Source organism: Dreissena polymorpha, chromosome 1, assembly GCF_020536995.1.
Source record: "Dreissena polymorpha isolate Duluth1 chromosome 1, UMN_Dpol_1.0, whole genome shotgun sequence".
Taxonomy (NCBI): domain Eukaryota; kingdom Metazoa; phylum Mollusca; class Bivalvia; order Myida; family Dreissenidae; genus Dreissena; species Dreissena polymorpha.
Genome location: NC_068355.1, coordinates 141,337,184 through 141,481,362, shown reverse-complemented (window position 1 = coordinate 141,481,362; position 144,179 = coordinate 141,337,184). Strand labels below are relative to the sequence as shown.

The 144,179-nt window shown below is 35.2% G+C and overlaps 4 protein-coding genes and 1 long non-coding RNA gene across 6 annotated transcripts; 4 read left to right on the top strand and 1 right to left on the bottom strand.

The window, feature by feature from the left end:
* Nucleotides 1-5,603: 5,603 nt before the first annotated feature.
* Nucleotides 5,604-11,103, top strand: LOC127853005 (uncharacterized). The gene is made up of 2 exons (XM_052387130.1): nucleotides 5,604-9,192; nucleotides 9,432-11,103. The coding sequence occupies exon 1, from the start codon at nucleotides 5,933-5,935 to the stop codon at nucleotides 8,231-8,233; it is 2,301 nt and encodes a 766-aa protein (XP_052243090.1). The 5' UTR covers nucleotides 5,604-5,932; the 3' UTR covers nucleotides 8,234-9,192; nucleotides 9,432-11,103.
* Nucleotides 11,104-29,116: 18,013 nt separating this feature from the next.
* Nucleotides 29,117-34,010, top strand: LOC127853019 (uncharacterized). 2 transcript variants are annotated; one of them, XM_052387149.1, is made up of 5 exons: nucleotides 29,117-29,186; nucleotides 31,014-31,367; nucleotides 31,561-31,754; nucleotides 32,036-32,240; nucleotides 33,832-34,010. In XM_052387149.1, the coding sequence occupies exons 1-5, from the start codon at nucleotides 29,173-29,175 to the stop codon at nucleotides 33,890-33,892; spliced, it is 828 nt and encodes a 275-aa protein (XP_052243109.1). In that variant the 5' UTR covers nucleotides 29,117-29,172; the 3' UTR covers nucleotides 33,893-34,010. The 2 variants fall into 2 exon arrangements, with proteins under 2 accessions (XP_052243109.1, XP_052243098.1); XM_052387138.1 differs by lacking the exon at nucleotides 29,117-29,186 and having other exon boundaries at nucleotides 30,808-31,367.
* A 7,354-nt stretch (nucleotides 34,011-41,364) lies between these two features.
* LOC127853059 (uncharacterized) lies at nucleotides 41,365-44,140 on the bottom strand. Its single transcript, XR_008036421.1, has 3 exons — nucleotides 43,450-44,140; nucleotides 42,016-42,200; nucleotides 41,365-41,601 (listed from the first exon to the last, which is right to left on the bottom strand). It is a non-coding gene; the product is annotated as an uncharacterized LOC127853059 (long non-coding RNA).
* A 13,314-nt stretch (nucleotides 44,141-57,454) lies between these two features.
* LOC127853047 (uncharacterized) lies at nucleotides 57,455-115,138 on the top strand. Its single transcript, XM_052387178.1, has 4 exons — nucleotides 57,455-57,468; nucleotides 62,562-62,915; nucleotides 114,285-114,478; nucleotides 114,761-115,138. The coding sequence occupies exons 2-4, from the start codon at nucleotides 62,845-62,847 to the stop codon at nucleotides 115,024-115,026; spliced, it is 531 nt and encodes a 176-aa protein (XP_052243138.1). The 5' UTR covers nucleotides 57,455-57,468; nucleotides 62,562-62,844; the 3' UTR covers nucleotides 115,027-115,138.
* Nucleotides 86,934-88,653, top strand: LOC127853037 (uncharacterized). The gene is made up of 3 exons (XM_052387173.1): nucleotides 86,934-87,529; nucleotides 87,733-87,927; nucleotides 88,217-88,653. The coding sequence occupies exons 1-3, from the start codon at nucleotides 87,015-87,017 to the stop codon at nucleotides 88,290-88,292; spliced, it is 786 nt and encodes a 261-aa protein (XP_052243133.1). The 5' UTR covers nucleotides 86,934-87,014; the 3' UTR covers nucleotides 88,293-88,653.
* Nucleotides 115,139-144,179: the final 29,041 nt, after the last annotated feature.

Below are 144,179 nucleotides of genomic sequence, written 5' to 3'. Positions count from 1 at the left end.
TGACGATGGTGTTGTGGAGATGGTGGTGGTGGTGGTGATGGTTTTGGAGGTGATGGTGGTGGTGGTGCTGGTATTGGTGATGTTTGTGGCGATATTGGTGATGTTGGTTGTGGTATTGTTGGTGATGGTCCTTGTGATGGTGGTGCTGATGGTGGTGATGCTGATGGTGGTGGAAATGGTGGTGGGGATGGTAGTGGTGATGATGGGGGTGTTTGTTGTGGTGATCGTGGTGATGGTTGTTTGGTGACGGCTGTGATGATTGTGGTGCTGATGTCGGTGGTGTAAGTTGTAGTGATGTTCTCAGGTTACTTTCTGGTCGCCAAACTGTAATTTTCGCCCTCCAATCGGTTCCGAGAATGCTTATGAGGGCGGGGTTATCTGGCGACTATTATTTTTGATTGACGGTCATTAAAGTCAGCGTTTACAGCAGATTGTTTAACAAATAATTACAGTTTAACCATTTACCAGGGGTGTGATTTTTCCACTTTTCAACTTATATCCTCCCTTTCAACGATGAACTAATTTAACAAATAGTTGTAAACTTTGCTTGATCTATATAGAAACGAAGAGTTAAATTGTACTTGTAAGGGGGGGGGTAGGGCATTTTCCCATGATACTTATGGTGATGATGATGATTGCTGACGGCAACAAGTGAGCCTCGTTCTGGGAAAACAGGCCTTATTGCATGCGCGTAGTGTCGTTGCAGACTAGCACTTTCCGCCTACACTTGGATTTTCGTTTTTAAGAGACCTCATTTAAATAAAAAATTCAATAAAAGTGGAAAATGTCGTCCGTGATAAGCCTGTACGGACAACACATGCTAATTCGGAATATAACATTACGCACATGCAGTAAGCCCTGTTTTCCCAGAGCTAGGCTCATATCTTAAGGCATCGATAAAATTCACACGTTTTGTCTTTGCTTCGTGTTAACAATAATAATTAAACATACAAATAATAGTAAAAGAAATACTGTATTAAATCCTAATACAGAAAAGAGCTTACATACGATGCCACTCGTAAATTGTACTATACAACTGCTAATTTAGATAAACATTTGTGCCAATTTATTTCTGATAACTGCTCTGTCTGGGAAAGTTGGGGGATCCTTTATTGAAAACCCAAACATACTCCAACTGGGGTATACTGATTTGAATACGAAATTTGGTAAACTGCTAGGAGGGAAATCGCTCATGATTCTCCAAATTGATAGTGTTGGAATGTTGAGAGGATGAAAATATAATCGCGAACCACCAGCGTCTCGGTACGTCATTGAAACTCCGCGTACTTTGCCTGGCACAACCGGATGTTCTGCAGACATTCCTTGGTGGTTCCGTCGTGCAGGAGCTTTCGATTCCGAATAGCTTGCGTCACATAGGAGATCATGTTGTCCGTGAAGTCCTTGCAGAGACGCGTCAGGTACTCCCGGTGTTCTTCGCTGGTGTCTGGCTCTATACCTGCGGCGAAGACCGGATGTGCGTAATACCTAACACGTAATACGTTTATTCAATTACACCTGAACATGAATATAAAAATCAAGCAATCTTAGCATTTTAATTGGTAACAAAGCAATTGTCTTGACATTAATTTCATTGCATTAAAGCTGTACATGTTTATAAACAATATTTTTTTACACTTCCGCATATACAATCCCCATTGTAGAAACACTATAACTGTTAATGTTATTAAGTGTGTGCGCGTAATGCGTTTGATTGTCTGCAAGTGGAAGAGTGCGTCCGTAGCTGCTCCCGTGCGGTTGTGTGAGTCAACGAAGGGCTATTGACGTCTGAAATCGCGCTTCACTGTCGTTGAGTTTGAACCCTTTCCCGCTCAGAAGCAGAGTGAAAATGGCTTTATGCAACCAGCATACAATCAGAACAGAATACGAGTAACTCAGGTTTTATGCTGTTTGCTACTCATCAGTATGTTAGGGTCGGAAATGAGTCCTTATATATAGAGAAAGTTCTTACATTTAATTTTATTTTTTAAGGTACTACAAATGGGTCAAAATGCGTATCAGAGCGGTAAAGGGTTTAGTGAATGTATACACGACCAGCCTTTGTGCTCCCGACATACCGTCCAGGCCGACCCAGTGCAGGTTGTAGTGGAAGATACGGTCGGGATTCAGGCGCCGCTCCATCCGGTTCTCCTTGAGTTCTCGCAACATCCGGTGAGCCTTCTGAACCTTCTCATGCGCACCCAGGCACTCTGCAATACATCTGAACATATAATCACGTGACAACACACACTGTACGTGAGCAAATGACTATATGTAACAGAATGAACCATGTTAAAACACACACACTACGTGAGAATGTGACTGTTTGTGACAGAATGAACCACGTGCCTGCATGAACCACGTGACAACACTACGTAAGCACGTTACTATACGCGACAGAATTAACCATATGACAGAACGAACCACGTGACAACACACACTACGTGAGCAAGTGACTATACGGACAGAACGAACCACGCGACAACACACACTACGTGACCACGTGACTGCATGTGCCAGAATAAACTACCTGACAGAACGAACCACGTCATAACACACACTGCACTAATGTGACAGAAAAAAACACGTGACAACACACACTACGTGAGCACGTGACTGTATGTGACGGAATGAACGACATGACAGACAAAACCACGTCAGAACAGTGGAACACACACTGCACATGAGCACATGACTAAACGTGACAGAACGAACCACGTGAAAACACACACTACGTGAGCACGTGACTATATGTGACAGAACAAACCACTTGACAACACACACTACGTGAGAACGTGACAATATGCGACAGATTGAACTACGTGACAAAAATAACCATGTGACAACACATACCACGTGATCACGTGACTATATGTGATAGAATGAGCCCCCATGTGACAGATCGAAAAACGCTACAACACACATTACGTGAGCACGTGACTTCAGGTGACAGAATGAACGACATGAAAGAACGAACAAGACAGCACACACTACAGAAGCACGTGACAATATGTGACAAAATGAACCACTTGACAATACACACTTAGTGTGCACGTGACTAAACGAGACAAAATAAACAACGTTACAGAAAGAACCACGTGATAATACACACTGTACGTGAACACGTGACTATACATGACAGAAAGTACCACGTGACAGAACGAACAACGTGAACACACACACTATGTGAGCACGTTACTATAGGTGACAAAATTAACCAGCTGACAACACACACTACGTAAGCATGTGACTGTATGTGACAGAATAAACGACGTGACAGAATGAACCACGTCAGAACACAAACTGTACGTGAGCACATGACTAAACGTGATAGAACGAACTAGGTGACAACACACACACTACATGAGCACGTGACTGTATGTGACAGAATGAACGACGTACAGAAAGAACCATTTCAGAGCACACACTGTTCGTGAGCACATGACTAACCGCGAGAGAACGAACAACGTTACTACACACACTACGTGAGCACGTGACGAAACGTGACAAAATGAACCACGTGACATAACAAATCCTTGACAACACACACTACGTGAGAACGTGACTATACGCGACAGAATGAACTACGTGACGGAAAGAACCTTGTGACAACACACACCACGTGATCACGTGACTATATGTGACAGAATGAACCCCCATGTGACAGAATTAACCACCTAACAACACACACTACGTGAGCACGTGACTATACCTGGCAAAATGAACCACATGACAGAACGAACCACCTGACAACTAACACTATGTGAGCACGTGACTATATATGACAAAAAGAACCACTGGACAGAAAGAAACACTTGACAACACACACTTCGTGTGCACGTGACTATAAGCGATGGAATAAACAACGTTACAGAACAAACCACGTGATAACACACACGGCACTTGACTTTACGTGACAGAAAGAACCACGTGACAGAACGAAGCACGTAAAAACACACACTATGTGATCACGTGACTATACGTGACAGAATGAACCACCTGACAACAGACACTACATGAACACGTGGCTATATGTGACAGAATTAACCACGTGGCAGAATGGACCCCGGGACAACACACAATACGTGAGCATGTGACTATATGAGACAGAATGAATCAAGTGACAACACACACTACGTGATCACGTTGCTATACGTGCCAGAACGAACCACGTTACAACATACACTGCGTGAGCACGTGACAATACGCGAAATAATGAATCACGTGACAGACGGAACAACGTGAAAACACACACTTCGTAAGCATTAGACAATACGTGGCAGAATGAATCACCTTACAGAATTAACTACTTGACAACAAACACTACGTGAGCACGTGACTATACGTGACAGAATGGACCCCGTGACAACACACACTAAGTGAGCACTTGACTATATGTGACAGCATGAATCACGTGACCGTGTGAACAAGGTGGCGACAACAATGACTGCGTCTCAGCACGATCTACGTGATAAGGAGAACTCACATGATTCACTTGAGTCACAGCATTAACATTTATCAATCACACTTTGCTCATCAATCATTCGATATATAACAAATATTATCCAAATAGCTGTTATGTACAATATTCCCTATAGAAGAGGCACGATCTTAATATACGAGAACGTAAATGTACACATTGTACGTGTTTACATATGAGTCTCGCCCTTGGAAAACTTGGCATAATGCACGTTCGGAAAGTATCGTCCCACATTAGCCTGTGAAGGCCGCACAAGCTAATCGGTGATGACACTTTTCACCTACACTAGATATTTTTTTGAAAAGAATTCCTTTACATTAAAAAAATCCATTAAAGCGGAAAGTGGTGTCCTTGATTGGCCTGTGCGGACTTCATAGCCTAATCTGGGACAACACTTAACGCGCGTGCATTAATCCCAGTTTTCCCAGAGCGAGGCTCATTTAGTTGATTATACATGTTCGCGCGCATGCGCTCACCGATGTATCTGGAGAATGCGTACATGCTCTCTGCTCTCCTGGCGATCGATGTCCTCGATGTTCCGGCGCAGCCAGATGGCCTGCCTGACGATGGAGTCCTCCGCCTTGAGCAGACCTTCCTCCACTTCCGTCTCCGTCACTACAGCAACGAACAACACCGGTAATCACCATATTGAATTTAAAGCTTGAATACACGCTCACTCCTCCTTAAAATGTTATGTATAATATTTATATTACTTTCTGATATTTTTTATTTGTTTGTAAAACAAAAACAATTTTATAAATATCGCAAAGTTTTTCACGTTTATATTGTAAACAAACTGTATGAAAATGCGTTACTTTAACTACCGAACCAATTATCTGTAGCCAGTAAGATTAATATACCGCATTTGAATGCCTTTATATACCTACGAATAATCTATATAATGTGTATGTATTTACACCGATATTAACCATTCCCTGGTCTTTATTCAGACTCTGAATACAAATAGTAAAACGTATGCTGGTAATCAAATGATATTTTGTCAGTACATGAGACGGCCTACCGGAGATGATGTACTTCCGGGCCGTTTCCTGGTCGAACACCCTAGTGGCGGCTGACTCCAGAGCGTCCTGCATCAGCTCGCTCTCCGCCCACCACTGATGATCTAATGATTGCAAGACTGTATGACCCGTGTCATGCGAAAATGGGTCTTATGCTATATGCGGAAAGCGTAGCTCCAGAAGAGCCTGCACATTCGCAAGCCACGCTGTCCGCTTTTAATACCACGAAACATTGCGTGACATTAAATCGAACAGCCTAGGCCATATATAACTATGGACGAAGTTTTGCATGACGCGAGTCGTATAACTGTTTATAAATCATGTAAGGACTAATATAATTTTCGATGTTTGAAATTTATTGAATGAGTCGAAAATTACTTTCCCTTCAGTATGAATTTGCCGCTAGAGGCGCTCTAGAAGCACGAGGTTTTCGTGCATGGTTAAAACGTGGTCAGTTTTCGTCATTCAGCTTTGGGAACTCGCACGGTATACATGTTATTTTTCGGCTGGGGTTTACACAATGGACGACATGGAGCGAGCCACGTGTTCGGACGACATAAATAACAATTTAAAGGAAATTCTGTTTGAATTAAAGAAACAGCAAGTTGATATAACTTCTTTGAAACAGCAAGTTAGTTTACCAGTGTCGTCTAAACAAGACCATAATGACATTAAATGGAAATATGAAGGAAACAAACAGCAATATGATTTCAATTGTGATGTCCACGAAGGAATCAAGCAATGCATGTGGGCAATTGAAAACCAGAAAAGCGACTACGCAAAGGAAGTTTTATCGGAGGTTGCCAAGAAAATTCACACGAGAAATAAACACATAAGGATAGCGGAAACGTCAGGAGGCGGGTGGGAAACTGTCAAACAGTATGAACAGAAGCCCCTCGCGAGTGACTCTGATGACGAGTCGAGAATCAATAGGGCGGATTCTAAAGCTCTAAAGAAAAAGAAGGTTAAGCAGGCGAAGTTAAAGAAAAGCCAGCCGTCCTGTATGGACACTCGGACGCACTCCGTCAATTGCTTGAGGGACAGGCAGGAACACGTCCGGCGCCGTACCCGTTACCACAGAGGCCCACACCACCGTCGATTGGTTCTTTTCGTGGCTACTCTGGATGGGGTCCCCAGCTCGGGCCATGCTTCGCGTGTGGACAGGTCGGTCACATCCGGCGGACGTGCCCCACCACCAGAGGGCAGCAAGCGAGCGCTCAGGCCAGGAAGTACTGATGCCACTGAGGCGAGCCCACCCGTGACCGAAAGTGCTGTATTTAAAGATGAGTATTACATTCATGAACAAAATGACAGATTTACTAATGATTATTTTATTTACGAGCAAGGTCAGAAAGACATTATTGTTAAAAATAGATTGAAAGAACATATCCAATTTTGGAAAAACATTGGCGCCAATCAATTTATTATTGATTCTATAGAACACGGTTATAAGATTCCATTTTATTCTTTACCCGAAAGCGTATTGCTTAAAAACAATAAATCAGCACGTGATAATAGGGAGTTTGTAAGGAAAGCAATTACAGATTTGTTAGATCGGGATTTGGTAGAAAAAACAGATGCCCCTCCTCGTGTTGTTAATCCACTTTCTGTATCCATTCAAAGTAATGGTAAAAAGCGTCTCATTTTGAATCTGAGATGGGTAAATAAACACGTATGGAAACAATCGGTTAAATATGAGGATTTGAGATTAGGTTTGATGTTTGTTAAAGAAGGGGGATTTATGATAAAGTTTGATATACATTCTGCTTACCATTTTGTGGATATATATCCTGAACATACAACTTACCTTGGGTTTTCGTTTGAAGATGATCATGGTGTAGTTAGTTACTTTAGGTTCAAGGTTCTTGCATTCGGGTTGGGTGTAGCACCTTATTGTTTCACTAAGCTTACAAGGCCTCTTATAGCAAAGTGGAGGGGCGAAGGTAAACGAGTTATTATGTTCTTGGATGATGGTTTTGGTACACATGATAATTATGAGGAGACGAAAAAGCTTGCGTCTGATATAAAGCAAGATTTGCTTCTCTCTGGGTTTATCCCTAATGTAGATAAATGTATCTGGGAACCAGTACAGGAAATGGAGTGGCTGGGTGTTAATATTAATATGAGAGAGTTTTCAATAAGAATTCCTGAAAGAAGAATTAGCAAGGCTATGAATACCATCAAGAGTTTATTGGGCTCTGTATATTTGCCAGTAAGAAAGGTAGCTAGTTTTATTGGTCAAATTATTTCTATGAGTATTGTAATTGGCCCTGTAGCTCAAATAATGACTAGATATTTGAGTATCGATGTTGCGAAAGAGTGCACGTGGAATGCGTACGTTAAGTTGTCAATCGATAGTGTAGAGCAATTGGCATTTTGGAGAGAAACGCTCGATTTGCTTAACAAAAGATTGCTTGTTGCTACTGGCGCGTGCTCAAAAGTAGTATACAGTGATGCATCTGCTGTGTCTTATGCCGGATATGAGGTAGGGACGGTGAATGGTGTGGCGCATGGGTCATGGTCGTCAGAGGAGACTAAAATGTATTCTACTTGGCGGGAACTTTGTGGAGTTTATAGAGTTTTAAAGTCATTAATTGATGTGCTTGCAAGTCACCGCGTTAAATGGTTTACAGACAATCAGGGAGTTTGTAGTGTTATTAAAAAAGGTTCTATGAAAAAGGATCTACAAGATTTAGCTATCAAAATATTCCAATTAACAGCGAAAAATTTTCATTAAGAAGTTGAATGGATTCCGAGAGAAGAAAGCGGTTTGGCAGATTATTTATCTAAGATTGTAGAGACGGATGACTGGGGAATTGGTTTAAATGTATTTGAAATGTTGCAAAGTAAATGGGGCCATTTAGATGTAGATGTTTTTGCGTCAGAACATAATGCTAAAGTTTTAACATTCTTTAGTAGATTTCGGTGCCCTAAATCTGCAGGTATCGATGCATTTACATTTGACTGGAGTATGTTTTTTGGGCTGTACGTTCCTCCTGTTACTCTAATTCCCAGAGTTTTGAGTAAAATGGCGTATTGTAAAGCGAAAGGCGTTTTGGTTGCGCCAGAATGGAAATCGGCTAGTTTTTGGCCACTTATATGTGATAATTCTGGCGACTTTAGTGCATTTGTTAAAGATTTTATCTTTTAGCCTACAAATAAAGATTCATATACACCATGCAGAAATGGTGTTGGAATATTTGGTACAGAAAACCTGCGGTTCAGAATGATTGCTTTTTTCGTTGAGTTTTAAAGGCTCTACTCGTCATGTGTAATTTACCATATCATGAATAAGGTGTTTCCCTATATAACTAATTCTGTTTTTGCCCTAAATTCAAAAGAGGGAGCACGAGGTTTTCGGGAGCACGAGGTTTTCGTGCATGGTTAATGAGTATGCGCTGAGGTGTTCAGCGGTTATGGCGCTTGCCATTTTACAGTGACCTGTAACACACAAGGTGTGGGAACGTGCGTGTAAGCACGATACGAGGTGTCGGTATCGGCTGTAGTGGTTGTAATAGAAATTGGAATGTATTTGTCTGTTTTTTAAATGTGTGTGTTTATGTTGAATTTTTTATTAACACGAAGTTGTCGGTTTACATATGTTGTTAATTTTACTCGTGAATGAGTATGCGCTGATGTGTTCAGCGGTTAAGGCGCTTGTCTTAATTGAAGCCACAGTGGCTTGTTACACACCAGGTGTGGGAACGTGCGTTTAAGCACGGTGCGACGTGCCGGTATCGGTTGTCGTGGTTGTATTATAAATTAATGAATTTGTCTGTTGTTTTTGTTTTAATGAGTGTGTTAAACGTTTTTATAAACACGAATTTGTGTGTTTAAATATGTTGTTAATTTTACTCGTGAATGAGTATGCGCCGATGGTTCAGCGGTTAAGGCGCTTGTCTTAATAGAAGCCACAGTGGCTTGTTACACACCAGGTGTGGGAATGTGCGTTTAAGCCGGTATCGGCTGTCGGGTTATTAATATACATTGGGATGTATTAGTTTGTTTTGAACTTTTTATTAACATACATTTGTGTGTTTACATCTGTTTTTTCAGAGACATGCAGATGACATAAATGCGCTGCCTGACGTCTTGGTGGGGGGAGTGTCCTTGCTGCCGGAGTTACTCAAAGAATCAAGAGCTATGAACACATCAGAGGAATACAGAAGGGGGTTTAAAAGGTGGTGTGATTGGGCTTTGAGTAATAACTTAACAAGTGAGGATACTTTTCCCGCCAAGGCGTTTCATGTGGCTTTATATATGACATCTTTAATTCAAACTGCTCAGTCACCAAGTCCTATTGTGAATGCTTTTTATAGTAAAAAGTGGTATCATGACTTGTTGGACTTACAATCACCAACCGATTCTAATTTAGTTAAAAATGTGTTAGAGGCTGCTAACATTCGAATAGAAAAGAACCAATTTCTGTATCTGTACTTGAACAAGTTTTTCACTGTTTGTATAAAGAAAATAATGTGTTTAATCAAAGGACAATTTGTGCACTGTTACTTTCCTATGCTGCATTTTTAAGAAGTAGTGAGTTGTTGAATTTAAAGAGATGTGATATTATTATTTACCCAATGTATATGAATATTTTTATTCAGTCATCCAAGACCGACAAGTATCGGGATGGAGCATGCGTGCCTTTAGCTAGAACTGGTACTGTTTTATGCCCAGTAGTTAATCTTGAAAGATATTTTGTGTGGGCTAAGATACCAAGTGATTCAGAATGTTTTGTCTTCTCTCAACGGTCAAAAACAAAAGAAGGTTTTAAACTAAGGCAATGTGATAAACATTTATCATACAGCAATTTAAGAAAACTTTTAATTGATGCTATCAAACCTTTTGTAAGTGATATAAAATGTTATGGTTTACATTCATTGAGATCGGGTGGAGCCACAGCGGCAGCTAACATGGGTATTACTGACCGTTTGTTTAAGCGTCACGGACGATGGTCCAATGAGTCCGCGAAGGATGGTTATGTTAAGGATTCGATAGATGACAGGCTAAGGGTGTCTAAGTGTTTAGGTTTGTAATTGTTATAATTATGTAAATATTAAGAACAATTGTTATAATATTTATTTGTAGATAATTATGTTACGTTTAGTAGCCCGTTCTTTTAATTCAGCCGGTATGCGAGTCCCTGCGGCTAGTACCAAAAAAACAGAGTTTTTGTTTGTTTGCTATATAGGCAAAGGAGGGATGTAAGGGAAATATAATTTTTGATGTTTGAAATTTATTGAATGAGTCGAAAATTACTTTCCCTTCAGTATGAATTTGCCGCTAGAGGCGCTCTAGAAGCACGAGGTTTTCGTGCATGGTTAAAACGTGGTCAGTTTTCGTCATTCAGCTTTGGGAACTCGCACGGTATACGTGTTATTTTTTAAAATAATGTGTTAATATTTCATATTATGGAAATTATATATGAAATTGAATAATTGATATATGTATTGAACTAAATTTACATAGAATGTCACTGTATGATGACTGTTAGAAAGATTGTATTATGTGATGTATGTTTGACGTTTTGATGATGGTTATTATGTTAAGTATAATAATAAATGGACTGCCGGTATGCGAGTCCCTGCGGCTAGTACCAAAAAAAAACAGAGTTTTTGTTTGTTTGCTATATAGGCAAAGGAGGGATGTAAGGGAACATGAGTTCTCGCTAGTTATATAACAAAATAGTGAATGAGTTTATAAAACAGTATTATATAAACTGTATTTTTCAAAGAAAGGTTGTGTAAAGATAGTACACATTTAAATTTCGGTTAACGCTTAACGAAAAACGATTTGCAGTTTAAAACCAATAATGTAATATTTCTTTCTCAGTGCTCTGTTCCAAATGGAAATGAGATAATTATGAAGTGATTTGTGTGTTAATGCTTTATCGAGGTTTGCATAGTTTCAGTCTTTAGACAAATCCATTACGAAAAGATAACAAGAATAAGAAATCACTTACAATATCGGCCTATTAAAGTCCTAAACGAACCTGCTCTTTGGCAACACTCTGCCTGTCTCAGTCCTTGCCTATGAAATTCGGCAGGTGCGTGCTGATGGATGCGAGAATGTAAGCGGGAGGAACCGTGTTGTCGTCACGGGAATACCACCTACAAGGTAAGGCATTTCGCACCTGATGCTGCATAATGTGAGGGCCCGGAGTGTGTCCTAGCACTCCTACATGATTAACTTACTAGATTGACAAAAGTTGAGAAGAATTTTAAATAAAAGCTGCATTTTCAAGCTATTTAGTTCTTATTGAAACATTGTTAATTTTGGTGTGGTCTAGTATTGTGGGTGGGATGGGGGGGGGGGGGGGGGGGGACCGGAGTACCCCGAGGAAATCCCACCTGTCTGGTATGTTGAACACAACACAAACTAACGTTCTTCTTCCGAGTCGCCGAGTTGAGAAGTGGTGATACGCGACGCGTATGTATCAACACTGCGCTAACAGCCTGATTTTTATATTCTGGATTGAACTCAACTAATCATAGATTGCCTTAAATTATGTACCCGATGCTGAGAAATTTTTTTTTCCTAACGCCAATATACATTTAGCCGGACCGGTAATTGTTCTTACTTGTGGAAGAGCCGGGCGGTCTCTGGGTCCTTGACTTGCGTCATGAGAGGCTCGAACTCATCTGCCGCGATCACCCGAGCGAACGCGATGTAGCCGTACTTGTGGGACAGAAACGACTGCGATAGGAAACTGATCATTATAACAGCCTCGTCTGGGAAAACTGGGCTTACTGCAGTCGACACAGGCTAATCAGGGACGACACTTTCCTTTTTTATGATAATTTTCGTTGACAGGAAGTCTATTCTTAGAGAAAATCCAGTTTAGGCGGAAAGTGTAGACCAAGATTAGCCTGTGTGGACTGCACAGGCTAATATGGGACGTCACTTTTCGCACATGCATTAAGCCCAGTTTTCCTAGAACGCTGGTCTTAAGTTGTGCGTTATGTGTATTTATTTGTATGGGCGTCACGGATTCATTATGGTTGACGGCGAACCACTGAACAGGCCCTTTAACATTTTGCTTACTTATTTGTTTAAAATAGTGACGCGTTGAAATTGCTCTAAGACGATTGTTGTCTTATCCGTTTGTTTGTTTTATATACGTATATCAATGTTTAGTCTAACAAAAAACAACAACAGCAAACAAACAGAGTCAACTAAGGAAATCATACGCAACAAATTATTTGTACAGCCGCAGATACTTTAAGTAAGGAGAATTCATTGTTTATAGTCACTATGAAATATTGCATCCAATAAAATCGCAGCACAATTAGACAATCAAACATTAGAGCCTCGATTTGGGAAACTGAGATGAATGCATGTGCGTAAAGCGTCGTCCCAGATTGGCCTGTGCAGTATGCACAGGCTATTAAGGGACGACACTTTACGCATACAATTCTATAAAAGCGGAAAGTGTCATCCCTAATTAGCTTGTGCGGATTGCATATGCAAATCTGGGACGGCACTTTACTCACATGAATTAAGTTCAGTTTTCCAATAACGAGGCATATAAGAAGCAAACAGGATGGCGCAATGCGATGACCAAGGACCGGAAGTTCGTACCACGAAGCTGGGCCCAGTGGAGAGCTGCTGACACAGCCTGAGTTCCTTGAGACAGAGTTCAGTCCCCATGTGGTCGTCAGTGGCCTCGTCTCGCAATCCCCAACGCATGTCCACTACCTGCAACGTGGCGAGCAGACGCTTGGTAACTACATTTAGTGTTGACATGTATTTTGTATTGTAGTTTTTTCCGCGCGTCAGGCAGCATTATGTGAGGACCTGGAGTGTGCCCTAGCAATCCTACATAATGTGCTTACTACAATCATGAAATATAGCTTCACTTTCCAGACATTTAGTTTTAACTTACAGATTTTCCATTCTGGTGGGGTCTTGTATTCTGTGGGGGTGGAATACCCGGAGGAAACCTCACCTGTCCGGTATGGTGACCACCAGAAAAACATACATGAATCCAAAACCGGGTATTTAACCATTGTCGCTTATGTACGAAGCGCGTGTACTAACCACTGCGCTAAACGGACATGCACCACAGCATTTAAAAACACGAGCTAGTTTTTAGTTGTTCGCTTGCGGACAACTTAGGTTAGTGGCATACGTTGCAAGTAAGTCTGCTCTTAACTACGCTAAGAACAATAACCACCGCATCTGCCTGTTTATACTTCACCACTGGTACACTGCAGACAGTGAGTGTGTGCATGTAATCAGTAGTGTTTAAAAGCTTTTGTGACGACATTGGTCAGTTTGTCATTGAAATCTGTACATATTGGCTGTTTTCAGAAAAAAACGGGGCTTAATGCATGTCAAATAAGTTGTGTCCCGGATAAGCCTGCGCATACTGATTAGACTGTACAATGCGCTTAAGCTAATCAAGGACGACACTTTCTGATTTTATGAAGTTTTTAGTTTAAAGAGAGTCCATGGTACTGGGATCATGGTCAAATTTTTTCATTGTTAAGCAGTTATAAATATGACAAGAGATTTCAATAGCCGTAGATTATTGCATTTTGACGCATTTAAATTTAAATTGCTGTGTTTTGACAGATTTTTTTTTTCTTAAGTACCAACCCATCAAAATTGTGACTAGTGATTCAACATCAATCATACACATTACATGTGCCATTGTAATGACCCAGCTATGTAACTAATTGACATCAACCCTGTGTATTGAAAACATCCTCTAGTGACCCCATGGGACGTCACTTATCATACACTACGTCTAGCGCGATTTCTGCCATCCACATCGCATCACCGTGATTTAGTCCAGAGTGGACAATTATTATCTCACCACGATACACCGCTGAACACGGTGATTTCGCAGTGGCGAATTGCGGTGTCAGTGTTTGCGTTATCGGGAAATTGATCTCTCGGTTGACCACCATGATCGCTGTGGACCACTGCGGCCTGGATGGTTCGCTGTGAAATACAGGTAAATGTGAATTAATATGTATATTTCGATATTGCAGACCGTATAATATTTGCAAAGTTCTATAATGTCTTGTTACATTGGTATGTACATTTATATACATTGTAACTTGATTGTTCACAATCGTCATTATTTTCTATTGTTTACCCTCGTTCCAGAATCATTTGACATGTCGTACATCGAGCGTGATGTACTTTATATTTTGTTTCTACAGTTTGTGCGTGAAGATTTATTTGTTGTTTATATAAATAATTGTTTGTTTTTGTTAAAATTTCGGAAATGCTTTCTCGTTTGTGCACGTATAGCTTGCGGTATCCAGACAAACGGCACCCGGACAATCGGCAGACAGACAGACAAGACAGACAGACAGACAGACAGACAGACAGACAGACAGACAGACAGACAGACAGACAGACAGACAGACAGGACAGACAGACAGACAGACAGACAGACAGACAGACAGACAGACAGACAGACAGACAGACAGACAGACAGACAGGACAGACAGACAGACAGACAGACAGACAGACAGACAGACAGACAGACAGACAGACAGACAGACAGACAGACAGACAGACAGACAGACAGACAGACAGACAGACAGACAGACAGACAGACAGACAGACAGACAGACAGACAGACAGACAGACAGACAGACAGACAGACAGACAGACAGACAGACAGACGACAGACAGACAGACAGACAGACAGACAGACAGACAGACAGACAGACAGACAGACAGACAGACAGACAGACAGACAGACAGACAGACAGACAGACAGACAGACAGACAGACAGACAGACAGACAGACAGACAGACAGACAGACAGACAGACAGACAGACAGACAGACAGACAGACAGGACAGACAGACAGACAGACAGACCAGACAGACAGACAGACAGACAGACAGACAGACAGACAGACAGACAGACAGACAGACAGACAGACAGACAGACAGACAGACAGACAGACAGACAGACAGACAGACAGTTTATTTTGACTTGTACAATGTACATCGTCAACAGCACATTATGAAAACAGTACAATGTCAATTGTGATAGGTACAAAGTTTTACACATATTTACAAATAATTTACTAAGCTAACAAAGTAAATTAAATATAAAAACAACAAAGACAGAACAAAAAGAAAAAATGAAAAGAGGATGAACATTTAAAGCATTATTGCGTTAATAATAGATGTTAGAACTTTAAGTGATTCTTTTACAAAAAGACATATTTTATGAGTTCTTTTTTATTATTCGATTGCAGTAAACTTAAATATTTATACATAGATGGCCTTTTGTAATAACATGTTTTTATGTATTTTTTTCTAATGTTTCTAAACGCCGGGCAAATGCAAATAAAATGAAATTCATCTTCAATATCAGTCGAATTGCAACACAAGCAGTAACGCTGATTTCTAGCAACGTCTCTCAAACTTCTTGGTAAAATGTCTAAGTAGGACTCATATTCAAAATTGATTTTAAAATTTCGATAAACATCTAACATCGAACTGTTATTTAAGGTTCTATACCAGTCCTGTGTAAAGTTTTCATAAACTCTGCCTTAATATTCCTTTACAAATCAGTTAATCTCAATATTAATAGTATTTATATCACCAAATGCATAACTAAAACCATAGTCATCAAACATTTTTTTAACATTAAATATCCAATTATGACAGCCTTTATGATAATCTGAGACGGCCAAGTTATATATGGTTTCAATAATGATATTTTCAGATCTGCATATCTTAAACCAATATTTAATGACACGGACATATCTATGTATATACATGGGATATCTACCCAGCTCACCATAAACACATGCAACACATGTGTTAAGTTTTACCTTTAATAATCGTTTGCAAAACTTCAAATGGATTCTTTCAAGTTCCTTAGATTTAGTATAGCCCCAGACTTCCGAAGCATAATTTATAATGGAACCAACAAATGCGTCAAATAATTGACAAAGTATCTTCGGCTTTAAATCGCAGTCATTACATTTAGACAATAAAATATTCATTGCCTTTAATGCTTTACCCGTCAGGTGTTCCTGATTCAATGTGAAACTCCCAGTATACTGTGAAACCATTTATTTTCGTCGGCACAAAATTTCGCCCTTTTAAAAAAATGACTATTTCGTCCGCTCTTAAATTCGTCCATTTCTGGTTTTGAAAAACAACAACAAAAAGTCCGATTTGTTTGTAATACATGTAATACGCGGTTGCGAATAAATCGTGCTGGGGAAAGAGAGGTGACACTTGGTAGTCACTTGCAGGAGGTGGGCCTTGTTTGGCATATGCCAATTAACAAGTCTGTTATTTTAGGTGAAAGTAACTGTCCCTTATTATTTTATGTCATTGACACGTTCTTTGTTACGATAAGCGGATAAGTGGGACTGAATAATCGTTAACGAGTGTCTTAAACAACGAAGCCAATTGCCAATTAGTCTTTTTGTTTGTTGACTGGTATACTTATAATACAGATACACAGATGGTATTGATACAAAGAACATGAAACAGTCGACTTTTCACACTCAAGTTAAATCCGGTTTTGACACAAAGGGGTGTTCATTATATAGTGTACTGACAACTGACATTTCCTGTAAAACGCGAATGCAATAAGGCTTTATCGAATGCGTCGACTTCGTTTAGGTATAATAGTGTTGATTAGCGCTAATTGTTAACAACTTTATTACCCATTGTGTCTATTGTGATTTTATGGGTGTTGCAGATTATACAGCCAACACGCGGCGAATCCGGATTAAAGACAATACTATTAAACGCAATTAAAATATGACGATGAGTGGTCACACCTGACTGAAATATAGTCTGCGCTTTTATTACAAATTAATAAAGAACATATTGATTTGTGTTTGGTTGTCCTTGATTGTAATAGAAAAAGACTAATTGGCAATTGGCTTCGTTGTTTAAAACACTCGTTAACGATAATTCAGTCCCACTTATCCGCTAATCGTAACAAAGAACGTGTCAATGACATAAAATAATAAGGGACAGTTACTTTCACCTAAAATAACAGACTTGTTAATTGGCATATGCCAAACAAGGCCCACCTCCTGCAAGTGACTACCAAGTGTCACCTCTCTTTCCCCAGCACGATTTTTTCGCAACCGCGTATAACATGTATTACAAACAAATCGGACTTTTTGTTGTTGTTTTTCAAAACCAGAAATGGACGAATTTAAGAGCGGACGAAATAGTCATTTTTTTTTAAAGGGCGAAATTTTGTGCCGACGAAAATAAATGGTTTCACAGTAGTTAAAATCATTCACAACTTGAATGTCATGACCATTGTAGGTCCACTTTTCATTTGGCAATAATCCGCCTCTTTTACGAAATACTGTAATTTTTATTTTCTCTGTATTTACTTTCAATCCCCATAAATTACAATAATAATATAGATTATCTAAATGGTTTTGAATTTCATCGGGCGATTTACCTACAATAGCCATATCATCAGCAAATAACAGTAAAATCAATACAATGTCGTCAATATTCAATCAGCACCTAGTGTTGTTTTGCATACGAGGACAGTCGGCATCTTGTAAATTTGTCGACCCGGACAATCGGCACCCGATTTAATTGTATACCCGGACAAACGGCACCCGATTTAATTGTATACCCGTACAAACGGCACCCGATTAAATGCGATCGATAAAGCCCGTCAGCACCTTGTTGAACTAATTTGTCTAATCCGCTAATTGCTTTGGTGAAAGAGATGATTAATAAATGTTACTGTGTTATCATACCAAGTCGAAGTCCAAAATTTCATTGCATAAGCATAATACAATGTTATAGCACAATAAATAATAGTGACATAATATAAGTGTGGATTGATTAACGTTATCTGCTAATTGGTTTAATAACACCTCTAAACGATTCACAAATATCAAAGACAATTGAGCTGAACAGAATTAACAGGTCATCTTGTTACCAGTAATTTATAAAAAAAAATATACACGATATTTTACCGAGCGGATAAGTCTTTTTTATTAAGATAGGATTTAGTGTTCGTGTGTCGTATGAATAGATATCGTTGAAAGAAATGAAAATGATTCGTTGTTAAACAAAGAACGGTTGACATTAAATGCATTATTTTTATCTTTACGCGATATTGTGTTAGTATGTTGATGCTGCATTAAAATTTCTTAAAATTGACAAGAGAAAATGGCGATTATTTTATCCGACGACATAAACAAAATTTGCCTCTACAAGTTTTCCGGAGAGTGCAAAACGCGTGCAAATCGGGCCATCAAGCAGGAAAAATCTGTATCGAGATTACTGTGTACACACTCGACCCTATGTATTGTCAAACACGCGTCAATTAACTTGTGTGACATCATGGCCTAGAGCGTTTTTCTCAATCAGTGTCCGACAGAAGTGATACAGTAAAAAAATATTTTATCTCCTCGTGCTTTACCAATTATCGGTAACTGTTAGATCTTTAATATTTTTCGCAAATTATTATTTAATCGTCATTATTGAAAATCGCCGCGAATATTGTCGGCTGGTTTTGTTTTTCACGCTGTTTGTTTTCTGCAGTTAGATTACGTTGAACATTGCTTGATGAAATAATTATGTAATCGCTATCAACTAATTATCCCCGTAATTACCGCTATGTGTCGTCACAACTTACAAATACGTTTCGTTTCACCGATTTTTAAATGATCCGAATTTGCAAATTTTGTTAACGAGACGTTTAACCGTCGTCGCTTGTTTTTAATCAATTACAAGCGTGAATCGATTTAAAATTAAAACTGGTGCATCCGATGTATTACTTTAAGCGCGGCCGATCAACCTCACCATTACCCAAACAAAATATATGTACATGTATACAATATATAATTTGAAAACACCACAATACACGGAGATGGTACTTTTTATCGCAACGATTCTGTCCATATATATAGCTATGACCGGGTACTTTAAATAGGGTGCCGATTGTCCGGGTGCCGTTTGTCCCGACACTGCAAGATATACGTGTATAAACGAGAAAGCATTTCCGAAATTTTAACAAAAACAAACAATTCTTTAAATAAACAACAAATAAATCTTCACGCAGGAACTGTAGAAACAAAACAAAAAGCACATCACGCTCGATGTACGACATGTCAAATGATTCTGGAACTAGGGTAAACAATAGAAAATAATGACGATTGTAAACAGTCAAGTTACAATGTATACAAATAAACATACAAATGTAACAAACTAGAACTTTTCAAAAATTATACGGTCTGCAATATCGAAATACATGTTCATTCACATTTACCTGTATTTTACAGCGAACCACCGAGGCCGCGGTGGTCCACCGCGATCATGGTGGTCCACCGTGAGATCGATTTCCCGATAACGCCCGCGGTGTTCAGCCACTGTCGACGCGATCTATCATGATGGAAACACCTTCCGATCGCGGTGATTTTCCACGCTCACGAATAATTGCCCACGGTGGGAGTGAGGTGGATGGCAGAAATCGCGCTAGACGTAGTGTACATCAATTTCATTTATGTCACTTAAATAAATGTGTATGTACAGAACAATAGGAGCTGTATTTATATATTTCTCTTAAGTATGCGATTTGCAAAACATTCGATCCTTTGTGTTGAATAAATTTTTTGGCAATATTGAGTGCAATAACAAATTTCAAATTATTTTATGGTCCCATTATATTTAAAATCTGTAAAAAAAACGTTCAATAGCTAAAAAGTAAAAACTGAATTTACCCCCCCCCCCCCCAAAGTGAATATATTTATGGTAAATGATGGTCTCATCAAATAACCAAATGCTTCGTAACTAGAAATGGCGCGGCAGAGGCCGACGCGTATCCCCACGCCGCATGTTTGTCCCACGGGCGCCCCAGGATTGGTAATGGGGCCATGCATAGTTGAGATTGACCGTTTTGTCATAAGAGATGTTCAGTATCAATTTGAAGAAATGTAGAAGTTAATGTAAAATAACCAAAACAAGAGCTGTCACCATAAGATGACTTATGCACCCTATAAACGCTTGATAGAAGTTATGAGCTTTTTTCGAAATCTAAACGCAGATTTCGAAACCTAAACGCGGACGCTAAGTTCAAGGTCAAGGTCACAGGGGTCAAATGTTGTGTGCCTATGGAGAAGCCTTGTTTATATACGCATGCATGCCAAATATGAAATTGCTATCTGAAGCGACATAGAAGTTACGAGCATTTTTCGAAACCTAAACGCAAAGTGTGACGGACATACGGGCGGACAGACGGACGGACAGTGCAATCACTATATGCCCTCCTTCGTGTGCATAAAAATGAGTGAAAATCTCTGACCTGGCCCGAACCCCAACCCCCATAACTTTTGACCCAAGGGTCAGATCAAAATTCCAAATAGTGCACTGTGGCACATACAATATGCTCATACCTACCATGTGTGTTATTTCAAGGTTCTAGTGCAAAAAGTGTAGGAGGAGATAGTGTCCAGGACGGACACACAGACGGCGGAGATAACCACATAATAGATTTCAAAATCTAAACGCGGACCCTAAGTTCAAGTTCAAGGTCACAGGGGTAAATTTGTTTATGTGCATGGACAGGTGTTGTCCAGATACACATGCATACCAAATATAAAAGCAATATCTGAAGGGACACAGTAGTTATGAGCCTATTTCGAATCGCGGTCGCAGATTTCGAAACCTGAAAACTGGCCCCAAGTTCAAGGTCAAGGTCACAGGGGTAATAAATTGTATGCGCATGGAAAGGTGTTGTCCAGATACACATGCATTCCAAATATGAAAGCAATATCTGAAGGGACACAGTAGTTATGTGCCTTTTTCGAATCGCCGTCGCAGGAAAATCTCTGACCCGCCCACACCCCAACCCCCATAACTTTTGACCCAGGGGTCAGATCAAAATTCAAAATAGTGCAGGGTCGCACATATGGTCATAGCTACCGTGTGTGTAAGTTTCAAGGTTCTAGTGCGTATAGTGTAAGAGGAGATAGTGGCCAGAATGGACGGACACACAGACGGACAGGCGCCGGAGATAATCACAATATATCCACGCTTTTCAAAAAGCGTGGGGATAATAATCACACAATATTGATTACCTACACTTAAGTTGTCAATACTATCAATGGGATATTTCATAATGGCTGAATACGGTTATATCCATGCAAACGTATTCATCTGTGTCAAATATTTTCTTAACAACTGCCTTGTATAAATCTTTGCGAAATTGTCATGTCAGGCAGTTTCAATTGAAACCCGTTAAATGCTTTCATTACAAATGTACAAGTTTTACACTCATAACATCCATGCAAATAGCCCCATGCGTGGAATGGAATCAAATTACAAGTACAGTAATCCTATTCAGTTATCAATTTTGAAATGTCTTGTACTTCTAATTAAATAATCTTCAAGTAGTTGCCCATAATACTTAATTTTAAAATTTATTTCTGTACTAGTAAATTTTGCTAATAACTGTTTCTGCCCCCGAGAAAGATTTAATGACTGTTAATGAACTATTCAATAACATCATAGTTAGCTCATGTTCAATTCATGAACTCAACCTTTGGATGTCATGATCAAGATTCAACAAAATCATAAACATTAAGTTAATGACCTGTAAAGAACTTTAAAAATAAAAATTCACATCCATAAGAGTTAAATAAATATGTTGACTAAGGCCATTAACTGAGAAGATAATGCACTGAATATGACTTTAAATTATAAGATTCTATTTATCACCATAGTTAAACTGTTTGTTATTTAATAAAAATTGACAATATTGCGAAAAGAGATTAATTATTGTTTATTATGAGTCATTTTTTTCTTTGGTAACAATTTGTAAATAGGCAACAAAAAATTGGACCCTACATGGTACACTGTTACAAGTTTGTTTAATTGAAATTATTTTATGCCAAATATTTCACAAGATTAACAGAAAATTTCTAAAAAAAACCCTGAACTGTACTCAAGTAATTACAAAGTTTATTTACTGTGTATTTTATGACCAGTATCGTTCATGAAATTATCAAAATGTTAATGAACATTTGGGTCATGAACTATCAGTTTATAAAATTGTTTTGACTTTATGAATAGCCATTTGTCATTTATAATCGTTTTTGAGCAAATAAATTGAGCACGAATCTTACTTGAACGTGTTTATGCACAGTTCTTGAATGCGATTATGAACAGTTTTTTAACATATTTATGAACCGTTATTGAACACGTTGTTCATGAATAGTCATTGGATTTTTGTGCATGTGTTTGCATTTCAAAAATTAAAGAGCTAAATAGTTTATGTGAAATATGCCTTCAAAAAAGGCAATTCAGGGTAATACATTTTCAGATATTCTTACATTACAAGTGTGCTAAGATAATCAGCTAAGGGGCTCCTCAGACTCCATACAATTTATATACTCCATACAATTTATTTTAAAAATTGTGTGTGTGTGTCATAAGAAGTATTCGTGGTATGCCCGTGAATATAATTAACATAGGATCCCATGTGTGTCACACAAACGATGGATGCATTTAGAGCTGGTGTCAAGATGAAGGTGGTCTTCTACCACCTTGGGTTTGTTCAAATCAAGCACCACATGATTTATAGTAAATAACATTTAAAACTCTTCTTTGAAACCGCTGGTGTCAGTTGTTCAACATTTAGTTTTTAATCTCAATTATAACACTTAAGATTAAATGAAACATGTACTTATTGTCAGAAAATCTAGGGAAAGTGAAAGTTAACAATTCAGCTTCATATTTATGTATCTATATCATCTGATGTCTTAGATAATTTATCTTTGCCTTTTTCATTTAAAGGTTTTTCGCTGGTAACGTTGCTTTAAACGGTGTCGTGTTGGCGTGTTTGCACTTTGTAAATGACAGCTTTCATTTAAATAAACCCTTATTATACCCTTACAACATTTATGTATTTATGTTTTGCAAAATTCTGACACAAAAGATGACACGAAATGTTTTGCAACTTAATGTCTTAATTTTAGAAGCTTGATTCAGATATTTATATTTGTATCAAATGCTACTGACATTTAATGTAAGCATTAATTATGATTTATCCGTGTTAAGCTAATTTAACTTATATAGTGTACGATGTAAAATAGATATATTGTGGCCGCTAAAAAATGGACACCATTTAAACACAAAAATAATGAATGAGTAATTACTGGAAAGTAGCTGAATTGTGTTTCAGTATAGATTCAATCACCTATTTAGGTTGTTAGAAAGTGCACAGGTCAAAATAAGCGAAAATCCAAGTTTGAAGAACAGCAGCTTAGACGAGTATATTGTATTGTGAAAATCAGAATATAAACACAACAAAACAGAAAAACATTTCTCAAAAGTACCGGCAATCAACTAAACAAAATAGTCATTTACCGTAAAATAACTGGACACTTAGTTTTGATGCAAACTGATGCAAAATGTTTTTTATACGTTGTATTAAATTATGGTACCTAGGACCGTGAACTTTGCTGGGAAAATGCCTTTTACTCCGTGAAGATTTTAGTCTTCGATCGGGTCTGATCGATGACTAGTAAATCACGCGAGATGTGTATCGTGTTATTTCTTAAAATTTGGCAGAGCATTTGTACAAAACATTGCAAGATATGTACAGTGCCCAAATGGCAATTCATTTCTGCGTCGAATAAGACAATTTGCATGGAAATCGCTGCACAATTGATGAAGAAATTGCTGTTCAAAATGATGCAACCAGTTTTCGGTTGATTTGGAGTTCAATACCTTGTATATATATATATATATATATATTTGATAGGGAATTTTTTTCAATAGAAATTTATTTTTCGTTACATTTCGATTATTTTTCATTCAAAATGATGTTTTACTAATTAATACCATGGTCACACGCTAACCACTTGTGGGCTGAAATGGTACAGGGAGGGCTGGTTAATGTGATTTCATGCTACAAATTCGTTTAGAAAGTTTGTTGGATCATTTCAGTTCATTAATATTCATGTTACAAATGTGTTTCTTTATGAAGGGTATGCAAAACCTGGGCTTTATTTCCGCATGCTTTTTCTTAATAGAACTATTAATGTTGGCGATTTTTACTTTTAACACATCGTTATAACGGACAGTAAATTGATGTTTCATTCTATAATAATCAAATCAGTACAATAATATAATGTAAAACATGTAAGTGTAATTTTATCAATCAGATTATACAAATTCAGCCTGCAAGATCCAGGATATGTTCAGGTATATGTAAGTCCACAGCTTGTCACAGTTATGACAAAGTCCCTTAAGGTCGCGGTCCAACTCTGAAGGTCGTCCAACTCTGAAGGTCGTCTTACTCTGAAGGTCGTCCAACTCTTAAGGTGGTCTAACTCTAAAGGTGGTCCAACTCTGTAGGTCGTCCAACTCTAAAGGTTGTCCAACTCTGGAGGTCGTCCAACTCTGAAGGTCGTCCAATACTGAAGGTGGTCAAACTCTGAAGGTCCTCCAACTCTGAAGGTGGTCCAACTCTGAAGGTCCTCCAAGTCTGAAGGTCGACTAACTCTGAAGGTTGCCAAACTCTGAAAGTGGTCCAACTCTGAAGGTGGTCCAACTCTGAATGTCGTAGAAACTCTGAAGGTCGTCCAACTCTGAAGGTCGTTCAACTCTGAAAGTGGTCAAACTCTGAAAGTCATCCAACTCTGAAGGTCGTTCAACTCTAAAGGTGGTCCAACTTTGAAGGTCGTCCAACTCTGAAGGTCGTCCAACTCTGAAGGTGGTCAAACTCTAAATGTCGTCCAACTCTAAAGGTGGTCCAACTTTGAAGGTCGTCCAACTCTGAAAGTGGTCCAACTCTGAAGGTCGTCTAGCTCTTAAGGTGGTTCAACTTTGAAGGTCGTCCATTTCTGAAGGTCGTCCAACTCTAAAGGTGGTCCAACTTTGAAGGTCGTCCAACTTTGAAGGTCGTCCAACTCTGAAGGTCGTCCAACTCTGAAGGTGGTCCAACTCTGAATGTCGTCCAACTCTGAAGGTCGTCCAACTCTGAGGGTCGTCCAACTCTGAAAGTGGTCAAACTCTGAAGGTCGTCCAACTCTGAAGGTCGTCCAACTCTAAAGGTGGTCCAACTTTGAAGGTCGTTTAACTCTGAAGGTCGTCCAACTCTGAAGGTGGTCCAACTCTGAAGGTCGTCCAACTCTAAAGGTAGTCCAACTGTGAAGGTCGTCCAACTCTGAAGGTCGTCCAAGTCTGAAGGTCATCCAACTCTGAAGGTCGTTCAAGTCTGAAGGTCGTCCTACTCTGAAGGTGGTTCTCACTCCGAAGGTGGTCAAACTCTGAAGATCGTCCAACTCTGAAGGTGGACAAACTCTGAAGGTCGTCCAACTCTGAAGGTCGTCTAACTCTGAAGGTCGTCCAATTCTCAAGGTCGTCCAACTCTGAAGGTCGTCCAACTTTGACGGTGGTGGAGGTCTGAAGGTGGTCCAACTCTGAAGTTGGTTCTCACTCTGAAGGTCGTCCAAGTCTGAAGGTGGTCCAACTCTGAAGGTCGTCCAAGTCTGAAGGTCGTCAAAGTCTGAAGGTGGTCCAACTCTGAAGGTCGTAATTCGGGGATTTCATTGAACATAAACAACCAGGAGTCAAATAACCCATAGTAAGAACTTTTGACGAGACAACCTTTATAGTACAGGGGACATTAGTAGCACAGCTTAAATTATATTTAAGTTAAAAGTAATTCCAAACACCATATAAAAAAGTTGTATTGCATTATTTAATTATACTGTAGTTTTCCGTGTATGGCGCGCAACATTGCATAACGGGCAACAGATTTTATATTGCAAAAAATGAAAAAAAATATTTCAAGATACAAAATCTAGCAAATTAGACCGAAAACGGGCGCAAATTTTAATTGCGCAATCAATTAATTCGTGTCATTTGAAAGCGTTCTTTTCTCTAGAAAGAAGGAAGTGTTTAAAGATCAGAAGTATGGGTTGCTTAGAGGTATACGTTTGACAATTTCCCTTGAGAATATGGTGCAAATGAATAGGTTGCAATTACATATTTTAAAGTTCTCAAGTGTCAATATCTGTCTCCAATGTAAAAAATGACCTTTAATTAGTCAACCAAGCATGGCATAAATTTATATATATATTTATTTAACTGAGTTTTGTTGGAATGTGAAAGCTACGTTTGAAAGCTAAAAAGCATTTTTCTCTTTGGTACACTAATGGCACAGCCATTGTATTGCTGAGTTGATCTTTTCAGTTGAAACACGTCTGAATAATTATAGTGGATATTATGTACCTCCAAATGTTCTGTGGTCATATTATGACGGTTGAACATTATTCAGTTCTCAAGCGTTTCAAAAGCTCCACAAATGAAATTACCCGCCCCAGTGTATGCCTTGAGGTAATAATATATTGATTACGGTACATGACTGCTCTGTCAAACTCTTTGCGTGACTGTAGTGTCTGGCAATTTTAAATACATTGACACTCAATTAAATTGCGTTCTAATCTTATCATTATTGCCAAATCACTTGAAGCCTTGGACTTAATGTAATTGTTGAAATATGAGATCCATCTTTAAATTCTATAATGAGCAATTGTTAAGTGTCTGCAAATAAAGTTATTCTGGGGGAAATATTAAATCCACTGGTAATCAGCAATTTAAGGGATTGTTCACATAATTTTTCATGTTTATGCTACTGTAGGAGGCCACACGGTAGTCACGCTGTCTGTCCTTTAGTCAGAGTGGGTGTCTGGTGGACTTCTGTCCGAAATTGGTGTAGGCTCTGTATCTTTTACATTATTATGGGGATTTTAATATAACTTTGTATTATATTCCGCATGACCAGGTAATGAGTTGCAAAAGCCTCGCATGCTCCTAGGTTAAATGTTAAGGTTATAGATCAAGTTCAAAGGTCAAACATGTCTTGAAGGATTCAGAAAAATTACTCTTACATTCTTTGACCAGACAATGTGTCACTAATAAATCCCATTCTAAAAAGGTGAAAGGTCACAATTCAAGGTCATAGGTCGTGAAATTTCAGTTCTTCTTTTGTATTGAATTAATGACAATAAATACATATGCATTAAACCCTGTTTTCCCAAAATGAAGCTTAAATTATCTTTTTTTATATATGATTTGAAAAAAAAGATAAAAGAAATTATAAATTCAAAGTAACCTCGAAGACAAGGCAAAAAATCACTTAGATCAAATAAACAACCAATAGGTTCTTATTTTTACCGAGGTCCTTTTTTAGTAAACATCTTAAAGGGACTTTTTCACAGTTTGTCATTAAATGCTTTATATTGATAAATGTTAACTTTTGATCCTAAAAGTTCCATTAAAAAAACAAGAATAAAATTGAAGACACATAAAAAAACATAAACAAAATTACCCTCAACTGGGCTCGAACCACTGACCCCTGGAATAAAAGTCTATCGTTTAGACCACACGGTCATTCAATGAGAGATGTATTTTATACTTTATATAAGAAATCCTCGTAGTATGAAAAAATATAACGACAACAACAGAATTTTCCAAATTATTAAATCGTTTAATTTTGTCAATTTACCAAAACGTGAAAAGGTCCCTTATCAGACTTGCAAATTGAATGAGTTCAATACACTGTCAGATCTTAAATCATGAATAACTTACAGGTTTAGTGGTTGTCTGTTAGCCTGGGGCCAGTAGATTGACATATTGTTGTTCTTTTGTCTAAGTTATCTCTTAAACATAAATATGCAGATAAACAGTGCACACACATCTCGACCTGTGCTTTAAGACACATTTTTTTATTAATTTGAATGGGTTGTGTTCATTTCAAACTTGCGATATAAAAAGCTATAACATAATTTTGAAAACTGAGTTGCGTCTTAGATTATGCAATAGCGAACAGCGTCAGTACCTTCAGCGCTTTGATCATAGCGATGTGGTAAAACTTGGAACCGAGAGATCCAGGACACGATCCCCATTGAAGCCGAGGATTGTTTTAGCTGGGTTACATTTGGGTCAAGTGATATATCGGAATTAAAAAATAATCTTGAATGTTATATTCATTATAAAATTTTGCAATTTTCTTCCAAACAATATATACACAATCACTTTATACACTTTAAAAAAAGGAAAACAGTAGTTGAAGGGGACTAAGACCCACGCAATGGCTCATTTCAAGCAGGTCAACAACTTGGTTATTAGTTTGTTGTCTTGGGAATATTTGAAAGGCAGATACGATATTAATTATGTTGGCTTTCTTGATTGGAATTTGAGGGAAAATGGCGGAATTGTAGGGGTAACAATAAGTTTATGGTATATTTTGGACGAAGCATCAAATGTATTTAAACATCTTCAAAATATAAATGGAAGCTGCATATTTACTAAACTGATGTTACTAAATGGTTTGCAAAAAAAAATGTGCGTTTCTAACCAGTAATTTTAATGCTATTTAAGTTGGAATGAGGGACAAAAATCCAAATGCATATTTTACAATTTAAAAAAAATGTTTACATCTATAAAAAATCCGTTTCATGATTTACTACAAGTTTATTCTTTTCAAGTTTCATTTATGGATATTTTGTGAACCTTTTCACAAGATAGAAGATGATTATGTTACCTTACATTTCAGGTTGATGTTCACTTAACCATGAAGTGTTGAATTTACTAGAAGAATATTCAAAATGCTTTGTGCGAAGAGGACCACGCATACAAGAAATTGAAGCATAAGACCTGTCACATTCATCACCTTGATACGATGTCTTCTTACATGTATGTGTCTTTGTATCATTTATCTCTGTATTCCTACTAGACTTGATAGATTAAGATTTGGGTTCCTGTTCTACTTCAAAGTCACTATCACTAAAACAGTAATTTTCACGCCTCGGGCATCTTGAGAATTTGGACCGTCCGGTTTACTCAATGTATTTTACGTTGAAAATGACCAAATTCAAGGAGATATCCGTTCGGTTTCCGGTTTTGAGAGAGTTCGGTTTATTCAACATTTTTAAACAAAGAAATAGAAGGAGAAAATACGGGACTGGCCCGACCGTTCGGAATCGGGAGAGTTCCGGTATTCGGAGAGTCCGGTATTGGCAGAGTCTACTGTATTCACTTTCTGTAAAATCACCTAATACGTTTTCAAGCTTCTCAATATCTGAGAAATTAACTAAATCATCTTTACTTTATGCCATACTGAACAACACTGAGATTGTACATAAAAACTAATGAACATTATAATTAAGGTTACATTAACAAGATAATTGTTATTGTTTGAATTTTGAGTGCAATACCGAAAAATGAAAACGGCGTGAAAGCAGTCAATGTCGGAACAATTTAAAGGACGCATGCTAATTATCATGATTAAAGCAAGTTCTAAATTTGTTGCAAAGATCTATTGTGATTGTACTTGTTTGTCAAATAAAGCGGCCTATCAAAGGTAAATATGTGAGAAGTTGTTCATGTGTGTTGGATGTGTGACAAATTTATTTTGCGAATATTTCTGTACTGATTGTATAATGTAGGCTAAAGACTTGTTATTACAGTAAACGCACGTGTATTTTTTCTACACTTTAATATAATTAAACTTTTAAACAATTTAATTGATGTTTGTATTACATAATTCATTTATATAAATAAACGTCTCTTTGTGAATAGTTTTTAGCAACTGATGGGAAATCACAGATGCAATATCTGACGCGATTCAGAACACAACAAATCGGTATCGAAATTTCCGTATTATTTTTCATCTGTTTTCTAATTAAATTTCTTAATGTAAGCTTTCGAACGATGGTTACTTCTTAAATATTTAAATAAAAATGGTAAATATTTGATGATCTTAAATTGAAGATCGAGTCTCGCAGCCGCTTAAATCGACCTCGGCTGCTAGTACTGTTGGTTTTAACTCGGCGCAATAAATTGAATAGTTCAAATAAACAATTGAAAATAACAGAAAAAACGCCAATGTATAAGCTTTCTAATGAATGTTATTTGTTAAATTTCTGACTAAAAATGACAGAGGCTGAGCAATAATATATATTTACAGTGAAGGTGACGATATTTTTTACCCGAAACTCAGACGCAGTTGGAAGACAAACCGTAATTACGTTGTGTTTAACTCGTCATATAATTTTTAATATGTTTTGCATTGACATATAAATTAGATATATAGAAAGAGCAACATTTCAACTTTCTAAAATGGGTATCATTTTAAATAATGAATAACAAATGACGTGACCATCGGGATTTATATTACCAAGGTAAACTATAATCTCGGTTAGCAACGTGAAGCTATTACGCGTTATCGATAAAATCAATAATTATCGGCTTATCTGACTGGATATAAGCCGGGACAGCATATTTTCGCCGTTATTGGATTTTTGCATGGATACCCTTAATAGACTTACCTGGTTGAAACAGTACGAAAGCTATTGAAATAATGCGACATTTAGGAAATGTATATTTGTTCTATGTTGAGAAATGGAAGAAATTAAATGCGTGCGCTTGTTTGAAGCTTATCTTTGCATTTTTTGTTATTATTTTTGTGACTTACTTATTGTCAATATTTAGCTACTTGCTTAACGAGTTTGTATTACAAAGCAATATATACAACACGGAATGTGACCGCTGTCGTGGCGCAGCTACGGAGTCATCTCAGATCGCCAGCTTTCCTCGCCATATTCACCAGGTGTACTACCCTCAAGATGGCAGCAGTGAACTTCCGGTGCGATTGCAGAAGACGCAGCGATCATGTCGAGTGCAGAACCCGGATTATGCGTACACGTTATGGGATGAACAGCGTGTATTAAAACTGATCAACGAAGACTACCCGGAGCTATTGAACCTCTATCTTAGCTATGAGAAATGGATATGGAGGGTGGACATGGCACGGTATCTCTTCATATATCACTATGGAGGCTTCTACTTAGACATGGACATGGAATGCATACAAGGGTAAATATTATTATTTTATTACCATATAGTTAACTTATATTTTATTGAATTTTGGTTAATTATATGTATGACTACAAAGTACAAATGGTAATGACAGTAAATGATAGTCGTAATATCAAGAACAAGAACTTCGCAGTAAGATCCGTGACATTATCTTTCTTTTTACTCAGCGATAAATTTAATTTTAATTAAGACTGGAAGCAATCAGGGAGGGAGCCGAGCAGAATCGAAGTAGCGTCGTCGTTCGGATGACCGACCCCGTTGGCTTCTCCAACGATTTCTTCGCCGCCACGCCGCGTCACCCATTTATGTGGAGTGTCGTGACGGCACTTCCGCATGCCAAGCGGTGGTTCGTCTTCCCTTACGCCACCAACATGTTCTCCATAGGTACTGACTATCCTGCATACCGATCATGTATATCTTAAAATAAGCAATTGAAGCTAGCATTTATTATTAAAGAAACACTAACGAATGACAAAATGTTGATAAAATACTTTCACATTCAGCTGCAATTCACAATCATAATCCTTGAGTTTCGTAGCTAAATTTGCAGAATAAGAGACCTTCGAAGTAGTTGATCGTCACCTCCTTGTGTAACAATTGTAAATTTAGTTACCAATTGTTACTGATTAAAATATTTACCTTTGACAACTGTACATCGTTTTCAGGAACGATGTTTTTCTGGGGCCGGTATTTGAACTACCCTCGAAAGTCCGAGTTCTACATTCTGCCTCACTACCGTGACTATATTGTGCACTACCACGACAGCTCCTGGCACCACTGGGACGGGAAGGTGGTCTGGTACTTCTTCAATCACGCGTTTCTGTTCTGGACACTTCTAGCCATAATATTTATATGTATCGTTGTTATTTAGGCCACGACTTTTATATTTCTTGGTTTACAAAACCGCCGACCCTTATTTTTGGAAAATGGGAAAAAAAATAAAATCGGAAAATCGTCTTTTTTTTATATATTTTATTCCCGACCGCACTGAAAAACGAGCGAAACGAGAAAAAAAAAACGATCCGGTTTGAGTACGGTTGCGAATAAAATCAAGTAAGTACAATCAACGATTGGTTCACATATATTACAGAGATCGGGATATTTTTCAATGTGACACAGTATGTACCAGTCCTTTTATGGGCACTTCTCAAAATTTATTTAATTACAGACAATAGGAAAATCAGCGTCAGTAAAATGTCGACCGCATCAAAATTTATTTCCGAGTCTGTGACGCAACTATATTGTTTAACATGTTTATTATATTAAACATACCCGATATTATAGTAGATAAAAAAGTATTACCTTGCAATTTGATAATTAGTATAAATAATCCAATAAAACACTGCCATTATTTACGATATATGTGTTTAGGAATTTTGTAAACACGTCCGCCATAGTTTATAGGAACTGTACAGAAAGTTTGGAAATCGGAACAAATCGGTATATCTCGGAAAATCATTGATAAATGTATTTGTCGTTTTAATGCTTAGGGCCGAGTAATTTCGGCAAATCGGAACTCAACTTGCGTATTCAAAATACTAGCTCAATTAACCGTTAAACTCCGCCTCCGTTCTCTGCAAAAGATTCGAAGGCGGAGCTATGCACGTGCTATTATTAAATTGGAGGATTGCAATTGAGAAACAAACGCACGATTGGTTCGTCATGTTGATTGCTAGACAAAGGAAGCCAATTTTGTCGGCGCGAAATTTGTCGCTTTATTGCTTCAGACAGCAAGCGGCTTTCCTTTGATGACGTCAAACTGTCAATTCACACAGACTGCACATTTTCAGAAGACTTTAACTGGCTCCTTGTTTACAATTCCAGTAAAAACACTTGCTAACATTAAACTTTGGATTAAATTATCAAAATAAAGCAAAAGCCAAGTTGACAAATATGATTGTATTAATTCGCGTCAGTTTAAAAAAGACGTGTTGCGTTGTAAATCAACGAGTTTTCACGACAACAACAACTTTAACAAACATTACCGCGACGACGCGGGGATCGATCTACCTCGATTTTTTTCATGGACGATGTCATAAGTCCAATAAGAGCAAACACAAACTTTGTGTATGAGTAGTTTATCTTATATAAGATTTATGCAACGGGCATCGCATTGCGTAATGGTGCGCATCGAATTACGGAAATGAAGCGCAGTTTTTCGTTTTAATGGGAGAAGAACGCATGTCATTTAATGGAGTGTTTAAAATTGCCTGATGTTACAAAAGGTGCTTTTAGGTGACTCATTTCATTTGAAGATATAGATGTGTTTCATTGCATAATTAGATTTTTCGTCTCTGTGTTAAGGTTATAAAAGATATGATGTCTTTGTTCTGATGTTATTAGTATTAACTTATTTTTCCAATGATGTTTTTTTTTTTTTTTTTTTTTTTTTTTCGACCGCCCGATGGACCATTTTCAAAATAATTTTTGTAAACCAATAAAAAAAAAAGTCGTGGCCTTACAGATATTTTCTTAAAGTAGAGTCTACTATAAACGTGGTGAAGAGTTTAAGTCATGTGTGATCCAATGCTTGTACTTGTGCTGAATGATTGGCATCGGTGTTGTATATACACGCGATTGAGTGTTATAATGCATGTATGTGTCTCAGTCTATTACACAAATCATTATTATAACTGTCAAATAAAAGAAAGTTTATAAACTTCCTTTTGATTTTTGAAAATTATGATATGATTTACAAGAAATATCTTTAAAAAAGATATACGGCGTAAATAGTTTAATGAATGAGATCAAGTATAGCGAATGTCTTTTTCTGTGCAGTTCTTAGCTGCATCACACGCAGTACGGGATGTTACGGGGAGTTTTCGCGGCTTATTTTACATTATAACATATTGCTGGTCATAAACCTATAGATACAAAACAGAAAACCAAAAGAAGAATGGAAGTGAAATTTAAACATATGAGTCAACCGGCCACACGAGAAGTATCCGTATTTATAGGCGCGTTCTTCGAACAAACCTGTTTTAGTGGTTTGTCGGGCATTGCTATTTGATTCGATTATTAACAGTATCAATTATCATCGTGCTAATGCTTAAAGTGATATTATGGGTATTTTGCACTGTTGAATTGAGCTGAAAAGAATTAACAGGTCAAAATAGTTAGTTAAAATGTGGTTACTGATTAATTATCTGCAACTCACCTTGCTACCAGTTGTTTATAAAAATATATTTTATATTCGATATTCTTACGTGACCCACCCAGTCCTGTAAGCTGAAATGATCCGTAAAACAATTTCGTGACTTTGTGTCGTATGAACAAATCTGCACTAAAACTAAATTTAGGTTCAACTCGTAAACGCATGATCAGTTGTCAAACGAAAGTACGGTTGATATTCAAATGCATTATTTTTCTCTTTCTGGTATATTGTTTTAGTATGATGATGCTGCATTAATTAATATAAGTGTATATGAAGTAGAAACATCAAAAATAATCAACGGTTGCGATAGACACCTATAAACTGTTACATGCTCATAATATCACTTTAGTACATTAGGCAATATGGACGAATAATTATTGTTAAATTTATCAACAATAATATTTATCATTGTATTGTTGAAAACACATTAAGAATCTATTATTTACATACCATAATTATATTGCTGAATATCTTCATTTAACATATTTCTGGTCTAAAGAAAATTCCAGGTCACCTAGTTCACGGATAGCGTCTTTATTATATAACGATTATTTTACTGGCCGCCAACTCCGGTGATGACCTGTATATAAACTCTGAATGTCCGCGAATTGACCCGATATACCTCGCGGGTTGAAATGCAATGCTTTAAAGTGAGGCCTCACTTCCATTGCTCTTTATACTTTTACATGTTAACATGTTGACAGGAATATGGAAGTAAGTACTAAATATGAGAACATAGCCTTTTAAGTATAAACGCTCTTGCGCTGGTAATACTCTGAAAATAAAAGGTGTACGCACAAACTGTATTGATGTCGAGAATTGAGTGTAAAACTGTTCTATCTATTAAGCCTTTTCATTCGAGATAAAATTGTTTCATACAGTAAAACAGTGTTACAAAGACGCGGATATGTTTCCAATGTTCTGGTGGTATACTCAAATCAGCCAATGGAATAAATGAAGTGTATTCATTCGTACCTAGCCGCGGGAAATTTTATTGGAATTTTATTGGACACTTACAAAGGTCAGGCTAAGGTGAAAAGCTGGCTTATGCAGCTTACGCCGAAAAACACGATACAAGAATACAATCTACAAAACTCACAATACTTAATGGCAACTGTTGAGCTAAACAAGTATTTGACCATAGTCATCGATTTCCCCCCCCCCCCTTCCCTTCACATCATTTAAATATACGAACATACGAACAACATGTGAAAACGTAAGATTGGATGGACACTAACTAAACTAAAGAAAAAGTGAAAAAGTTAATCGATCAAACGGAAGCATTAACTGGCCATACTAAATATTGTATTTACCGGTCTATATTACGTGCGTGCGCGGTAGTTAATAAGTGCGCACTTGAAAGCTATGACGTGCCCATGTGGTACATGTAGTTATGACTGCTTACGCAAACGTTGTTACGTGCGAACTCGATAGTCATGACGCGAGCACGCGATACATATCATGTGGGCATGCATAAATTAGCCAGTGAAACTTGCGAAATGCCCTTCATTTTGTTACTAGAGCAAATTGGTTATTTTTTATAATTGCTGATCTGAAAAGCTTTCTTTTTGGTCAGTTATCATTTTCAGTAAGTTATAGTATATTTTACCCATCTGAAAACTTCAATCTTGAGTCGATCAAACTGCACTACAGCACATCAATATTTTGTTCCAGTTTGGCAATTAAACATAATTTATTTGCTATTCCTGGCGATGAGTATTTGGAGTTGGTATGCGCAATTCATAATACTTCAAATTGATAGGCTTGGTTGATTGCTTTTTAATAGAGCTAAGAGCAAACCAAAGTTCAAAGTAAATAGATGATATTTGTTAAACAGGTTGATTATCGATTTGAATTCACGAGTCATCTGAAAAATTACTATTTTCACTAGTGACGCACGTATTAAAGACGCAAATAACTGTTTTAAGGTTTCTAATATGGTATGTACACATTATTCAGTTGACTGCCAAACGGTTTCATGTTTGCTATCATAGTTACCATGATGATGTGTATAAGGACGCAATTTACTATAAACTTGAGGTTAACCATAATAATATGTAGAAAGTACGTAAATAACTTGTCTGTACAACGACAATATGTACAGATGGCGCAATAGACTGTCTTGTGGTTGACAACGATATCTTTAGGTTTGGAGTTTTATATGAAGCTCGATGTAAACAAATTCCATCGCATCACAGGCGTGCAGTCGATAACTACGAAATGACCCTGCTCACTGCTGTAAAACACTCTTGCTAGCAATAGCAAATAATTTTACATATCGTAGCACATATATGAGAAAATCACACATAACACTTGTGTTTCCGTCAAAAAACAATTGAAAGGAATTACTTTGTGATGACATTTTTACCATCGTGTCCATGATAATATGTATATAGGGCGCAATATTTTGTCTTGAGGTTTGCGTGTTGATATTAACCCATTTATGCCTAGCGTCTGGAAAAAAGGCCTTGGCAAACAGCGTAGACCCAGATGAGACACCGCATGATGCGGATAAATTGAATAAATGTCTCGCCTTTCAAACATTTCTGCTTTGGACGTGTGGTGTGATTTCAAAACTGATTTATACAGATTTCATTCACCCATTGGATCAAGTCCTACTTAAAGCTTAATTATCTTAAAACATTCCATTGATCCGTCAATGAGCAATTGACCACATTTGAACCATTAAATATTAATTTTACAGTACCAACTCATCGTCGCTACTGAAAGCAGTCTAAGTGTATAATATTCTTTTCATAAGACATTTATAAGATCAATGCGACAGGTTATACTAACTCAGGTACGTTCTTATAACTCAAGTTTTGATTAGTTTTCATATCTTTCTCCCTATAGATGGCATAGCGCACGAAAGGCTGGGATCCAATTTATTTATTTATGATACACAAAACAATTTTGCACAAGTTGTTTTTATTTACATGAAGAGAATGTAGTAACAACATTCTGACAAACACGCAAACACGTATTTGTATTTATTCAGTCAAGTTTTTATTATGTGATATAATTCCAAAGATGATAGGGTGGCATTGTGATTTGTTTTAACTATAAATAAGTTAGATTTAAAATTGTCCCTGTATCGAGAACAAAGAGCGGGTTTGATTTTAACTAGAGATAGGAACGGATAATCGAAAATCGGCAAAATATTCTTATGCAGAATTTATATTCGAATTTTTAATATTATGCCAAGAAACTTCGAAAAAATGTGTAACGGACATGTGGAATTTTTGTTCGGTGCAGACGACCTACTAATATTCTACACTATTCATTGTTTTGACATTTATGTACATTGTAGTTATAGTGATATTATGGGCATTACAGTATATAGGTGTCTATCGCAACCGTTGTTTATTTTTGGTGTTTTCACTTCATATACACTTATATTTGTTAATGTAGCATCAACATACTAAAACAATATCCCGGAAAGAGAAAAAAAATCCATTTGAATATCAACCGTACTTTCGTTTTGACAACTGGCGACAGAAATAATTCGATGTACGATGTGAGTCGAAATGTAGTTTTCATGCTGCTTCGTTCATACGACACAAAGACACATTTTTGTTTTGCGGATCATTTCGGCTTAGAGAACTGGGTGAGTCATGTAAAATATCTAAAATAATATATATATATTTTATAAACAATTGGTAGCAAGATGAGTTGTATATAATTGGTCAGTTACCACATTTTAACTAATTATTTTGACCTGTTAATTCTTTCTTGCTCAATTCAACAGTGAAAAATGCCCATAATATCACTTTAAATGCCTTTTTTGTTTACACCTTATAAGCAGCACTTCCAACTGACAGAAGAGAGACATAGCATAAGCCTCGAGCTGTATTCGCAATTCTGTAAAATTATACTTTGCGAGCTTTATGCCAAGCATAGGTTGTCCCAAAGTAGCATATATGTTGATATTTGTATACGAATAGTTAAATAAATATTGTTTACACTAAGAGTAATGAGAGATTTATTCATAATACACATATTTTATGCGTTTTTTTCTACTCGAGTAAACGTGTCGGTATCAAATTAAACTTGGTCATTTGGAATTTCACTGAAGTAAACAAGACTTTATGTTTGGTACTGCTATTTGATTGTTAATATATTTATTTTACCATTTCTCGCTTATACTCGTGAATTGGATTCATATTGAGAACACTCAATTTTCACATTTAAATCGTCCATACTAGCTTTAAGTTACAACAAAGAAAATACGCGCAATTTGTGTGAACGAGAAAATCGGAATTGGAACGTGATAAGGATAATTAGTTTTGAAATACCGTACAGACATTACACTACAAATAGTTAAAGATATACTGAATCACACACTCAACCCTCGTCAATCAAAATATACATTATGATTTGCAGATAAGCATTAACCTCGTATTTTTGACATAGGACTAGCATATGAATATTTGTAAAAAAACACATAAACCTTTCAAAACACTTTCGTCTTCTTCTTTCAATTAAACTAAATAACTTTTACCGAGGCGTATTTGATGTTCACCACTAAAAATCAATAATGTCGTGTTGAAGAAAATAGATTTTGATTTAAAAAGTTGCTGTTTATACCTAACGTTTATCATTCGTTTATGTCAATCACAACGGCAACCTACACGCAGAGATTTGACTGGAACAAGCATTGTATCAACCTCCGCGCAGAGATTTGACTCGAACCAGCGTAGCTGGATCAAATGTCGTAACAGTAACAGTACATGTAGCAGTAGCACTATTACAATGGAGAGCGCTAACAGTAGTAGTAGTAGAAGTAGTAGTAGAAGTAGTTGTTGTTGTGAAAAGTTTAGAAAAACAACTAACTAGTGTTATTCCCCTGTATTTCTGTGCATTTTTTGTATCGCCTTTCTTATGTACAGGAACGATAACTCCTTCTATCAATTTGTCGGGAAAGAAACCAGACTCTAATATGGCATTAAATAAATCACACAGGTGAGTACACAAGATGTCTATACTTTCAGTAAAATACTTATTTAAAAGGAAGGCTGGCCATAAAGCTTTGCTTTTTTTAGAGATTTATAGGGATCTTTTCACGTTTTGGTAAATTGACAACATTGAAAAAAGTTGTTTCAGATTCGCAAATTTTCGTTTTAGTTGTGATATTTGTGAGGAAACAGTATTACTGAACATTTATTATGCCACGACAGCGCATTTACGTTGGAGACGCTGACATGATATTTTAAAGTGTTATCGGATACCCATCCGATAACATTTTTAAGCTCCGCCCATCAATATCCGTTTTAAAACTCCGCCCATATTTGGTTAACTCAATGATTTTTTTTTAGCGTTCCATGTTTTAGCCCCGCCCATTCTGAGAACTACTTTTTTGTAGGCGTGGTATGTCGCTCATTTGATTTAAATGGAAACAAACAGCGATTCATATATTATTCAGAAGTTATAACATTAATAAACAATAAGTTGTTGTTTTTTTTAAACAAAACTAACACTTTATTAAGTATATATCTATAGGGAAATATAAATTAAATGAGCATTAATCAATCGAAAAAAAATAAACAAATACAAATGTGCACCGCTAGCCTACGATTCATTGGCTGCAGATGAACACAATTTAAAACAGTTATGATAAACATTTAAAACGTAACACAAATATACTTAACACGTTTTAAATAAAATATGACAGATTTGATCAAGTTAAAGAAGAATTTATGACAAATATTCACTAAACATCTCGTCTAAGATTATATAAAACAAGAAATATCTTTAAAAAAGATATACGGCGTTGATTGTGGTCGATGTTTATGAACGATCAAAAGTTATCCCTATGAGATAAAAAGTAGCGGATGCCTTTTTTCTGCGCAGTTCTTAGCTACATCATAAGCAAATCAATTACGGGGTGTTGCGCCAGATTTCGTGGCTTATTTTGCTTTATGTGATATTATTACTCAGATATCTATATTTACAGAATAGAAAAACACAAGAAACAAGAAAATAAACGAGTGCATATAGGTCAGCCGGCAATACTCGAATCTTATTTAATTGCATAATTATAGTATAGTGAATTATTGTGCTCAAGCTTAATAAACTGGTCTAAATGGATAAATATTTCTAATTAATTTGATCAAAATTGGTCCTTATCATGCAAATGTTGAAACCATATTAAAAATCGATGATTGACATACCACAAAAATATCGCCGAATATCTTTATTTAGTATCTTTCTGATCAAAACAGACTTCAAGTGCACAAAGTTTACGAGACGGCGTTTATATAAAGATTTCTGCAACTGACCGCAAACTGACCTTGATACCTTGCGGATTGGAATGCAATGCATTACAGTCACTACGTTATTGTCAGTAAGACCGGTGTAACACAATGATCGCAACCCCTTCTGCGAACTCCGGTGATGAACTGTATATAAACTCTGACTTTCACAAATGGCCGCGAATTGACCCGAAACCTCGCGAGTTGAAATGCAGTGCAAGTAAGTACTAAATATGACAACATAGCCTTTAGTATAAACGCTTTTGTGATGGTAATTCTCTGAAAATAAAAGGTGAACGCACAAACTGTATTTATGTCGAAAGTTGATTGTAAAACTGTTCTATATATTGAGCCTTTTCATTAGAGATAAAATTGTTTCATGCAGTAAAACAGTGTTACAAAGACGCGGATATGTTTCCAATGTTCTGGTGTTATACTCAAATCAGCCAATGGAATAAATGAAGTGTATTCATTCGTACCTAGCCGCGGGAAATTTTATTTGAGTATAATTGGACACTTACAAAGGTCAAGTCAAGGTGAAAAGCTGGCGTAATACAGCTTACGCCGAAAAAATTAACTAATACTTTACAAATGCTTTCCTTTTTTGTGTCATTCTTATAAAAAGCAAGGCAAACAGGTGAATAGCATACACAAAGAATTAACATTGACAAAGTAAAATAATTAATACTTGATTGAGATGCTTTGCTAATGCCTGCCATGCCTAATAATACATGACAATTTCATTATTTTTAAGTGTCTGAAATCAAACTTTCACACAAAAAATGATTCTATCTCCACAACCAAACAGGAAATTTGTGTGGTCAACCTGAAAATAAAATAAAGATTCCTTTAGAAGAAAAAACATCATCAAACATTCATTGCATAACTGCTTTAACCCTTTCAGTGCTTGAACCGAATTTTGAAGGCCTTTGCAAACAGTTTGGATCCAGATGAGACGCCACAAAACGTGGCGTCTCATCTGGATCCAAACTGTTTGCTATTCTGATAGTAATCTTTGAAAAAAATGAAGAAAATGCTTATTTTACAAATTCAGCAGACGACATTTTAGCAGACGACAAATTTCCCAGCATGCAAAGGGTTAAAAATAAAAATCCAGATATATAATTTGCATTAAAATTGAAACTTTATAAATATAGTGACATATAGATTTATGACATGTTCAGATAAAACAATTACATAAATACTCTCAAAAATAAATTTGTCGACAAAAAAGTATTACCTTTCCGACAAATTAATTAGATGGGTTGATGTGAAGCTGTGCCGGGATGCAGTTGGGGGGGGGGATATCTCGAGTTGGTTGAGAGGCAGAGAAAAACTCGGACAAGTGCAACTGACAAGGGTAGAACTGTGCCGCCAAGAATTTTGGTAGATATCATCACCCATGGAATGTGTGGTCGCAACTTTCTGCCATTAAAAGAAAAACATTTCATATTATAATAAAATAAAACAAATCCAACAGGAGATAACATTTCAAAATAGAGTGTTTTAATAACATTTTATGGCACAACTTGAACAAATTGCAACTTTAATAGACACAATATTATTAATACAAAATGAAAATGTATAAACTCCACTTTATATAAAAATAATTAAGAATTTCTTTTAACTTAAAATATTTTTATTATGGACTCGGGGCTTTTTTTGCTTATTAAGGGAATATGTGTTTGTTTTCCTAATTTGAGAAATTTGCGACTCAAATTTTCACAATTTAAAAAAGTTCGGGACTCAAATTTTCACAATTTAAAAAAAGTTTGCAACTCATTTTTCACAATGTTGATCTGTGGGCGACACAATTTTGAACAGTTTTCGACACATGTTTTCAAAAAAGTTGCACAGCGCGCAACTCATTTGTTCACAGTTTTCAACAGTGAATTTTTTATGAACAGTGCGTGACTCAATTTGTTCACAATTTTGAACAGTGTGCAACTCATTTTTAAAATTGTGAACAGTGCGCGACTCATTTTTCCACCATGTTGAATAAACAGTGCGCGACTTCCTTTTTTTTTCCAAATTTTGAACAGTGCGCGACTCATTTTTACAAATTTTGAACAATGCGCAACTCATGTGTTTTCACAATTTAAGAGTTTGTGACTTATTGTTTTGTAATTTTGAATGAACAGTGCCCCACAAAATTGTCCCCCATTTTTGAACAGTGCGCAAATGATTATTCCAAATTTTGTACAGCACGTGACATGATTTTTTCACAATTTTGAACAGTGCGCAACTCATTTTTCCACAATTTTGAATGAACAGTGCATGACTTATTTTTTTGCAAAAATTTGAACAGTGAGCAACTCATTTTACAAATTTTGTACAGCGTGTGACTCATTTTTTCAAAATTTAATTTATGAAAAGTGTGCGACTCATTTTTCCACAATTTTGAAATCATAATGAACAGTGGGCAACTAATGTTTCCCACAATTTTGAACAGTGCGCGACTCATTTTTTCAAATTTTGGTACAGTGCGTGTCTCATTTTTTCACAATTTCGAACAGTGCGCAACTCATTTTTCCACAATTTTGAATAAACAGTTCGCGACAGTAGAACAACTGGCACTGATCATTGGTTCATCAGCATGAGAATGGGTGTAAAAAAATGGCACAAATAATGAAACATGTGTGTTTAAGCATGCATACATAACAATGAAACTTACCAACCACTCGGCCAGGAAACATATGGTGCAGAAGCTGCGGGATTCAGCATGCTCTCCCACTGATATTATGCAGATCAGTGGTCAAACTGGCAGTCAACTTATGTTGTGATTTCCCAATTGTGAAGATATTAACCTCAGCAATCTCCAAACACAAACATGTTCATGTATTGTCAGTCAAACAGCAATTAATCCATCATGTCACCCTGACAGTCTCAAAACACGATGCAAAACCAAAGCATTTTCGTTTCGTCTAACACACAGCTGGTAACGTCGCTGAATATTGCACAAAAGCAGCTTCATTATGAAGTTCCAGCGACTCGAAATACACGTTCCCCACCCACTTTGATTTCGCACGTGAAGGCCTGCCTGTTTTTTGGGGAAAACTGTGAACATCTCACAACTAAACGTATATTACGGAGATGGACAAGTTGAAAAATAAATCACTCTTATCACTTCCAAATTGCACACTACGTTTAAATCCCGTTCCATTTGATTATTGTATTTATTGTTTGAAATTTTCACTCTACACATTCGCTTTGAAAATAGCGGTTGGTGTGTACTCTTGGAAGTACATGTCGAATGTGTTATTGTAAAATATATATGGTATTGTGTTTTTAGTGCAGAAATTGTTCTTTTAAGTTTCGATTTCTCGCTTTAGTTTTTGTATTATGTGCGTTTAAATTTGATTGATTGTTGCTTACTTTCGAACTATTTTTTTATGTGTAAATATATATGCATAGACGCAAGCGGATGTAATCAGGTTGCTACTAATTTGCATATTTATCAATGAATTTAGCGGTTGTTTGTTTTTTTTGTTTTGTGAATATTTTCTTATCTACTTTAAAATGTGGCATAATAAATAGAATATATGGTTGGTGACTTTTGATATCATGTGATATAAGACTCGTCCGATATGGCGTGTGAAAAGGCTCGGCAAGCCTCGCCTTTTCCTACGCCATATCAGACTCGTCTTATATCACATGATATCAAAAGTCACCAACCATATATTCTCTATATTTACCATGGTCTAAAATAGCCATTATATGCATCTTTTGACGATTTTAAAACCTTAAAATTATAAAGCGTTGTAACGCGAAACGATTGAATAATTTGGAAACGGCATTTTCTCGTACTATTTTCATGATCAATATATTGTGTACTTTCCGATAAATTGCGTTTATTAAAAAATATTATTATTAAAAAATACATGGAACAACATGTAAACAATATCAAAGTTGTAGTTTGTGTCTTGCTCCTTAATCATGAACACAACCAGTTTCCTAACATTCTCGCGAGAGGTGTTACTTCTTCTAGTCTTGTATTTCTGAAAATATACCAATTTCATTTACAATACAGACAAATACAAAAACTATAACCCTACACACACATATTATTGATTGAATCATCAAATGCGCATCAGACTCCGTTAAATGTAGTCTGGACTACCTGCCCGTGACAACGCATGAACGGATCAAGACAAAAAAGAAACTTCGGCGATTACATGTAGCAACAACCAGTAATGGAGATTTTAGCAACTGTAAATAAACGAGTGTAGGGGAAGTTTCCTATGTCACTTTTCGGAAATATACCAGTCATTAAAATGATCTATTAATTCGTATGGTGAATAAATTGACTGTTAACAATAATGTGACGATGAATCAAGTGTAAAGAATTTAACTGCAAATTGGCAGACCACGTTGCGATGTGTCTCCAGCATCAAGGTTTACTCAGCTGGTATGCATCGTGTTCATAGTAAGAGGATGTGAAAAAATAAAGATATTAAGAAATTCAGATAAGTTTTTGTTTTGTATTTGTTTTTCTATGACCCTGCTCACCGCTGTAAAATACTCTTGCTAGCAATAGCAAATCATTTTACATATCGTAGCACATATATGAGAAAATCACACATAAAACTTGTGTTACCGTCAAAAAACAATTGAAAGGAATTACTTTGTATTGACATTTTTACCATCGTGTCCATGATAATATGTATATAGGGCGCATTATTTTGTCTTGAGGTTTGCGTGTTGATATTAACCCATTTATGCCTAGCGTCTGGAAAAAAAGGCCTTGGCAAACAGCGAAGACCCAGATGAGACGCCGCATCATGCGGCGTCTCATCTGGGTCTACGCTGTTTTAAAGGAATTTCTTTAAGAAATATTCTAAATATAGAAATAGATATACTAGACATCCGGCAAACAGCGTAGACCCAGATGAGACGCCGCATGATGCGGCGTCTCATCTGGGTCTACGCTGTTTTAAAGGAATTTCTTTAAGAACTATTCTGATCCATTTTAGCAGGATGGGAGAGTCCACTAGGCATAAATGGGTTAAGGTCGATTTATAAATACCCATGGCATTTAAAGGGGCCTTTTCACAGATTTTGGCATGTTCTGAAGTTATTCATTAAATGCTTTCTATTGATAAATGTAAACATTTGTTCGTAAAACCTGCAGTAAAAAATAAAGAATATAGTTAAAATAAGGAAAAACGTTTGCCTGGAGCAGGTTTCGAACAAGTGACCCCTGGAGTCCTGCCGAGGTCCTGAAGTAAAAACGCTTATACCCTCTCGGCTATTCTGTCGAATATACATAAGTGACGTATTTTATACCTTATAAAAGCAATCTTCGTAGTGTCACAAAATTTAACGACAACAACAGAACTCTCCAAATTATTCAATTGTTCCGCGTTGCAACGCTTTATAATTTTTAGGTTTTAAAATCGTCAAAAGATGCATATAATAGCTATATTAGACCATGGTAAATGTTCAGTAATACTGTTTCCTCACAAATATCATAACTAAAACGAAAATTTGCGAATCTGAAACAACTTTTTCCAATTATGTAAATTTACCAAAACGTGAAAAGATCCCTTTAAAGCCTGCAGTCGATTGTACAAAAAGGCACAATCACTGCAGCAACATATATTTTCAGTAACAGTAAATCAATAAACATATCGTTGTAAAATCAGAAAATAGTATACAAACAACTGTTGGGTTGGTCAAAACTTGTGAAATGCGTGTTAAGTTAACGGTATATTGTTACTCATTTTGTTATTACTAAGTGTTGAATATTAATGCTTTGAACTTGTAAACTTCTGCAAGATCCTGTTTTCGTTCGAAACTTGAACATAATCATTATTAATGTCATTGCTATGCTATTAATAACCTGCTATCATCTACTGAACCGAATAATTATATAAAAAATTTAAAATTGTATCTAATTTAATAGTGATCATTATACAAACGTTCTTTTGTTGATGTCATGTTTTTTAAACGTAAACGCAAGATATATACTTAAACGAAAATGAAGGATAAACCCATGTATGCCTAGTGGACTATCCCATCCTTTTAAACTGGATCTATTTATTTCCAAAATTAGAGATGTCAAGTATATATATTCATATATTTAGAATATTTCTTAAACATCATGCGGCGTCTCATCTGGGTCTTCGCTGTTTGCCAATGCCTTTTTTTCTAGACGCAAGGCATAAATGGGTTAAGATTCACATGAGTTATTTGTGCCTTAGCTTGTTCACCTCTGTCATTGAGCGAATATCAATGAACATTTGATGGTGGATAGTTTGTATTGAATGATCACTTATTAATTCCAACATTCGCGCCACACTGTATATTTTATTCTGCTATTTATTGTACCAGAGTTTGAGACATGTGGGGGAGACCGGGGTTAATCGGAACATGCGTTACAACTACACAACAAATATATCACTGACGACTTTACAGAGATGAATAATACGCATTTTAATATTGAAGTGTTCGCATTATTAGAAAGTCGAAATAAAAATTAATTGAAGTAGGGTTTTTACGAGAGCAGTTATCAGCGAACAGTTGCTAACGAAAACAATTGGAAAATATTTACACTATAAAGTAGTTGACAAGCCTCGGGCATGGCTTTTTTGGTCTAAACCTTTCTTTAAATATTTGTATTTCACACTTAAAAGGTTTGACGTTTTGAAATCAATGTTACAAGTTGTTAGTACGTGCTGGGGCTTGTTTGATGGCTGTTAGATGGGCGATTGTCATGCGTATTTATAAAAAAAAGAACATTAAATTAAAGCAAGGACATGGACATGCGATCTTTTATTAGTGAAAAACAGATAAAACGTTTATGAATAAAAAACACGAAAATACACGTTAAAAATAAATAATATCAAAACAGCAATGATTTTTATATCATCGTAAATAACTTCTTCTGTACAGTGGACTATTCGTTAAATATTGTAAGAAATACGTGTAGACTGTTTTGTAATTCCAATTAATCGGTTCAACTTTTATGACACAAAAACACAATTGTTATTTTGGTAACAAATGCGAATTGATATGCCGGTATTTTATTTATTTCACCAATAAAACTGGTATATTGCGTTTATTTAACAATTCTAGTTGGTTTGCATTATTGTTTTGTTTAATATTGCGAAAGCCAAAGTGTTAATACAAATATCGTTTATAGCCTCTTCAAAATAAGAATATTGACGTGTATATGCGTTGCATTGAAAAAGTTTTAAATGATTAAAACGAGTATTTAACGCATAGTGGGTAGTACAGCCTTGCTGACTCTACGTTTGAAGTATTTATTACATATATGAAATGTTAATTTGTAAATAAAGCGAAAATATTTCCAAACATCTTTATCGATTTCCATTTGTCATAACATATCTTGAACTCTGTGATTACTTCGCATAACTAATAATAATGTTTTAAACGTCATGTTCTAATACGTGAAATTAAATTTGTTCACACGTTTTAGGTGTCTATGAAATTATTAGATTGATGTGTTCATAATCGATATATTTTATTGTTTAGTAATTACTGATGCTTTTATAGAGACTCGGTTTTGTATAAGTATTGAAAAAGATAATTGAAAATATTATTATATTGAATTATTATTATTGTATATACGTTTGTGAAGAAAATGGGTCATTTACACCCCATTGCTTGCCATTACGTAATTTTGTGTAGTCGCATGCCCAAATAAGTAAATAAGTAAGTAGGTAAGTAAGTAAGTAAGTAAGTAAGTAAGTAAGTAAGTAAGTAAGTAAGTAAGTAAGTAAGTAAGTAAGTAAGTAAGTAAGTAAGTAAGTAAGTAAGTAAGTAAGCAAGTAAGTAAGTAAATTAGTAAGCACATGTATGTCACAGCCTGTAATATAAAGTTCAAATCTCAAAGTAAATTCATATGTTATTAATATGATTCGGAAAATGTATTGCATACAAAGTCACAAACTATCGTAAAACAATTACAATTAGTTTTCGCCGATGTGTAATCTTTCCTTTTTGGCCATCGCGCAATAATATGACTCCTTCGATTTTGTTGAAGCATTCACCAATTTGCTATCAGACTATACTCGGTCGTCACGGTCGCTCATATAATATAATATACACGTTTTACTATGTTAACTGCTTCGTTTCAGGACCGTATGTTGCTGACCAACATGATGCGCTTTATCGCCCTTCGAGGAGAACAAGTACCGCAAGATCATGGAGTCCCGAGTGCCGCGCTCCTTCATCAAGCTCATCCAGAGGAAAGTCATTCGCTTCTTCAATCCGTGATTGGGGAGACTGAACGCGATAGACGATGCATACCGCCTTCTAAAAAAGAGCACCGCTGGATCATTTGCCCACCAATCTATATTGTCTGACTATACGATCTTAGGACTCCTTTCTAAACCGTTGTGAAAAGTTAGATCTAATTTTTCACAAATGGTTCTTTTGTAATCCTTAATATTGTGACATGAAGCTATTCTTAATTAAACATAATTTCAAATGCTATTTTTTGCCAGTCGTGTCCTGGACAAATGATCATCCGCTATTTGACATACGAGACTCGTTCTGGGAAAACTGGGCTTAATACATCTGCAAAAAAATGTCGCCTCAGTAATCTGGGACGACATTTTCCGCCTTCACATGATTTTCAATAAGAAGAGACTTCCCTTCAACGAAAAGTTTCATAAAACCGGAAAGTGTCGTCTCTGATAAGCCTGTGCTAAAAGGCCACGCTATCCTGGGACGCCACTTTACAAACATGTACGAAGTACGTTTTCCCAGAACGAGCCTCGTTACTGAAAACTACTAGAGACGCGTTCTTAGAAAACGGAGCTTAATGTATGTTCGGAAAGTGTCATCCCAGATTAGCCTGTGCACTCCGCACAAGCTAATCAGAGATGACATATTCCGCTTTTATGGTATTTTTTGTTTAAATGAAATCTCTTCTTAGCAAAAATCCAATTTAGGCGGAAAGTATCGTCCCTGATTAGCCAATGCGGACTGCACAGGCTAATCTGGGACGACACTTTACGCACATCCATTATGCCCAGTTTTCTCAGAAAACGACTCATTATTTGCGAATTATATGATAATTTGAAGAAAGTCTTTGAAATGACCGTTCTGTTTGTGATAGAGGACGCCTCTGGATATTAGCCGTTATTATCGATCTGATACAACTCGACTAAAATGAGTTAAGATTGGGATAGTGTTTGTCCTTAAAAAGGGTAATTTTTAGGCGTTGTGACGCTTATATTATGAGAATAAAAGGGTTCTTACCATGAAATCACTAGTTCGCCTTTGCACATTCTTAAGTATTTATTTACTGCAATTGAGTATTAACTTTTTTGACCTGGTAAATAAATTTCACACTAGGCAACGTAATGAATGAAAGTGCAATTTTTGTACATGTTTTAACCGCCGTTAATTCTGTTAAATACTAGTAAAATAAACTTTTTTATCAGTTGACGTTTCCAATATTTGATCAAACTGCTATACAATTTTCGTAGGATTTCGCATTGAAACATAAATAAGTTTTGGATGTCACTCGTATTGTTCCAAGATTGTTCTTGTCATATATTTATATCAAGTACAACTAAATAAAGTTCAACGGAATGTCACCGCGACTTGTGTAATCTTGTACAATTTGAAAATGAAACAAAATAGGTTACTTCTAATAGCTGGCATGTATTCGCCTGAAAACTTTCAGCGGGTTTATCTAACAATGGATACCAACGCTTGGATGAAACACTAATTTGTATGGGTCAACGTTTTAGACTGATAGCCAAATTGAAGCTTTGGATTGTGGATGTACGCTTAGTGTAAATTTTAATGTTACTTTAACATTCTCCATGTTCTCTGCCGTCAAAGATTACCATACTTGTATAAGCTTACGTATGTATACAGGCACTGTTTTGTACGACTCAAATATCCCCATGTGTTCGTGACCGTTCGATTAATAATAACGGAGATAACGCTTGTTTAACCCATTTATGCCTAGTGGACTCTCCCATCCTTCTAAATTGGATCAATTTAGTTCCAAAATTAGGGATGTCTAGTATATTTATTTCTATATTTTGAATATTTCTTTCAGAAATTCCTTTAAGCAAACAGCGCAGACCCATCTGGGTCCACGCTGTTTGCCAAGGCCTTTTTTTCTAGATGCTAGGCATAAATAGATTAACACAGAGCAGTTCTTGTATGAAAGGACTCTTTTACATGCATTGTAATAATCAACTATAAAATATTACATTATTTAACAAGTTGATAAACATGGCTTCGTTCAGAATTCCTATTGTTTGCTATTTTGTTATTTTGTTTTAAGATGCTTTTAATGTGTACCTGACCGTCCAATTAAATGGGAACAATTTAACAAATCTAACCTATATCTCATACTTCCAATACCAGAACTGTTTAATCCGTACAGAAACGTTTACTAATTGTTTCACTCGCATGCATGCTTGTATACGAATCGCATTTCGTGATTGTTGCGTAATATTGTAAATTTGATTAAACATATTATAACATTATATATTTATGTTTAAATTTAAATATGCTTGTCGCTGGATGGTTCATTGTGTGCGGTTCGAAAAAAGGCCCGGTCGCACATGCACAAATGATAACTCCCTCGTTGGTTTTGCACCGAGAAATGACAAATCGATGTTCGTTTTCCATTTCGAGCCCCAGTGGAGATTGGAGCGGCTTAAATTTTACTACAACAAACCCACATACAGTCTTAATGGAGACTTTGCTTTTATCAAGGTTCAGCGCTGGGCGCCATTAATCGCAGGTGGTAACAGAATTCTTGTTCATACCATTTTATGATGTTATTTTCTTTAAAGGGATCTTTTCACGGTTTGGTAATTTGACAAAATTGAAAAAAAGTTATTTAAGATTCGCAAATTTTCGTTTTAGTTAAGATATTTGTGAGGAAATAGTATTATTGGACATTTACCATGGTCTAATATAGCCATTATATGCATCTTATGACGATTTAAAAACCTAAAAATTATAAAGCGTTGCAACGCGAAACGATTTAATAATTTTGAGTTTTGTTGTTGTCGTTTAAATTTACGAAACTACGAAGATTGCTTATATAAGGTATAAAATACGTCATACATTAACACTCGGCAGAATAGCCGAGAGGGCTAATGCATGTTGACTCCAGGACTCCGGGGGTCACTGGTTCGAGCCCCGGTGCGAGCTACATTTGTTTCCCTTTTTAAATTTTATTCTTGATTTTTCACTGAAGCTTTTAAGATCCAAAGTTTACATTTATCAAAATAAAGCATTTAATGACTAACATCAAAATATGCAAAAATCTGTGAAAAGGCCCCTGTAAGTCCCCCCTGGAATGGGATATTAGCTTTGTAGCTTAAACTTAATATAATTTAACCCAGGGACCTTTACGTTTGTTTAGGTCCCTGCTTTACCTTAATATCACAGTTATAATTACAGTAAATCTGGTTAATTCAAAACAATGTTTTAAAATAGTTATTAAAGTGATATCATAGGCATCTAACAGTATATAGGTGTCTATCGCAACCGTTGTTTATTTTTGGTGTTTTCACCTCATATACACTTATATTTGTTAATGCAGCATCAACATACTAAAACAATATCCCGCAAAGAGAAAAATAATCCATTTGAATATCAACCGTACTTTCGTTTGACTACTGACGATTGAAATTATTAGATGTACGATTGGAGTCTAAATGTAGTTTTCATGCAGATTCGTTCATACGACACAAAGACACAATTTTGTTTTACAGATCATTTCGGCTTAGAGGACTGGGTGAGTCATGTAAAATATCGAAAATAATATATATTTTTTTTATAAACAACTGGCAGCAAGATGCGTTGTAGATTATTGGTCAGTTACCACATTTTAACTAATTATTTTGACCTGTTGATTCTTTTGAGCTCAATTCTACAGTGAAAATGCCAATAATATCACTTTAACAAACAATAGTTGACAGTGCCCCAGATAAGCTGCGTATCTGCGTCTTTCACCCTATTAAAATGTTTTAAAACGCAAAGAAATACAATAACATGCGTATTGAAAACGCAACCAATTTGACTTTTACGCAAATTCGTCAAATTTGATGCGTACGATGCAATAGCTTCGATCGAAAATGCTTTGCTCGTTTTCGGAATTTTCTCTTAACTTTGAAATTATTATCATAACACGGCGACGCTTTCATTCAGCATGCGCATGGATAACGGAGCGGTCAAAAAGTTAAATAAAGCGTCAGACCAAATAATTGACGAAGACATGCGTTTTCAATCTGACATAATGCGTCGCTAATTGTGCATGTATTTGTAAAGCCACAGGCAGCAGTATCATAAATTTGCCCCCCCCCCACAGGACCCTTACCCTCCCCCCCCCCGAGCTTATCCCAGGGGTTCCAGATCGTTAAATGTACACCTATTGTGTATGGTTTGACTTTTCAACAACGAATATTAACAAAATCACACATTTTGAAAAAATAACCCTCGTATAGGTATTATATATACACAAGGTATGAAACGCACTATATGCCTATCGCTGAAAGATTGTGGAACACTGGACGTGCCCTTTTTCACCGAAAACACACATGTTCCCATGCAGTTGCCGACAAAATGCAACTGGATTCGTTAAAAGACAGTAAAAGCAACGTGATTACACAACTAACCGATTTCCTGCTCGGCTAATAACTTTAATATTCAATTAAATTTGACTAAATTAAAACCCTATTTCCCTAATATTTATCTGGGGCCTTGTAACAGTTTGAAAATTTCGTTGTTAAGTGGTATTTTATTTGCCTGTGCGTGTTAATGACACAATTATGTTGGAAAAAGTATATTATATATGGTGTCCAAAAGCCGAGTTCAAAAAAGTCACATTGTTAGAAAAGAAAATCATATTTATATTTGCGCCCATTTGCTTACGAAGTTCATTCATGTCACATTACAAAATACACAACACATTAAGTGGTTGATACTGTCTGGCAACAAACCCGTGCCAGACGTTTTATTAGTTAAGATAAAAAAACCAAGATATACAGAGTTATACTGTATTAAACATGTGATATGAAATATTCTTGAAACTCTTGGAGATATGAAACGCTGTTGCTGGCTTCTTTGTTTGTCCGAAAGAGGCCGTGTTGAAGCAATCGATACCGAATAATCGAACGGTTTTGCGCTATAGGTTACACACGGACAATTTTCAACTATAGCTATCTTTAAGTGCTTCGCTCAGCCTTTACACATTGGGCATTTTTATTGCATCCAATTATTATAACAATGTGCTTTATAAAATGTACCTATAAAGTATTAGCCACTTTCCTTTCACCTAATTGTTCCTTTATATATTTAAGCGCCAGCATTGACATTTCGATAAGAATATCAAACTTTAAAAATCTTTTTATTGCGGTTGTACATTTTGAGTGTTGATTTGTTTTGTTAACAAATACACATATGGCTTGGTTGTCATATACTCGCTTTGAATTATGAAAAAATGCCACAAAGGCAATTTATGAAAAGCTTAAAGAACAATGAACGCCGTTTAGCCTTGTATGATGTTTACACTTGCGAGCGTGGTGACGGCTTCTTTAACTTACTTTCTGTTTAATTAAAATACTAGTAATCTATAACATTTGGGTTTCTATGTATATACACAGTTTCCATTAACAAAAATGCTGAGCAAATATTTATCTTTTTAAATAACTATGTAATTAAATACACATAGCAAGAAGCATCGGAAGGTCATGCTTGTAGCGGTCAGTCATCCCTCATAGGCCGTATCTTGCACTGTAATTGCTATGTCGGGTCGATCTGATCTCGCAGTCAAGCTTAACCTGTTTTAAATATCTACGTTTATACAACTACACTGCAGGCAAAACAGTCTTTTTAAAAAATATGTGAAATAACTATTTGTATTGTGTTAAGAAATTATCTCGTGCCCTTCATATCCCAATATTTTCACAAAGTGATGCGTATGAAGGTATAAAATAAAAAAAGTTTATGCAAATAAACAAAATGGCGTCGTGGTTTTGAAAGCTTTAACAGAGTAAAAATGCTGCAATACAAAACAATTATTCAATTTATTGTATTTTGAAAGAATACGCCTGATAATAAGAGTAAATGCAGATTTATACGATCCGACGGACGTCTCCTATAAGTCACGTGGTGTTAAGCATATCGTTTTGTTAATGAAAATTAACAGCTGACATTTTGTTCTAGTGCAATTAAAATACAAAGATTTTTTTAAACATGCAACGTGCGCATTTTGCTTCTTATATTTAAAATCTGCAAATTGACATTGAATTCCTCCGGAATTAGAGTCGAATGTTATTCTGCGTCTACACTATGTTCTCGGCGACCACGGCAATCACGTTTCGGGCCGCCGTGGGGGAAACGGGATGAACGTGAGGCAACGTAGGGGAACGGGATAGCTAAACGTGACACAACGTGGTTGCCGTGGTTGCCGTGCCAAATTTTTAAACTGTATGTTTGCCGTGGTCGCCGGGCATAATTACAGAACCAAAAAAGGGTCCGTACTCTGACGGAATCCTATTCATTCCCCGACATGTTAAGTTTCTATCACGTTTTGTTATGTTCTGTTACGTATTGTCAAGATTACCACGACAAGCTAGGATAATTGACAGCCGTTTTGCTACGTGTTTATAACGACCCGTTACGGTGTGTTGCATTTTGCAGGCAGATGCGTTACGGCCCGACGAGTTGTTGTACGGTCTGACACGATTCGCGCGGTATGCAGATAAGTAAATAAAAGCCGTGCTTTTCAGGAAACTTTCCTCATCGGGTGTTATAGTTATGGTGAACACTTCGTCTTTGTAGGGCTGGGCAATAGCGCTGCATACTTCAGGAACCATATGACAAATTGCTGCCTTACTGCAACGACACGCATAGGTGGGTGACGAGTAATTGTCCCTTGTAGCAAAATGCCTCAGAGTCAGTGCCAGTTTCAATCCAGTTGTAAGGGCAGAGCGAAACTTCGTATCTTGTCTTGAGATGACTAGAAATATCATTTTAAGGATCTCGTCGAATAGTTCTGGGGGCACCCTCAGGTGTTAATATCTTGTTGCGGAGTTCCCTAGTAAGAAATGCACCAATGTGACCTTGCTGCTGCCTTCTAACTTTCGATAGCCATGTACGAACGCACAGAGAACTTGGCCTTCTTCTTCGTCTTTTCCCGGACTTGTGTGTTTCTGTAAGCTCTTTAAAACGCAAAGATTTTATTAATGCTGCAAATAAGCTGGCAAACCCAAAATCATCCCCGTCGTTCACATCCATGTCACTGGAATTATGTTGTTATAATAAATGCTGATGCTTGAGAGTTTTCTTTTAAACCGGGAGCACAATCGTGCCCGAAACCTCTCGGATGTCCACGTTTGATCCGCACGGTACATTGACAGAACGTGACAAATGAATGACAAACGTGTATAACGTTTCAGACCTGCATGACAAACGCAAACAACGTGCGGGAACTTAACAGAACGCATCGTACCTTGAAGCAGCATTTATACATCCGTGGCAGACCGTGGATGAAAACTTAGCGTACCGTCGAAGGGCCGCGTTTTCGCTTCGACGGCACGCCCAGGATACCTTGATAAACCGTGAGGAAACTTAGCACAACTTAGACAACCTTGAATTCAAGGTCAAAAATTGCAACAGTCACACGGCGCGATACGTTTTGGAAAAAAAAGTCAACGCAGCATTAACAAGGCTGAACAATAAACTTTGTGTTACAGTATCATGTGACGTATTTAACATTTAACAGTATTTCAATTCATTATAGATGCGGCTGTTTCGGTATGGTAGTGGGTGATGGTAGTGGTTTATGGTAGATGCTGATGGTAGTGGTTGATGGTAGTGGTTGATGGTAGTGGTTGATGGTAGTGGTTGATGGTAGTGGTTGATGGTAGTGGTTGATGGTAGCGGTAGATGGTAGTGGTTGATGGTAGTGGTTGATGGTAGTGGTTGATGGTAGTGGTGGATGGTATTGGTTGATGGTAGTGGTTGATGGTAGTGGTTGATGGTAGTGGTTGATGGTAGTGGTTGATGGTAGTGGTGGATGCCAGTGGTTGATGGTAGTAGTTGACAGACACACATCTGTTAAATCATGAAGCAGTTTGCCGATCCGGGTTAAATAATTACTCGAGAGTGTTTTCTTTGGAATTGAGGTTAACATACTTGACAAGTGGATTTTCTTCACAATGCGATAACGCATTAGAAGTAGAAATGTATTTCAGTAAAACAAGTTGGATATCAAAGCATTGATTTCGAGACATTTCCTTGTTGTTGTTTTTTTTTTATATCAAACGTGAATCTGAAAATGAAATAAACATGCTTTATACATGAGTAAAGCTTAAAACAGTAACAGATCTATTAATGTCTTGTATTGAATCTTTTCCTTCTTAAAATGGCTTTAAAGAACCTGACTTCTGATTGTATAATTAGTTTGAATCAAATTCGGCGTAAAGTGTATGTTTTAAAAAAGATTTCAATAATTGAGTTTATAATGAGTTAAAACATCTAACCAATTTTAAAATACAAGGAGCAACAATATCCTTGTCGTCATGCAACATCTACAAATAGTCTTGACATTAACGACACCGGCAACCACATACTCAGCTTGTCTCTTTTTAACATCAACATTGATATCATAATTTCCTGCCGAAATTATAATGAGGTCGTGGTTAGTATTTGTGAAGGCACTTGTACAGCGGCGAAATTGGTAAGTTGTTCTTTATGATGTAAAATTTTACGGAATAGTACGGAATACCGTTAGGCCATCGTGGTTGCACATTAAAATCCAGAGGGCGACAATGCGATAGTACGATGGCGACAATGCGATAGTACGATGGCGACAATGCGATAGTACGATGGCGACAATGCGATAGTACGATGGCGACAATGCGATAGCACGACGGCGACAATGCGACAACGCGATCACCATTCTTGTTAAACATATTTGAACTGGAATTACAACAAACTTGCATAATATTAATAAAGAAATGCTCATTTACATTTCTGGTAATGCAACTCCAGGATCACAACCAGTCGGCCGTTTTAAATTTTATGAGAAACACAATAAGAAACAAAATATTCCTATTCATTCAAATTTATTCATTCATTGTATTGATGATCTATTTAATGACTATAAGGCTGTTTTGTTAAATAATATAAACAGAGAACAAGCTGCTCATGGCAGAGGAGGAAACAAACTTAGAACATATAAGTTGTTTAAGCAAACATATAACACTGAGTCTTATGTTAAAAATAATATTATACCTAGGTCCCATAGAAGTGCATTTGCTAAATTCCGTTGTGGTGTAGCACCACTTAAAATAGAAACTGGTGGATATCAAGTAATTGTACCAAATGAACGTTTTTGTTTTAACTGTCTAAACCAAGTGTAAGACGAATATCATGTACTTATGGCATGTAATCTCTACGAAGATATTAGAGACAAGTTGTTCATAGAGATATTTGAAATAAATTTCGGATTTCACTGAGTATAGTGATGATAACAAAATCTGTTACATATTATCTAATGATGAAATCGTTAAATACAGTGCCAAAGCGTGTCATAATATACTAGTCACCAGACAAAATACCTTGTATAGATAGGGAATATTTTGTAAATATGTGATGCTTATTGTACTACACTGTGAATGAACAAAAACTGTCACATTAACACAAAAGTCAACGTCAGTAGTCATTTTATGACAACAAACAGCCGCGCAAGGTATTTTTTTCCAATATCTGAAGTGTTCTCGAAAACCAGAGCAACACACAAAACGCGTGATATACCGATCGAAAGCTATATGCATGCCATATTGCCTGCACTGGGTCGTATGAAAGTCAGAGGATGATCAGCAAAGATATTGGACACAAACGTACCTTGCGCGGCTGTTTGTTGTCATAAAATGACTACTGACGTTGACCAGGGACCTATACAAACGTTTGTATAGGTCCCTGCGTTGACTTTTGTGGTCACGTGACAGTTTTTGTTCATTCACAGTGTACTAGCGTGTTTTGTTTTATGTCACATTTTAAACAAACGATTTTTATATCATGTTTTACAGCCTTTTTTATGATCATAATTATATGTCATAACAGTTGGCCAGTTACGGGGTCTCTGATTTGGAAATAGGTCATGGGGTTCCCAGTAAAACACATGTATCTCCATACCCTTTTTATCCGATATAAACACGAAATAAGGTATATAGGGGTACCTAATATATTATTATTTATAAATACGTCATTTATTTAACGTCTTATACGATGAAATATATAGCGAAATTAATTGCGAGGTATATAACATTTCAATTTCAGACGTGATTGTGGTTTTCGATTTATAACCTTATTGTGACATTTGATTGCATTACCTCCCCTGCATCCCACTCATAGTAAAAATTAAAGGTGCCTAGAACACGGGCTTGTATACAGACCCCGTTTTTATATTGACCTCGTTAGTATAGTCTGAAAACTACCGAGACCGCGTGACTGGCACTATGTATTAGTATATATATATCGGAATGAGACCGATATAGCTGCCAGTTAACCACATTAAATATTATGAAAGAAAAATAATGTCAAACACTATTATGCGATATCTTCATAAAGTCTTTGGAGTTTCATAGAAATCCGTCCCTCACCATAACTTAACACATCTAAGGCGACATCCTGACTATAATCAGTTTAAATGTTCCTTTTCAACATAACATTATATCGCAATACTTTTTTAACCAATGCTACCGTAGAGGATTTGTTTGATGCCAGTAATAACTAATGTATGATTAAGTACATATCAAGTACCAAAGTAAGTACAAGGCTAACAGACGAAATATATTCTTGTCCACTTTTCTAAACTCAATTAATAAAATAACGTGCTAATCGTTGATACGCGCCTTTAAGCAACCAAATGTTGATCGAGTACCGGTATTGTGGAAGCATTGTCGTAATAGACTGTGTTAATCGGCTGCAAGCGTATCCACATAAAATGCAAAGGTCTGCGGTAAACAATCAAGAGAAAGACATTTCAAAATGTCACCGTATTTTGTTTTCGCAGTGGCTATGGTTGCTATTGTAATAGCGACACTATGTGATGTTTGTCTGTATATAGAGAACATTCAATGAAGCGAGACAGAGCCGTAGTGTTGCTATTTATGTAGAACTATACTAAGGCCACGACTTTTTTTTTATTGGTTTACAAAAAATATTTTGAAAATGGTCCATCGGGCGGTCGAGAAAATAACAGAAAAAACCGCCAATGTATAAACTTTCTAATGAATGTTATTTGTTAAATTTCTGACTAAAAATTACAGAGCAATAATATATATTTACAGTGAAGGTGACGATATTTTTTACCCGAAACTCAGCCGCAGTTGGAAGACAATCCGTAATTGACATGACGCCGCCTGTCAATGAAATCCTTATCTAAGAATTGATCTACCAATCAGCGATCGATTAATCGGACGCGCGAGTTAGCAACGAACTGTCCGCCATTTTCTAGACAAGCCATGTCTAGGTTGACATTTATTTCAACGAGTTTCTTTTGTTTTCCTCTTTCAAAAACGTAGATTAAAAACGGTTAATCGGTGTCAATGGGGATTATGTAACTCGGACAATCGATATCCTAAAAGATTAGTTGGTGGCATTGAATTTATATCGTTTCCAAACCCGAAAAGAGATCTTGAGAAGTGTAAAAGATGGATAAAGGCATGCGGTCGTCCCCACGAACAACTGAACGTCAACACTGTCAAAGACAATTAAAATATCTTATTATCGAATATACTAGCAGATTTAAATAGTTTATGTTATCGATCTGATCATCACATAATAGTTTATGTTTTTTAATAGTTTTATTAGTTACTATGTGATTAATAGAAGCAAGGTGTATCTGCAATTCTTTAAGAGAAATAAAACCCAGTACGAAGCCTTATTCTAGCTGTGTTTTATTACTCTGACACTAATGCCATTATACATGTTATTAGAAGGTGACACGTTATATCTGATCTTAATAACGGTATATACACATATGCAGACATGTGGTGTCACCACACTTTTAATCCACACTTGGAGATCGAATGCCTAGTTCCTTTTTCAACGAGTTTCGTTTATTTGGTTCGAAAAAACGGAAATTAAATATGGCAAAACGGTGTATGGGTTTATGTAACTCTGACATTCGGTATCCAGAAAGTTAAGTTAGATTAATTAAATGTATACCATTTCCAACGCGCAAATGCGGTCTTGATAAGAGCGAGTGGAAGCTTCACTGTGTAAAATTACCGAGATCCCCCTTATAGAACATTAATTTATTTCAAAAACTGGAAATGTCAGTCATATAGGAAATAACTAAGCATTATTAAGTATGAACTAAATCACGTGTGCATGTAAAATAATAGAGAATATTGGTACCCACTTTGCGTAACTTAACGAAATTCTCGTTATAAATCGAGTTTGTTAGTGTGTCAGAAACAAGTGAAAACCATTTTATGATACTATTTTATAAAAACGTATCGATAAATGCCATTGTACATGTATACGAGTTATTATTACTGATATAACCAATAAATGCGGTAATTTTAGGTAAGTCGGTACCTGCGCGAGCGTCTGATACTGGTAGCTTTACCGAATTCCCCTTCATACAACGCTACTTTATATCAGACAATGACCAAACTGATTGTTTTGTCTTGCACTTTTAATTATAGTGATTGATAAATGTCCCATAAGCAATGTTTAAATTTATTAATATCACTTTTATACGTAATAACGTGGGGGATTTTGGTACCCACTCGGTGTCAGAAAGCGCGTAAAACTTCACAGAAATCCCAGTTTTAAAGCGCTATTTCGTACCAAATACACGGGGGGCGGGTAGTTTCGTTAATATTTTTGTAAATAACATGGGTAAATGCCGGTGAATAAGTGTTAATTTATTGCTAATACCACCATTATAGGTAGTAACAGGTTCGATTTCGGTAAGAGCGTATTGCTAATACCACCATTATAGGTAGTAACAGGTTCGATTTCGGTAAGCGCGCAAGCGTATGAGAGCGTGTTTCATGTACCGAAAACCCCGTTATAAATAGCTGATGTTCTCTAAAAACGTATATTTTTGCATTTGCAGAATAACTACATGACACAAATCCCTTTTACAAGTGTCATATGATGTCAAAAAGTCCATAAAAATCATCCGGAATATCGCGTAAATCTATATGCAGTATATAGGCAAAGAAGCAATTTTGGTATTAGCTTGTCTAGGTTTGGTACCCGCTGAGCCACGTGATTTAGTGGGCGGAGCGATCATCGTCCAGGCGTCATGTCATTTACGTTGTGTTCAACTCGTCATATCTTTTTTAATATGTTATGCATTGACATAAAATTAGATATTTAGAAAGAGCAGCATTTCAGCTTTCTAAAATGGGTAACATTTTAAATATTGAATAACAAATGACGTGACCATCGGGATTTAAATTACCAAGGTAAACTATCATCTCGGTTAACAACGAGAAGCTATTACGCGTTATCGATAAAATCAATAATTATCGGCTTATCTGACTGGATATAAGCCGGGACAGCATATTTTCGCCGTTATTGGATGTATGCATGGATACCATTAATACCCATACCTGGTTGGAACAGTACGAAAGCTATTAAAAAAATGCGACATTTAGGAAATGTATATTCGTTCTATGTTGAAAAATGGAAAAAATTAAATGCGTGCGCTTGTTTGAAGCTTATCTTTGCATTTTTTGTTATTATTTTTGTGACTTACTTATTGTCAATATTTAGTTACTTGCTTAACGAGTTTGTATTTCAAAGCAATATATACAACACGGAATGTGACCGCTGTCGTGGCGCAGCTACGGAGTCATCTCAGATCGCCAGCTTTCCTCGCCATATTCACCAGGTGTACTACCCTCAAGATGGCAGCAGTGAACTTCCGGTGCGATTGCAGAAGACGCAGCGATCATGTCGAGTGCAGAACCCGGATTATGCGTACACATTATGGGATGAACAGCGTGTATTAAAACTGATCAACGAAGACTACCCGGAGCTATTGAACCTCTATCTTAGCTATGAGAAATGGATATGGAGGGTGGACATGGCACGGTATCTCTTCATATATCACTATGGAGGCTTCTACTTAGACATGGACATGGAATGCATACAAGGGTAAATATTATTATTTTATTACCATATAATTTACTAATATTTTATTGAATTTTGGTTAATTATATGTAATTTAATGTATGACTACAAAGTACAAATGGTAATGACAGTAAATGATAGTCATAATATCAAGAACAAGAACTTCGCAGTAAGATCCGTGACATTATCTTTCTTTTTACTCAGCGATAAATTTGATTTTAATTAAGCCTGGAAGCAATCAGGGAGGGAGCCGAGCGGAATCGAAGTACCGTTGTCGTTCGCATGACCGACCCCGTTGGCTTCTCCAACGATTTCTTCGCCGCCACGCCGCGTCACCCATTTATGTGGAGCGTCGTGACGGCACTTCCGCATGCCAAGCGGTGGTTCGTCTTCCATTACGCCACCAACATGTTCTCCATAGGTACTGACTATCCTGCATACCGATCCTGTATATCTTTAAAATAAGCAATTGAAGCTAGCATTTATTATTAAAGAAACACTAACGAATGACAAAATGGCGACAAAATACTTTCACATTCAGCTGCAATTCACAATCATAATCCTTGAGTTTCGTAGCTAAATTTGCAGAATAAAAGACCTTCGAAGTAGTTGATCGTCACCTCCTTGTGTAACAATTGTAAATTTAGTTACCAATTGTTACTGATTAAAAGATTTACCTTTGACAACTGTACAACGTTTTCAGGAACGATGTTTTTCTGGGGCCGGTATTTGAACTACCCTCGAAAGTCCGAGTTCTACATTCTGCCTCACTACCGTGACTATATTGTGCATTACCACGACAGCTCCTGGCACCACTGGGACGGGAAGGTGGTCTGGTACTTCTTCAATCACGCGTTTCTGTTCTGGACACTTCTAGCCATAATATTTTTATGCATCGGTGGAATTTACATATATTTTCTTAAAGTAGAGTCTACTATAAATGTGGTGAAGAGTTTAAGGCATGTGTGATCCAATGCTTGTACTTGTGCTGAATGTTTGGTATCGGTGTTGTATATACACGCGATTGAGTGTTATAATGCATGTATGTGTATCAGTCTATTACACAAATCATTATTTTAACTGTCAAATAAAAGAAGGTTTATAAACCCCCCCCCCTTCCCTTCACATCATTTAAATATACGAACAACATGTGAACTCGTAAGATTGGATGGACACTAACTAAACTAAAGAAAAAGTTTATCGATCGAACGGAAGCATAAACTGACCATACTAAATATTGTATTTACCGGTCTATATTACGTGCGTGCGCGGTAGTTAATAAGTGCGCACTTGAAAGTTATGACGTGCCCATGTGGTACATGTAGTAATGACTGCTTACGCAAACGTTGTTACGTGCGAACTCGATAGTCATGACGCGAGCACGCGATACATATCATGTGGGCACGCATAAATTAGCCAGTGAAACTTGCGAAATGCCCTTCATTTTGTTACTAGAGCAAATTGGTTATTTTTTGTAAGTGCTGATCTGAAAAGCTTTTTTTTGGTCAGTTATCATTTTCAGTAAGTTATAGGTATATTTTACCCATCTGAAAACTTCAATCTTGAGCCGATCAAACTGCGTTAAAGCACATCAATATTTTGTTCCAGTTCGGCAATTAAACATAATTTATTAACTATTCCTGGCGACGAGTATTTGGAGTTGGTATGCGCAATTCATAATACTTCAAATAGATAGGCTTGGTTGATTTTTAATAGAGCTTAGAGCAAACCAAAGTTCAAAGTAAATAGATGATATTTGTTAAACCGATTGATTATCGATTTGAATTCACGAGTCATCTGAAAAATTACTATTTTCACTAGTGACGCACGATAATATGTATTAAAGACGCAAAAAACTGTTTTAAGGTTTCTAATATGGTATGTACACATAACGCAGTTGACTGTCAAACGGTTTCATGTTTGCTATCATAGTTACCATGATGATGTGTATAAGGACGCAATTTACTATAAACTTGAGGTTAACCATAATAATATGTAGAAAGTACGTAAATAACTTGTCTTTACAACGACAATATGTAAAGCTGGCGCAATAAACTGTCTTGTGGTTGACAACGATATCTTTAGGTTTGGAGTTTTATATGAAGCTCGATGTAAACAAATTCCATCGCATCACAGGCGTGCAGTCGATAACTACGAAATGACCCTGCTCACTGCTGTAAAACACTCTTGCTAGCAATAGCAAATCATTTTACATATCGTAGCACGTATATGAGAAAATCACACATAACACTTGTGTTTCCGTCAAAAAACAATTGAAAGGAATTACTTTGTGATGACATTTTTACCATCGTGTCCATGATAATATGTATAAAGGGCGCAATATTTTGTCTTGTGGTTTGCGTGTTGATATTAACCCATTTATGCATAGCGTCTGGAAAAAAGGCCTTGGCAAACAGCGTAGACGCATGATGCGGCGTCTCATCTGTGTCTACGCTGTTTGCTTAAAGGAATTTCTTTAAGAAATATTCTAAATATAGAAATAAATATACAATAAATATTTGGAAATAAATTGATCCATTTAAAAAGGATGGGAAAGTCCACTAGGTATAAATGGGTTAAGGTCGATTTATAAATACCAATGGCATTTAAGACCTGCAGTCGATTGTACGATAGAGCACAATCATTGCAGCAATATATATTTGTCAGTAACAGTAAATCAATAAACATATCTTTGTAAAATCAGAAAATAGTATACAGACAACTGTTGGGTTGGTCAAAACTTGTGAAATGCGTGTTTAGTTAAGGGTATATTGTTACTCATTTTGTTATTACTAAGTGTTGACTATTGATGCTTTTAACTTGTAAATTTCTGCAAGATCCTGTTTTCGTTCGAAACTTGAACATAATCATTATTAATGTCATTACTATGCTATAAATAACCTGCTATCATCTACTGAACCGAATAATTATAACATTTTTTAAAATTGTATCTTGTTTAATAGTGATCATTATACACACGTTATTTTGTTGATGTCATGTTTTTTAAACGTAAACGCAAGAAATATACTTAAACGAACATGAAGGATTAACCCATGTATGCCTTGTGGACTCTCCCATCCTTTTAAACTGGATCAATTTATTTCCAAAATTAGGGATGTCAAGTATATGTATTTATATATTTAGAATATTTCTTACACATCATGCGGCGTCTCATCTGGGTCTACGCTGTTTGCCAATGTCTTTTTACTAGACGCAAGGCATAAATGGGTTAAGGTTCACATGAGTTTGTTGTGCCACAGCTTGTTCACCTCTGTCATTGAGCGAATATCAATGAACATTTGATGGTGGATAGTTTGTATTTAACATTGATTTTTTTCAAGCATCGCACTCCATTAAAATTGATGTTAAGATTAGGTATAATGGCAATACTGCGATAATCGGTATGTTGACATCCACTTCGTTCACACACCAGCTGTAAGTGAATATTGATCACTTCTTAATAAATGTATATCAATAAGAAATAATCTACGGTTGGGCTTATTGAAGTACATTTGTAATTTGTAAAGACTTTTTTGAATAACATGTATTATACAGCCAGAAAATCAGACAAAAAACACAAACTAATACAACAGCTATGCCTGTTCTTTAATTTCTGAACTAAAACCAATTAGTTATGCTTATAGGCGTGTTTATGTACATATTGAGATTGAATAAATGCCTCGCCTTTCAAACATTTCTGCTTTGGACGTATGGCGTGATTTCAAAACTGATTTATACAGATTTCATTCACCCATTGGATCAAGTCCTACTTAAAGCTTAATTATCTTAATAATATCCATTGATCCGTCAATGAGCAATTGACCACATTTGAATCATTAAATATTAATTTTACAGTACCAACTCATCGTCGCTACTGAAAGCAGTCTAAGTGTATAATATTCTTTTCATAAGACATTTATAAGATCAATGCGACAGGTTATACTAACTCAGGTGTGTTCTTATAACTCGAGTTTTGATTAGTATTCATATCTTCCTCCCTATAGATGGCATAGCGCACGAAAGGCTGGGATCCAAATTATTTATTTATGATACACCTACAATTCTGCATAAGTTGTTTTTATTTACATGAAGAGAATGTAGTAACAACATTCTGACAAACACGCAAACACGTATTTGTATTTATTCAATCAAGTTTTTATTATGTGATATATCGTTGTAAAATCAGAAAATAGTATATAAACAACTGTTGGGTTGGTCAAAACTTGTGTAATGCGTGTTTAGTTAAGGGTATATTGTTACTCATTTTGTTATTACTAAGTGTTGAACATTAATGCTTTTAACTTGTAAATTTCTGCAAGATCCTGTTTTCGTTCGAAACTTAAACATAATCATTATTAATGTCATTGCTATGCTATTAATAACCTGCTATTATCTACTGAACCGAATAATTATAACATGTTTTTTTTAATTGTATCTTGTTTAATAGTGATCATTTTACAAACGTTCTTTTGTTGATGTCATGTTTTTTAAACGTAGACGCAAATTATATACTTAAACGAAAATGAAGGATTAACCCATGTATGCCTAGTGGACTCTCCCATCCTTTTAAACTGGATCAATTTATTTCCAAAATTAGGGATATCAAGTATATGTATTTATATATTTAGAATATTTCTTACACATCATGCGGCGTCTCATCTGGGTCTAAGCTGTTTGCCAATGCCTTTTTTTCTAGACGCAAGGCATAAATGGGTTAAGGTTCACATGAGTTTGTTGTGCCACAGCTTGTTCACCTCTGTCATTAAGCGAATATCAATGAACATTTGATGGTGGATAGTTTGTATTTAACATTGATTTTTTTAAGCATCGCACTCCATTAAAATTGATGTTAAGATTAGGTATAATGGATATACTGCGATAATCAGTATGTTGACATCCACTTCGTTCACACACCAGCTGTAAGTAAATATTGATCACTTCTTAATTAATGTACATGTATATCAATAAGAAATAATCTACGGTTGGGCTTATTGAAGTAATTTGTAAAGACTTTTTTTGAATAGCATGTATTATACAGCCAGAAAATCAGACAAAAAACACAAACTAATACAACAGCTATGCTATCAAAACTGATTTATACAGATTTCATTCACCCATTGGATAAAGGCCTACTAAAAGCTTAATTATCTTTAAAGTATCCATTGATCCGTCAATGAGCAATTGACCACATTTGACTCATTAAAGGGATCTTTTCACGCTTTGGTAAATTGACAAAATTGAAAAAAGTTGTTTCAGATTCGTAAGTTTTCGTTTTAGTTATGATATTTGTGAGGAAACAGTAATACTGAACATTAACCATGCTCTAATATAGCCATTATATGCATCTTTTGACGATTTTAAAACCTAAAAATTATAAAGCGTTGCAACGCGAAACGATTGAATAATTTGGAGAGTTCTGTTTTTGTCGTTAAATTTTGTGAAACTACGAAGATTGCTGATATAAGGTATAAAATACGTCAACAATGTGTACTCGGCGGAATAGCTCAGTAGGCTAATGCGTTTTTGCTTAGCTCAGTAGGCTAATGCGTTTTTACTTCAGGACTCTGGCAGAACTCCAGGGGTCACTGGTTCGAAACCTGCTCCGGGCAATGTTCTTTTCCTTTTCTTAATTTTTTTTTTTGATTTTTTACTGGAGCTTTTATGATCCAATGTTTACATTTATCAATATAAAGCATTTAATGAATAAGTTAACAAGAAATATCTTTAAAAAAGATATACGGCGTAAATAGTTTAATGAATGAGATCAAGGATAGCGAATGTCTTTTTCTGTGCAGTTCTTAGCTGCATCACACGCAGTACGGGATGTTACGGGGAGTTTTCGCAACTTATTTTACATTATAACATATTGCTGGTCACGCAAACACGTATTTGTATTTATTCAATCAAGTTTTTATTATGTGATATAATTCCAAAGATGATAGGGTGGCATTGTGATTTGTTTTAACTATAAATAAGTTAGATTTAAAATCGTCCCTGTATCGAGAACAAAGAGCGGGTTTGATTTTAACTAGAAATAGGAACGGATAATCGAAATTCGGCAAAATATTCTTATGCAGAATTTATATTCGAATTTTTAATATTATGTCAAGAAACTTCGAAAAAATGTGTAACGGACATGTGGAATTTTTGTTCGGTGCAGACGACCTACTAATATTCTACACTATTCATTGTTTTGACATTTATGTACATTGTAGTTAAAGTGATATTATGGGCATAACAGTATATAGGTGTCTATCGCAACCGTTGTTTATTTTTCGTGTTTCCACTTTATATACACTTATATTTGTTAATACAGCATCAACATATTAAAACAATATCACGGAAAGAGAAAAAAAATCCATTTAAATATCAACCGTACTTTCGTTTTGACAACTGGCGACAGAAATAATTCGATGTACGATGTGAGTCGAAATGTAGTTTTCATGCTGCTTCGTTCATACGACACAAAAGACACAATTTTGTTTACGGATCATTTCGGCTTAGAGGACTGGGTGAGTCATGTAAAATATTTAAAATAATATAAATATATTTTATAAACAATTGGTAGCAAGATGAGTTGTAGATAATTGGTCAGTTACCACATTTTAACTAATTATTTTGACCTGTTAATTCTTTCTAGCTCAATTCAACAGTGAAAAATGCCCATAATATCACTTTAATTGCCTTTTTTGTTTACACCTTATAAGCAGCACTTCCAACTGACAGAAGAGCGACATAGCATAAGCCTCGAGCTGTATTCGCAATTCTGTAAAATTATACTTTGCGTGCTTTATGCCAAGCATAGGTTGTCCCAAAGTAGGATATATGTTTATATTTGTATACGAATAGTTAAATAAATAATGTTTACACTAAGAGTAATGAGAGATTTATTCATAATAAACATATTTTATGCGTTTTTTTCTTCTCGAGTAAACGTGTCGGTATCGAATTAAACTTGGTCATTTGGAATTTCACTGAAGTAAACAAGACTTTATGTTTGGTACTGCTATTTGATTGTTAATATATTTATTTTACTATTTCTCGCTTATATTCGTGAATTGGATTCATATTAAGAACACTCAATTTTCACATTTAAATCGTCAATACTAGCTTGAAGTTACAACAAAGAAAATACGCGCAATTTGTGTGAACGAGAAAATCGGAATTAGAACGTGATAAGGATAATTAGTTTTGAAATACCGTACAGACATAACACTACAAATAGTTAAAGATATACTGAATCACACACTCAGCCCTCGTCAATCAAAATATTCATTATGATTTGCAGATAAGCATTAACCTCGTATTTTTGACATAGGACTAGCATATGAATATTTGTAAAAAAACACATAAACCTTTCAAAACACTTTCGTCTTCTTCTTTCAATTAAACTAAATAACTTTTACCGAGGCGTATTTGATGTTCACCACTAAAATTCAATAATGTCGTCTTGAATAAAATAGATTTTGATTTTAAAAGTTGCTGTTTATACCTAACGTTTATCATTCGTTTATGTCAATCACAACGGCAACCTACACGCAGATATTTGACTGGAACAAGCATTGTATCAACCTCCGCGCAGAGATTTGACTCGAACCAGCGTAGCTGGATCAAATGTCTTAGCAGTAACAGTAGCAGTAGCACTATTACAATGGAGAGCGCTTACAGTAGTAGTAGTAGAAGTAGTAGTAGTAGTAGTTGTAGTTGTGAAAAGTTTAGAAAAACAACTAACTAGTGTTATTCCCCTGTATTTCAGTGCATTTTTTGTATCGCCTTTCTTATGTACGGGAACGATAACTCCTTCTATCAATTTGTCGGGAAAGAAACCAGACTCTAATATGGCATTAAATAAATCACACAGGTGAGCACACAAGATGTCTATACTTTCAGTAAAATACTCATTTAAAAGGAAGGCTGGCCTTAAAGCTTTGCTTTTTTTGAGAGATTTATAGGGATCTTTTCACGTTTTGGTAAATTGACAAAATTGAAAAAAGTTGTTTCAGATTCGCAAATTTTCGTTTAAGTTATGATATTTGTGAGGAAACAGTATTACTGAACATTTACCATGGTCTAAAATAGCCATTATATGCATCTTTTGACGATTTTAAAACCTTAAAATTATAAAGCGTTGTAACGCGAAACGATTGAATAATTTGGAAACGGCATTTTTTCGTACTATTTTCATGATCAATATATTGTGTACTTTCCGATAAATTGCGTTTATTAAAAAATATTATTATTAAAAAATACATGGAACAACATGTAAACAATATCAAAGTTGTAGTTTGTGTCTTGCTCCTTAATCGTGAACACAACCAGTTTCCTAACATTCTCGCGAGAGGTGTTACTTCTTCTAGTCTTGTATTTCTGAAAATATACCAATTTCATTTACAATGCAGACAAAATACAAAAACTATAACCCTACACACACATATTATTGATTGAATCAACAAATGCGCATCAGGCTCCGTTAAATTTAGTCTGAAATACCTTACCCTGACAACGCATGAACGGATCAAGACAAAAAAGAAACTTCGGCGATTACATGTAGCAACAACCAGTAATGGAGATTTTAGCAACTGTAAATAAACGAGTGTAGGGGAAGTTTCCTATGTCACTTTTTGGAAATATACCAGTCATTAAAATGATCTATTAATTCGTATGGTGAATAAATTGACTGTTAACAATAATGTGACGATGAATCAAGTGTAAAGAATTTAATTGCAAATTGGCTGACCACGTTGCGATATGTCTCCAGCATCAAGGTTTACTCAGCTGGTATGCATCGTGTTCATAGTAAGAGGATGTGAAAAAATAAAGATATTAAGAAATTAAGATAAGTTTTTGTTTTGTATTTGTTTTTCTATGACCCTGCTCACTGCTGTAAAACACTCTTGCTAGCAATAGCAAATCATTTTACATATCGTAGCACATATATGAGAAAATCACACATAACACTTGTGTTTCCGTCAAAAAACAATTGAAAGGAATTACTTTGTGATGACATTTTTACCATCGTGTCCATGATAGGGCGCAATATTTTGTCTTGAGGTTTGCGTGTTGATATTAACCCATTTATGCCTAGCGTCTGGAAAAAAAGGCCTTGGCAAACAGCGTAGACCCAGATGAGACGCCGCATGATGCGGCGTCTCATCTGGGTCTACGCTGTTTTAAAGGAATTTCTTTAAGAAATATTCTAAATATAGAAATAGATATACTAGACATCCCTAATTTTGGAAATAAATTGATCCATTTTAGAAGGATCGGAGAGTCCACTAGGCATAAATGGGTTAAGGTCGATTTATAAATACCCATGGAATTTAAGGCCTGCAATCGATTGTACAAAAAGGCACAATCACTGCAACAACATATAGTTGTCAGTAACAGTAAATCAATAAACATATCGTTGTAAAATCAGAAAATAGTATACAAACAACTGTTGGGTTGGTAAAAACTTGTGAAATGCGTGTTTAGTTAAGGGTATATTGTTACTCATTTTGTTATTACTAAGTGTTGAATATTAATGCTTTTAACTTGTAAATTTCTGCAAGATCCTGTTTTCGTTCGAAACTTGAACATAATCATTATAAATGTCATTGCTATGCTATTAATAACCTGCTATCATCTACTGAACCGAATAATTATAACATTTTTTAAAATTGTATCTTGTTTAATAGTGATCATTATACAAACGTTCTTTTGTTGATGTCATGTTTTTAAACGTAAACGCAAGATATATACTTAAACGAAAATGAAGGATTAACCCATGTATGCCAAGTGGACTCTCCCATCCTTTTAAACTGGATCAATTTATTTCCAAAATAAGAGATGTCAAGTATATGTATTTATATATTTAGAATATTTCTTACACATCATGCGGCGTCTCATCTGGGTCTACGCTGTTTGCCAATGCCCTTTTTTCTAGACGCAAAGCATAAATGGGTTAAGATTCACATGAGTTTGTTGTGCCACAGCTTGTTCACCTCTGTCATTGAGCGAATATCAATGAACATTTGATGGTGGATAGTTTGTATTGAATGTTCACTTATTAATTCAAACATACGCGTCACACTGTATATTTTATTCTGCTATTTATTGTACCAGAGTTTGAGACATGTGGGGGAGACCGGGGTTAATCGGAACACGCGTTACAACTACACAACAAATAAATAACTGACGACTTTACAGAGATGAATAATAAGCATTTTAATATTGAAGTGCTCGCATTATTAGAAAATTGAAATATAAATTAATTGAAGTAGGGTTTTAAATTGAGCAGTTATCAGCGAACAGTTGCTTACGAAAACTATTGGAAATATTTACACTATAAAGTAGTTGACAAGCCTCAGGCAGGGCTTTTATGGTCTAAACCTTTGTTTAAATATTTGTATTTCACACCTAAAATGTTTGATGTTTTGAAATCAATTTTACAAGTTGTTAGTACGTGCTGGGGCTTGTTTGATGGCTGTTAGATGGGCGATTGTCATGCGTATTTATAAAAAAAGAACATTAAATTTAAGCAAGGACATGGACATGCGATCTTTTAGTAGTGAAAAACAGATAAAACGTTTATGAATAAAAAAAACACGAAAATACACGTTAAAAATAAATAATATCAAAACAGCGATGATTGTTATATCATTGTAAATAACTTCTTCTGTACAGTGGACTATTCGTTAAATATTGTACGAAATACGTTTACACTTTTTTGTAATTCCAATTAATCGGTTCAACTTTTATGACACAAAAACACAATTGTTATTTTGGTAACAAATGCGAATTGATATGCCGGTATTTTATTTATTTCACCAATAAAACTGGTATATTGCGTTTATTTAACAATTCTAGTTGGTTTGCATTATTGTTTTGTTTAATATTGCGAAAGCCAAAGTGTTGATACAAATATCGTTTATAGCCTCTTCAAAATAAGAATATTGACGTGTATATGCGTTGCATTGAAAAAGTTTTAAATGATTAAAACGAGTATTTAACGCATAGTGGGTAGTACAGCCTTGCTGACTCTACGTTTGAAGTATTTATTACATATATGAAATGTTAATTTGTAAATAAAGCGAAAATATTTCCAAACATCTTTATCGATTTCCATTTGTCATAACATATCTTGAACTCTGTGATTACTTCGCATAACTAATAATAATATTTTAAACGTCATGTTCTAATACGTGAAATTAAATTTGTTCACACGTTTTAGGTGTCTATGAAATTATTAGATTTATGTGTTCATAATCAATATATTTTATTGTTTAGTAATTACTGATGCTTTTATAGAGACTCGGTTTTGTATAAGTATTGAAAAAGATAATTGAAAAGATTATTATATTGAATTATTATTATTGTATATACGTTTGTGAAGAAAATGGGTCATTTACACCCCATTGCTTGCCATTACGTAATTTTGTGTAGTCGCATGCCCAAATAAGTAAATAAGTAAGTAGGTAAGTAAGTAAGTAAGTAAGTAAGTAAGTAAGTAAGTAAGTAAGTAAGTAAGTAAGTAAGTAAGTAAGTAAGTAAGTAAGTTAGTAAGTAAGTACGTAAGTAAGTAAGTAAGTAAGTAAGTAAGTAAGTAAGTAAGTAAGTAAGCAAGTAAGCAAGTAAGTAAGTAAATTAGTAAGCACATGTATGTCACAGCCTGTAATATAAAGTTCAAATCTCAAAGTAAATTCATATGTTTTTAATATGATTCGGAAAATGTATTGCATACAAAGTCACAAACTATCGTAAAACAATTACAATTAGTTTTCGCCGATGTGTAATCTTCCCTTTTTGGCCATCGCGCAATAATATGACTCCTTCGATTTTGTTGAAGCATTCACCAATTTGCTATCAGACTATACTCGGTCGTCACGGTCGCTCATATAATATAATATACACGTTTTACTATGTTAACTGCTTCGTTTCAGGACCGTATGTTGCTGACCAACATGATGCGCTTTATCGCCCTTCGAGGAGAACAAGTACCGCAAGATCATGGAGTCCCGAGTGCCGCGCTCCTTCATCAAGCTCATCCAGAGGAAAGTCATTCGCTTCTTCAATCCGTGATTGGGGAGACTGAACGCGATAGACGATGCATACCGCCTTCTAAAAAAGAGCACCGCTGGATCATTTGCCCACCAATCTATATTGTCTGACTATACGATCTTAGGACTCCTTTCTCAACCGTTGTGAAAAGTTAGATCTAATTTTTCACAAATGGTTCTTTTGTAATCCTTAATATTGTGACATGAAGCTATTCTTAATTGAACATAATTTCAAATGCTATTTTTTGCCAGTCGTGTCCTGGACAAATGATCATCCGCTATTTGACATATGAGACTCGTTCTGGGAAAACTGGGCTTAATACATCTGCAAAAAAATGTCGCCTCAGTAATCTGGGACGACATTTTCCGCCTTCACATGATTTTCAATAAGAAGAGACTTCCCTTCAACGAAAAGTTTCATAAAACCGGAAAGTGTCGTCTCTGATAAGCCTGTGCTAAAAGGCCACGCTATCCTGGGACGCCACTTTACAAACATGTACGAAGTACGTTTTCCCAGAACGAGCCTCGTTACTGAAAACTACTAGAGACGCGTTCTTAGAAAACGGAGCTTAATGTATGTTCGGAAAGTGTCATCCCAGATTAGCCTGTGCACTCCGCACAAGCTAATCAGAGATGACATATTCCGCTTTTATGGTATTTTTTGTTTAAATGAAATCTCTTCTTAGCAAAAATCCAATTTAGGCGGAAAGTATCGTCCCTGATTAGCCAATGCGGACTGCACAGGCTAATCTGGGACGACACTTTACGCACATCCATTATGCCCAGTTTTCTCAGAATACGACTCATTATTTGCGAATAATATGTTGATTTGAAGAAAGTCTTTGAAAGGACCATTCTGTTTGTGATAGAGGACGCCTCTGGATATTAGCCGTTATTATCGATCTGATACAACTCGACTAAAATGAGTTAAGATTGGGATAGTGTTTGTCCTTAAAAAGGGTAATTTTTAGGCGATGTGACGCTTATATTATGAGAATAAAAGGGTTCTTACCATGAAATCACTAGTTCGCCTTTGCACATTCTTAAGTATTTATTTACTGTAATTGAGTATTAACTTTTTTGACCTGGTAAATAAATTTCACACTAGGCAACGTAATGAATGAAGGTGCAATTTTTGTACATGTTTTAACCGCCGTTAATTCTGTTAAATACTAGTAAAATAAACTTTTTTATCAGTTGACGTTTCCAATATTTGATCAAACTGCTATACAATTTTCGTAGGATTTCGCATTGAAACATAAATAAGTTTTGGATGTCACTCGTATTATTCCAAGATTGTTCTTGTCATATATTAATATCAAGTACAACTAAATAAAGTTCAACGGAATGTCACCGCGACTTGTATAATCTTGTACAATTTGAAAATGAAACAAAATAGGTTACTTCTAATAGCTGGCATGTATTCGCCTGAAAACTTTCAGCGGGTTTATCTAACAATGGATACCAACGCTTGGATGAAACACTAATTTGTATGGGTCAACGTTTTAGACTGATAGCCAAATTGAAGCTTTGGATTGTGGATGTACGCTTAGTGTAAATTTTAATGTTACTTTAACATTCTCCATGTTCTCTGCCGTCAAAGATTACCATACTTGTATAAGCTTACGTATGTATACAGGCACTGTTTTGTACGACTCAATATCCCCATGTGTTCGTGACCGTTCGATTAATAATAACGGAGACAACGCTTGTTTAACCCATTTATGCCTAGTGGACTCTCCCATCCTTCTAAATTGGATCAATTTAGTTCCAAAATTAGGGATGTCTAGTATATTTATTTCTATATTTTGAATATTTCTTTCAGAAATTCCTTTAAGCAAACAGCGCAGACCCAGATGAGACGCCGCATCGTGCGGCGTCTCATCTGGGTCCACGCTGTTTGCCAAGGCCTTTTTTCTAGATGCTAGGCATAAATAGATTAACACAGAGCAGTTCTTGTATGAAAGGACTCTTTTACATGCATTGTAATAATCAACTATAAAATATTACATTATTTAACAAGTTGGTAAACATGGCTTCGTTCAGAATTCCTATTGTTTGCTATTTTGTTATTTTGTTTTAAGATGCTTTTAATGTGTACCTGACCGTCCAATTAAATGGGAACAATTTAACAAATCTAACCAATATCTCATACTTCCAATACCAGAACTGTTGAATCCGTACAGAAACGTTTACTAATTGTTCCACTCGCATGCATGCTTGTATACGAATCGCATTTCGTGATTGTTGCGTAATATTGTAAACTTGATTAAACATATTATAACATTATATATTTATGTTTTAATTTAAATATGCTGGTCGCTGGATGGTTCATTGTGTGCGGTTCGAAAAAAGGCCCGGTCGCACATGCACAAATGATAACTCCCTCGTTGGTTTTGCACCGAGAAATGACAATCGATGTTCGTTTTCCATTTCGAGCCCCAGTGGAGATTGGAGCGGCTTAAATTTTACTACAACAAACCCACATACAGTCTTAATGGAGACTTTGCTTTTATCAAGGTTCAGCGCTGGGCGCCATTAAAGGGATCTTTTCACGCTTTGGTAAATTGACAAAATTGAAAAAAGTTGTTTCAGATTCGTAAGTTTTCGTTTTAGTTATGATATTTGTGAGGAAACAGTAATACTGAACATTAACCATGCTCTAATATAGCCATTATATGCATCTTTTGACGATTTTAAAACCATAAAATTATAAAGCGTTGCAGCGCGAAACGATTGAATAATTTGGAGAGTTCTGTTTTTGTCGTTAAATTTTGTGAAACTACGAAGATTGCTTATATAAGGTATAAAATACGTCAAGAATGTGTACTCGGCGGAATAGCTCAGTAGGCTAAAGCGTTTTTACTTCAGGACTCTGGCAGGACTCCAGGGGTCACTGGTTCGAAACCTGCTCCGGGCAATGTTCTTTTCCTTTTTTTAATTTTTTTCTTGATTTTTTACTGGAGCTTTTATGATCCAATGTTTACATTTATCAATATAAAGCATTTAATGAATAAGTTAAAAAAAGCCAAAATCTGTTAAAAGGCCCCTTTAATCGCAGGTGGTAACATAATTCTTGTTCATACCATTTTATGATGTTATTTTCTTTAAAGGGATCTTTTCACGGTTTGGTAATTTGACAAAATTGAAAAAAAGTTATTTAAGATTCGCAAATTTTCGTTTTAGTTAACATATTTGTGAGGAAAGAGTATTATTGGACATTTACCATGGTCTAATATAGCCATTATATGCATCTTATGACGATTTAAAAACCTAAAAATTATAAAGCGAAACGATTTAATAACGCGAAACGATTTAATAATTTTGAGTTTTGTTGTTGTCGTTTAAATTTACGAAACTACGAAGATTGCTTATATAAGGTATAAAATACGTCATACATTAACACTCGGCAGAATAGCCGAGAGGGCTAATGCATTTTTACTCCAGGACTCCGGGGGTCACTGGTTCGAGCCCCGGTGCGAGCTACATTTGTTTCCCTTTTTAAATTTTTTTCTTGATTTTTCACTGAAGCTTTTAAGGTCCAAAGTTTACATTTATCAAAATAAAGCATTTAATGACTAACATCAAAATATGCAAAAATATGTTAAAAGGCCCCTGTAAGTCCCCCCTGGAATGGGAAATTAGCTTTGTAGCTTAAACTTAATATAATTTAACCCAGGGACCTTTACGTTTGTTTAGGTCCCTGCTTTACCTTAATATCACAGTTATAATTACAGTAAATCTGGTTAATTCAAAACAATGTTTTAAAATAGTTATTAAAGTAATATCATATGCATCTAACAGTATAAAGGTGTCTATCGCAACCGTTGTTAATTTTTGGTGTTTTCACTTCATATACACTTATATTTGTTAATGCAGCATCAACATACTAAAACAATATCCCGCAAAGAGAAAAATAATCCATTTGAATATCAACCGTACTTTCGTTTGACTACTGACGATTGAAATTATTAGATGTACGATGGGAGTCTAAAATGTAGTTTTCATGCAGATTCGTTCATACGACACAAAGACACAATTTTGTTTTACAGATCATTTCGGCTTGGAGGACTGGGTGAGTCATGTAAAATATCGAAAATAATATATATTTTTTTTATAAACAACTGGCAGCAAGATGCGTTGTAGATTATTGGTCAGTTACCACATTTTAACTAATTATTTTGACCTGTTGATTCTTTTGAGCTCAATTCTACAGTGAAAATGCCAATAATATCACTTTAACAAACAATAGTTGACAGTGCCCCAGATAAGCTGCGTATCTGCGTCTTTCACCCTATTAAAATGCTTTAAAACGCAAAGAAATACAATACCATGCGTATTGAAAACGCAACCAATTTGACTTTTACGCAAATTCGTCAAATTTGATGCGTACGATGCAATAGCTTCGATCGAAAATGCTTTGCTCGTTTTCGGAATTTTCTCTTAACTTTGAAATTATTATCATAACACGGCGACGCTTTCATTCAGCATGCGCATGGATAACGGAGCGGTCAAAAAGTTAAATAAAGCGTCAGACCAAATAATTGACGAAGACATGCGTTTTCAATCTGACATAATGCGTCGCTAATTGTGCATGTATTTGTAAAGCCACAGGCAGCAGTATCATAAATTTGCCCCCCCCCCCCCACAGGACCCTTACCCCCCCCCCCCCCCGAGCTTACCCCAGGGGTTCCAGATCGTTAAATGTACACCTATTGTGTATGGTTTGACTTTTCAACAACGAATATTAACAAAAACACACATTTTGAAAAAATAACCCTCGTATATGTATTATATATACACAAGATATGAAACGTACTATATGTCTATTGCTGAAAGATTGTGGAACACTGGACGTGCCCTTTTTCACCGAAAACACACATGTTCCCATGCAGTTGCCGACAAAATGCAACTGGATTCGTTAAAAGACAGTAAAAGCAACGTGATTACACAACTAACCGATTTCCTGCTCGGCTTATAACTTTAATATTCAATTAAATTTGACTAAATTAAAACCCTATTTCCCTAATATTTATCTGGGGCCTTGTAACAGTTTGAAAATTTCGTTGTTAAGTGGTATTTTATTTGCCTGTGCGTGTTAATGACACAATTATATTGGAAAAAGTATATTATATATGGTGTCCAAAAGCCGAGTTCAAAAAAGTCACATTGTTAGAAAAGAAAATCATATTTATATTTGCGCCCATTTGCCTACGAAGTTCATTCATGTCACATTACAAAATACACAACACATTAAGTGGTTGATACTGTCTGGCAACAAACCCGTGCCAGACGTTTTATTAGTTAAGATAAGAAACCAATATATACAGAGTTATACTGTATTAAACATGTGATATGAAATATTCTTGAAACTCTTGGAGATATGAAACGCTGTTGCTGGCTTCTTTGTTTGTCCGAAAGAGGCCGTGTTGAAGCAATCGATACCGAATAATCGAACGGTTTTGCGCTATAGGTTACACACGGACAATTTTCAACTATAGCTATCTTTAAGTGCTTCGCTCAGCCTTTACCCATTGGGCATTTTTATTGCATCCAATTATTATAACAATGTGCTTTATAAAATGTACCTATAAAGTATTAGCCACTTTCCTTTCACCTATTTGTTCTTTTATATATTTAAGCGCCAGCATTGACATTTCGATAAGAATATCAAACTTTAAAAATCTTTTTATTGCGGTCGTACATTTTGAGTGTTGATTTGTTTTGTTAATAAATACACATATGGCTTGGTTGTCATATACTCGCTTTGAATTATGAAAAAATGCCACAAAGGCAATTTATGAAAAGCTTAAAGAACAATGAACGCCGTTTAGCCTTGTATGATGTTTACACTTGCGAGCGTGGTGACGGCTTCTTTAACTTACTTTCTGTTTAATTAAAATACTAGTAATCTATAACATTTGGGTTTCTATGTATATACACAGTTTCCATTAACAAAAATGCTGAGCAAATATTTATCTTTTTAAATAACTATGTGATTAAATACACATAGCAAGAAGCATCGGAAGGTCATGCTTGTAGCGGTCAGTCGTCCCTCATAGGCCGTATCTTGCACTGTAATTGCTATGTCGGGTCGATCTGATCTCGCAGTCAAGCTTAACCTGTTTTAAATATCTACGTTTATACAACTACACTGATACATTAACGCAGCATTAACAAGGCTGAACAATAAACTTTGTGTTACAGTATCATGTGACGTATTTAACATTTAACAGTATTTCTATTCATTATAGATGCGGCTGTTTCGGTATGGTAGTGGGTGATGGTAGTGGTTTATGGTAGATGCTGATGGTAGTGGTTGATGGTAGTGGTTGATGGTAGTGGTTGATGGTAGTGGTTGATGGTAGTGGTTGATGGTAGCGGTAGATGGTAGTGGTTGATGGTAGTGGTTGATGGTAGTGGTTGATGGTAGTGGTGGATGGTATTGGTTGATGGTAGTGGTTGATGGTAGTGGTTGATAGTAGTGGTTGATGGTAGTGGTTGATGGTAGTGGTGGATGCCAGTGGTTGATGGTAGTAGTTGACAGACACACATCTGTTAAATCATGAAGCAGTTTGCCGATCCGGGTTTAATAATTACTCGAGAGTGTTTTCTTTGGAAATGAGGTTAACATACTTGACAAGTGGATTTTCTTCACAATGCGATAACGCATTAGAAGTAGAAATGTATTTCAGTAAAACAAGTTGGATATCAAAGCATTGATTTCGAGACATTTCCTTGTTGTTTTTTTTTTTTTATCAAACGTGAATCTGAAAATGAAATAAACATGCTTTATACATGAGTAAAGCTTAAAACAGTAACAGATCTATTAATGTCTTGTATTAAATCTTTTCCTTCTTAAAATGGCTTTAAAGAACCTGACTTCTGATTGTATAATTAGTTTGAATCAAATTCGGCGTAAAGTGTATGTTTTAAAAAAGATTTCAATAATTGAGTTTATAATGAGTTAAAACATCTAACCAATTTTAAAATACAAGGAGCAACAATATCCTTGTCGTCATGCAACATCTACAAATAGTCTTGACATTAACGACACCGGCAACCACATACTCAGCTTGTCTCTTTTTAACATCAACATTGATATCATAATTTCCTGCCGAAAGTATAAAGAGGTCGTGGTCAGTATTTGTAAAGGCACTTGTACAGCGGATAAATTGGTAAGTTGTTCTTTATGATGTAAAATTTTACGGAATAGTACGGAATACCGTTAGGCCATCGTGGTTGCACATTAAAATCCAGAGGGCGACAATGCGATAGTACGATGGCGACAATGCGATATTACGATGGCGACAATGCGATAGTACGATGGCGACAATGCGATAGTACGATGGCGACAATGCGATAGCACGACGGCGACAATGCGACAACGCGATCACCATTCTTGTTAAACATATTTGAACTGGAATTACAACAAACATGCACAATATTAATAAAGAAATGCTCATTTACATTTCTGGTAATGCAACTCCAGGATCACAACCTGTCGGCCGTTTTAAATGTTATGAGAAACACAATAAGAAACAAAATATTCCTATTCATTCAAATTTATTCATTCATTGTATTGATGATCTATTTAATGACTATAAGGCTGTTTTGTTAAATAATATAAACAGAGAACAAGCTGCTCATGGCAGAGGAGGAAACAAACTTAGAACATATAAGCTGTTGAAGCAAACATATAACACTGAGTCTTATGTTAAAAATAATATTATACCTAGGTCCCATAGAAGTGCATTTGCTAAATTCCGGTGTGGTGTAGCACCACTTAAAATAGAAACTGGAGGATATCAAGTAATTGTACCAAATGAACGTTTTTGTTTTAACTGTCTAAACCAAGTGTAAGACGAATATCATGTACTTATGGCATGTAATCTCTACGAAGATATTAGAGACAAGTTGTTCATAGAGATATTTGAAATAAATTTCGGATTTCACTGAGTATAGTGATGATAACAAAATCTGTTACATATTATCTAATGACGAAATCGTTAAATACAGTGCCAAAGCGTGTCATAATATACTAGTCACCAGACAAAATAACTTGTATAGATAGGGAATATTGTGTAAATATGCGATGCTTATTGTACTACACTGTGAATGAACAAAAACTGTCACATTAACACAAAAGTCAACGTCAGTAGTCATTTTATGACAACAAACAGCCGCGCAAGGTATTTTTTTCCAATATCTGAAGTGTTCTCGAAAACCAGAGCAACACACAAAACGCGTGATATACCGATCGAAAGCTATATGCATGCCATATTGCCTGCACTGGGTCGTATGAAAGTCAGAGGATGATCAGCAAAGATATTGGAAACAAACGTACCTTGCGCGGCTGTTTGTTGTCATAAAATGACTACTGACGTTGACTTTTGTGGTCACGTGACAGTTTTTGTTCATTCACAGTGTACTAGCGTGTTTTGTTTTATGTCACATTTTAAACAAACGATTTTTATATCATGTTTTACAGCCTTTTTTATGATCATAATTATATGTCATAACAGTTGGCCAGTTACGGGGTCTCTGATTTAGAAATAGGTCATGGGGTTCCCAGTTTAAACACATGTATCTCCATACCCTTTTTATCCGATATAAACACGAAATAAGGTATATAGGGGCACCTAATATATTATTATTTATAAATACGTCATTTATTTAACGTCTTATACAATGAAATATATAGCGAAATTAATTGCGAGGTATATAACATTTCAATTTCAGACGTGATTGTGGTTTTCGATTTATAACCTTATTGTGACATTTGATTGCATTACCTCCCCTGCATCCCACTCATAGTAATAACTAAAGGTGCCTAGAACACGGGCTTGTATACAGACCCCGTTTTTTATATTGACCTCGTAAGTATAGTCTGAAAACTACCGAGACCGCGTGACTGGCACTATGTATTAGTATATATATATCGGAATGAGACCGATATAGCTGCCAGTTAACCACTTTAAATATTATGAAAGAAAAATAATGTCAAACACTATTATGCGATATCTTCATAAAGTCTTTGGAGTTTCATAGAAATCCGTCCCTCACCATAACTTAACACATCTAAGGCGACATCCTGACTATAATCAGTTTAAAATGTTCCTTTTCAACATAACATTATATCGCAATACTTTTTTAACGAATGCTACCGTAGAGGATTTGTTTGATGCCAGTAATAACTAATGTATGATTAAGTACATATCAAGTACCAAAGTAAGTACAAGGCTAACAGACGAAATATATTCTTGTCCACTTTTCTAAACTCAATTAATAAAATAACGTGCTAATCGTTGATACGCGCCTTTAAGCAACCAAATGTTGATCGAGTACCGGTATTGTGGAAGCATTGTCGTAATAGACTGTGTTAATCGGCTGCAAGCGTATCCACATAAAATGCAAAGGTCTGCGGTAAACAATCAAAGAGAAAGACATTTCAAAATGTCACCGTATTTTGTTTTCGCAGTGGCTATGGTTGCTAGTGTAATAGCGACACTATGTGATGTTTGTCTGTATATAGAGAACATTCAATGAAGCGAGACAGAGCCGTAGTGTTGCTATTTATGTAGAACTATACTAAGGCCACGACTTTTTTTTATTGGTTTACAAAAAATATTTTGAAAATGGTCCATCGGGCGGTCGAGAAAATAACAGAAAAAAACCGCCAATGTATAAACTTTCTAATGAATGTTATTTGTTAAATTTCTGACTAAAAATTACAGAGCAATAGTATATATTTACAGTGAAGGTGACGATATTTTTTACCCGAAACTCAGCCGCAGTTGGAAGACAATCCGTAATTGACATGACGCCGCCTGTCAATCAAATCCTTATCTAAGAATTGATCTACCAATCAGCGATCGATTAATCGGACGCGCGAGTTAGCAACGAACTGTCCGCCATTTTCTAGACAAGCCATGTCTAGGTTGACGTTTATTTCAACGAGTTTCTTTTGTTTTCCTCTTTCAAAAACGTAGATTAAAAACGGTTAATCGGTGTCAATGGGGATTATGTAACTCGGACAATCGATATCCTAAAAGATTAGTTGGTGGCATTGAATTTATATCGTTTCCAAACCCGAAAAGAGATCTTGAGAAGTGTAAAAGATGGATAAAGGCATGCGGTCGTCCCCACGAACAACTGAACGTCAACACTGTCAAAGACAATTAAAATATCTTATTATCGAATATACTAGCAGATTTAAATAGTTTATGTTATCGATCTGATCATCACATAATAGTTTATGTTTTTTAATAGTTTTATCAGTTACTATGTGATTAATAGAAGCAAGGTGTATCTGCAATTCTTTAAGAGAAATAAAACCCAGTACGAAGCCTTATTCTAGCTGTGTTTTATTACTCTGATAGTAATGCACTTTATTGCCATTATACATGTTATTAGAAGGTGACACGTTATATCTGATCTTAATAACGGTATCTACACATATGCAGACATGTGGTGTCACCACACTTTTAATCCACACTTGGAGATCGAATGCCTAGTTCCTTTTTCAACGAGTTTCGTTTATTTGGTTCGAAAAAACGGAAATGAAATATGGCAAAAACGGTGTATGGGTTTATGTAACTCTGACATTCGGTATCCAGAAAGTTAAGTTAGATTAATTAAATGTATACCATTTCCAACGCGCAAATGCGGTCTTGATAAGAGCGAGTGGAAGCTTCACTGTGTAAAATTACCGAGATCCCCCTTATAGAACATTAATTTATTTCAAAAACTGGAAATGTCAGTCATATAGGAAATAACTAAGCATTATTAAGTATGAACTAAATCACGTGTGCATGTAAAATAATAGAGAATATTGGTACCCACTTTGCGTAACTTAACGAAATCCTCGTTATAAATCGAGTTTGTTAGTGTGTCAGAAACAAGTGAAAACCATTTTATGTTACTATTTTATAAAAACGTATCGATAAATGCCATTGTACATGTATACGAGTTATTATTACTGATATAACCAATAAATGCGGTAATTTTAGGTAAGTCGGTACCTGCGCGAGCGTCTGATACTGGTAGCTTAACCGAATTCCCCTTCATACAACGCTACTTTATATCAGACAGTGACCAAACTGATTGTTTTGTCTTGCACTTTTAATTATAGTGATTGATAAATCTCCCATAAGCAATGTTTAAATTTATTAATATCACTTTTATACGTAATAACGTGGGGAATTTTGGTACCCACTCGGTGTCAGAAAGCGCGTAAAACTTCACAGAAATCCCAGTTTTAAAGCGCTATTTCGTACCAAATACACGGGGGGCGGGTAGTTTCGTTAATATTTTCGTAAATAACATGGGTAAATGCCGGTGAATAAGTGTTAATTTATTGCTAATACCACCATTATAGGTAGTAACAGGTTCGATTTCGGTAAGCGCGTATTGCTAATACCACCATTATAGGTAGTAACAGGTTCGATTTCGGTAAGCGCGCAAGCGTATGAGAGCGTGTTTCATGTACCGAAAAACCCGTTATAAATAGCTGATGTTCTCTAAAAACGTATATTTTTGCATTTGCAGAATAACTACATGACACAAACCCCTTTTACAAGTGTCATATGATGTCAAAAAGTCCATAAAAATCATCCGGAATATCGCGTAAATCTATATGCAGTATATAGGCAAAGAAGCAATTTTGGTATTAGCTTGTCTAGGTTTGGTACCCGCTGAGCCACGTGATTAAGTGGGCGGAGCGATCATCGTCCAGGCGTCATGTCATTTACGTTGTGTTCAACTCGTCATATCTTTTTTAATATGTTATGCATTGACATAAAATTAGATATTTAGAAAGAGCAGCATTTCAGCTTTCTAAAATGGGTAACATTTTAAATATTGAATAACAAATGACGTGACCATCGGGATTTAAATTACCAAGGTAAACTATCATCTCGGTTAACAACGAGAAGCTATTACGCGTTATCGATAAAATCAATAATTATCGGCTTATCTGACTGGATATAAGCCGGGACAGCATATTTTCGCCGTTATTGGATGTATGCATGGATACCGTTAATACACATACCTGGTTGAAACAGTACGAAAGCTATTAAAAAAAATGCGACATTTAGGAAATGTATATTCGTTCTATGTTGAAAAATGGAAGAAATTAAATGCGTGCGCTTGTTTGAAGCTTATCTTTGCATTTTTTGTTATTATTTTTGTGACTTACTTATTGTCAATATTTAGTTACTTGCTTAACGAGTTTGTATTTCAAAGCAATATATACAACACGGAATGTGACCGCTGTCGTGGCGCAGCTACGGAGTCATCTCAGATCGCCAGCTTTCCTCGCCATATTCACCAGGTGTACTACCCTCAAGATGGCAGCAGTGAACTTCCGGTGCGATTGCAGAATACGCAGCGATCATGTCGAGTGCAGAACCCTGATTATGCGTACACGTTATGGGATGAACAGCGTGTATTAAAACTGATTAACGAAGACTACCCGGAGCTATTGAACCTCTATCTTAGCTATGAGAAATGGATATGGAGGGTGGACATGGCACGGTATCTCTTCATATATCACTATGGAGGCTTCTACTTAGACATGGACATGGAATGCATACAAGGGTAAATATTATTATTTTATTACCATATAATTAAGTTATATTTTATTGAATTTTGGTAAATTATCTGTAATTAAATGTATGACTACAAAGTACAAATGGTAATGACAGTAAATGATAGTCATAATATCAAGAACAAGAACTTCGCAGTAAGATCCGTGACATTATCTTTCTTTTTACTCAGCGATAAATTTGATTTTAATTAAGCCTGGAAGCAATCAGGGAGGGAGCCGAGCGGAATCGAAGTACCGTCGTCGTTCGGATGACCGACCCCGTTGGCTTCTCCAACGATTTCTTCGCCGCTACGCCGCGTCACCCATTTATGTGGAGCGTCGTGACCGGCACTTCCGCATGCCAAGCGGTGGTTCGTCTTCCCTTACGCCACCAACATGTTCTCCATAGGTACTGACTATCCTGCATACCGATCCTGTATATCTTTAAAATAAGCAATTGAAGCTAGCATTTATTATTAAAGAAACACTAACGAATGACAAAATGGCGACAAAATACTTTCACATTAAGCTGCAATTCATAATCATAATCATAATCCTTGAGTTTCGTAGCTAAATTTGCAGAATAAAAGACCTTCGAAGTAGTTGATCGTCACCCTCCTTGTGTAACAATTGTAAATTTAGTTACCAATTGTTACTGATTAAAAGACTTACCTTTGACAACTATACAACGTTTTCAGGAACGATGTTTTTCTGGGGCCGGTATTTGAACTACCCTCGAAAGTCCGAGTTCTACATTCTGCCTCACTACCGTGACTATATTGTGCACTACCACGACAGCTCCTGGCACCACTGGGACGGGAAGGTGGTCTGGTACTTCTTCAATCACGCGTTTCTGTTCTGGACACTTCTAGCCATAATATTTATATGCATCGGTGGTATTTACATATATTTTCTTAAAGTAGAGTCTACTATAAATGTGGTGAAGAGTTTAAGGCATGTGTGATCCAATGCTTGTACTTGTGCTGAATGTTTGGTATCGGTGTTGTATATACACGCGATTGAGTGTTATAATGCATGTATGTGTATCAGTCTATTACACAAATCATTATTTTAACTGTCAAATAAAAGAAGGTTTATAAACTTACTTTTGATTTTTGAAAATAATGATATGATTTAAAACACGATAAAAGAACACAATCTACAAAACTCATAATACTTAATGGCAACTGTTGAGCTAAACACGTATTTTACCATAGTCATCGATTCCCCCCCCCCTTCCCTTCACATCATTTAAATATACAAACAACATGTGAACTCGTAAGATTGGATGGACACTAACTAAACTAAAGAAAAAGTTTATCGATCGAACGGAAGCATAAACTGACCATACTAAATATTGTATTTACCGGTCTATATTACGTGCGTGCGCGGTAGTTAATAAGTGCGCACTTGAAAGTTATGACGTGCCCATGTGGTACATGTAGTAATGACTGCTTACGCAAACGTTGTTACGTGCGAACTCGATAGTCATGACGCGAGCACGCGATACATATCATGTGGGCACGCATAAATTAGCCAGTGAAACTTGCGAAATGTCCCTTCATTTTGTTACTAGAGCAAATTTTTTATAAGTGCTGATCTGAAAAGCTTTTTTTTGGTCAGTTATCATTTTCAGTAAGTTATAGTTTACCCATCTGAAAACTTCAATCTTGAGCCGATCAAACTGCGCTAAAGCACATCAATATTTTGTTCCAGTTCGGCAATTAAACATGATTTATTAACTATTCCTGGCGACGAGTATTTGGAGTTGGTATGCGCAATTCATAATACTTCAAATAGATAGGCTTGGTTGATTTTTAATAGAGCTTAGAGCAAATCAAAGTTCAAAGTAAATAGATGATATTTGTTAAACCGATTGATTATCGATTTGAATTCACGAGTCATCTGAAAAATTACTATTTTCACTAGTGACGCACGATAATATGTATTTAAGACGCAAATAACTGTTTTAAGGTTTCTAATATGGTATGTACACATAACGCAGTTGACTGTCAAACGGTTTCATGTTTGCTATCATAGTTACCATGATGATGTGTATAAGGACGCAATTTACTATAAACTTGAGGTTAACCATAATAATATGTAGAAAGTACGTAAATAACTTGTCTTTACAACGACAATATGTTCAGCTGGCGCAATAGACTGTCTTGTGGTTGACAACGATATCTGTAGGTTTGGAGTTTTATATGAAGCTCGATGTAAACAAATTTCATCGCATCACAGGCGTGCAGTCGATAACTACGAAATGACCCTGCTCACTGCTGTAAAACACTCTTGCTAGCAATAGCAAATCATTTTACATATCGTAGCACATATATGAGAAAATCACACATAACACTTGTGTTTCCGTCAAAAAACAATTGAAAGGAATTACTTTGTGATGACATTTTTACCATCGTGTCCATGATAATGTGTATACATGTATAGGGCGCAATATTTTGTCTTGAGGTTTGCGTGTTGATATTAACCCATTTATGCCTAGCGTCTGGAAAAAAGGCCTTGGCAAACAGCGTAGACGCAGATGAGACGCCGCATGATGCGGCGTCTCATCTGTGTCTACGCTGTTTGCTTAAAGGAATTTCTTAAAGAAATACTCTTAATATAGAAATAAATATACTAGACATTCCTAATTTTGGAAATATGTAAATTGATCCATTTTAGAAGGCTGGGAGAGTCCACTAGGCATAAATGGGTTAAGGTCGATTTATAAATACCCATGGCATTTAAGGCCTGCAGTCGATTGTACAAAAAGGCACAATCACTGCAGCAACATATATTTGTCAGTAACAGTAAATCAATAAACATATCTTTGTAAAATCAGAAAATAGTATACAAACAACTGTTGGGTTGGTCAAAACTTGTGAAATGCGTGTTTAGTTAAGGGTATATTGTTACTCATTTTGTTATTACTAAGTGTTGAATATTGATGCTTTTAACTTGTAAATTTCTGCAAGATCCTGTTTTCGTTCGAAACTTGAACATAATCATTATTAATGTCATTGCTATGCTATTAATAACCTGCTATCATCTACTGAACCGAATAATTATAACATTTTTTTTAAATTGTATCTTGTTTAATAGTGATCATTATACAAACGTTATTTTGTTGATGTCATGTTTTTTAAACGAAAACGCAAGATATATACTTAAACGAACATGAAGGATTAACCCATGTATGCCTTGTGGACTCTCCCATCCTTTTAAACTGGATCAATTTATTTCCAAAATTAGGGATGTCAAGTATATGTATTTATATATTTAGAATATTTCTTACACATCATGCGGCGTCTCATCTGGGTCTACGCTGTTTGCCAATGCCTTTTTTTCTAGACGCAAGGCATAAATGGGTTAAGGTTCACATGAGTTAGTTGTGCCACAGCTTGTTCACCTCTGTCATTGAGCGAACATTTGATGGTGGATAGTTTGTATTTAACATTGATTTTTTTTAAGCATCGCACTTCATTAAAATTGATGTTAAGATTAGGTATAATGGATATACTGCGATAATCAGTATGTTGACATCCACTTCGTTCACACACCAGCTGTAAGTAAATATTGATCACTTCTTAATAACTGTATATAAATGAGAAATAATCTACGGTTGGGCTTATTGAAGTAATTTGTAAAGACTTTTTTTGAATAACATGTATTATACAGCCAGAAAATCAGACAAAAAACACAAACTCGTACAACAGCTATGCCGGTTCTTTAATTTCTGAACTAAAACCAATTAGTTATGCTTATAGGCGTGTTTATGTACATATTGAGATTGAATAAATGCCTCGCCTTTCAAACATTTCTGCTTTGGACGTATGGCGTGATTTCAAAACTGATTTATACAGATTTCATTCACCCCTTGGATCAAGTCCTACTTAAAGCTTAATTATCTTAAAAATATCTATTGATCCGTCAATGAGCAATTGACCACATTTGAATCATTAAATATTAATTTTACAGTACCAACTCATCGTCGCTACTGAAAGCAGTCTAAGTGTATAATATTCTTTTCATAAGACATTTATAAGATCAATGCGACAGGTTATACTAACTCAGGTACGTTCTTATAACTCAAGTTTTGATTAGTTTTCATATCTTTCTCCCTAAAGATGGCATAGCGCACGAAAGGCTGGGATCCAATTTATTTATTTATGATACACAAAACAATTTTGCACAAGTTGTTTTTATTTACATAAAGAGAATGTAGTAACAACATTCTGACAAACACGCAAACACGTATTTGTATTTATTCAATCAAGTTTTTATTATGTGATATAATTCCAAAGACGATAGAATGGCATTGTGATTTGTTTTAACTTTAAATAAGTTAGATTTAAAATTGTCCCTGTATCGAGAACAAAGAGCGGATTTGATTTTAACTAGAGATAGGAACAGATAATCGAAAATCGGCAAAATATTCTTATGCAGAATTTATATTCGAATATTTAATATTATGCCAAGAAACTTCGAAAAAATGTGTAACGGACATGTGGATTTTTTGTTCGGTGCAGACGACCTACTAATATTCTACACTGTTCATTGTTTTGACATTTATGTACATTGTAGTTCACGTGATATTATGGGCATAACAGTACATAGGTGTCTATCGCAACCGTTGTTTATTTTGGGTGTTTTCACGTCATATACACTGATATTTGTTAATGCGGCATCAACATACTGAAACAATAGCCCGGAAAGAGAAAAATAATCCATTTGAAAATCAACCGTACTTTCGTTTTGACAACTGGCGACAGAAATGATTCGATGTACGATGTGAGTCTAAATGTAGTTTTCATGCAGCTTCGTTCATACGACACAAAGACACAATTTTGTTTTACGGATTTTTTCGGCTTAGAGGACTGGGTGAGTCATGTAAATTATCTAAAACAATATATACATTTTATAAACAATTGGTAGCAAGATGAGTTGTAGAAAATTGGTCAGTTGCCACATTTTAACTAATTCTTTTGACCTGTTAATTCTTTCTAGCTCAATGCAACAGTGAAACATGCCCATAATATCACTTTAATTGCCTTTTTTGTTTACACCTTATAAGCAGCACTTCCAACTGACAGAAGAGAGACATAGCATAAGCCTCGAGCTGTATTCGCAATTCTGTAAAATTATACTTTACGGGCTTTATGCCAAGCATAGGTTGTCCCAAAGTAGCATGTATGTTTATATTTGTATACGAATAGTTAAATAAATATTGTTTACACTAAGAGTAATGAGAGATTTATTCATAATACACATATTTTATGTGGGTTTTTTTCTTCTCGAGTAAACGTGTCGGTATCGAATTAAACTTGGTCGTTTCGAATTTCACTGAAGTAAACATGACTTTATGTTTGGTACTGCTATTTGATTGTTAATATATTTAATTTACTATTTCTCGCTTATATTCGTGAATTGGATTCATATTGAGAACACTCAATTTTCACATTTAAATCGTCCATCCTAGCTTTAAGTTACAACAAAGAAAATACGCGCAACTTATGTGGACGAGAACATCGGAATTAGAACGTGAAAAGGCTAATTAGTTTTGAAATACTGTACAGACATTACACTACAAATAGTTAAAGATATACTGAATCACACACTCAACCCTCGTCAATCAAAATATACATTATGATTTGCAGATAAGCATTAACCTCGTATTTTTGACATTGGACTAGAATATGAATATTTGTATAAAAAAAACACACATTAACCTTTCAAAACACTTTCATCTTTTTCTTTCAATTAAACTAAATAACTTTTTCCGAGGCGTATTTGATGTTCACCACTCAAATTCAATAATGTCGTCTTGAAGAAAATAGATTTTGATTTTAAAAGTTGCTGCTTATACCTAACGTTTATCATTCGTTTATGTCAATCACAACGGCAACCTACACGCAGAGATTTGACTGGACCCAGCATTGTATCAACCTCCACGCAGAGATTTGACTCGAACCAGCGAAGCTGGATCAAATGTCGTAGCAGTAACAGTACATGTAGCAGTAGCACTATTACAATGGAGAGCGCTTACAGTAGTAGTAGTAGAAGTAGTAGTAGAAGTAGTTGTTGTTGTGAAAAGTTTAGAAAAACAACTAACTAGTGTTATTCCCCTGTAATTATGTGCATTTTTTGTATCGCTTTTCTTATGTACAGGAACGATAACTCCTTCTATCCATTTGTCGGGAAAGAAACCAGACTCTAATATGGCATTAAATAAATCAGGCGAGCACACAAGATGTCTATACTTTCAGTAAAATACTCATTTAAAAGGAAGTCTGGCCCTACAGCTTTGCCTTTTTTGAGAGATTTAAAGGGATCTTTTCACGTTTTGGTAAATTGACAAAATTGAAAAAGTTGTTTCAGATTCGCAAATTTTCGTTTTCGTTATAAGAGTTCTGTTGTTGTCGTTAAATTTTGTGACACTACGAAGATTGCTTTTATAAGGTATAAAACACGTCACCTATGTATATTCGGCATAATAGCCGAGAGGGTATAAGCGTTAAAGATCCCTTTAAGGCTGCAGTCGATTGTACAAAAAGGCACAATCACTGCAGCAACATATATTTGTCTGTAACAGTAAATCAATAAACATATCGTTGTAAAATCAGAAAATAGTATATAAACAACTGTGGGGTTGGTCAAAACTTGTGAAATGCGAGTTTAGTTAAGTATATATTGTTGCTCATTTTGTTATTACTAAGTGTTGAATATTAATGCTTTTAACTTGTAAATTTCTGCAAGATCCTGTTTTCGTTCGAAACTTGAACATAATCATTATTAATGTCATTGCTATGCTATTAATAACCTGCTATCATCTACTGAACCTAATAATTATAACATTTTTTTTAAATTGTATCTTGTTTAATAGTGATCATTATACAAACGTTCTTTTGTTGATGTCATGTTTTTTAAACGTAAACGCAATATATATACTTAAACGAAAATGAAGGATTAACACATGTATGCCTAGTGGACTCTCCCATCCTTTTAAACTGGATCAATTTATTTCCAAAATTAGAGATGTCAAGTATATGTATTTATATATTTAGAATATTTATTACACATCATGCGGCGTCTCATCTAGGTCTACGCTGTTTGCCAATGCCTTTTATCTAGACGCAAGGCATAAATGGGTTAAGATTCACATGAGTTTGTTGTGCCACAGCTTGATCACCTCTGTCATTGAGCGAATATCAATGCACAATTGATGGTGGATAGTTTGTATTGAATGATCACTTATTAATTCAAACATACGCGTCACACTGTATATATTATTCTGCTATTTATTGTACCAGAGTTTGAGACATGTGGGGGAGACCGGGGTTAATCGGAACACGCGTTACAACTACACAACAAATAAATAACTAACGACTTTACAGAGATGAATAATAAGCTTTTTAATATTGAAGTGTTCGCATTATTAGAAAATTGAAATATAAATTAATTGAAGTAGGGTTTTAACTAGAGCAGTTATCAGCGAACAGTTGCTAACGAAAACAATTGGAAAATATTTACACTATAAAGTAGTTGACAAGCCTCGGGCAGGGCTTTTATGGTCTTAACGTTTGTTTAAATATTTCACACTTAAAAGGTTTGGCGTTTTGAAATCAATGTTACAAGTTGTTAGTACGTGCTGGGGCTTGTTTGATGGCTGTTATATGGGCGATTGTCATGCGTATTTATAAAAAAAGAACATTAAATTAAAGCAAGGACATGAAAATGCGATCTTTTTTTTAGTGAAAAAACAAAACAGATAAAACGTTTATGAATAAAAAAACACACTCGAAAATACACGTTAGAAATAAATAATATCAAAACAGCAATGATTGTTATATCATTGTAAATAACTTCTTCTGTACAGTGAACTATTTGTTAAATATTGTACGAAATACGTGTACACTGTTTTGTAATTCCAATTAATCGGTTAAACTTTTATGATACAAAAACACAATAGTTATTTTGGTAACAAATGCGAATTGATATGCCGGTATTTTATTTATTTCACCAATAAAACTGGTATATTGCGTTTATTTAACAGTTCTAGTTCGTTTTCATTATTGTTTGTTTAATATTGCGAAAGCCAAAGTGTTAATACAAATATCGTTTATAGCCTCTTCAAAATAAGAATATTGACGTGTATATGCGTTGCATTGAAAAACGTTTTAAATGATTAAAACGAGTATTTAACGCATAGTGGGTAGTACAGCATTGCTGACTCTACGTTTGAAGTATTTATTACATATATGAAATGTTAATTTGTAAATAAAGCGAAACTATTTACAAACATCTTTAACGATTTCCATTTTTCATAACATATCTTGAACTCTGTGATTACTTCGCATAACTAATAATAATGTTTTGAACGTCATGTTCTAATACGTGAAATTAAATTTGTTCACACGTTTTAGGTGTCTATGAAATTATTAGATTTATGTGTAATCAATATATTTTATTGTTTAGTAATTACTGATGCTTTTATAAAGACTCGGTTTTGGATTAGTATTTAAAAAGATAATTGAAAAGATTATATATTGAATTATTATTCAGAGCTCCAGATAAGGGTCGTATTTTCGTAATTACGAATTATTTGCAAGTCCGTTACGTATTTATTTTAAAATCTTGTCGTAGCATTAAGAATTACAAAATCAAGTTAAGAATATCATTTTTACATCGGTTCGTTTCGATTTCTATTGAGTTCTTTTCGCGTATTAAAGATCTTTTCGGTCCTTATATAAAATGGTTATCGGGTTTGTTTAACAAAGCACCCGATACGACTCGAGTTAGTCTGTTCAACAGGCCTTAGGTTAACGGAGTTAGCTTGTACGGACAGGCAATGGTATTACCATCATACCATTTGGTATGGGGTTAGCCTGTAGATAACCTGGATAAAAGATCTATAAATAAATAGTTTATTTATAGATAACGAAGGAAAAGGGATTAGGTCACGGTATCTCGATCTCTCGATTATTTATTTAAAATAATGAAGAAAAACGCCCTTTTAGGTCTTGAACTTAATAAATATGTGAAATATGGAATGCAAATATTTATTTTATTCAAGGAATTTAGAACATTTTAAGATTGAATATAATAAATGCTAAAGTGAATCTATCTTGTTACCGCGTGGTTTATTTGTAATACCTGTGAAATGTACAATAGATTCATAATATTGAAAAACACTATGCATTTGTTGATACATGTAGTTAAATTATATTTAAGTATGCAATAGCAAAAATAATAACAAACAAAAAGTATGAACGTATTTTTTTTTATTTACCCATCTATTCATCTAGTTATTAATTAATTCATTCATTTATCCTTCCATCCGTCCGTCAGTTCGTACATCCGTTTGTTTGTTCGTTTGTGCGTTCGTGCGTTTGTTTATTGTTTGTTGGTTGGTTGGTTCGTTCGTTCTTTGGTTCGTTACTCGGATCATTCGTTTGTTTGTTCGTTTGTTTGTTCTTTTGTTATTTCGTTCTCTTTCTATTTTGGTCTTTGTTTAATTCTTTTTTCCGTTTGTTCGTTCGTTCGTTCGTTCGATCATTCATTCGTTCGTTCGTTCATGCATTTATTCATTCATTTATGTATTTATGTTTTAAACATTTTTGTTTTGTTTTTTGTTTTTATTTAATTATTTATTCGTTCATTCATTCATTAATCTTTCCATCCCTTCGTCCGTCCGTTTTTTTCGTTACTTTGTGCGTTCGTGCGTCTGTTCATTGGTTCGTTCGTTTGTTCATGAGTTCGTTCGTTTGTTCTTCCATCCATCTATCCATCCATCCATCCATCGATTGATCCAACCTTCCTACCTTCCGTTCCTTCCTCCGTCCGTCCGTCCGTCCGTCCGTCCGTCCCTCCCTCCCTCCCTCCCTCCCTCCCTCCCTCCCTCCCTCCCTCCCTCCCTCCCTCCCTCCCTCCCTCCCTCCCTCCCTCCCTCCCTCCCTCCCTCCCTCCCTCCCTCCCTCCCTCCCTCCCTCCCTCCCTCCCTCCCTCCTTCCTTCCTTCCTTCCTTCCTTCCTTCCTTCCTTCCTTCCTTCCTTCCTTCCTTCCTTCCTTCCTTCCTTCCTTCCTTCCTTCCTCCCTTCCTCCTCCCTACCTCCCTCCCTCCGTCCGTCTCTCTCCCTCCTCCCTCCTCCGTCCCTCCCCTCCGTCCCTCCCTCCGTCCCTCCCTCCGTCCCTCTCCTCCGTCCCTCCCTCCGTCCCTCCCTCCGTTCCTCCCTCCGTTCCTCCCCGTTCCTCCCTCCGTTCCTCCCTCCGTTCCTCCCTCCGTTCCTCCCTCCGTTCCTCCCTCCGTTCCTCCTCCTTCCGTTCCTCCCTCCGTTCCTCCTTCCGTTCCTCCCTCCGTTCCTCCTTCCGTTCCTCCCTCCGTTCCTCCTTCCGTTCCTCCCATCCGTTTCCTCCTTCCGTTCCTCTCCCTCCGTTCCTCCTTCCGTTCCTCCCTCCGTTCCTCCTTCCGTTCCTCACTCCGTTCCTTCCTCCTCCGCCCTCCCTCTGTCCCTCCCTCCGTCCCTCCCTCCGTCCCTCCCTCCAACTCCCACCCTCCCTCCCTCCATTCTTTACTTCCTCCCTCCCTTCCCTCCCTCCCTCCCTCCCTCCCTCCCTCCCATCCAGCCAGCCAGCCAGCCAGCCAGCCAGCCATGCCAGCCATTTATTCATTCATTCATTTTTTGACGTATTTAATATTTTATCTACTTATTTTGTGTTCAACCTTTTAGCTTTTTTTAGTTAATTGAATGTATTAATTTTCTTTTTAAATATATTGTTGTAACAAACATACAAAATAAAATAAAATTATTAAAAAAAAACGTTCTACATTGATATAGTGTAGATTACTTAAATTAAATAGAAATAACATCGGTGAAGTACCACGGGTGCTTTTCACAGTATAATACAAGTTTAAACTCTCACAGACGAGAAAACGTTCAAGGCACGTCATTAAATAACTTAATAATTTATGCGCAAATTTGGTTTCCATCACAGCACATACTACATTTGAAATAAACAATCGCTTGCAAGACATCTAATTGGACAGAGATGCAATTATATTCCTTTATAAAATACGATTTTAAGCCTCAACTTATCTGTTGACTTTTAAGTAAGATATCATCTGCCTCCATAGGAGGCTTATTAGTTGTTCTATTATTTACTTAATTGTATGTGTCGTCCTCAGTTGTCTCCAGGTGTCTAGAAAATCACTTCTTTGATGTCATCTATACTCTTCAATTAACAAGTCAACGGCGCTATTTTCAGACGATTTTTTATTTCAAAATTGGATTCCATATTATTTTGGCCATGCTTTCTAAACAAACAATAAAACAGCGGAAGTCTACACTGTGTATTAGCAACCTGCTGTGGTGATCCCTTTCTTATCTATTTGAGCGTAAAGTTATCTGATATAGATCAGACATCGGCCGGCTATTAGTCTGACTTAAATTGGTTGTGATCCCTAAATCTTATCCATTTTAGCGTCAAGTTTATTCATATAGATCAGACATCGACCGGCTCCGTTATATATTAGTCTGACTTTTAAATTTTCTGTCGTATAGTTCAGGTTAGATTGTCCAATTAAGAAACGCAAGTAGTCAAACATGTGTGATTAGAATGTGTGGAAAGACAACTGCTTCTAAATGATATACTTAAATACCATATAGTTCAATTTTTGAGAACAGACGTATGCTACATACATAATATGCCATATGACTGATATTAGGATGCATATAACAGTGCTTAATGTAGTTTAAGTTAGATGTACGCACACAAGTGTTTAGTTTGATTACACTTTTGCATTCATTTACTTGATACTTCCAATATGGTTTTTCTTTCCCGGCAAATACTATAATTAAGTGTATAAAAGTGCACGGGAAATATGATATGCCCTTTTTAATGATTTATAAATTATATCAGCAGGACTTCAAACTGTCATACGTAAATATACAATACACTACATAAAACATTTGATGTGTTTGATATGCGACTTCAAACTTAAAAAATCAGTAATTTAAATATAACGTTTTATTTCAACCTTTATTTTCACGATCGGGATATGTACCGAGTATCGTTAAAAAAAGGATACTTCTTGCTACCATTATCGTAGTTTCATAAAAAAAAACACACATAATAAAGAGTCAATTGCTTTAGTAAATTAACAACTATAGTTTTTATGTAATTTCGTATTAAATCTTCAAACTAAAGACAGTCACACTTCAGATAATCAATATACTTTTAATATAAATTGAAACAAAGAAAGAGTCAAATAAATAACCTGTGGCATTTGTTTTCGCAGTCTCGTATTGTTAAGCAATAGAAATTTCAGTTATCACCATTATTAAAAGTGGCTTAATTGCATTAAGGTTCCAATAAACAAGACAATGTAGCATGACACACCTACATCAATCACCCTGTAGGCATGATATGTCTTAAGGTACCCAAGGCACCCTTCCTCCTGCTATGTGACGATATCACCAATCGATTTTTGTAACTTCATTCAACATGCATTTTGTTTTAACGTGGCAGCATTAACATAATATGCATTTAATATAATACAATACAAATAATACAAAATATATAAAGAAATGAAATAATAATAAAAATGATGATAATGATGACGATCATAATGATGTTGTTGTTGTTGTTGTTGTTGTTGTTGTTGTTGTTGATGATGATGATGATCATGATGATGGTGATGATGATGATGATGATGATGATGATGATGATGATGATGATGATGATGATGATGATGATGATGATGATGATGACGAACGCAGAAAAGCTCGAACGCACAAACGAACGAACGAACAAACAAATTGACGGACGCATGAACGAACGAACAAAATAACAAACGAGCGCACGAACGACCGACCGATAGGCCGGCCCGCTCGCTCGCTCGCTCGCTCGCTGACTGACTGACTGATTGAGTGAGTGAGTGAGTGAGTGAGTGAGTGAGTGAGTGAGTGAGTGAGTGAGTGACTGACTGACTGACTGACTGACTGACTGACTGAAAGAAATTACGAACGAACGAACGAAGCAATAAACCAATGAACAAGCCCACGTACGCACAAACGAAATGAAAAGATAAATAGATAGATAAATAAATAAATAGATGAAAGAATAAAGAAAGAAAGAAAGAAAGAAAGAAATACATGAACAAATGAATAAACGCATGAATGAACGCATGAATGTATGAATAAATAAATAAATACATAAATACATAAAAAAAATACATTAATACATAAATAAATACATTAATACATAAATAAATGATTGAATGAAATCCTTTTCTGCTTACAATAATTTGATTATTATTTTTGGTATTTCATACTTAAATATAATTAAACTATAAACAAATCCCTAGTGTTTTCAAAATTATTAATCTATTCACTGTCAGTGTGCAATATATTTAATCTTAAAATGTTCTAAATTCATTGATTTAAATATAAAATCACCAATATTTCCATTCTTTACTGGTTTAAGACCTAAAAAGGCGTTTTTCTTCATTATTTTCAATAAATAAGCGAGAGATCGAGATATCGTGACCTAATACCTTTTCCTTCGTAATCTATAAATAAACTATTTATTTATAGATCTTTTATCCAGGTTATCTACAGGCTAACCCCATACCAAATGGTATAATGGTAATACCATTGCCTGTCCGTACAGGCTAACTCCGTTAACCTAAGGCCTGTTGAACAGACTAACTCGAGTCGTATCGAGTGAACAAAGCGCATTTTTTCCAATAAAAGCGGCGTGTACAGTCTATCTGTCAAAAAACAATGGCGGCGCCCAGAGCGTCCTAAAAAACTGCGAAGCGTGCAAAAACACGCTTTTAACATATTGTACGCAAAGTGAGCCGAAGTTGAATGTTAAGAAAAACATAATAGAAAAGATCTTATACGATGTTGTATGTTCAGTTGCCGAAACAGTCGGAAAAGCTTTAAAAAAACGCGACACGACGGGTCCAAACTTAAACAAAAAACATTGAACGAGTGGAAGGCACAATGCCCGTGGCCAATCGTTGAAAAGATTGAAGGGGAGACCTGTTTTAAAATTTTGAAATATGTAAAAATTCATCGAAGGCATGCAATCTAAGCACAGTTTGGGCATATGAAGGTATTTGAAAAATAAAATTGTATTATACTGAATAGACACTGTTGAGCTCGTTTAAATTAAGTTGCTAGTATGTTTATTTTTATTTTTTTTGCATGAAAATAACCATTATTATTTATTTTTTAGGTCGTTTAGAAAAGTAAAGAATTATTTTCCAAAACCTAGTAGTAACGTTAAGAATAAAATTTCAGAGTTAAGAATTATTTTTGAAAATCAGGCGTTAATATCTTGTTGCGGAGTTCCCTAGTAAGAAATGCATCAATGTGACCTTGCTGCTGCCTTCTAGCTTTCGATAGCCATGTACGAACGCACAGAGACCTTGGCCTCCTTCTTCGTTTTTTCCCGGACTTGTGTGCTTCTGTCAGCTCTTTAAAACGCAAAGATTTTATTAATGCTGCAAATAAGCTGGCAAACCCAAAATCATCCTCGTCGTTCACATCCATGTCACTGGAATTATGTTGTTATAATAAATGCTGATGCTTGAGAGTTTTCGTTTAAACCGGGAGCACAATCGTGCCCGAAACCTCTCGGATGTCCACGTTTGATCCGCACGGTACATTGACAGAACGTGACAAATGAATGACAAACGTGTATAACGTTTCAGACCTGCATGACAAACGTAAACAACGTGCGGGAACTTAACAGAACGCATCGTACCTTGAAGCAGCATTTATACATCCGTGGCAGACCGTGGATGAAAACTTAGCGTACCGTCGAAGGGCCTCGTTTTCGCTTCGACGGCACGTCCAGGATACCTTGATAAACCGTGAGTAAACTTAGCACAACTTAGACAACCTTGGATTTAAGGTCAAAAATTGCAACAGTCACACGGCGCGATACGTTTCGGACAAAAAGTCAACGCAGCATTTACAAGGCTGAACAATAAACTTTGTGTTACAGTATCATGGGAAGTATTTAACATTTAACAGTATTTCTATTCATTATAGATGCGGCTGTTTCGGTATGGTAGTGGTTGATGGTAGTGGTTGATGGTAGATGTTGATGGTAGTAGTTGATGGTAGTGGTTGATGGTAGTGGTTGATGGTAGTGGTTGATGTTAGTGGTTGATGGTAGTGTTTGATGGTAGTGGTGGATGCCAGTGGTTGATGGTAGTGGTGGATGCCAGTGGTTAATGGTAGTAGTTGACAGACACACTTCTGTTAAATTATGAAGCAGTTTGCCGTTTCGGGTTTAATAATAACTCGAGAGTGTTTTCTTTGGAATTGAGGTTAACATACTTGACAAGTGGATTTTCTTCACAATGCGGTAACGCATTAGAAGTAGAAATGTATTTCAGTAAAACAAGTTGGATTTGTTCGACAAATTAATTGCACCAGTCTTAAGTTACGGATCAGAGGTTTGGTGGCTAAACAAAAATATCATACAAATAGAAAGAATACATTTAAAATTTTGCAAAGAACTACTCGGTGTAAGGTCTCAAACACAAAATAATTTCGTATACGGGGAACTGGGCAGAACCCCATTGAAAAATAAATTTTATATAAATGTTATAAAATAATGGTTTAAAATATTACAAATGGAACCAATTAAATATGCAAAAATAGTATATAATACCATGGTAGAAAATGTAGAAAACAATAATGATACCAAGTCATGGGAATATAATGTTAAGATTTTATTACAATCTATTGGTTTTTTCCATGCGTGGATATATCAGCGGCTGTTTGTTGTCATAAAATGACTACTGACGTTGACTTTTGTGGTCACGTGACAGTTTTTGTTCATTCACAGTGTACTAGCGTGTTTTGTTTTATGTCACATTTTAAACAAACGATTTTTATACCATGTTTTACAGCCTTTTTATGATCATAATTATATGTCATAACAGTTGGCCAGTTACGGGGTCTCTGATTTAGAAATAGGTCATTGGGTTCCCACTTTAAACGCATGTATCTCCATACCCTTTTTATCCGATATAAACACGAATTAAGGTACTAAGTATATAGGGGTACCTAATATGTTATTATATATAAATACGTCATTTATTTAACGTCTTATACAATGAAATATAAAGCGAAATTAATTGCGAGGTATATAACATTTCAATTTCAGACGTGATTGTGGTTATCGATTTATGACCTTATTGTGACATTTGATTGCATTACCTCCCCTGCATCCCCCTCATAGTAATAATTAAAGGTACCTAGAACGCGGGCTTGTATACAGACCCCATTTCTTATATTGACCTCGTAAGTATAGTCTGAAAACTACCGAGACCGCGTGACTGGCACTATGTATTAGTATATGTATATATTAATTTCTGACTAAAATGACAGAGCAATAATATATATTTACAGTGAAGGTGCAATGCCCCAGATAATTATTTTGGAAATAGGGTTTTCACCCATCGATTCTGAAAAATAGGGTGATTTCATTCTTGAAATAGGCTGAAATGATTTATAAAAATGCATACCTTAAAATCATTGCTGCTTTACTTTTGTTGAAGCTGCACACTTGTATTGATTCAATAGAACTGTATAAACTATCATAATTAACTTTAATAAATACTATCGTATTTAACTTTAATAAACTGATGTTTCATAACATCTCTAATCCTTGAAACTGTCCTTAATATAAACTTTAAACTTAAAAAAATCGATAACACGAATTATTCTGCACTTATTGGCTCTTGCTTTCTTGGTTCGAAAACGTTTGCAATCGAGTGATATTTTGGCGCAACAATCGCGGACGTCTTTCAACCTCTCTTAAACATTTTGATTTCGCATCCTAATAGAAACTGAAAGTACAGACGCTTTACAAATGCATGCACACTGAGAGACGAATTATGTCAGATTGAAAACGCATGTATGTCTTCGTCAATTATTTGGTCAGACGCTTTATTTAACTGTGAAATCTAGTCCGCAGAGCATTTTAATAATTTTAACCTTAGTATAAAAGCTTAGTATCTTTGATATAATTGTCGTTCATGTTTATGCTTTATTTCGATTTTATTGTGTTTAAAATAGGTAAAAACGAAACATGCTAAAGCGGGTGGGGTATGGAAAAATATCTTATTTGTTAAGTTTGGGCAAAATAGAAGTTTGATGGCATTTGGTAAAATACTTTTCTTTAAAAAGAACAATCATTTTAAAACAGATAACTTTGCTGTATTTAAATGTTATTGAATGGTTTATTGTTATAACTTCTAGAAACTTTTTTTCAGGAATATCACACTTCACAGTGTCAACAGAAACTGGGATACTGTACTGAGTATCTAATGGTGCATGAAGCTCAAGATTTCTTCACCTGGAATATTTTATTAACTCTTGCATTAAATATTATACATCACCACAGTTACATAACTTTGTTCTTTGAAAAAATAAAATAAAGATACTTCAGATGTGTGTCTACTTCATACCCTTACATTAAAAAATATCCTACACATTCAGAAATATAATAAAATAGATGGTGGTTTAAGTTGCTACACATCCAATGTTGTCATGTAATCATTTAATATAACATGTGATGTGTTGACATGACTATTAACACTGCTAAGAAAACATTTACTTTGAATTAAAATAAGTGTCCCTGGTCAAATGTCCATTGGCTTCACAGTCATCCTTAATTGGTTGTGTGTTAAGCTATCCCAATTAACTACCAGTCATGGCAGATTTGTTCAAAAGAAGACAAGTATCAATGTTTGAAGAATTGTTATGGCTTTTACAGTCTTGACGCTAACCCCTAGCCCGACAGCCCGGGGCTAGTGATATGTATTAAATTTGGGCTATTAAAGTTTCCAGATTCATATAGTCGGGCTAGTGGGTATTTTAATCTGTTCTATTAAAGCATAAAGATTCAGGCTGCAGTAAGTTGTTCAAAAATGCTAAAGTGAAGACTGCTTGTATATGCTGGTTAGTCTGAGACATTCCAACAAGTAATAACTGTAACAGTTCAAATATTTGCTCATTAAAGTGTGTGTATGTGCAGGAGCTTGTGTGTGTGTTTGGTACAAGCTCATCTCAAAAACTGATGCACTATTTAGTTTTTAACCTAATAGAAGTAAAACCGGACTGTAAAATGAATACTATCATTGTAAAGATTTTGTTGTTGGGATGAAATATTATAAATTGTAATCCCTATGATTAACACAGAAAACATTAACCGAACGCTTATTCCTGTTGGTGTAGCAGAGCCAAAAGACCTGGAAGTATAGATGGTTAATGGATGATGTTCCTTATGATAGTACTAGTAGGTACCAGTTGGTTTGTCTTTTTGAATACATCTGATAGTATATTTAAATTTTTTCATTAATAAAATGGGTTTAACTTAGTAATCCTGCTCAGTGGTTGAATCTTCAGGAAATGTTAACATAAGCACATAGTTACAATGTATTTGATACATGTATGCCGGTGACCCTCAACTGCAATTTTGGTTACAGACAGGGTAGCCTAAAGTGTAATTATTTCTAAGAGATGAACCCGAGTTGAGGCTTAAACTTACCAACCCATGAGTGAGTCAGAGATCAGCAGACAGACAGAGACAGACAGAATGTTTTATTGACGTAAACTTTACAGTTTTTTGTCATTTACAAAATAGTTACATGTATACAAAGCATTATGTCAACGTGATAACAAATAAGAATATTTAAATATCATATTGATCGCGTAAGGATCATATTCATACATACATGATTTTAATAAATAAGTTGTATATAATAAAGATTTGTTTTAAATACTAATAAGAAACAAAAAAAAAACAATAAAATAGTATTCGTGTTTCTCTAGATTAACATATACAGATGATGAAAACAATTATTTGTTATTAACTTTCATAGAAATATTGGAGGATGAAAACCATAAATATAGTTCAATTATTTAAACGTTATACAAGACAACTTGATACGAAAAAAAATGAAGAAAAATTAGTTAGTTAATATTTTAACAACTTTGTTCAAGATAAGTAAAATTTGATCATGCGTTAAGGCTATAAGTGAAGTATTTGAAATATACTTAACTGTACAATATATATATAATTTAAAAACAAAAGGTAATTATACAAAATTTGATTATTTTTTGTACATTTTACAAAATATGCAACAATAATATTTAAGTTGTGCTAGGCTAACATATTCAGATGATGAATAAGGTGAATGTACTAAGAACTTGTACAGACGAATGTTGAGGATGAACATAGTACGACCATCAAACATTAAAAAGACGAGTTTATTCACCCAACTACTAGATGAAGGGAAATTTATTAGTTAATATTTGAATATCCAGGGTTAGTTAGCTGGGTGGGGCTGCATTATGGCTCTACATATGAACTTGCTCAGGTTCCTTACTTGTGTTTTGTTTGAAGTACCCATTAATTCAACAAATTTAAACATACTTGGTCTTTTATAATAGTAGGCTTTGATTAGTTCTTTTCTAAGTGAATTGAAGGCTGGGCATATTATGATAAAATGGTACTCGTCTTCAATATCTCTGACTTGACATTTTGCGCATACTCGCTGTGATCTCTCTATATTGTTATGTCTGCCTGTTTCAATTGCTAGTTTGAGCGACGATAATCGTAATTTGGAAACACATATACGCAATTTGTTTGGCAAATAATCAAGATATGGTTCAAACTCAAAGGTGCATTTAAATAATTTATATGTCATTAATGAGTTGCTATTATTAATCGAATTGTACCAGGATTGCTTAAAAACGTCTAAAACAGTTGACTTAAATACAATATGGAAGGTATCGAGATTGACCGAAGAGGGATTGTCCCATACGTATGAAAATCCGTAGGTATCCAATAACTTCTTCACATTTAAAGCCCAATTGCCTTTACATAGTTTCATACTTTTGAAGCGTTCATACAATTTTGATATGATTATGTTATTTGAATGGATAAGTTTACACCAGTATTTTATTATACGAACATTTCTGTTAATGCAAAGTGGATACCTTCCTAGTTCCCCATATACTCCCATGCTGCTGCTAGATGCTTTGATACCTAGGAGCCTTTTACAAAACTTAAGATGTATACGTTCTATTTCGATAAACTTATCAAATCCCCATATCTCGCAACCATAATTTAAAGTCGCACCCACGAATGCGTCAAAAAGTTGAAAAGCAATACTAGGTTTGATATCAAGGTTTTTTAAATTAATCATTAAAACATTTAGGGCTTTAAGTCCTTTCCCAGAAAGAGATTCAGCGTTTAGTAAAAACGAACCCGTGTAATTAAAAACTGTTCTTAAGTAATTGAAGTCATCAACTATATCTAACTTTTCACATTTAAATGACCATTTTTCATTGTTAAAAGTCGGTCCTCTTTTTCTAAATACCATTACCTTAGTTTTGCTTATATTAACTTCTAGACCCCAAAGATCGCAATATTCGCTAAGGTTGTTAATACTTTGTTGGAGGTCAGTTACAGACTTGCCGAATATTACCATATCATCAGCAAACAGCATAAGTATAAATATCAAGTCATCATATGAAAGTCCAGAATTTACGTCTTTTTCTAAAAATAGTTCAAGGTCATCTAAGAATAGAGAAAACAGCAACGGCGAGAGTACCTCTCCCTGTTTGAGTCCAATCGCACAATTAAAGAAGTCCGAGTATGAATTACACTTTTTTACACAGCATTTAACTTGATGATACATGTCTTTGATGAGCGTTAGTAATTTACCGTTAATACCTGCGTTGTAAAGCTTATACCATAGTCCATTTAAATAGACCGAATCAAATGCACGTTTCATATCGATAAAACAACAGTACAAACGTCCGTTACAATTCACGACATTTTGAATAATAGCATTAAGTACAAAAATAGCGTCAGTAGTCGAGCGGCCCTTTCGGAAGCCGAATTGAGCGTCACTTAAAATGTTATTATTTTCAATCCAGTTATTTAAACGACTGTTTAGAATGCTCGTAAAAAGTTTGGACATGCAGCTTACCAGAGTAATCCCCCTATAATTACGTACATCGTCATGGTCATTCTTTTTAAAAACAGGCACAATGAACCCCTTTGACCATTCTGGAGGAAAATGACCTGAATTCAGTATAGCATTAAATATCTTTAATAGATGTGGTGATAATATATCTAAACTTTCGATGAAATATTCGTTTAACAAATAGTCACAGCCACACGATTTATTACGTTTAAGCCGATTAACTGCCTTATCGATTTCGTCAGTGGTAATTGGACCATCTAATTCTTCATATCTGCCGTTATTAATGTTAAAATTATAAGAACTGCAAAATTGTTCTGCTTGGATATGATCTACGTGTTTTAAATCGTTCTGGAGAGAGTAAAAATAATTATAAAAATCATCAATGGACAAAGAATCACTTATGCTAGTTTTATTTTTACTAAAAAGCTTCCAAAAATCTCTAGGCTTTGAGTGTCTAAGACTTACGATTTCTTTAAATTTTTTGCTTTTATGTTGCTGACGTTTCGATTTAACAGTACGTTTGTACAATGATTTGTTATTTATCATAAGCGCTCTATCGATATCTGATCTGCTTTTATTGTATTCCATTAGAGCTTTGAAATATGCAGATTTTGCTAAACGGCAGTCGTTATCGAACCACTCTGCTTTCTTAAATAATGTATTTTTAGAGTAAGATTTCTCACTTTTTAAAGTCTTAGAAAATAAAGCCTCACCAGCTTCGCTTAATATTTTCGAAAATCTGTCCACGCAATAATCAATACTGTCAACGTTATTGCAATCAAGATCATCGCTAATACTGTTAAATACATGTGCATTTGCGATTAATTTTTGTCGAAATTCGTCTCGATGCTGATCTAACCAGAAAACATTAACCGAACGCTTATTCCTGTTGGTGTAGCAGAGCCAAAAGACCTGGAAGTATAGATGGTTAATGGATGATGTTCCTTATGATAGTACTAGTAGGTACCAGCTGGTTTGTCTTTTTGAATACATCTGATAGTATATTTAATTTTTTTCATTAATGAAATGGGTTTAACTTAGTAATCCTGCTCAGTGGTTGAATCCTCAGGAAATGTTAACATAAGCACATAGTTACAATGTATTTGATACATGTATGCCGGTGACCCTCAACTGCAATTTTGGTTACAGACAGGGTAGCCTAAAGTGTAATTATTTCTAAGAGATGAACCCGAGTTGAGGCTTAAACTTACCAACCCATGAGTGAGTCAGAGATCAGCACTCTACCGTTTTAACTGGCCGGGGTAAGCTTGGAATTGGGGACTTACTTTTGCTTAATTATTATCTTAAATAATATTATAGTTGTCAACAAAAGATTTTTATGTATTTTAAAAGCACAACAAGTTGGGCTTGCAACAGAAGTAATAAAATATATAGATTATTAAACAATTTACAAATTTAACAATAAAGTAGTCTTATGTTTACTGAAATGTGCAAATACCAATTGGTTTTTATTTCTGAAAATTTACAAAAAATGAGCTCATATAATAAAAATGTTTATTTTTAATTAGTGGGTGGGTTCAAATTAACTTGCACTGAAAAATTATAATAGTCTGGGATTGTTTTAATTTCTGACATTTCAGCACACAGTACAGTAACATGAGTAAGGTATGATCTTGTTATTTTTGTCAGTACCGGTAGTTAATTACGGAGCCGTTAATTACAATGATACTGAACTATTAATGAGCAGATGGTCGTTGAACGTTATAATAAAAATAATGATTGTTTTTATTAGTAATAAATCGGCAATTTATCGCTTTTATTCTATTTATAAAGTCAAAATATCGGATAAGTAAGGTGTCTACTGTAGAGCGAATACTGTCGGAACCCCCCCCCCCCCCCCCCCCCCCGAACCATTGATCTCGCGTAATCTCGGCAGTCTCGTTACGCGTGATTTAACAATGTCGAAATCGTGAATAGGCAAAGAAGCCATTTTGGTGTTAGCTTGTCTAGGTTTGCTACCCGCTGAACCACGTGATTAAGTGGGCGGAGCGATCATCGTCAAGGCGTCATGTCAATTACGTTGTGTTCAACTCGTTATATCTTTTTTAATATGTTATGCATTGACATATAAAATAGATATTTAGAAAGAGCAACATTTCAGCTTTCTTAAATGGGTAACATTTTAAATATTGAATAAAAACTGATGTGGCCATCGGGATTTAAATTACCAAGGTAAACTATCATCTCGGTTAACAACGTGAAGCTATTACGCGTTATCGATAAAATCAATAATTATCGGCTTATCTGACTGGATATAAGCCGGCACAGCATATTTTCGCCGTTATTGGATGTATGCATGGATACCGTTAATACACATACCTGGTTGAAACAATACGAAAGCTATTAAAATAATGCGACATTTAGGAAATGTGTATTCGTTCTATGTTGAAAAATGGAAGAAATTAAATGCGTGCGCTTGTTTGAAGCTTATCTTTGCATTTTTTGTTATTATTTTCGTGACTTACTTATTGTCAATATTTAGTTACTTGCTTAACGAGTTTGTATTACAAAGCAATATATACATAACGGAATGTGACCGCTGTCGTGGCGCAGCTACGGAGTCATCTCAGATCGCTAGTCCAAATAATTAGACGTAAGCTACCCCGCTTACGTCTAAACGGCTACCGTCGTTTTCCTATAGCAAATTGAGTTCAACTTAAACTTCAGTTTTTCTCGTTAAATCTTTGCTAATGCATAAAATTATCATTAATTAGACATAAATGTGAGCGATTACCTCTTAAATGTGTAAAAATTGTGCTTTTAAACCACTTATGTACATTTTTAAAAATAAACATACACAACACACAAAGTGTGTTTGTCGTTTATAGAATTACATTGAATTATCTTGAACGAAATTATTTTTTGAATAGGTTACACATAACCAATTGTTGTTGTACAACAAACCACATCACTTTTTAGCTTTCTGTACTCTTTATTAAATGAAACCTATATGTGTGTGTTAAAACTACCAGTTGTATCACGGAGTGTATATTGATAGGAGATGAATCGAGTATTTGACCCTTACTGTAGTAAATTCAATCTTATGCAAAAGCTATTCATCCGATTTTATTGATTTATACGTTATCTTGTTGCTTATTAATTCCTCTTTCAAAAAATATACGTTTTAGTATATTCCCGTTGTTATTAATGGATTTATTGCGAGATAAACACAAGAAATACACATTTTTTGTTTTACCACCGCGCGTTTTACCGTGTTGTGGCTATCGATCTTGTACAATTAGCGTACAGCGAAGCGCCGAGGTTATACATTTTGATGTACCCACTCACGTCTTTTGTTGAATTATAGTTTCATTTCTCGGCCGATTTTGACAAATTATATATCATTAGAAAGCTTACGTTACGTAGTAAACAGATATATAAATATATATTAAGTTTTTCTTCTGATTTCGACAGCCCGGCGAGTTATAACTTTATCTTTTGCAAATATCATACCGCACTGAACTGATGCTACGTTCTTGGCGATTATGCTTTTGTTTAGAAACCGGCCATTGAATTTCCTTTGCCATGATTATTATATTTTTTATGGAATATATTGTAGTATTTTGTTCACGAAACATATCAATAAAGCTTATTATAAATAAATCTGAAAACATTAACGATTTCAGCTCTTGTTTATAACACAGAAAGGGTGTTAAATTTATGATGAAACAGCGTATATAGCGGACCCTCTCGATTTTATTCGGCTTTGCATGCATACTTGAAATAAAATGGGTGTCAAAAACATTCATCGTTTGCTGTTAATTATCAACGAGGGAATTGTGTATAATTATATGAAATGTTATTTACCTTAAATTATAAAGATTCTTGAAAATCACGGTCGGTGTTACGCGGGTCATTTCGTATTTTGACATCAGGGCATCATGTCCAACTATTCAAAATCAGATTTCTTTTTCACTGGGACGATTACGGCTTAGAATTAGACAGGAAGACAGATAGTTTATTCAGACTTATACAACAGTACATCGTCTTCAACTCAAATATATAAATTATTTTTAGACGAATTGTTAGGTGATTACACATATAGCAGTGATGATTCTGAGAATGTTGCCATGTTTCTTATCCGTGTAATCTAGAGTCCGTGGTTTGAGCATCTTTATCGCGGTGTTCAATAAAAGATATCTCAATAATCTTGTTTATTGATAGATCTGTGGTTTTATTGCCACTGTGTTCAGCACAAACCAATTATCTCGTTATGATCAGATACTGTGCCGACCAATACTAAATAACACTATGGTGTCATACGCCACAGCAGGGACCTATACTTGTGATCATGGAGTCTAAGTGCAAGACTTAAAAAAAGTATGTTGTTTCGCTTGCGGTTGTTAAATCCAAAACGGGGCTTCCCAGCTGGCACAGCTGCTGATATTCGAATCTGAATACTTAAACTTATTCAGACCTTATTCTTAACCGTTGCGCGTTTTACGATATCGGATTTTAGGCGTGAATACAACTCAGTGAAACTATTCAATTTCTTATACAACATTAAGCATATTAACAGTTATTGAAATTAACAATATCAGCGACATCTTTTTAAAGACTAAACACCTTTTCAAGTATTGAATTTGTCAATAAAATATATTTATACCAAAAAAAGTTTCATTTAATATTGTTCACATTAAACCTTTAAATGAAAGTGTCGCTTTAACTATTTTCCGTGTCTTATTAAGCCGCGAATCGTTTGCTAAAAACAGTTAACAAAAAGGGCTACACGTTCAAATTCTTAATGAAATACAAAAATATGTATAGCATAATTAATAACGTCCATAAACACACACGGCAAGATCAAAGTTTTAATGGAAAACTAATATGACATTCCACGTAAATTATTACTTTCGTCTAAATCAAATACTATATATAGAGAAACAATGTATTTATAACCGACCAATGAGGTAACATTATGCAACTTTCAATTTACACAGTGCTATATGGCAACAATATGGAATTTGAACAGTGGTAGTGTTTTAAGGTCTGGACTATCATTACTTGTAAGTTTGTATAAACATTTTTCTAATGCAATTAGTAAAATAATGTTTATATTTTATGTTTAATAATTTATTGCATGATTATTCTGTGCTGTTATATGACTTTGATGCCGTTAAAGCTTCCGACATAAATTCATGTCGGAACGATGCTATTGCAAAATAACGTTAAGCGATATGAGGTCGATGTAAATCGACCTCATATTTATAGGAGTACTCAGATCGCCAGCTTTCCTCGCCATATTCACCAGGTGTACTACCCTCAAGATGGCAGCAGTGAACTTCCGGTGCGATTGCAGAATACGCAGCGATCATGTCGAGTGCAGAACCCTGATTATGCGTACACGTTATGGGATGAACAGCGTGTATTAAAACTGATTAACGAAGACTACCCGGAGCTATTGAACCTCTATCTTAGCTATGAGAAATGGATATGGAGGGTGGACATGGCACGGTATCTCTTCATATATCACTATGGAGGCTTCTACTTAGACATGGACATGGAATGCATACAAGGGTAAATATTATTATTTTATTACCATATAATTTACTAATATTTTATTTAATTTTGGTTAATTATATGTAATTAAATGTATGACTACAAAGTACAAATGGTAATGACAGTAAATGATAGTCATAATATTAAGAACAAGAACTTCGCAGTTAGATCCGTGACATTATCTTTCTTTTTACTCAGCGATAAATTTAATTTTAATTAAGACTGGAAGCAATCAGGGAGGGAGCCGAGCGGAATCGAAGTAGCGTCGTCGTTCGGATGACCGACCCCGTTGGCTTCTCCAACGATTTGTTCGCCGCCACGCCGCGTCACCCATTTATGTGTAGCGTCGTGACGGCACTTCCGCATGCCAAGCGGTGGTTCGTCTTCCCTTACGCCACCAACATGTACTCCATAGGTACTGACTATCCTGCATACCGATCCTGTATATCTTAAAAATAAGCAATTGGAGCTAGCATTTATTATTAAAGAAACACTAACGAATGACACAATGTTGATAAAATACTTTCACATTTAGCTGCAATTCACAATCATTATCCTTGAGTTTCGTAGCTAAATTTGCAGAATAAGAGACCTTCGAAGTAGTTGAACGTCACCTCCTTGTGTAACAATTGTAAATTTAGTTACCAATTGTTACTGATTAAAAGATTTACCTTTGACAACTGTACAACGTTTTCAGGAACGACGTTTTTCTGGGGCCGGTATTTGAACAACCCTCGAAAGTCCGAGTTCCACATTCTGCCTCACTACCGTGACTATATTGTGCACTACCACGACAGCTCCTGGCACCACTGGGACGGGAAGGTGGTCTGGTACTTCTTCAATCACGCGTTTCTGTTCTGGACACTTCTAGCCATAATATTTATATGCATCGGTGTTATTTACATATATTTTCTAAAAGTAGAGTCTACTATAGACGTGGTGAAGAGTTTAAGGCATGTGTGATCCAATGCTTGTACTTGTGCTGAATGTTAGGCATCGGTGTTGTATATACACGCGCTTGAGTGTTATAATGCATGTATGTGTATCAGTCTATTACACAACTCATTATTTTGACTGTCAAATAAAAGAAAGTTTATAAACTTCCTTTTGATTTTTTTGAAAATAATGATATGATTTAAAACACGATACAAGAATACAATCTACAAAACTCACAATACATTGTACTTAATGGCAACTGTTGAGCTAAACACGTATTTTTACCATAGTCATCCCCCCCCCCCCATCCATTCACATCATTTAAATATACGAACAACATGTGAACTCGTAAGATTGGATGGACACTAACTAAACGAAAGAAAAAGTTAATCGATCGAACGGAAGCATTAACTGGCCATACTAATTATTGTATTTACCCGTCTATATTACGTGCGTGCGCGGTAGTTAATAAGTGCGCACTTGAAAGCTATGACGTGACCATGTGGTACATGTAGTTATGACTGCTTACGCAAACGTTGTTACGTGCGAACTCGATAGTCATGACGCGAGCACGCGATACATATCATATCGGCACGCATAAATTAGCCAATGAAACTTGCGAAATGCCCTGCATTTTGTAACTAGAGCAAATTGGTTATTTTTTTATAATTGCTGATCTGAAAAGCTTTCTTTTTGGTCAGGTATCATTTTCAGTAAGTTATAGGTATATTATACCCATCTGAAAACTTAAATCTTGAGCCGATCAAACTGCGCTAAAGCACATCAATATTTTGTTCCAGTTCGGCAATTAAACATGATTTATTAACTATTCCTTGCGAAGAGTATTTGGAGTTGGTATGCGCAATTCATAATTCTTAAGACAGATTGGCTTGGTTGATTGATTTTTAATAGAGCTTAGAGCAAACCAAAGTTCAAAGTAAATAGATGATATTTGTTAAACCGATTGATTATCGATTTGAATTCACGAGTCATCTGAAAAATTACCATTTTCACTAGTGACGCACGATAATATGTATTAAAGACGCAAACAACTGTTTTAAGGTTTCTAATATGGTATGTACACATAACGCAGTTGACTGTCAAACGGTTTCATGTTTGCTATCATAGTTACCATGATGACGTGTATAAGGACGCAATTTACTATAAACTTGGGGTTAACCATAATAATATGTAGAAAGTACGTAAATAACTTGTATGTACAACGACAATATGTACAGATGGCGCAATAGAATGGCTTGACAACGATATCTTTAGGTTTGGAGTTTTATATGAAGCTCGATGTAAACAAATTCCATCGCTTCACAGGCGTGCAGTCGATAACTACGAAATGACCCTGCTCACTGCTGTAAAACACTCTTGCTAGCAATAGCAAATCATTTTACATATCGTAGCACATATATGAGAAAATCACACACAACACTTGTGTTTCCGTCAAAAAACAATTGAAAGGAATTACTTTGTGATGACATTTTTACCATCGAGTCCATGATAATATGTATATAGGGCGCAATATCTTGTCTTGAGGTTTGCGTGTTGATATTTACCCATTTATGCCTAGCGTCTGGAAAAAGGCCTTGGCAAACAGCGGAGACCCAGATGAGACGCCGCATGATGCGGTGTCTCATCTGGGTCTGCGCTGTTTGCTTAAAGGAATTTCTTTAAGAAATATTATAAATATAGAAAATAATATACTAGGCGTCCCTAATTTTGGAAATAAATTGATCCATTTTAGAAGGATGAGAGAGTCCACTAGGCATAAATGTGTTAAGGTCGATTTATAAATACCCATGGCATTTAAGGCCTGCAGTCGATTGTACAAAAAGGCACAATCACTGCAGCAACATATATTTGTCAGTAACAGTAAATCAATAAACATATCTTTGTAAAATCAGAAAATAGTATACAAACAACTGTTGGGTTGGTCAAAACTTGTGAAATGCGTGTTTAGTTAAGGGTATATTGTTACTCATTTTGTTATTACTAAGTGTTGAACATTAATGCTTTTAACTTGTAAATTTCTGAAAGATCCTGTTTTCGTTCGAAACTTAAACATAATCATTATTAATGTCATTGCTATGCTATTAATAACCTGCTATCATCTACTGAACCGAATAATTATAACATTTTTTTAAAAATTGTATCTTGTTTAATAGTAATCATTTTACAAACGTTCTTTTGTTTATGTCATGTTTTTTAAACGTAGACACAAGATATATACTTAAACGAAAATGAAGGACTAACCCATGTATGCCTAGTGGACTCTCCCATCCTTTTAAACTGGATCAATTTATTTCCAAAATTCGGGATATCAAGTATATGTATTTATATATTTAGAATATTTCTTACACATCATGCGGCGTCTCATCTGGGTCTAAGCTGTTTGCCAATGCCTTTTTTTCTAGACGCAAGGCATAAATGGGTTAAGATTCACATGAGTTTGTTGTAGCACAGCTTGTTCACCTCTGTCATTGAGCGAACATTTGATGGTGGATAGTTTGTATTTAACATTGATTTTTTTTAAGCATCGCACTTCATTAAAATTGATGTTAAGATTAGGTATAATGGATATACTGCGATAATCAGTATGTTGACATCCACTTCGTTCACACACCAGCTGTAAGTAAATATTGATCACTTCTTAATAACTGTATATAAATGAGAAATAATCTACGGTTGGGCTTATTGAAGTAATTTGTAAAGACTTTTTTTGAATAACATGTATTATACAGCCAGAAAATCAGACAAAAAACACAAACTCGTACAACAGCTATGCCGGTTCTTTAATTTCTGAACTAATACCAATTAGTTATGCTTATAGGCGTGTTTATGTACATATTGAGATTGAATAAATGCCTCGTCTTTCAAACATTTCTGCTTTGGACGTGTGGCGTGATTTCAAAACTGATTTATACAGATTTCATTCACCCATTGGATCAAGGCCTACTTAAAGCTTTATTATCTTAAAAATTTCCATTGATCCGTAAATGAGCAATTGACCACATTTAAATAATTAAATATTAATTTTACAGTACCAACACATCGTCGCTACTGAAAGCAGTCTACGTGTATAATATTATTTTTATAAGACATTTATAAGATCAATGCGACAGGTTATACTAACTCAGGTGTGTTATTATAACTCAAGTTTTGATTAATTTTCACATCTTCCTCTCTGTATATGACATAGCGCTGGAAGGCGGGGAACCATTTTATTTATTTATGATACACAAAACAATTTCGCACAAGTTGTTTTTATTTACACGAAAAGAGTGTAGTAACAACATTCTGACAAACACGCAAACACCTATTTGTATTTATTCAATCAAGTTATTTTTATGTGATATAATTCCAAAGACGATAGGGTGGCACTGTGATTTGTTTTAACTTGAAATAAGTTAGATTTAAAATCGTCGCTGTATCGAGAACAAAGGGCGGGTTTGATTTTAACTAGAGATAGGAACGAATAATCGAAAATGGGCAAAATTTTCTTATGCAGAATTTATATTCGAATATTTAATTTTATGCCAAGAAACTTCGAAAAAATGTGTAACGGATATGTGGAATTTTTGTTCGGTGCAGACGACCTACTAATATTCTACACTATTCATTGTTTTGACATTTATGTACATTGTAGTTCAAGTGATAGTATGGTCATAACAGTACCTATCGCAACCTATAGTGCAACCTATAGTGTCTATCGCAACCGTTGTTTATTTTTGGTGTTTTCACTTCATATACACTTATATTTGTTAATGCAGCATCAACATACTAAAACAATATCCCGGAAAGAGAAAAATAATCCATTTGAATATCAACCGTACTTTCGTTTTGACAACTGGCGACAGAAATGATTCGATGTACGATGTGAGTCTAAATGTAGTTTTCATGCAGCTTGGTTCATACGACACAAAGACACAATTTTGTTTTACGGATCATTTCGTCTTAGAGGACTTGGTGAGTCATGTAAAATATCTAAAATAATATATATATTTCATAAAAAATTGGGAGCAAGTTGAGTTGTAGATTATTGGTCAGTTACCACTTTTTAACTAATTATTTTGACCTGTTAATTCTTTCTAGCTCATTTTTTTCCATGCATAAAATCTTTATTTAAAAATCTTTATTTAAAGAAGATAGACTTGTTAAGAAATACATCAGATGAAATTACATAATATTCAATTTATATAATAAATTTCTTATTTTCAACAAGGTCTTCTAACAATATACACTTTACAACAAATACATCATATTTCATCTTGAGCAATAAGAACAAAACATAAAGAATCATATATGCATGCACACTTATGATGATATATATTATAATTAAAAACAAATGACAGACATAAAACTACAATAACCATTTATGCAAGAACAGTATTCAAACATTAAACTAATGTTATTTACTAAAACAACATGAAGCATGTTCAATTTATTTCTTCATAAAGTGTGGAAGAAAGATAAGCTTTTAATTTTTTCTTAAATGTAATTAAATTGTTTGTTTGACGTATAGCTTGGGGTAACGAATTTCTAGCTCAATTCAACAGTAAAAAATGCCCATAATATATCTTTAAATGCTTTTTTGTTTACACCTTATAAGCAGCACTTCCAACTGACAGAAAAGAGACATAACATAAGCCTCGAGCTGTATTCGCAATTCTGTAAAATTATACTTTGCGGGCTTTATGCCAAGCATAGGTTGTCCCAAAGTAGCATGTATGTTTGTATTTTTATACGGATAGTTTAATAAATAGTGTTTACACTAAAAGAAATGAGATATTTATTCATAATACACATATTTTATGTGGGTTTTTTCTCTACGAGTAAACGTGTCGGTATCGAATAAAACTTGGTCGTTTGGAATTTCACGGAAGTAAACATGAATTTATGTTTGGTACTGCTATTTGATTGTTAATATATTTAATTTACTATTTCTCGCTTATATTCATGAATTGGATTCATATGGAGAACACTCAATTTTCACATTTAAATCGTCCATACCAGCTTTAAGTTACAACAAAGAAAATACGCGCAACTTATGTGGACGAGAAAATCGGAATTAGAACGTGATAAGGCTAATTAGTTTTGAAATACCGTACAGACATTACACTTCAAATAGTTAAAGATATACTGCATCACACACTCAACCCTAGTCAATCAAAATATACATTATGATTTGCAGATAAGCATAAACCTCGTATTTTTGAAATTGGACTATCATATGAATATTTGTAAAAAAAAAACACACACATAAACCTTTCAAAACAATTTCATCTTTTTCTTTCAATTAAACTAAATAACTTTTACCGAGGCGTATTTGATGTTCACCACTAAAATTCAATAATGTCGTCTTGAAGAAAATAGATTTTGATTTTAAAAGTTGCTGCTTATACCTAACGTTTATCATTCGTTTATGTCAATCACAACGGCAACCTACACGCAGAGATTGGACTGGAACCAGCATTGTATCAACCTCCGCGATTTGACTCGAACCAGCGTAGCTGGATCAAATGTCGTAACAGTAACAGTACATGTAGCAGTAGCACTATTACAATGGAGAGCGCTAACAGTAGTAGTAATAGAAGAAGTATTAGTAGTAGTAAGATAAGATAAGATAAGATAAGATAAGATTTATTTTGAGTCGGCAAGGGTTAAACAACAAACATAAGCTCAGACAGCTTGTGCAACCGACTATAAAACATGATGAATAAGAAATAACAAGTGTATAAAAGCTGAAAGACTGGAAACAATTTGTTCTACAATTAAAAGGCAGATATACTTATAAATATATAGCATGATATTACAACATCAGATATGGAACTAAAAAAAAGATTTGTTTACATTAAAAGTCAGATAATTTTTTAAGAGAGAGAATAAAATATCAACTAGACACAGCATGCAGAGCATAAAAAACATATCAAGCATAAAGAGCATACATAGCATGCAGAGCATACAAAGCGTACGGAGCGTACAAAGCAACCAGAGTATACAAAGCGTAGGGCACATAAAGTATACATAGCATACATAGCAATTCAACGCAAATAAAGCACATAAAGCATGCCAGGCATACAAAATATACTAGGCATACACAGCACACAAAAATACACCTAGCAAACAAGGCATATAGAGAATATAGAGCAAGAAACACATGCAAAGCACACAAAGTATACATGCAAACAATGCATATAAAGTATATAAAGCACACAAAAACCTGCAAAGCACACAAAGTGTACAAAGCATACAGATCACACAAAGCACATAAAGCATATAGGGCCTACAAAGCATATATAGCATGCAAAGCACACAAAGCATACAAAGCTAAGAAAAACACTAACAGCATAAAACATTTAAGTAAAAATAAAGCATATAGAGCATGCTAAGCAACCAAAGCACACAAAGCTAAGCAAAACTGACACTATATAACATTATAGCAGAAAATGTACTTAAAACTAAGTGATGTGATGCTCCCTTGCTGTGGAAATCCCATTCAGTCTACAGCATTTGCACCTACAGATTTTTCCATTCCATGTCCCAATTAAAGTTTTAAATTGCGAAAAATTTGTACATTTTCTAAAATCTTCTGGTAGGGAGTTCCACAGCGAGGGGGCAGCATATCTAAAAGAATTTTTACCATATGTTGTTGTGCGTACCTGTGGTATCTGTAAAATATTGGTATATCTAAAATTTATGGTTGACTGTCTCTTAACAATTAAATCATTTAACAAAGGTGGAGAAATTTCATTTATGATTTTAAATGTTTCAATAGCCATTGATCTTATACGTCTTATTTGCAAGGACGGAAGGTCTACCTTTTGTAAAAGATCGATATATTGAGTGCTATAGTCGTTGTATATAAAACGAATTGCCCTTTCTTGAATTTTTTCCATCTTTTTAATATTAGTTTCTGAACAGAAATGCCAGGTCATTGGGCAAAAATTAAAATTTGATAATACAAAGGTATGGAAAATTAAAAGCTTGCTTTTTACACTTAAATTTCTACCAACTCTTTTTAAGATGTTAATTTGAGTGGCTGCCGTCTTACATAATCCTTGTATATGAGTATCAAAATTTAGTTTATAGTCTATGTCAATACCAAGTAGTTTAACAACTTTTTCACAAGTTATAGTAGAATCACCTATCTTAAATGACGGTTTTTTACAAGAAGTTAATTTGCCTATTGCAAAAGATTGAAATTTGTCAGGGTTAGCTTGCATCTTGTTAAAATGAAACCAGTCAATAAGAATGTTACTTTCATGTTGTAAAACACTTATAAGTTCATCAAAGTTTGTAGTGTAAAATGAAAGAGTATTATCATCTGCATAATTGTAAAGGGTAGATTTGTTTATAAAATAGAAAATATCATTAATAAAGACATTGAACAGTAAGGGCCCCAGGATAGACCCTTGGGGTACTCCTTTTGTTATACTGGCCCATGAACTAACTGTATCTCCTATTTTGATTTGCTGCTCCTATTGAGTAGTAGTAGTAGAAGTAGTAGTAGTAGTTGTGAAAAGTTTAGAAAAACAACTAACTAGTGTTATTCCCCTGTAATTTTGTGCATTTTTTGTATCGCCTTTCCAATGTACATGAACGATAACTCCTTCTATCCAATTGTCGGGAAAGAAACCAGACTCTAATATGGCATTAAATAAATCACACAGGTGAGCACACAAGATGTCTATACATATATATAAATTGACAAAATTGAAAAAAAAGTTGTTTCAGATTCGCAAATTTTCGTTTTAGTTAAGATATTTGTGAGGAAACAGTATAACTGAACATTTTCCATGGTATAAAATATCAATAATATTTTAAGACTGTCTAAATAACAAAAGTTGGGCAATAAAACATTGTTGGTACTTTTTTGCGTGCTTAAAATATGATAATCACGACGTTCATGTTATTCAAAATTAGCATGATTGTCGATAATTTATATTTATACTTTTTACTTGTAGAATACCATTTGTATGTGAACAGTATGGTAGAGAGGTCAAAACACAGTCGGGAATCTCCAAACACAAAGCCACCCACGCAAAATAACGGGAAGGAAAATATTTGCTGCAAACCTTTTCTTGTGAGTTTGTATAAAATTGATTGTTGCAAAATGTTAAATTTTCAGTGAATTGTTACTTCCAACTAAGGCACTTGTTTAATACACAAAATCGTAAGGATTGTTTGTGCAAGGTGTCTTGTGAATATAATTGTAACAAAATTACAAAAAGTGTTATTGAACTTATGGTTGTGTGCTTTTTATCAGGAATGTGTAAACATTTTAGACCGTAACGAGAGTTATTAAATAAGCATAAAGAGATAATACAGCATTATTTAAACAAATAGACAAAAGGATCAATAACTTATTTTTCTGTAAAATCGTGTATTCGTTTCTAAATCCTATTGAGCTATTTATATCACGCATGACAATTATTTATTTATGTTTGTAAGTTTTACAGTTTATTTCATGTGTATTTTGCTCTTTTCAGGGAGATTAAAGTATTTTTGGAAGCACCTTCAAGAGACGTACTGATATCTTGATCAATGAAAATATGTCATATATAGTTAATGTTCAAAAGTTTAAAAGACTGTTTGTTTTGTTACCAGATGGTGCAATTATTGCAGTGAAAGAAAAAAATCAAAGGAAACATTGAATACACATTTGACAATTCGACAAATTGAACAACATGTATTGTTTATTACTTGGTGCGGTGGTAACAAGATCTTGCAGCCCCTTTCATGACCGGGTCGAATGCGTATTTTCATTAAACATCTTACACTATTTTCAGTTATTCAGATTTCATTTAAAATTGAGTTCATGAAGTATTAATACAATTAAATATGTTTGTTGGTATAATAAACCCCCAATACCAAGACTTTTTTGCGATGATCATTTGTTACGTGTATATTAGATTTATATGTTTGTATAGCAAGATTTGTTACTTTGCGAATACTGATGTACTTCTTTATGTACTTGGTGCTTTAATTTCTATTGTAACATGTGCATGCTGGTTATAAAGCAATGTTATTATTAATGAAGTGTTTTTTTATATACTTAAGATATTCATATGGAGATGATATTGGAAACTAAATGAACTTAATAGACCACAAACAATCATCATTGGATGTATACTGTTATTTGTTATGAAACAATTGTTTTATTAACATATATGCTCAGATTTTATATTCATCTAATCAATTTCATTAATAACATAGATACAAAACACATAAATATACACAAATATCAATTCATACACTTTGTTGTGATTATGCCAAAAATACATATTAAATGGTATGTTTGCATAGTTAGTTGAAATAGCTTTCCGAAAACACCACAGAATGAAGCTGGGTCCGTCTCTGTCACTGTGGTTTTGATAATTAACTTGCCGCATAACACCTTCCGTGTTGTTTGATGGTGTTCATCTTATTCTAACAGCTTCGCGCCTTAAAGCGTTACAAATCCTTCGACTAATCCTTCTCAAGTCTGAAAAACAACTGTATATGCGCAAACATACAATATATGTAGCTTATCTATGAAGAATTACAATGTCCGCCCTCTTTTTTAAACCTTCAACAATAGTATAATGAACGTTTTTGTTGATTAAATAACAAATATACCACATATAGCATTTTACTTTGTGCGTTTTCAAACACGCGGTTGCACTTTTTGGAAAAAAATACTTAATTAATTTTGCGCAAACTTAACACAGTTGTGTATTTTGACAATGACCGGGTACTCGTCTGTGTTGTTTTTTGAAAATGGTTTTGAATTAATGAAGAAATTATCAGAAACGTACCTGAAACGATGGTTTGTTGACATCCGATTGTCCCACACAGCCGAAAAAGTCACGTGGTACAGGCACCTTGGTACCACGTGTCATAGATAATTTATTGACCGAATCGATTCTGACACGTATTATTTTAAGACATTTTAACCGAAATTTATTCTCGATGCTACTGTTTTTCGTAAGTTTATTCTCTCCACTCTTAATTTGAGTGTCACGTATTTAAATTGTAATGATTTTTTTGGCAATTTTTTAAGTATGAACATTCGTTAACTGTTAATATGTTGTTCAACATCACGAACACAAAGATCGATTAAGCATATATATTTTGTTCTGAACATAAAAAATTGCTAAACTTATGTATACCAGTTTTATAACGGCAATGACCGGTGAACAAAATAGCGACGTGTGCAATCACAAAAGTGCCGTCCCTTTGCTGTGTATAAATAAGAAAGCATAAACAATTAATGGGGTGCTGCGGGCTGATTTTACTATGATAAATTGGTACATTTCCATTAAAGGGGCCTTTTCACGCTCTGGTAAATTGACAAAATTGAAAAAAAAATGTTTCAGATTCGAACATTTTCCACGAAGTTATATTTGTGAGGAAACAGTAATACTTACCATGCTCTAAAATATCCAATATGTGCAACGATTTAAAATCCTGAAAATTATAAACGCGTTGCAACGCGAAACAATTGAAAATTTGGAGAATTCTGTTGTTGTCTTTGTATTTTTTGATACTACGAGGATTGCATATATAAAGTAAAAAATACATCGAACATGGTATGAGAGCGGATGGTCTAGTGGATAGACCGGAATACTTTTGCACAATGGCTCCAGGAGTCAGTGGTTCGAGCCCCGTTGAGGGTTACTTTTTTTTAAATTCTTTAATTGTATTCATGTTGTTTTACTGGAGATTTTTAAACCCAATGTTAACATTTATTAATATAAAGCATTTAATGACAAACTTCAATGCATGCCAAAATCTGTGAAAAGGCCCCTTTAAACGAACAGGAATAATAAGAATTATTGTTTAGCAAACCTTTAAACCGTTGTATATAAAACTTGAATACTTCTCCATTTTATGTGTATCGACGAAGAAAGCGCCGTTCTAAGTTCACGTTCACATTATTTAATACATTTCAATGACTATTGGGAAGGTATTTATAACGCATTCTCATAAATTTTGATATGAGCTCATTGTTAATAATGGTTGGAATACATCGAAGTTCATCGTATTTCGTGAGGATATCGTGCAGTCTATCGAATTATTTATGTAAAAAAAGCAGTGTCAATATGAATTGCCACCAAATTATGGCATTTGAACGGCTAAACTCTGAACTTTTATGTCAACCATATTATCTACTATTACATATACCGACAGTTATTTCGCAAAATATGAATGCAATAATTGTACCTTTCAGTCCAGCTTTTTTTATGAAAAGTTCACTTAATATGTATTGCGTTTCCGTTAAAATGGTATATAATTATCATATTAGATCGACATTATTGTAGAAGTTCTTAATACCGCATTATTTATTGCCAATATAAATTAAAAGTTGGCATTTAGGCGTAATTTTCCTGACGATTCATTCTCCTATCAAATGCCAAAATTATCCTATTAATATCTCAATTTCAATGACCATAAATACGCAGCTGTGCGTACCGTAAATCACTTTCATATAATTTGACTTTATCAATAATTCGTACGACTTGAATATTCTATTTCAAAATTCTTTTTATCGACGTCCGTTGGTCGCGGTCACAAATAGCCATTAGGCCAAAACAATTTGATGATGTGTTCTATGGATTTTAGCCAACTGGGTCATGCGAGTTGTGTATCGTATTATTTCTTAAAAGTTGACCCAGCATTTGTAAAAATATTGCAAGACATATACATTTCCAGAAAGGAAATTCATTTCTGCGTTGAATAAGACCAAGATCGTGAAAATCGCTGCACAATTGATGAAGATATGGCTGTTCAAAGCGATGCACCCCGTTTTGGGTGATTTTGAGTTGCATACCTTGTTATATATATATTTGATAGTGATTTTTTTTTCATAAAATTTAATTTTTCGTTATAATATGATTATTTATCATTCAAAATGATGTTTTCACTAATTAAAATCATAGCCACACGCTAACCACCTGTGCTTAGAAGATGCATATCGGTGGATGTTTTTTTTAATGAAAACTTAAATATTAATTGTTTATTTAATACAATGACATTTGACGCGTTTTATCATAACGATACTGATACATGTATGTGACTTTGATGTGACACATTTTGGACGACCTTCTTCTAAACCAGTTCTGAGTTGGTCACTATATTATAATCGCAAAAAGTGAATTTGTAGTGGATAGAAAGATTTGTGCAAATGCAATACACGATATGATTTCAGTAGAAGTGATCAATATAATTTTTATACATGTATGTTTTTTTCTCTTTTATACCTATGTGAATACATATTATTTATGACTGTTGTATTGAGGGAATAAAGTATTGGTTCACTTAGAAAGATTATTTCGTTTGTTTCTAACATTGCCTTCTAATCGTAGGTAATGTTAATATGTCAAATGCATAACGAATTAAATCCGACCCAAATCTTTTTTTATCATGTATGTAAGTGCTGAATACAATTGAAAATTTATGCAGAGACATCGTAGGAAGAAATGACGTAACACAGATAATGGTTTATTTTCATAACAAAGTGAGAAACTAGCATCATGACATATAAGGAATAAAACGTGTAAGTAAGTATCACTCATAGCAATTATATGTCAGACGTGTCTATGTAGACTTTATAAATAAAACAAAAACACTACAAACATCAGCTGTACATGTTTTGGTTGGTTCGTGTTTTTTATTTGCTTTTAAGTCCGGCTCTGTTGAAGGATTCTTTCTTGCATATTCTACATTTAAACTCATGTGGTCCATGAATGGGGCATGGTATCTCAATCCTCCCCTGATGTAAAATTCCTAATTACATATACTGCAACGAAAGATGCACTTATTTCGCCCTTAAACCTGCATCATCTGAAAAGACAGTAAAAAATGGTTAAAAAAAGTTCATAGCAGAATAAGGTCGACACGTCATAAAATACATAAATTTAATTATAATATTACTGAAAGGGCTGTTAAACGTTCTATCATCTCGTAGATCAGCCACCACACAACCCATCTTCTTGAAAATAGGTGAAGTGATTCAATTTGGTCGGCAGGTTTTTCGAACAGCATTATTATTATTCTACAGTAAGTAACGTGATTAAGAAAACACTTATATTGCACCACGTAACATGCTATAAAACTATAATATTGAAGTACACATATACACTTTATTTAAGATGGGTAGGTATATTATGTCAAGCTCTTTTACATATGAAAGAGCTGTTTGTCATTTGAAATGCAGGTCCCAAAATGTGCTTAAAAGGAAGTCAGTTCCAAATAAGGGGGTTAAACCAATAATGTTTGCCAATAAATTAATTAGCAGTGATAAAACGGCGTCGGTAGAATGAAATAATCATGATTTTACTGTTCACGTGTGTCAATACTGTGTATTATAAGAGAAAATGATATTTGTACATCCAATTTCTCGAACGTCCCCTAAGTAGACAACAGATTTGTGGACGGTTTTCCTTCAATAACTTTTTTATCCCGACGTCTACGATCTTGAAACAAAAAACCGAGGAAAGCACAAACACCGGCGAGCCGAAACGGCGTATTCATTTAAAATAATTATAAATACAAAGGGGCTTACCGGGTGAAAATATCCTCCTTTCCTTTAAGAAAATCCAACAAACGACGCATCTTTGAAGTTTTGCAACAACTTTCTCACTTAAACGCGGTAAGCTCCCGTATACGCATGCCCCCCTGTATAACAATATATATTTACTTGTGTTTCAAACTGACGTGATGAAACCCTGGCGTGACACGAGTATTATTGTGTTTTTTATGATAGCTTCGAAAAGGATTTCAAAGATAATGACTAAGACACGCAGAGATTCCTAGTACAAGAAGAGTTCCGCTATTAAGACCACCTTGAACACTTTAAAATCATGCAGTTTTATAACATTTTATGGTCCCAAAGTATTAAATAAAGAACAGAAAACTTTGTCAATTATTAAGTCCCATTCACTATTAAGACCAAGCTTAAAGTGGCGAAACTTTACTGTTGTTTTATGTGCCTTCGTGGCAAATGATTTAGTAATCGATATTCGGTCCACTTCCTCATGTCCAACAGATAGGTATTCATTTCGTGCTTTGACTTATTCTGAAGATTTTAGGGGAGAATGTAACATTTTATATGTCATAAATATCAAATAGGGACTTGCAAAACCGGTCCTTTACATTGCATTATTGTTTCGTAAGAATGGACCTGTACAAATGCTTTTAATGAGTTAAAAGGAAGGTATTTTGATAACAAATCCTGTTTTTGTCTTATAAACAAAAACTACCATTGAATGTGATACATGACCCATCAAAGTATCAAATCACAGACGGACGAAAATATTTGAGTATAGCCTATACCAATTGCGCTGGGTATAATACATAAAAACCTCCAATATAATAACTAAAGGCAGTGGCTAGTCGTACGGCCCCGTACGGCTAGACAAGAGGCTAACCGTACGACCGCGTACGGCTAGACAATAGGCTAGCCTTACGGCGCTGTACGTATTATAGACTATCCTATAGAGATTGTCTAGCAGTACGGCTTATAAAGTATAGAATTGTCATTCAGTGCTGTTTATCAGGAATATGCAGCAAAGACAAATAAGCGCCCGAGCCGATTGTGACGAAGATATTTCGTACATATATGCCTACAATAAGGCTAGTATTCCATCTATCCGCATCCGTATCCGCGTCAGTATCCGCAAAATCGTTATACGGACGCTATTTCCCATTAATTCGCATACGGATGCGGACGAGATACGGACGGCATATAGCACGATGAGAGTAGCTGTCATCTAAAAAATAAACTGAAAATCTATCGAATTCGTGAAAAAAATACCCGGAATTATACAACCAACGCAGTTCTGCATATCGGGACTCTGATTATACTTTAAATGTATGAAAAATCATAGCCAAGGCACTTAAAGAAGATGTTTCAGGTATTTACCATTTGTATCCTTTTACGGACAGAACGATGATTTGTACCTTATATCTACTTAAATTCACGCTTAGCAGCTTGTCCCTCGTAATAATTATCTCAATAATTATATTTTTTAGTTTTATCCATATACAAAAATAAAGATACGTTCGACCTATGCGGATAAATGGAATATAGCGTCCGTATTATGATTTTGCGGATACGGATGCATATAAAGATGGATGGAAGAGTAGCCCAAGAATGCTCACTTGAGCGTACTATTGCGGACGCCTATTCGTGTGCGGATACGGATGAATGGAATAAGTGCAGTGCATTTCTACTTGTTTTATTTTTTGCGGATGCGGATACGGACAGATGGAATAGTAGCCTATAACTGAAGCATTCGTATTTTAAGTTAGTGTTCGTGTGCCGTATAAATAGATATGGTTGCAGGAATTTATCAAAGCGCTGACGTCACACGCAACTAAGTTTAAAAAAATATGTTATAGCTTTTTATATTGCAAGTTTTGAATGAACACAACCCATTCAAAATTATAAAGAGTGTGTCTTAAAGCACAGGTCCAGATGTGTTTTTTTAAAACATTAATAAAAAATATAATTTTTGCTTCATTTTGGGAAAACGGGGCTAAATGCTTATGCATAAATTGTCATCCCAGTACAAGAGACCCTTTAAACATTATAAAATAAGACATGTCGTCCTTGTTTATCGTGTTTGCATTGCACAGGCTAATCAGTATGCACAGGCTTATCTTATTTGACATGCATTAAGCCCCGTTTTCTCTGAAAGCAGCCAGTATGTGCGTATTTTTAATGATAAACACTAGCCTGGCCAATCTCATCTTACAAGCTGTTAAACTCTATTACTCATATACACCAACTGCAGTGCAACAGTGAGTGGTGGACTATAAACCGGCAAATGTAGTAGTTATCTTTCCTAGCAGACGCTAGTAGAATTTGTAGTCTGCTGCAACAGGCAGTGGTTGTCTTTCCATGTCATAGTTAAAGAGATCTTTTCACGGTTTGGTAAATTGACAAAATTGAAAAAAGTTGTTTCAGATTCGCACATTTTTGTTTTAGTTATGATATTTGTGAGGAAACAGTATTACTGAACATTATCCATGGTCTATTATAGCCATTATATGAATCTTTTCACGATTTAAAAACCTAAAAATTATAACGTGAAACGATTGAATAATTTGGAGAGTTCTGTTGAAATCGTTTAAATTTGTGAAACTACGAAGATTGCTTATATCAGGTATAGAATACACCTCTCATGTATGCTTGGAAGGATAGCTCATTAGGCTAAAGCGTTTTTTACTCCAGGATTCCAGGTTCGAACCCTTGTACGGGCTACTTTTTTCCATTTTTAAATTTTATTTTTGATTTTTTTTCTGGAGCGTTTAAAATCCAATGTTTACATTCATCAATATAAAGCATTTAATGACAAACTTCAAACATGTCAAAATCTGTTAAAAGGCCCCTTTAAGGCTTCTACGCACATACTGATTTGCAAAATATGCTCTGTAACATTAGCGTTAGCTGACGCTCACACTAAAAATGAACCGTTAAACTAAATTTAGATTCACATCGTACATGCATGATTTACATGCTGGCGAATTCGACTGTACATACATTTTCGATTTCAAAATTAAATATCTGGCTTATTTCGCATATTTCGACACATGTTTTTCTTATCTTTTATTTTAGTTTACATTGAAATATATGTTTAATAAGTTTTTTTACACATTTTATATAAATTAATAAATATTTGAAAAAATCGTATAATCTCGCTTTAAAAAATCTTCATCTTTTACGGCTTCCTTTCATGTAATATGGTTGCTTATTTGATTCAATAATTAGTCGACGTTCCCACTCCCGCTGAACTACGTTACAATTAGAGTTGCGTCTGTACGACAACGCGATACGGCGTCATAACTACAACGGTTACGGCTTCTTCCCACAGTTTGTTGACGATACGGGACGTTGTTTAAATAAATGGTAAATAACGGTGATTTTGAATAGTTTTTGTACGTGTAAGCCTATGTTTATTTCAATACGGAACAGAACAGAACAGAACAAATATTTTATTTCACTTAAGCATATAACAGCTCATCGTGATGATTCAGAATAATACATGCATGCGTGAAAATTGTTCGAAATCAATATATAAATAATCAAAGCACAAATAACTAATAACAGATTTGTATTATACAATACAAGTTTACCAAAATGTTAACTAATTATCCGATAGGTGAAAACAAGTATGTGTGAGAGTGTTTTGTGTTAATATAAACACTGCTCTTATTGTGACATATAAACAACATGTGTACCGAAAACAGTAGTAACAGGCAACACAATATATGCATTCAGTTCATTATAAAATATACTCAAATGAGAAAATAGACGTTGAGTCAGGTAAAAATAAAATTATCTCTTTTTTTAAAGCATATTAAACAGTAAATAGCTAACTTCCTAAGCGTTCCTTTATTATTACTATTCAGAAGTGTCAAAAATTTGTGCATACTTGGTCTAACTGAGAAGTATGATGATATATATTTGGTTCTTTCCTCTAAATAAATACGGATATTGTGTTCCTCTTTCATAGCTTGCCATGTAATTTATTCTTACGTTATCGATAAAGTGGAAGTTTTACAGACCTGTATAGACAACTCATAAAATCATTGGAATATAATTCAAAGTCTGACATTAAACAGAAGAAAATGCCAACAAACGTAAGCAAGAACGAATATTGAATCAATCTTATCAAGATCTGCCTCAAAATTAACTGCATGTAAGTGTAACGAGATAAATTTTGATGAATTAAAATGTTACGGCGTCTTACAGAGAGTGTTACGAAGCATTTACTACAACATGTTTAAGGTTACGGTATAGTATCGACGGGTACTGGAGGTTTCGGTAAATAACAAATTCGGTAAATTGTATTTATAAAGTAAATGTTGTGGAGGTTTCGGTAAAATAGATCTTTACAGAGGTATACCTACAATGAGGTGTGAAGGACACCTTTTATTGGCTTACATTAGGGGCATATATTTGCAAACTGATTAATTGTTAATTGATTAATTTATTCAATGCCTACAGTAAAGAATTTAGGGGCATGAATGAGCTACCACTGAACTTTTTAAAAAGAATAATTGTTGGTACCAAACCAAAAAATGTAGATTGAATTTCAAATGTAACTTTATTGACAGTACATTTACGATTTAAATAAATAAGTACTATTTTTTTTTAAGATTTGGTGCATTTATTAAAAAAAATTAGTTCTTTACATTCTTTACAGTAATTGAGGTAATTAGTAACTAAGTAATTATGTTAATGATTTACTCAATTTACTCAATTGAAGGAATGCACTTTTTACAAATTGTGCATGAAAGAAAATAAACTCATGATATTTGTTTTATTCTTTTATTTAATTTTTATTCATACATATATACATTTACATAATTTGCAACATGCAATATATAACAGTGAAGATACATTTCAATAATATCAGTCAGGAAGTCAAATTTACAACTATGGAGATTTCGTTTCACGATAGTAGCATTTTGGACGTGAGTATGGAGGTCATCATTGATTGCAACAACAACGAAGTGCCTAAGGGAAAACCCCGACCGTGTACATCGACGCATATTGCCACAAAACAGAAGGGATATCTGTTCTCATGCCCCAGTTGTCCGTATAATACAAACTCTAGGGGCAATCTTTAAGATCAGGAGGAAGAAATTTGTGGAAATACATGGGAGACTCCACCAAGCCTGGGACGATTATGAAGAGGAAAAACTGTCGACAACAGACCTACTGAGGACCATCAGTCACATCAACGCCCTGGGCGATCAACTGCGGTGCACCATGTTTGACGACGACGAATGAACTGTTAAATGATTTTGAACTGAACTCTGTGTGACAGTGAATAATGTGATGAGTTTCTTCATGTACTTGTATGTTTAAAATCTGCTTGTGTTGTGTTATGTAAATGTATATATGTATAAAAATTAATTAACATAATAAAAACTGACAAGCTGTGACGCTGTAAAGAAGGCACCGTAACATGTCTTAGTCGTAAGAGAAGATACCGTAACATGTACACGGAGTTGACATGCAACAAATATTTTGCAAAATCGGATAGAAATCACCAATAATAGTATACACATGGGCATCACATGTTTGTAAAAGAGTGAACTTGATACAAATCATTGAACATAAATATCGTGACAGAAACTGCAAGCCAGAAAGAACGAATTAATTGGATTTCTTTTGTTTAGAGCTTGAACTTCTTTCTTTTATCATGATTTCACGCTAGAAAATGTCTCGATAGCTTAGGTAGCTTGTAAAGAAACATTAATAAATGAAAATAAATGCCATATCCCGTTTTACGTGTAAGTTTAAACAAAGAATGTACCTGTATAAACGCGTGTGTATGTCTAACTGTCAAGACGCTGTAACCGTTGTAGTTATGACGCCGTATCGCGTTGTCGTACAGACGTACCTCTCATTGTAACGTAGTTCAGCGGGAGTGGTTCCTAAGGCGTAAAAAAACTGTATTAATGAGTTGCGGCATCGATATTATGAAATTTAATGACGACAGCCGTCAAAGTTAGGTCCTAGAAATTGAGTTACACAAATAATTTAAATCGGTTTCTAATTTGATTCTTTAATAAGACGACTTTCCTATGTAAGGAGTGAAAAAATGTTTTTAATCAGTTGCGGCATCGATATTATGAAATTCAATGACGGCCAAGGTACTTCTCAGAAATTGAGTTACACAAATAATTTAATTATCGTTTAGACAATGGATAAATATATGGTTTCATACAAGCAATATATCAGTACACTCAAAATGGCCGTGTCTTTAACTTAGACAATCTCCATAGGAAAGGCTATACGTACAAGATAATATATGTTGAAATTGTCTGACCCTTGTCAGCCGTTTTATAATGAAACTAAATCTTGCGAATAAAACAAAAACACACTAAATACTATTGAAATAAAACATAAAACATGAAGTTACAGTAAAACTGCGAGAGCTCGAGATAGAAGTGTATATGGAGTTGGACTGAACAAAGTCCACTCTATACATAATATATATTATAGAAATTTATAAAGCAAGCCTGCATAATAATGTAACATTGTTCATTAGGTGGGTGGTGGGAATGGTATGCGGAAATAAAACTTCTCTGAAAATTTGCATGCAATGTCGCTTGTTTGCTGATCGAAAGTGATTATCAACCCCAAGTGGATGCGCCAAAAAGGAACAAATTACATTAATTTCCGGATAGATAACTGATGGATAGAGCATATAAAACGAGCAAATATAAACAACTTTATATTCTTTCAATATATGAATTATGATTTTATATTTGCTCTATCATGGAAATGTAGTTGGACTGAACAAAGTCCACACCACCAGTCCAACCAAACTGCCAAGATAGAGCGAAACTGACATAAATATGTAATACAGGTAGCCGGTGTTAAAAATTGACAATAAAAAAATTGGATAATAAAATGAAAGCCTAACAAAATCATTAACATATCTTCATGTTATCATGTAATAGACACACCCAAATGCATATTGCTGGGAATGAAGACATAAAAAACAAGAGCAAAAGAGGGAGGGGTGGAGTGAAGAGGGGTGTATAGTGTGGGGGTGTGGACATTTATTACATTATCTTCCAAAAATGCGGAAAAAATGCAAAAAAAATCGGGGGGGGGGGGATTCTTGGGTGCGATGGTTGGACGGTATTTAAAAATAAAATAATAAAAATAAAAATTTGTGTTTTTTAACCGTTTCAAAAAAAATAATTTGGGGGGGGGTGGGGTGGAGGGTATAGTGTGAGTGTGTGGTGGTCATTTGTGAGATGATCTTAAAAAAAATAGGGGGGGATTCGGGGGGGGGCACGGGGGATGGTTTGGGTGGAGTCTATTGTAGTTTGTCAGGTAAGAGTAGTTTTGTCAAAGTATCAATCAAATCTAATCATAAATAAAGAAGTTATGGCAATTTTAGCAAAATTTAATAATTTGACCTTGAGAGTCAAGGTCATTCAAAGGTCAAGGTAAAATTCAACTTGCCAGGTACAGTAACCTCATGATAGCATGAAAGTATTTGAAGTTTGAAAGCAATAGCCTTGATACTTTAGAAGTAAAGTGGATCGAAACACAAAATTTAACTATATATTCAAAGTAACTAAGTCAAAAAAGGGCCATAATTCCGTAAAAATGACAACCAGAGTTATGTAACTTGTCCTTTTACCGTACCCTCATGATAGTTTGCGAATGTTCCAAGTATGAAAGCAATATCTATGATACTTTAGGGATAAAGTGGACCAAAACACAAAACTTAACCAAATTTTCAATTTTCTAAGTATAAAGGGCCCATAATTCGGTCAAAATGCCAGTCAAAGTTACATTTCTTTGCCTGCACAGTCCCCTTATGATAGTCAATAAGTGTTGCAAGTATGAAAGCAATAGCTTTGATACTGTAGGAATAAAGTGGTCCTAAACACAAAACTTAACCAAATTTTCAATTTTCTAAGTATAAAAGGGCACATAATTCTGTCAAAATGCCAGTCCGAGTTACATAACTTTGCCTGCACAGTCCCCTTATGATAGTAAGTAAGTGTTGCAAGTATGAAAGCAATAGCTTTGATACTTAAGGAATAAAATGGACCTCAACACAAAACTTAACCAAAATTTTCAATTTTCTAAGTATAAAAAGGGCACATAATTCTGTCAAAATGCACACCAGAGTTATCTAACTTTGCCTGCCCAGTCCCCTCATGATAGTTAGTAAGTGTACCAAGTTTGAATGCAATAGCATTGATACTTTCTGAGAAAAACGGACCTAAACTCAAAACTTAACCGGGCGCCAACGCCGACGCCAAGGTGATGACAATAGCTCTTTTTTTTCAAAAAATAGATGAGCTAATAAACATTAATGTGAAAGTATTTACAACATAGAACAATGCCGGATGGGCAATAATGCACATAGTAAAAGGCTATTAATGAGATATAACATAAACAAAGCCAGCAGAATGAAATATCTACATATCGCTTCAAAAGATGATTATTTGATACACCTCAATGTTGAATTCCTCCTATGAATTATTGAAGTTAAAACAGTTGGTTTTCAAGCAAACAAATAATAAGCAACTATTAATACTTAATACGTAATATAAAGCAAACAAGAAACATGTATACGACTACGTTTATGCATTAGACAAAACTGAAACATTTTACAAATCATTTAATCTACAAACAATATAAAACTTCATATTTCAAAATTCAACTCACAGCATTGACACATATTTAGAATCATACAAAGATAAAGCTTCAAATGTTAACTTGAAATAAGTCCAAAGGACACGGACTCTAGTGAAACACTGGTAAGGGTCAAGCAAGGCCGTTAACAACAAGAGCTGTGTTTGTGAAACACAATGCCCCCTACTTCGCCGCTTTGAAGCCATATATTCGACCTTTGACAATGAAGGATGAACTTGACTTTTCACCACTCAAAATGTGCAGCTCCATGAGATACGCATGCATGCCAAATATGGAGTTGCTATCTTCAATTTTGCAAATTTTGAACTTGATTGTGAAAGATGACCTTGACCTTTCAACACTCAAAATGTGCAGCTCTATGAGATACGCATGCATGCCAAATATCAAGTTGCTATCTTCAATATTCAAAAATTTGACCTTTGACCTTGAAGGATGACCTTGACCTATCATTACTCACAATGTGCAGCTCCATGAGATAGGCATGAATGCCAAATATCGAGTTGCTGTCTTCAATATTGCAAAATTTGACCTTATGACCCTGACCTTTAACCTTGAAGGATGACCTTGACCTTTCACCACTCAAAATGTGCAGCTCCATTAGATACACATGCATGCCAAATAAAAAAGTTGCTATCTTCATTATTGCAAAAGTTATGGGCAATGTTTAAGTTTTCCGACGGAAGGACGTACAGACTGACAAACAAACAGACGGACGGTTCAAAAACTCTATGCCTCCCTTCGGGGGCATAAAAAAGTGATGGCGAATGTTAAAGTTTTCGGACGGACAGATGCCATATATTTGACCTTTGACCTTGAAGGATGACCTTGACCTTTCACCTTTCAAAATGTGCAGTTCCATGAGATATTCATGCATGCCAAATATCGAGTTGCTATCTTCAATATTGCAAACTTTGACCTTGAAGGATGACTTTGACCTTGCAACATTCAAAATGTGCAGCCCCATGAGATATGCATGAATGCCAAGTATCGAGTTTCTATCTTTAATATTGCATAATTTGACCTTTGATCTTGACCTTTCACCACTCAAAATGTGCAGCTCCATGAGATGCACATGCATGCCAAATATCAAGTTGCTATCTTCAATATTGGATAAGTTATGGCCAATGTTAAAGTTTTTGGATGGACGGACAGACGCCATATATTTGACCTTGAAGGATGATATTGAACTCACCTTTCAACACTAAAAATGTGCAACTTCATGAGATGAACATGCATGCTAAATATCAAGTTGCTATGTTCAATATTGAAAAAGTTATGGCCATTAAATTTTTCGGACAGACGGACGGACTGACTGATGGACAGTTCAACTGCTATATGCAACCCTACCAGGGGCATAAACAAACTCCACAGTTCAACACTTATTTTAAGCTTTTTGTTTGTCCCGAATTTTGTTGTGTACTCTTGTCCTTATCTGGGCCACTGTTCTTCCTGCAAGTATTTTGAGTGACTGCATACTTTTTGACCCAGCTGGCATTTTCTTTGTTCTTATTTCGTCCCTAAAAAAGTTCATGAAACTAATATTCTCCTCGCCAGTCCACTTTCGCTTCATTCCTGTTCTTGCGGTCGCTAAAACAAGAATAGATATAAAAAAATAAAATATCAATGACTATCATGTGAACCACGGTGTTGCATAATCCATGCGGTATGAAGACAGAAACATTGATATTTATGCTCTCCGCCATGTATTTTTTGAGCCATGTAAATTTTGAGAGCTTTTTAATGATTATTTTCTACAAATAAGGCAAAGCACTGCGACAGTCTCATGAAATTCCTACAAGGAGTGTAGGAAGAGCTCAGTTTGCCACGGTCAATTTCCTATTGAGCCACTTAAAAGGCTAACACGAGTGCATGGAAAACATCAAATGATATTTCAACTTTCATGAATAACTTTCCATTAGGTCAAGTGCTGGGGTAAAGATTCATGAAATTCCCACCAGTGAATGGAACATGTTATAGCAAATTGCTGCCTTAATGCACAACTACACATAAGGTCACACATTGTGGCCAATACAGAAAAAATAATAATTTATCACTGCACATGTCCATTTACTTGAAAACACAAAATTTGCATTTATTTTATGTTTATTGACTTACCCATACAAGGATCGTCTGATTCTGGAAGTTCCTGGTAATTTATGTCTGTATATATGGACCTCTGTGATTTTTCAACTAAAAAAAAATAAACATATAATGACAGTACAATCATCCATCTTAAATGTACAATCTGATTCCAACAAAAGGCCAAAGTTGTTCATGCCTGCTTAAGCAGCAAACTCATTGGTTCAGTGACTGTGTAAGCCCTTTAGTTTGTTGACTTTAATACTTAATTGATCCTTGCACACAAAGTTTCAACATAACAAGTCATAACATGATTGAATATTGTAGAGCAATATAGTTTTACTGATAAAAATGCACAAAACCTGAACACATTAAGACGTAAAATGAACTAACTGAAACCAGGGGTGTAATTGAGGCAAAGTCAGAGGGGAGGAAAATTCTGTTGACTGATTTTGACTACGCGAATGGCGCGCATAACGCAATGACAAACCTAAAAACAGACATTAAAATAAACAACTTCTTGAACTCATAAATATATTTTTTATAAAAACCTGTTAAACTTCACATTTAACATACTGAGGATGCAAAGTAAACAGTATAGTAAGTATTTATTGTGATCAATAGCAGCAGTTTTTTAATGTATTGAATTACAGTTAATAGACTCAATATAAACAAACACACTTGAGTGTTCTTCTGGTGTTAATGATGTATTAACTTAGTTAAATTAATATATTAAATTTGTTTACCTTTCAATATCTTGCATTTCACATCTTCACTCATTTCGAAGCTATTTCAGTTAACTAAACAGCGTGACAAACATAATAAAGCAGAATATGCATATGAATCTGATTATACACAGACCCACAGACATATAAATCAAATCATGTTTGTCTATTTCCATGTTCGAACGATACTCTTCTAAATTGTTTTACTTCGCGAGTAGACTAAACTCCAATTTGCAAACACTGGTTTCCGTGACACAAATTCAGTGGGCACATTTCTTAACAAAATATGTGTTGCTTGTATCTAAAACGTAGTCTTTTTTTTGACAAACACATTTCATTATTCCTATCAGACTAGGTAATGTCAGTCATTTATTCGATTGCTATTTGTTATTTCAATAATCTTAATTTTCTCTTCACAACGGCGCCATTGGCAAACAAATCAGCTGAGCGCATTTTAAGAACACGATTTTAATTGGAAGATTGGGAAACGATAGCCAATTATATGGCTCGTTTTTAAAATGCTTAGGCAGAATCTACCAGTGTAAAATGCGGAGAGATTTCGCGGGCCGCGGATATTTCGGGCCGCTTATGAAATACGTCCGCGGAATCGGTGGTAGCCCCTCTCCCCCACATTTTTAAAAACAAATTTACGCAAATCTCAGAAGTGACATCCGGGACAACCCGATCCGCGGAAATCCACGGATCCGCGGAAAAATCACACCCCTGGAAACTGTTTTAACACCAGTTTATAACAATTTTTCACACATATATTGCCTGACAGTTCACAGAACTATCATTTCTGGGAAGAACAAGTACTAAACATTAACTTCCATAGCAAACTGCCTACTTTGTACTTTACAAGTACTTTTACAGGCACATTGTTGTAACCCTGTAGATCTCAAAGGAGGTCATCGAGAGCATCACAATTGACTTGGACTACTCATTTACTTTAATACAGTCCTGACATATGACTCAGTCACATTATGATGGAAAATGCAGAGAAATCAGTCTTCACATTTATTTCATACCTTGAGGATTCGACCGCCTCAATTTATGACTCAGGCTGGCTGGTTCTTCATCTTAAGTCGCATCAGTTGACATGGACTCTTGAAGTACCGGAGTGAAACCTGTAGATTCCATATGATCAGCACAGTCAACACTGGCCTGTTGTATCATGAGAGGCCCTGACTCCTGTATAGATTCTGAACTGTGGGTGTCTTCAACAGAAGCCTCAATGCCTGTAAACATATAAAGCCAATAGTTGGGTCTCATATGTCTTTTATCCATTGGTGGGTCTTGCTGAAATCTATAGAAAATATATGTTTGCTAGGAGAATGGATGGTTTTGCTGTTATAAATATATATAGTCAACAGTTGGGCCTTGTCATTATTTTTGATTGGTGGGTCTTACTGAAATCTTCAGAAAAGTATATTGGATATTACAACTGCAGTTTTACTGTTATGTATATTATTAGTTGTTTTTTTACGGTGTATATTGGTTCCTCTACCCCGAGGTGTTAGCCGAGGGTTTATATATGCACTGGGAGGGTCGGTTTAACGAGTTTAAATTTATACCTTGAGGATTTGGCTTCATTATTAACACAATTTTCAAAATCTCACTTGTTACAATACACCTCCCAAAAAAGGAGCCCCATTTTTGATGCTGATCTATAAATGGGTCATAGTAAATATATATAAAAGTATAATTCAATCTTTTACTTCATTGGGCTTTGATCATTAAACAATAACATTTAAACCTTGAGGATTCGGCTGCCTCAATGTATGACTCAGACTGGCTGGTTCTTCATCTTCAGTGGCATCAGTTGACATGGACTCTAGAAGTACCCGAATGAAACCTGGAGATACCATATGATCAGCACAATCAACACTGGCCTGTTGTATCATGAGAGGCCCTGACTCCTGTAAAGATTCTAGACTGTGGGTGTCTTCAATAGAAGCCTCAATGCCTGTAAACATATAAAGTCAACAGTTGGGTCTTTCACACATCATTTAACACATATTCCATTTAATCTTGTCAATAAATCAATTACCTATAGGTGTGTCTTACTTAAATCTTTTCTAAACAGATAAACTTACTTATGTTTTATTTAAATTTATACCTTGAGGATTTGGATGCCTCAATTCATTGCTCAGACTGGCTGGTTCTTCATCTTCAGTGGCATCAGTTGACATGGACTCTAGAAGTACGGGAGTGAAACCTGTAGATTCCATATGATCAGCACTGGTCGGTTGTATCGTGAGAGGCTCTGACTCCTGTATAGATTCTGGACTGTGGGTGTCTTCAACAGAAGCCACAATGCCTGTTAACATATAAAGTCAACAGTTGGGTCTTGTGTGTCTATTTTCAATTGGCAGGTCTTGCTGTAATCTATAGAAAATATATATGCTTGGACAACAGAAGGTTTTGCTGTTATGATTGTGACACGGTTCAGTAAAAGGGACATTATGGGTGTGACAAAATTATATTGAGTTTTTAAAATGTTCTTAAAGTTTGTTCTTTTCCTATTCAGATCATGTATATGTTTTATATGATCGAATGAAAACTTGTTCAACAATATAATTTTCAAAGAGTGGGGTGTGGTCTCTAAAAACGCTTTTATATCAATGTATCTATTTAGACGGTATCATTTTGCAAGAATTTTTGTTTGTTGTTTATTGCTACACATGTAATATGGCCAATTTGTATTGTTTCACATTCTTTAATAAATGAATTACATGTAGCATTGTGATTACATTTCTGTGATGTTTGTCCGTACAACGTAATCTTAAATGATTTTTAAACGTCACAAAATAATGCACGTTCACCGATAAGGTCCCTTTTTCTGAAACGTGCCACATATATATAAATATAAAGTCAACTTTTGGGCCTTGTCATTATTATCCATTGGTGGGTCTTTTTTAAATCTACAGAAAAGTATATTAGACAAATACAACTGCAGTTTTGCTGTTATGTATATTATAAGTTATAAAGTGTTGTTTTTTTTGACAGTGTATATTGGTTCCTCTTCCCCGACAGTGCACATACTACCAAGAAGAAAACTACCAGAAGAAAAAAAACTTCACAATTTTATAATACTTCAAATTCTTTAAAACGGCCAAAAATCCTTCATTTAACTAACACAAATCCCTTTTTGCCATTCAAGCTGTAAAATTCAATATCCCCATGCTGCAACCCTTAAAATTGATTAGCAATAGAAGGGTGCAGTTTTTTTTACGTACGGATTATACATGTATAAACATGTATAGCAACGGCAAATGCATTGCTGCAAAAGATTTGAATGTCTGTGAACATGCTATAAAAAGCTTTATGTTGTATTGTGCCATTGTATTCATTGTGGATTAAGGGATCAACTGGAATGGGTAAATTTCATTAACTTACATGTACAATGTATTCCATTAACAATTCGGTTTTAACTCAAGTCAAAGCCTTACAAAGTCAAAGGTCAACATTGTTGCCGATTTAGTTTTGCAAAATAATTTTATTCTAGGTCTTGGCAATATTTTTTTATCATGTTTTATTCCAGAATGAATATAAAGCCACGTAACACATTCTAGAGTAAGTGATTCTTATGTCAACAATGTATACTTCCAACAATTTATTGTTTGCGTCTGCTACACGCTTGATTTTTGACAGTTATGCAAGCGTTTTGTGATACCAATAAGACTGGAGAAAAATGATAAAAATTATTATAATAGCATGTCTTGAATATTGTACTTTATTGAAATTATTTTGCACATTATTTTGGGTCAAATGAGATACTGATCACATTATATATTGCAATAATGAGTCTGTAAATGATAAACTAACAATAAATGTGTTTGTCAGAAACACTATGTCCCCTTCTGCGCCACTTTGATTTCTTTTTTGTTGACCTTTGACCTTGAAGGATGACCTTGACCTTTCACCACTCAAAATGTGCAGTTCCATAAGGTACACATGCATGCTTTTTTTTACCTTTTACCTTGAAGGATGACCTTGACCTTTCACAACTTAACATTTGCAGCTTCATGAGATACACATGCATGTCAAATACCAAGTTGCTTTCTTCAATATTGCAAAAGTTATGGCAAATGTTAAAGTTGGAGCAAACAAATACACAAACCAACCAACCAACCAGCAGACAGGACAAAAACAATATGTTCCCCACTATAAGTGGT

Coding starts and splice junctions, on each gene's coding strand:
- LOC127853047 (XM_052387178.1), top strand. CDS start 62,845: ATGGCACGGTATCTCTTCATATATCACTATGGAGGCTTCTACTTAGAC. Junction 62,916..114,284: donor GACATGGAATGCATACAAGG/GTAAATATTATT, acceptor ATTTTAATTAAG/ACTGGAAGCAATCAGGGAGG. Junction 114,479..114,760: donor CACCAACATGTACTCCATAG/GTACTGACTATC, acceptor CAACGTTTTCAG/GAACGACGTTTTTCTGGGGC.
- LOC127853005 (XM_052387130.1), top strand. CDS start 5,933: ATGGTTAAAACGTGGTCAGTTTTCGTCATTCAGCTTTGGGAACTCGCA.
- LOC127853037 (XM_052387173.1), top strand. CDS start 87,015: ATGCGACATTTAGGAAATGTATATTCGTTCTATGTTGAAAAATGGAAG. Junction 87,530..87,732: donor GACATGGAATGCATACAAGG/GTAAATATTATT, acceptor ATTTTAATTAAG/CCTGGAAGCAATCAGGGAGG. Junction 87,928..88,216: donor CACCAACATGTTCTCCATAG/GTACTGACTATC, acceptor CAACGTTTTCAG/GAACGATGTTTTTCTGGGGC.
- LOC127853019 (XM_052387138.1), top strand. CDS start 30,853: ATGCGACATTTAGGAAATGTATATTTGTTCTATGTTGAGAAATGGAAG. Junction 31,368..31,560: donor GACATGGAATGCATACAAGG/GTAAATATTATT, acceptor ATTTTAATTAAG/ACTGGAAGCAATCAGGGAGG. Junction 31,755..32,035: donor CACCAACATGTTCTCCATAG/GTACTGACTATC, acceptor CATCGTTTTCAG/GAACGATGTTTTTCTGGGGC.